Below are 119,669 nucleotides of genomic sequence, written 5' to 3'. Positions count from 1 at the left end.
GGTTACTGTACCCCTTGTTGATGATCTTCTCCTCTCCGTTATTCCCTGTTTCTCGGTAAAAAAATTATCCCGATACAGCCTTTTGTTTCTCTCTTTTTTTTCCAAGTACTTACTGATCTGTTCCAAAACTTTTCTTTTGGGACCACTACGGCTGCTGTACTCCTCTTCCATGATCTTCTCCTCTCCGTTGTTCTCTATTTCTCTGTAAAAAATTATCCGGACACTCGGCCTTTTATTCCTCTCTTTTTTTTCAAGCACTTGCCAATCTATTCCAAAAATTTTCTTTTTTCGTATGCTTTCTGTCTGGATGGACTATGACTGTCAAGCAAATAACATTATCGAGTTCTGTTGATGCTGGTTTCAAGCAATCATCTTTTTTTGTTTCAGATACATTGCAGATCTGTTCAAAAATTTCTTATTTTTCCAGCACTTTCTATCGTCAACTTTTTTTTCTTTCTTTTTATTAGATCTGATATAACTAAAATCATCTATTTTTGTTTATCTATGCTATTCTCCATATGGTTGTTAATTCTTGCAGTGAGCAATTTTTACAGTTTTTGAATGGCATGATTTTTCTCTTCTTGTGGACTATTTAGATTGATATTATGCTTATTGTTTAAATTTGCTTGTCTTAAATACGTATGTTTTTCTTTTTAGGAAATTTTTGGTGCTTTTGTTGTGCTACATTCTCCTTCACTGAGTAAGTTTGCTAATTTTTTTATGTATGTATTCTTATCTTTTTAATTCCTTGAGCTCTGTTTTAGTTAGATTGATGATTGTAGAACTTGTAAACTGCTTTTAGAAGTACTTTATACGTGTTTCTGAATAAAAGTGTCTATTCATGAGCAATTTTCTCTTAATTTTTCCTTGGATTTGAATATTTCTTCATGTTTCCTTTTGTTTCTTGTTAGGTTATTACAAAGATGGATGGTGATTGTTTTTGGAAAAGAGTGTAGCTTTCTGGCTGGAGAATCACGGCAGATGAAAGTTGTTAAATAGGCTAATTTATTTTGTTCTCAGTTAGGCTATGATGATATGGTTTTGGTTTCATTAGATGTATTTCAGGCTTTAAATTGATTGCTGTATCTTGGCGAGGCAACCCTGATTGCATTTGAGGTTCATTCTTCCCTTCAAATGCAATGGGTCTGCAGTCATGGCGGTACTCTCATCTCTGCCTGACTTTTGCTGACAAACCTGAGCCTTAATTTAAACTACCATAATTACTGCTTAATTTAATTAAAAAGATTTGATCACTGATTCCTTTTTTTCCCTTTGTATAATAATTTTCGAACCTTGACAATTTCTGATGGTTCTTATTGGTTGTTTTCACCTTTGAAGCAATATCTACAGAGCTATACCAAAAATTGTCAGGTGTGCTACTTTGATTTATAGTGATAACTCATTCATCATATGATGTTTTACCTATGACAAAGCTTTAGCTTTTTTCCTTTTGCTACTATCTTGATCATGCTAGAGAAATTGCTTGATATATATTGAAAATTAGCTTCAAGATATAAAGATGGGTTATTTAGTAGTGTACTACGTGGGATTGTGTATATGGTTGTCTTTGTTTAGTTATAGCTCCATTTTCGTGTACTCTGAGATTGTAAAAGACACTGGAACGGCCCAAGGCTTTGTATTTGTAGATGGGATTAGTGCCATTGGAGAAATAGATGACGATTTCATTTGTGCCACTTTGGATTGGTGGCCACCTGAGAAATGTGACTATGGAACCTGTAGCTGGGACCATGCTTCCCTTCTCAATCTGGTACTTTCCATTTTCTTGCATTTGCAGCTATTTCGTGTTTCATGTTTATGTCTTTGCGTGTGTGTGTGCGCCTTTTTTAATGTTACCTGCAACCATACTACGTTGGTATGCTGAAGTTGATGGATTTAGTCCACCTAAACCAATGTCGTCTTTTATAACAAGGGGATGATGGCTTGTTTGAGCTGTATATTTCAGCTTCAAATTCATTTCCAGTTAAAAAGATGCGATTTTTATGCTTTAGACGGTGTGTTAGAAAAGTTTTTTGATGGCTGCGAATTCCACTCTGATGCTTTCAGCAATGAGGTTGTAAAAGGGGAAGGAGACAATACTTGTCGCTTATCATTTATGCTCTGTTTTGTTTGCCTTCTTTGATTAAAGTCCAAAAGATCTTGATTGTGTTTTGAGAGAGATGTTAACGAATTTCAAATTGTCCAAAATGATTCTGGGCTATTATATGCCGTGGCCAATTTGAATTGAAAGATTAGTGTTTAATGGACTGGTTTGATCTGTTTCTTGTTTTATTTGCAGGGTCTTAACAACATAATTTTATTAAATGCAGTAAAAGGTATTAACTTTTTCTAGCTTTCTTGATTACTAAAAATGGCATTCTAACGTTATAGTCCCGTTATGGGAGCGTAAGTTGCTATCTTCCCCTCATTTTGCAGCTTTTTCACCATTAAAGATTAGACTTGGGGGCACCTTGCAAGATAATGTCATATATCAAACTCAGAGTATCATTCATTTGTTAAGAATTCCTCAGAGTTGTTTGGCTTCACTCAAGGGTGCCTTCCTTCATCCTGATGGGATGAATTAAACTCCCTTTTCAAGAAATTTGAGTACGTAAGAAGCACCACCTTGGTTAGTTAGACTGGTCATTATTTGTCATTATTCTCATCGATCTGAAATTAATGAATCACTGTTTTCATTCCCAGGCTGAAATTATATTTGGTTTGAATGCTCTGAATAGGAGGAGAATAAGGTCCGATAGTTCAGCAGTTGGAGCTTGGGATTCCTCAAATGCTGAAGCTTTTATTCGTTACATTGTTGAAAAGGGCTACAACATATACGGTTGGGAACTTGGTAATATCATTTACCTTTTTATGGTTAGCCTGCTACAGAAATGCTTCTTCTCTGTTTTCATATAGTTTTTTCAAATGATTTAGATAGCTTGAGATTAGTTTCGGATGGTAATTTTTCATCATCTATTTTGGCCAGGGAATGAACTTTGTGGCGGTAGAGTTGGGACAAGAGTTGCACCTGATCAGTATGCTTCTAATACAATCGCACTACGTAACAAAGTGCAAGAAATCTACAAGGATGTAGCAAACAAGCCAATTGTTTTAGTGCCGGGAGGAGTCTTTGATGTCAACTGGTTTACAGATTTTTTGTGCAGGACCAACAACGTTGTAGATTTGTATTGGAACAGATTACCTTTCTTTTTTTATTTAAATCAGGTGGCGAAAATTATTTGCCTCACCTACTTATGTGCCTATAATTTGCTGAAGAAAATGAAATTTTATTTATTCAGCTTAACCTAAGCTTTCGCCTTTCCTGGATTTCTTCTGGAGCTGGAAGCAAAGATTTGGATGCGCCTTCATGTAACTCTTTATATTGAATATCCCAATTTGAATAATTGAATATTTCTGGGCAAACTTGAAAATTACACCGCGCATCGCGCGGTGTTCCCCTCCTAGTTATTAACATAACACTCTAAGAGCCAAGAGGCGTTACTGTTCATTTGCTTTTTTCGTCGTCGTCGCGTTATTGTTCATTTCTTTTGGTCGTCGTCACGTGCCATAAGCATGCCTTCAGTATTTTTTTTTCGCGCGATGCGCGGTTTGTCAGCTTAGGGTTAGACACACAAAATACTTCTTTCCTGACATTCCTTTCCAAAGCCTCGCCGCCGCCGCTTCTTCTTTCCTGCCTTTCCTTTCCAAGATTATAATGCCAAAATCTTCAGTACGTTTAAGCCTCCTCGCTCTTTGCTTATTTTCTTGTAAGTTTGTAGCTTTCTTACTCTTAGTTTCAGTGCCAAAGGGGGAGAGAATAAAAAATTGAATGAAAAGAAGGAGATGGAGATTTCAGAAGCTGGTGCTAGATCTTCCAGAGCGTGTGGCCAGCATCATTTCTAGCTCAAGGTTTGGGACTTTTCTTTGTTTTTCCCAAATTTATTTTCCTTCGTTATATATATTTTTTCTCAGAAAGCTCCTTCATTCTCCGTTCAGATCAGATTGATTTTTTATATTATTGTTCCTTATTTTTCTTACCCTTTTCAAATCAGGTGGCTTTTTTTTGATGTGGTTGCTCTTCATCTTTTAAAAAAAAAAATCTACAAGAAACTGTTTATCCTCCGTCAGTTCAGGTAACTTTTCTACAAGACCTCCTTTTGCCCCTCTGTTTATTTTCTTATGTGCTTATCTTTTTTTTTCCTTTTTAAAATGCATAGAAGCCCTTTGAATTGGGATGTGCAAAAGTACTGATGCGTTTTTAAAGGGCCTTTGAAAGATTTATTTCTATGCAGCAAACTGAACAATATGAGGCAAACAGAAATTTCTAATATAAAGCTTAATTTCTATGTTTTATTTATTTTTTTTCCCGTACTTCGTCTTTTTTTTTTAATTTTCTTTTTGGTCAATGACATTTTTGGGTTTGATGGAAGCCTTTGAATATGATGGCGAGGCTTCTCCGAAATGCTTCTTCTCTCGGATGCCTCTGTTTTTGCAACCTCTCTCTCCGGTAATTTCCCCACCAAACCAGATTTTGTTCTTATTTTCTTTGTATTTTTGGAGAACAATTTGGTTAGGATTAATGATAGGTAATGGCCCGTTGTAGAAATTTGAAGCATTTTTTTAAAAAATTCAGCCTTTTCTCAAATATGTTTTTCACAGCTTTGTTGAGTTTCAACGTTTTTACGCTACCTTGTCTTGTTTGTACTATTCTTTTTTAGTTATAGGTGTAATATAGTGTTTATACTTGTTATTAGCAGTTGGAAGCTGCGAATTGCTAGCTTGCAGAAGTTGTTCCTTGTTTTTAAAATTATTGAACTTGCACACTGTATAAAGAAAAAGTCTTTTGTTTGATACGTTTTCTAACATCATTTTTCATTTAGTATTGCTTTTCTTTCTTTATTTTGTTTCTCATTTTCTTCACAAGTCATGACATGAATTTGTTGCTTGTTGATGCAGACTTTATAGGAAAGTCTTGTTAGGGGCATACACTCAACTCTCCTACTTTTCCTCCAAAAGGTACCCGAAGTTTATTTTCCTGCTGAACTGACTTGCATTTGGTCTTCATTAACATAACACTCTAAGAGCCAAAAGGTGTTACTGTTCATTTGTTTTTCGTCGTCGTCGTCACGTGTTATAAGCATGTATTCAGTGCTTTTTTATTCCGCGCGATGCGCGGGTTGTCGGCTTAGGGTTATCTACACAAATCACATTTTCTCTCCAGGCTTTCCTTTCCAAAACCTCCCCGCCACTTCTTCTCTTCTGCCTTTTCTCTCCTGGCTTTTCAACTTAGGGTTTCCTCTCTGCTTCCTATTCTCTCTGCAACCGCCTCTGCTTCCTATTCTTCTCTTTAAGAAACAAAAAACTTGATCATTTGCTTCTCCTTGGCCACCACTTCAAAACTTTTGATGTTTTCGCTTTCTTTTCTTCTTTTATGTCTTTTTCTCCATTTTTAGCTACTTGCCTCTCAACTCCCGAGTCCAAGATTTCCATTAATCCCTAGCAATCGGTGTGATTCTTCTGGTTAGTTACATTATTTCCAAATCTCAAGATTGTTCAATTATTTCTAGGCTTTTGATATATTCATCTTCTCTTCTCTTTATTATATTTGGATAGGTCATTCTGACTTCTGTTTTTTTGCCCATTTTTGTATATTTATAGTATTTTTATATATTTGCATGTGTTTTCTGACTGAAGCTTTTTATAATTTTTTTGTGTAGTCTTTCTTTTTCATCCTATAGACTGTTCTTTACTGGATTACTGAGTCGATCAAGCCCACCATATTTCATTTAGGACCTATTAGCTGGTTTATCGTGCCTCCTATAATTTATTTTCCTATTTTAATGAATATTCTATACCATATTAGAAACAAAAAAGTAAAAGAAATGGCTTAAGATAATGCGATAAGATAAATTGAAAGCTGACGACCAAGGCTGTGTATGCCAAAAATTTATTATTGTGTATCAATGCCTTGTCAGTATGGTTTGATAGATACAAATGGACATATTTATGCATTTTTATCAGTATTCCCACTCTAATTGTTGCATCTTCTAGATTGCACTATCCTACCATTCGTTTACTATGATGCAATTTACATGTTTTAAATTTGCAGGTTGGACTTTTTGTATATGACATTTTCTGGGTCTTTTTTAGCCCATAAATGGTTAGTGTTGCTAAATCTTTTGATGCTTCTATCAAGATAAGTGTGTCATCTTGTGTTCTGTATATCTTTTAAAAATTCTTGTTCTTGGATTCTGTCTATCATAGTTTGCAACCAAGTATAACAATAAATACTTTCTACAGCTTTTGTTCCCAATGGCTGACTCTGCACGTCCATTTTCAATGCTCGGTCTTAGGGATACAGTATTTCCTGGTATAACTTATATTCTAATTGTTCTAATAGTTGTTGTCAGTTTGCCATCCTCATTTTGGCTTCTGTGTTGGGAGTCCATGGCTGAGTTTTTGAATTTGATGTTTGACTGTTTTTCATCCTCGACTGCTTATAAGTAGCACATGTATCTGGTGATGAGAGTCGTCATTTTGAATCCAACCCTCTCTAGAGCATTGCATTTTTTACAATCTAAAATAATTGTGAAGCTTTTTGTTTTCATCTCTAAGCTTCTTATTTGGTTTGTTGGTGATCCCTTGTGATGTGCGCATGATTCTAAATTGTATGAAGAAATACTCGGAAGTGTGCCAAGTAAAATCTGCATCTGTAATTTATATATCTCAGGGCTTTTGGCATTGCACTTTGATGTTTCTCAGGGGAAGCAGAACCAATATTTCAAGAGTGCTTTTGTAGGATACTCTGTTGGTTTGATCCTGACAATAAGCTTCATGAACTGATTTCAAGCTGCACAGGTAGGTGTTTTATGCATGTCCTTATCTTTGAAAGTAGATAGATACATTTGAGAAGTGTAAATTTGTTCCAGTGAGGAGGGTCCATACTTCTCATTTTGTTGATCCTTTTAATGGTTGTTTATTTAAGCTGCGCTCTTGTATATTGTACTGGTTGTCATCAGATTTTTGGCTGTGCACGTCGTTTGGAATGGGGAAGTGAAACCAGTAAGTCTTTTGGGATCATGAATTTATTTTATAACTGTTTTCAAATGCTGAACTTCTTTCTTTCCTGGTGTATTATAGTGAAATGATTTTATCCATGTCTTTGGCAGATACTTTTAAATGACCAGCTAGCTGCCTGGCTTATAGCTACTTGATTCTAAGCTTTGCAACTAAGACAATGAAAATAAAACTAGAGGTAGCAACCTGCAATACAGAATACATGAAGGTATTATAGTTTAATTTTTTGGATTATGAATTTTTTCATATGCTCTTCTCTGAAGGTTTGAGTTTTGCTTGCATATTTCTTATGTATGATTGAACGACATTCTGTAGATGGAAAGGGTTACCAATAGAATGTTTAAATTTTTGACTGAATTTTTTTATGAATTCTTCTCTGACGGTGCGAGTTTTGCTTGGCATGTGCATGAGTAAACCACATTCTATAGATGGACTGGGTTACCGATTGAACCTTTTAATTATAACAACTTTAAACAAGAAGAAAATTATAGTCAGAAGTTGAGTTTTATAATCTGTCATGCCACATTGTAGTTCAATCACAGTACTGGTTCTGAGTGCCTTAATCTTGTACATAAGTTTAATTTTATTGCTTACATGATAAGCTGTCATAAAAGTGAAGTCTGGAACAGCCCAACAGTATGCAAATTTTAGTTCGATCATCGAGCACTGGTTCTGACTTCTGAATACCTTCAGCTTTAATTTTCCACTTTTATTCTATAACTAAAAGTAGTTTTTTTTGGCACTTTAATCCTTCTGCTTTGGTTGCTTTTATTCTGTGATTAGTGCATTTTGGTAAGCTTGATAAACCGATCCTCCTGCCTTATCTTGATATTGGCCATTTTACATCTTTTCCAACATTTAGTTGATGGTCGTGCCTCTATAATTGAGTCACCGGTTTCCTTTCTTTTCCCTTTTTTTTATACGAGTAGTCATTTTGTTTCTGAGCTGATATTGTGATATACTATCTCGTCTTTTGGTTGACTGATTTGTAATAGATATGATGGGAGTTGTTTTATATGCTTTACCAGTGAGAAAGGCGCTTTTTAGATGGTGTTCCTGTTATTGCTAGGATTATGCTGTTGATCAAAGGTGATTCCCCCGTGTTGCTTTTGTTAGATCCTATAATTTTTTGAGATTGCTTACACCTTCTTGTTTACGTTTGTTGCTATAGTAAGAAGCCTGTTCTGCTGACATTGTTCCGTGATTTTTGAGACTGAAGTGGGATGAACCAAAGTAGATGCTACGGGGTCTGTTGAGTCCAATCCAATTATTATTGGTACTAGATTCAGATTGAAGCATTGATAAATGTGAGATCTGTTTCTATGTATATGCATGGTTTCTTAGTTAATTTGTGTTAGGCTGTTGTATTACTGGTCACTGTGCTATCTTTTTTTCTTGGTACTTTTTCCTTCTGGACTTTAAATCAAGGATTGTTTGCTAAGTCATAGCAAGCTAGAATGTTATATTGATTTTTTGAAAGGTGGCATTTTTTATTAGGCATTTCTGATGGATAGTTAACCTCCTTTTCTTCAACTGATATACTTGAATTTTTTTTGAATTTTTTTTGAATTTTTTTTGAATCGTCCAGAAATTTCTTGTTTTTGGTAGAAGATGGCGCCAACATTTTCTTGCTTAATATTGCATTAAATAGTGCAATCCAGGTTTGAATTTGCGTATACCAAATTGTGAATTCAATGGTTGGTTGATAAGCATTAATTCATTGATCTCCAAGGAAAAAAAATCCAAGGATATGGATAGAATTGAAACTCTTATTCAAACAATGCTTAAGAGGGCGCAGTCTAAAAATATAGACATTGCCTGGGATTGCTTTGAGGTCCGTGAGATTACCTGCTATGTTTTTTTCCTTTCTTTATTTACTAATCAATTTAATAATGCCAATTTCATCAAATAAGCAATTTGAGAAAAAAGGTTCAATTAGCCACCCTAGCAATCAAAAGAATTATTTTCTCTAGGAAAAAATAATAGTGACCTTAAAATTAGCAAAGCAGCAAAGGCCGCACATGCTAAGGGCCTTCCAAAGAAAAATTAGTAAAGCGCAAAGAGTACTCTCCAACTCCTAGCTGTTTCATAGTTTTGTACGACTCCAAAACCTCTTCATTATAAGACCAAAATAGAAGGAAATTTAAAAAAAAAAGCGCAAAGGGGTGGTTGTCAAATACATGCAAAGTAAATATGGTCCTAAATATATAGCCATTTTGTTCATATGTAATTTCCAGCTATTAATCTTGAGCTTTAAATGAATAAGCAATTTTCTCATTTACCATTCCCGCCTATTAATCATAAAGTGGGCATACAAGTTTTATCTCTATCGCGCGAAGCGCGGTTTACCTCTCCTAGTTTCTCAGAATATACGTGAAAGAAGTCCGGCAAATATATAGTTTTGACGCGGGTGTTCTACAAAACTAGTCAGCACAGCAGCCATTTTATTTTTTTTTTAAGGGCTGCAGGCTATCGTGCACAGTCGGTAGCAGGGAGTCCCGTAAAAAAAAAAATGGAACCAAGATATAGTACAGTGTCCAACATGTTTTCGTGGAGTAAAAGTATCCCGTTCACTGCCCTTCGGGGTTCGGTTCCGTGGTTGTAGTTCCAGTTGGGGGAGAGCCACGTCCAGGGATCGAGTCCCCGGGTTTACTTGGTCGGTGATGTTGGGCAGCCTCTCCCGGCCATGCAGTGGGGATTAGTTGGGTCGTACGGTATAACCAATCCATGGACCCAGATACCCCACTGCGTTGACAAAAAAAAAAAAAAAATGTATCCCGTCCACTCTCAAAAAATTACATCGACTTGGGCAACTGGAAGCTCTATCTCTTCAACCTTCCCCTTAATGATAGTTATAACTGAGAAAATGGATGGAAATGACAGGCCAGATGAAAGGCATCAAATGAGATAAAATATCAAAAAAGACGCCAAATTAGGAACCAAAAAGTATCACATTAATCAGGTTTTATTATGAATCTCACCATATGAAAATCCATTTAGTTTCACAATCTCTTGCGCCATGTCAGCCATACTGGAGCATTCAATCTGATAATTTGCAGTTGCATGAATCATTATTAGAAAAGTTAAATAGATAGTACAGAGACTAAGAAAACTAAAACTAATTTCATGAACAACTGCAACAAGATAACTCTTTACGTGGGTAACTACAACTTTTGTATGAAAAATAAGGCAATTTATTTCAATTGTATGATAAATAGGAAGTGGGGAGAGAGAGAGAGAGAGTTACAGCATAGACATGTTTTTCTCCAACTTTTGCACAAAACAGTGAGAGGATTCCAGTCCTAGCACCCACATCAAGAACTAACTTATCCCTAAAAAGAAAGCTATTTTTATAGATGACATTTTGGTATGTTTTAATCCTTACAACATCCTTCAACATTTCCTGCAAAGCCAAAAAAAACTTGGATGAGTTAACTGAGAAGCATTATATGCAACACGTATGCCAAAAACGCATCATTCATGGTGGACTTATTGAACTCAACAGTATTCTAGAGAAATGAACATTAAAGAGACAGAGAGGAAGACGAGGACCTACTAATCTCCTTTAAAGATAAGATGATTTCATTTAAAGGTAAATGCTTTTGGTGTTACACACAATTATAAACAGAACTCTAGTTCTTCAAATATTTTAAAAATCACCAAACCAAATAGCAAGACTAAGGGTCTGTTTGATAATATTAAAAAGTGCTGAATCTGAATTTTTTTAGACATTCAGATGTTTTGAGTGTTTGATAAATGAAAATCTATTTTTTGAATTTGTTAAGCAGTGTTGAACCTATGTGTATTTTTTTCAGCACAATAATCTTAACTGAATGCTTAATTCTGATAAGAATCAATAGAATTACTTCAACTACCTTATCTTGTCTACCAAATCTACCCTTGTTTGTTAATTATGTTTAAAATTCTTATCTAATTAAATAATCTAATATTCTCTATCTAACGATTTTTAGTTTCTCTTTTCTCCTTTTTTAATGACTTTCACATCTTCTCCATACTCCTCATATAATATATTTCATCTTTTATATTAATTTGATTTAAAAATAAATATTGTCATTTTCATACCTAACAATTTTAAACTAATTAAATCATAGATTCTATTTCTTTTTTGAATGAAAAGATATAAGGGCAAAATTATCAAATTAAATTTATTAAGCATTCAGCTATAAATATTTATCAAACAGTATAAATAGGTTTAGCATTAAAATTCAGACATTCATATATTTTTTTCAGTACTTAAAATTCAACAAATTAATTATTTCAGTATTCAGATTTCAGAATTCATACTTCAGAATTCATATTCAATTTTATAAAACGGAACGTAAATGGGATGTGCCAGATCAGTTGAAAAGAGAAATCCTACAAAAGGCTGCAATGCACTTAACTACTTGGTTTGTACGTGTAGCACGTCCAGTAGGCAGACAAAAAGAAAACATTCTAAACGACCGTCACATTTTTTAGCGCATCCTCTTTTTTTTTTTTTTAACTGTACTCCCTGGCTACCGTGTTGATTGTGCATCATAGCCGATTGCCTTTTTTTTTAAAAAAAAAAACTCTGCTAGTTATCGTACACAGTCAGCACGGTAGCCTGCTTCCTTAATAAAAAAGAATCGTTGTCGTGTATAATCAATACAGCAGCTATAGTTTTATACTACTCCCGTGTCAGAGCTATATTTGTCGGACATTTCTTTTTTTCACGTATATTCCAAGAAATTAGTCGTATAAATGGTGATGGGTTAGATTAGCTTTTGATAGTGGATTGAGAAAGTTGTAGGCGAACTTTTAATTTTTTTAAGTGGACTTATATTTGATCTCGTAATTTACAGTGAAAGCCTTTGGGCATCAAAAGGATTTTGAAGCCACAAATATTGTTAAAATCACTTGAAAAGAAGACTGAGCTATAAATAAAATTTTGCTCGATTGACTTGGTATGGTGGCAAGTTTACAGTGATTTTAGAAAAGGGATAATTTTCGAACCTCCCCTAAAGTTTCTGATAGGCTCACTGCCCTTTCTTGAAGTTTCTAAAATATCAAAAACCTCCAACGTCATGTCATCGGGGTTCAATTGTTACATCAATCATCGTGAAATAACTCAATTACCCACACAACTTAAGAGATATTTCGCAGTTATTTCACATGATTAGTTAAATTGTTATTAACTAGTTTAACAAAAATAATAACAATTTATAAATTTTTTTTGTAAATTTCTAATATGCCATTATAAAAGGGGAGCCAAATATATGTACCTTTCCGTAATTAATAATTGATGTGCGAGAGTAGGAGCAATGATTCAGACTTTAGTGACTTTTGTGGAATAAGAAACATGGAGATTCTTTAGGCATATATAAGGATTAAGGAGACTTGAAGAGAAAATTTGTCCTCAAAATTTTGGTGATTGTAAAAATCTCAAAATCAACATCTAAGATTTTTTTACTCTTAAAATTTGAAAATTTTTATTATTTGATTGCAGATGTTAAGGTAATTATTAATGATCATGCTTAATAGAATGAAGAAAGATAACTTGGATTAAACAAAAAAAATGAAAAATATGGCATTATATAGTTTGTATTATGTTCTATATGATCTATTCCATTTGATGATTGATATTCAATTATAGTCTTTTTTCTCTTTTTATCCTAATTGTTACTTTTATTGTCATAAAAAATAGGTGTTGTTGTTGTATGAAATATAGGTAAAGATTGTTGGTTGTATGTTATTAAATCGAAAAACCTTTGACAATTTTTTTCTTGCATGTGATTATTCAACAAATGATATTTTTTAATCTGAAATGTTGGCTGTAGCAGGGTTTACATGTTTTGTTTCTCTTGTAACAGAGTATGCAACTGATGTGTTATAATATATGAAATAGCATAAGATTACATGTAAAATATGTATATGAGATTTTGAATTACTAAACTTGTTGTACAATTAAAAAGTTGATCTTTTGTTTACATTTTATAAATGTGATAATAGTTATACAATCTTGAAATTGAAGACTTGCTTTTGTAAGCAAATTCATTTACACCCTCTTGCATTTGATAAAGTTAAAATAGATATATATTATTCATGGTAAATTAACTACCTACTACAAAATTTGAGGGTAGTTATGGAATCAAATTATTTTCTTTCTCCTAGTATCAATTTTATATTATTTTTGTATTTGAATTGGGCTAATTTGTTACTAACTAATTAGTTTTAGGAGAGGTTTTCAATATTTTAAAAATCTCAGAGGAGGATAGTGAGACTGTTAGAAATCTCAAGGGATGTTTATGAAATTATTCCTTTAGAAAAATAAAATGTGCATGATTAAACTAATTTTTTTCTCTTTGTCGTTATGTCAATAAGGATCCATATCTATATGTATTGTAGAAGGAGTTTTTAGCAGAGACCCTCTCAATGGCTTCTAAATTTCTCATTCTTTTTTCTAAATTTTTGTATTTATTTTAATACATAAAAGGTATTGGGTTATAACTAACCGTATCACCAATCAAATTTAAAATTTAAATCATTCCCACTATCTACTTCATAAACCGTTTATACTTTGTTATTTATACTTTAAATTCTTTTTACTTCTTAATTAAAGACAAATGTTCATTCGTATGCTATTTTAATACAATATTACATTTTTAGAATTAAGAAATATTTATCCCAAAACCAACCCTATAATCACCCCTACAAATGAGCTTTGCAAATTACAATCATGTTTCACAAAAATCACAAATGTGCAACTAATGTAAAGTGCAATTAAATGTAAAGTTGATGGGGTAAAGTGCAGGTAAATGTAAGGTTAAGGGATTTACTATATTTAACCCTAAAATAAATCCCAAGAACGGAATAAGTAGTGGGTTATAGATTTTTGTATATATTTTAATACATAAAAAGTATTGGGTTATAACATATTCTATCACCAATCAAATTTAAAATTTAAAACTTTTCCATAATCTACTTCATAAATCATTAAATATATTTATAGTTTAAATCCTTTTTATACTTTTGTATTTATTTATACTTTAAATATTTTTTACTCCTTAATTAAAGACAAATGTTCATTCACATGCTATTTTAATACATTTTTAATTCGAAAGCATACAATACGATCAAGAAACAGCAGAACCAATTAGATTTTGACCCAAAAAAAAAATTAGGCCTAGATGTCACTGGCACGTTAACATAACTTGCGATGCCAATTAGAACTATTTAGCATTTTTTTTTTTGCAAGGAATCAGGGCACTGTAAAGTTTATTTAGGCAAAATTTACCTCATCGGTGATTTGAGTATCAAGTTATTGAATATACTACAAATCCTATAATTATGCTCACATTTTCTCTACATTTTTCCTACGTTTCCTACTCCAATTAAGAGTCATCCAATTTAAAAAATGTTTATCTCTTAAATAATGCTATAACCGCTTCTAAAAATCCTATAATCATGCTCACGTTTTCCCTACATTTTCTCCCACTTTCCCACTCCAATTAAGAGCCCTCAAATTTAAGAATTCCACTCCAATTAAAAGTCCACCAAAACATAGCATTATCATTCAACTTTCTTGCGTACTCACTCCAATTAAGAGAACTTTCTTACGTTTTTTCCAAGAATTTATTATCTTCTTCAAGTTTTTTATGGTATTCATCTTAGCCCTTAACCTAATTTCACAATGGAACATGCCCGCCTACAAGCATTTCAACGACAGCTAAATTTCAAACTCGCAAGATTGCAAAGGAAGAAACATTTGTTTAGAAAATGAAACGTGCACTGCAACGATTCCACACAGCAGTTCGAAAAGTTTTAGCAACTTTGCGTTAACGAAAGAGAAATCTCACTCAAATTCGAAGGACAAAATCCCAACTACACCGATTTGAAGGTCATTTTTCAAAAACAGTGTGCATGCATTGTAATGACGTGGTCGGCACTGTTGTTAGGTGATTAATTTCATGTACCTTTAATTTCAACATATTTTTCTATATTGTATATAACATTTTATTTGTCAAACAGGTACAATGTTAACATACAAATCAAAAATTCCAGTGGTAACATGCATCTTAATCTGCATGATAGACATGCTCGATTCGTATTTGGTTGTGATACTTTTTATCTCAGATAATTACAAAGGAAGGTAGAATTTCTTGATATATATTTATTTTAATAATGATATTTATATATTATGTAAAAAAAATACACTAATTTTGAATTTCGCATGTACTTAATTCTCAGGACAATGGTGATAGATTGTTCAACCAACGAATCAATTCATACAAAGATCGTGCATTTTCATTTGTAGTTTGCGCTCCACAAAATTCAACAGAATTAATTAAATCACCAATTTTGGCATTCGTACTAAAAGTTGATTGGTGTGAAGAATGTTCGCACCTTCATACAAGATTATCAAATCGAATGCATAATATTTGTAAGTATTTCATTTTAACAACATTTAATTACATTAATTTTTATTCATACATCATTCATTTTCTAATATAAATTTCTATTATTTTTTTAGGATCTATCTTTTGAAAAAAGGTAATTTTTGAATGATATACACATTCCATCATATTTCAAACTATTGTTAGACAGATATTACATTTTAATTTTATTGGTGTAATTTTTTAACCTTTTTTAATTCACCTTTTTATTTTCATTTTTTCAATAATATCAGTATCGTGCGTAGCATGGGTATTCACGCTAATATATTAAAATTTTTGAAGGGAACTGCAATATATTGAGTCTATGACTCTATATGGTTACCTAAACGGTGCTTAAGGGGAGGTGCTTGCAATTGCTATAAACCTCAGGGGAGGCTTGATCTGTAATTATCCTTGATGGAGATCTGTAGCAGTATCGCATCTTTCATTATTAAATTAGTAAACCTACAAACGACTGTTTCCTTGAAGGGAGCCCGACTGTTGAAGTCAGAGAGCCCACATGCTCTGCATTTATTGTCAAATCCCATCAGAGTCCCAATCAGTTTGTACACATCAAAGATTCTCTCGTCTATGCACCAAATCTTGTCTGTTTCCGTAATTTAAGTGCCCCCATATGCCCATTGTCGTTCCACCAGCCTCTAATTTTACGCGGCGGTTCTCATAATGAACAACATCCACAGTTTTGCGTTGGCGAAATCCCCCCCCCAAATCCACCACCAAGTTCCCAACGACAACAGCGTGCAGTCGCGCGAATTAGCCATGGAAAAAAATATTGCATTACTTTTTTTATACTATATATATGAGATAAAATATAATTAAAAATATAGTAATTATATAAATAAATTAATGTATATAAATAAGATATAAATAAAGTACAAATAAAATAATATCAATTTATAAATTTTGAAAATGGAAGTGATATTTGTATTTTTTAATTGACATTTAACACGATATATTATTTATTGAGTAAAATAAAATGAAATGTCCTTTTAAAAATTATTACTTGCACATTCATGTGAAACTAACAAATATCCTATACTTTGTACCTTATCAAATTCTTCGCTGTTCGATTGTATTTTAAGTTGAAGAAATGCAATTCGGTTCAATTATATATTAGTCTGGCATTTGCGAGTGAAATAATTATGGCATAATGTTTATAGCGAGTTGAGGTTCTATTTCGTTTTAAAGGGTTATTTACTTTAGCAAATAAACCATATCTCTGGTTTGGAAGCCAAGTTTTTTGTCAAGTTTATCTGCTATAAATTTTTTAAAAACTTTAACTACAGTAATTTCAAAAAAAATTTCAAAATTTTTAAACTATACATTTCAAAATATTAAAAAAAAACACACTTTAAAAAATTTTTTTTAAAATTTCTACAGTAAATTACAGTAAAATTTTAGACAAACACACAAAAAATTCACTTTCCAAACGGAATCTATATTTCGGACTTGGCCAGAAAAAAGAGGTTTTCTTTCTTTTCCAAAGAAGCCAAAAGATAATTATTGTAATCTAGCTGGCATCACCATACTCATATGGAAATCCAATTTTGTCCTTGAAAACTCTCTCGATATCCGGCCTTCTTTTGACTTCAACCTCTATCTTTTTCACTTTCCAGTTTTCACTTTTTACATGATAAGCGATGAGCCCCTCACTTTCATCCTTTTTTCAAACTCTTCCTTTCCTTCTCTCATCAATGGACAAAACGCCTCCCAATAGTTAGGCAAATTTGTAGAAAAGTCCCTATAATTTTAAATTATATACACTCCAATATTTTTGTAATTTGAATTAATTTTAAAAAATAATAAAAATTATTTTGAATTAACGTATTTGAGATACGTGCATCTATTTTGCATGTATTTGTAATGGAAATTAGTTTTTTAAAACACATTTATAGTTGATATATTTATTATACTCTTAGAGCTTAATAAAACTCCTAAAAATAATTTAAACATTTTCAAATATAACTCATATTATTTCTATATATAAAATAAATAAAATAAAATAAAAATCTCAAATACAATTCACCTTATTTTTATACATAATTAAAAAATATATATAATAAAATACCATCCTCTTTTTCCTCCACTACCATTCCCACATTTTGTCACCACCACCCTTCCCTTCATCAGTATCCTCTCCCTCTCTTCTTCCTTTTTTCCTTCTCTTCTCCTCCTCTTCCTTGCCATTTCATGATATTGGGAAAAGAGGTTGCGAGGAGAGAAGAGGAACATCGATGGAAGGGAGAGGAGGAAGGAAGAAGAGGAAGTGATAATAAAAAGAAGAAAGAAGAAAAGGAAGGGAGTAGTGGTGGAGGGAAAGGTGGTGACGAAAGATTGAAAGTGGTGGTGGCAAAAAGGTGGTAATTTGTGGTAGAGGGTGAATTTTTTTTTTTTGGATTATTTATTACTTATCTACTCTATTCTTATTCTAGTTTAATTTAGGAGGGGAGGCCTAATTGAACATATAAGGGAGTTGACAGAAACTGATTCACTATTGTACCAAACGAGTACACTACGTACTTGTATAAATATGAAGAAACCATTGAGTGTGTTTTGATTGTAAATTATTTGAGATATCTAATATTTGTGAGATAAAAAGGTGATTGAAAAATGTGTTGATGATGCAAGTAAATCAGTGTGTATAAATAAGATATAAATAAAGTGAAATAATTAGCAATCCAAACACACTCCACATATTGTGATAAATAATAAGAGGTAAAATTTGAACTTTTGACTTTTCATATGGAACAAGATTTAAAATCTTCGATGATGACTAACGGTTCATATCCAAATGACCGTTGATTGTGAAGGGTGATTGTTGAGGAAGGAAAAAATGTGTTTTTTTGGCTTATGTATATACGAGAGTAATAGCACTTGCCACTAGTGTCATTTTGTCTGTCCCAGTTATTTTTTACGATTTCTGTGGTTATTTCATTCAAATTAGTTTAAACGACTAGGGGTTAGACTGTATATTTTGAAATTATATGGGACTTTTGTGTAGGTTGACCCATCCACAGGCGACTACTTTGCATTTTACCCCGCATTATTAAAACTCGATAAACTCTGTCAACTTTCTCCTCTCATGTCTCACCCTGCACGCCCTGCTTTGATTTCTACTCATCTGTAAAACTCAATAAACCCTTTCAACCTTCTTCTCCGCTTTATCTCTCACCGTGCACACCCTGCTTTGATTTCTATAGCTCTTCGCCTCCAGGTTTTCGTACTTCCAGGAGATCCATTGCAGCTAAGAAACGAAAAAAAGGAAAAGAAAGAAAGAAAGAAAGATAGAAAGATGAGCAGTTTCCGGAGATTTGAACTCATCGACCACTCACCATTTCTTCCAGCTTTCTTTGAGAAGGAGACCTCTCTTTTCTCCACCAAATCCCTCACTTTAGACCACCCATATTTTCCGTCATTTCCCCCCGAACACGAGCTCGACTTCACTCTTGATCTCCTAAACCCCGCCCCTAAACCTCTCCCCGCTCTTCTTGATTTTCCTTCTCCCTCTCTCTTCGATACATTCCACACCATCACCGATCTGACCCAGGTCGAGAAAACCCCTTTCTGCATCTCCACTCGCCGAGTCCAGCACCGCGTCGACCCGGTCGGACTCCGAACCGAGCTCTATCTCCAGAGGCTCTGCGATCGCGTCTCTGCTCTGGAGCTAAGCTTTGACCGATTGGCTAAAGAGAAGAAGTCGAAGGTCGGGGAGAGGAAGTACACGTGGACTGCGGAGATCAAGGCTCCGGAAGAGGACGGGGTTGACCGGAAATATAAATGGACGTCTGAGATTAAGGATGGGAAAAAGAAGGGACATCTGGAGAAGAACTACAAGTACACGGCCGAGATTAAAGGCAAGGGCGAGGATTCTCCCATCTCCCGGAAATACACCTTCACTGCATCAACTGGCGATGCAGTCGAGAGCAGCGGAAAAGAGAAAAAAGATGTAGAAAAGAAAGATAAGAAGAAGAAGGACAAGTCCGAGAAATCCACGGGTGGATGCTCCACCCGTATAGTTGAGATCCAAGAGGAACCATCCCATCGTGGGGCCCTCGTCTTGAGACAGGTCCGTAAAACATAATCTGTCAAATTATTACCATTGGCAATTTTAAATAAGCCCTTGTTTCGTTTCCGCGAGCTTAACTTGTTAAACATGGGGTTCACTTCCTTTAACTCTTCAGTAATCACGGGTTAATTATCATTACATTGGCAATTTTTATCAAAATAATTTTTTAAAAGAAAAAAATTGATTTGTTTGAATTAGGCATTTGCGAGGAGAGTGAACAGGTCAAGGGGGAAGAGGAAGGAGCTGTCTCCAAATGATGCTGCTATAAAGATACAGCTGAGCTTCAAGGCTTATCTGATAAAGAGGTCCAAGGCATTGCGGGCCCTTCGGGAGTTGGCCATTGCAAAGACTAAGCTCAAGGAGATTAGAGCTTTGTTCAACAACTTCTCTTACCGCCGCCGCCTGGCCCGGGATACCGAGGAGCGTCAGAGGTTCTCCGAAAAGATCATCGTGCTTCTCCTCACGGTTGATGCCATTGAGGTAAAAGATGATACATTCTACTCTTGTGGGCTAATATGTTTACATTTATTACGAACTTATGTGCGTGTGTTTATTACGTGATGTAAAGTCTGGAAAAAAGGTGTGGGGAGCTTAACAGTTTAACGCCATTTGCTATTTTGGTTTTTCCCTGTATGTCAATTATGTTTTTGGCTGCGAAATGCAATATTGTTTAAACTTAGTGATAGGTGCAACTAGTAGAGCATACCGCATGAGTTATCTGTTTTCCAGTAATATTTTCTAGCAATTTTTAATTATTTTAAGCTGCATTAAGACTGAATCAACCTAAAGGGTAACAGATCACTCCCTTTAGTCAAATGAAGACTCTTAATGGAAAGATGCAAACGTCTTTAAAACAGATTTGGACGTGGAGGCCATTTTAGGTCATCTCTGATAATTACTGCACCTTTTTATGACTGGATGTTTGAATCTAATAGTTCTCCAACTCTATCTCTATAAACATTGCTTATCGCTTCCTTCTCCAGCGACTCTGCTTGCGTGTATGCAGAGAAGCAGTTCAAAATTTTCTCCAAGCCCTTGTTTTCTAGCATGGTGTAGTAAAATCTTGAACTCACTTCTCGAGTTTGCCTTTTTTGGTCAGCACAGAAATAACTATTAGAGTGTTGCTGCTCCATGTCTGCTTGAGAGCAGTCTAGATTTTTTAAGTGTAGTACGAATTTGAACTTATTTCAGTTGTGTTTGCCCTTTTCTGTCGATGGGAAAGACTCTTGAGAGTTTTGGGTCACCATTTCCGCGTGCTATGACAATTGGTGTAAACCATTCTTTCAACTTTAGTGTGGCTTTCCTTGGGCTGTACTCGTGTGAAATCTAGATACAAATTTATCTTTAGCAAATGCAAGTTCTTAGATTATGAATGCCCTGTTGATGTCAATTGTCGTCATCTTTGCTAGGGAGCTGATATGCTAGTTCGAGCTGCCAAAAAGTCTATGGTGGATGAGTTGGAGGCAATGCTTGATGTTGTGGATCCCCAACCTGCTGGAAGATCTCTGTCCCTGAAGAGGAGGACATTTGATATGCCCGATGCTGTCATCCAGAAAGAACTTGCTGCTGGTGTTGCACAGGTGGTGCAGATGCTGGATGAAGAGGCAAATGGTTCTGATACAATTTAAGCGAGCTTGCAAGTCTGTTAACAGGTGAAATTACTCCCTTTTCTGTTCCTTGTTTTGTATCTTTCTAGACAAGGTTGTATCACTAGCGGGTACTTTCTTGTTAGTAGCGGCACTAATTATCTTTATAGGCCTCTTAGGTCGTCGTTTGCTTTCTATCGAAAGAGGAGTTCCCATCGTCTCAACGCAAAGAGCTACTACATGTTGTATAATCATGTGTGTGATCTTTGGGGTGGAAGTGTAATGCTTGGATATGAAATCATTTTATTTCTCCTGACTGGCTTCTTAGAGTCTTGGACTGATTCTCATAGTTGATCCCAAGTGTGTTCTTGATTTGCCTTTAATTTCTTTTTGATCACTGACATATATTATCCACCTACTGTGTCAGGATTTCTGGGCTAATTACTTGGAATATAGGTAAAAAAAAGAAAAGTCAGACACTTATTGGTCAGACACAGGCTGAGTATAAATCTATTGGTGCCGGGCTGCTGACATCGAAATTTTTTAAAAAAAACAGCCCGGCTCCAGACCGAATTTTTTTAAAAAGCTGGCAAGCTGTCGGGCTTTTGCTTTGACTCGTTGCCTCCAAAAAGTATAAAACAAAGCTCGACTCTTGGACAAAAAATAGAAAGGCTAGGCTGGTGGAATCTTTGTATGCCTTAGCATCCTGTGGCTAGCTTTAGGAATTCTTAGCGTACGTTAACAATAACACCTCTTGTCTCCAACTTTCCCAGAATTCCTAGTCTTGATACCAAAATCAGCACTTAGGGTTTTTTGGTGAACCAACGGGGGAAATAATAGTAGAGGGTGGGAAGGGAAGGGTAACTCTTAACATCCGCGAGTAGCTCACAGTAAAGGGGCTCAATTTTTGGACAATGAAAAGATAATATCATGAAAAAGTATCAGAAGCATTTGTTAAGGGTGCGGAGGAACTTTAAAGTGATGTTTTTTAGTCTTGTTGGGTCATTGGACAATGAAGATCATGAATCCATGATCAGGTAGGAGGACGCTTCTTTTGATGATTTGGACCTGTTACAAATTGAGCATTAGAAATAGGCGTTAATCATAATTAATTTTCTTAAAATATATATCATTTTTCACTTTAGCTCCTAACAAATTTTTTGTCTTGCTTTATCCTGCATTGGACACAATTATACGTATACTATTGTAAACTCTTTTTTCTCTGGCATTTTTTTCTTCCCCTTTTGTGCCCTTTTATGCTTATTTGAATAATTAATTAATTGAATCAAAAAATATATAATTTATAACAAATAAATAAATAATTACGATTCTATAATTATAGGAAATAATAACAAATAACAACAAATAAAGTGTAATTAAATAATAACAAATAACAACAAATAATGCATTATAATTAAATAATAAAATCATTTATAACAAATAAATGTATAATTTAATAAATAACAAATTAAACCTAATTAATCACCTGAATTAAATGCATTTTAATCGAACCTCGTAAAATTAATTCATTCAAGTAATTAAACTAAGTAATCCATTCAACTAATTAAACTAATCATATACTAAATAACATAAACTAATTATCAACTAACTTAACAAATAAAGTGGATTGCATTAAACTAATATCACATAATTGCAGCCTTTTTTTTTTGGTCCTTATGTAGCTAGCCACGGATGCTAAGGTATATTGAGATTTTTCAGCCTAGCCTTTTCTTTTTTGGTCCAAGTGTCAGGCTTTGTTTTGTACTCTTTGGAGGCAGCGAGTCAAAGCAAAAGCCAGGCAGTCTGTCAGCTTTTCAAAAAAATTCGGTCAGCCCGGTACCTGTCATCTTTTAAAAAAAAAAAAAAATTGGTTGGTGTTAGGTGCCGGGCCAATAGATTTATACCTAGCTTGTGCCAGACCAATAAGTATCCAATTTTTCTTTTTTTTACCTATATTCTAAGTAATTAGCCGGATTTCTGAGGTGCAAAAAGCTCATATATTGTTCTCAAAGAAGTCGCAATACGAGATACCTCTGTGAAAGTAAAATTAAGGGATAATTTCAGAAAACTCCTTGAAGTTTCTGACAAATGCGGGCCACCTCTTTCCAGGTTTCCCTAATTTTTCAAATCTTAGGGGAGGTGGCTGCAATTGTTAAAAATCTAAAGCGAGGAGGTTTCTATAATTATCCCTAAAATTAAATTAAATAATGTGGTGGATGGCAAATTGCATGATTAACAAACACGGAACAAAATCCGATGTCAGAAACATTTACCAAAAGTTTTTTTGGTAACATTTTTTTGGTAAGATTAAGAAATGTCAGAAACATTTGAGCTGCAGGCTGTCAACCAAAAGTTAAGAAATGCTAGCTTAACCATGCCTGCAGCTACCAAAAAAATTTACCAAAATCTGGTTGACAGCTTGCAGCTTGAACTTTTTTTTTTTTTTTTAAAAAAAAAAACTTGCAGGCTGGCGGGCCTAGTTTGCAGCCTTTGTGGTTATTTTTTTTTGAGAACTGGCAATGGAGTTGGACCAGCCTAGCTCGGTACGTTCTATCCGACAAAAAATCTGATGAGCCCGATCATTTAGTGAGTCGGACTGAGTTTGAATCTAAAATTTAGGTTCGAATTAAATATGAACTGAGTTTCGGCTTTATTAAGTTTAAACTCGATAGGTCTGGTCCTTTAATTATCTATATATATAATATTTATATTTTGATATTATGAACAATTATATATGGTAAGAGATTTAGTGTATTTGTTTAGTGAATAAGTACACTTAGAATTAGATGAAATTGGCTGAAACAATGAATTTTTGCCTAGAAGAAACTAATCATAGATAGTAACGCAAACTCTAAACAAGTGATGGACTAACCAGTTTTTTGAGTAGAGTATTACACAAGGGTAATCGACTTTCATGCAAAAGAAGGCAGCCAAGCCACAAATCCCAAAAAATGTGTACTGGATATAAAAGTAGCAGTCACCTAACTTTTCCGTGGGCTTGTTTGGTGGTTACTGGCCTTAGGTTCGTTACCAACCAACTAGGAGGCAAGAACCGCGCGTCGCGCGGTAGGGATGAAATTGTGAATGCCCAGCTCAGTATGATGAGCTGGAATATGAAAAAGGAGAAAAATGGAGCTAACAAGGAATTTGTAAAACAAGGGTTGAAGCAGTAAAAGATTAGTGGCAGGAACTAACAAAAATTGATTGATCAGAGAGAACCCATTTTTTTTCGGTTTCTTTGGCCAATATGTTGATTATTGCATCCTAATATAGGGACGCTCTACCGTACTGGGGAGGATGAAGCAAACCTAAATGCTTGGAAAATGACAGCATTAGGCCAAAAAAAAAAAAGGAAAAATTTACTCACTAACTAACTGCTGCTACCGTTAGGTCATTTCCTTATTACATCTCTTTGAAAGTGCAGTGCAGGTGTTAATTTAGTAGGAGGTGGGATGATTTTTGGACTGCTGCCATTTTATTCCAAAGAAAGAAAAAGTCCCCAAGTGTGCACTTTTCCCTTGAAGAAACAAACTGTTACGAATTCTCCAAGATCTTCTCTTGCTCTCAAAGAACATCATTAAATTTATGCAATGCTTGTTCTTATCCCCAGAAGTAAGTTTCAATTAGTTTGGTCCTACTAATGATAGTTACACCTATACTTCATACTATAATATAATTTATGGAAATGCTTGTCCTTATTCCCAAACCTCATGCAATGCTTATCCTTATCCCCAAACTTCCCGAGGCCTGCATGGAAATTGTCATGCAGAATCTCCGCGTAGTTTAAATTTCTCTTCTTTCTGAATGCAGGCTGCCACGGCCTTGACCAAAGGAAAAGCAGCCTTTTTTTAGCCTTTTAGCTTTTGACACCGAAATAGCTATCAAATAATACAATTTAGTACAAAATCCCATATTCAGCTCAAGAATCAATTCTCAAACCAGTAAAAGAGAAAGCATTGAAAGATCAAGAAAATGGTTCATATCATTGCCGAACATAAGCTCCATAGCGGACCTGTCCAGTTCAACTGTCGAAACCACTTAGACAGAAAATGTCATGCCCAGTTTTCAATGCATGACTCTTTAATAATTTTTCAAATTAAGAATTTTTATTTTTCTTTCAAATTTTTTTTCTATGTCTATTACATCTAAACTATTAATTTTGTAATCAATTATTCTTATTTAGTAGTAAGAGGTAAACAATAAGAAACTTTAAAAAATTATAAATTAATTTTAATATTGTCATTCCATCAAATATTTATCTTTTTTTATCATACGCTTTTGGTAGCTTCCATTTTGATTTTGAGTGTCATGAATAGGTGGTATAGGATTGCAGTATTTTTTAAGTCCTAACATTTTTTGTATTTTATTTAGGCCTATTATTAAAAGTATTTGAATGCTAGTTATTGGCCTGTAAGTTTTAAGCTTAAATTTATATTTTTCAAATTATTGTATTTATATGTATTTGATCATGACTGCGCCACTGTCCTAGCATACTCAATATCTTCTAATGTAACATAGTTACTGTATAAAAGGTTACGCCTGTGTTACTATGGTACCAACTTATCATACTTGTATTAATAAAAATATTTTGAGGACTAATGTTAAGAAGAGGAATAATCAGAACGAGGGAAATAATTTACATTTTGTTCTTTTCGGAGATTTTTATCGAGCACCAAGGTGTTTAGACGAGAAATTGCAACTACCAAGATTAAATGACAAGCAAACTTCTATGCAAAATATTATCTCGTCAACAAATAAGATTAGAATAATGAAATGATAGAAAACGAGTTTTAAAAATTATTTATCATCACAAGGAGCATCAATCAAATGGTTCCCGGCTCCCTTCGTTCCTTACTTTATTTTTGGTTCTTTTTCTTTTTTTGTTGTTTGAGAAGGGGGGTGGTTTCAGTTGGAGGCAAAAGCCTAGTTACATAGGAATATTACACCCATCAAAAAAAGCCTGAAGAGCTAATTTTTCTGCTTTGATGGCTTATTGAAATGCTTAAGATTGCAACCATCACACTGGATAAAAAAAAATGCACCATCCAAAATGGTATTCAGGCCTGTAACCAAAGTTAGCATCAACTTTATTGCTAAACATCAAAGGCTAATAAGTACATTCCATTGGAACATCTATATCAAAGTTGAACATCAAACTGAGGTAACCGAAGTACATTCATTATTAAAGCTTGATAAGTCCATTGTCAAAGCTTGAAGCGATAAACAACAGCAGCAACTTGCTGAACATTAAATTTGCAGCGGGGTAAATCATCAAACGGAAAATGCAAAGTGCTATGGATACAACTTCTCTATCCCTTTTTGATCGAACACCAGCAAACTGAGGTAAGGTGCATGAGGCTCTTTCCAAGGAAGCCAGTGATAGACGAGTTCTGAGCCAGCTCTGCGAAACATTGGTTTTCAATCTTAATTGACAACCCAAATACAAAACATCACAATAAGCACGACAAAATGGCAGTTTGGTGGGGAAAAAATAAAACCTGAGGATTGTGTTGGGATCCGTGACAACAGCACCATCAACCTTAATCTGCAGCCAAAAATAGCACTCAACTTACAGCAAAACCCAGCCAGCCATGTAGTCGGGAAATTTTCAGAATTTGGGCAATGGTACCGAGAAGAATCAAAACCTGTTTGTTCTTTATTCTCTACAACCAACTGCTCAATTATCAGTACATTAAGAAATCTCAAAATCTTAACACAAAACTACAGCTTATTCGGCAATTAGTGTCAGCCAAAAAATGATATAGGGGAACGAAAAAATTAAAGAAAAATAAATAATTCTTTTGAAGGAAAAGAGAGAGGTAATCAAAAGTTGTATCCATGTGCCAATGATTCATAGTTCCTCACTAATGCTCGACTGGATACATATATAAGCATTTCAAGATGTAAAATCAACAAGGCCACAAGTCAAGCTAACAAGTCATTTTACAAGTTCCAAATAAATTGCAGTTCCTTGGCATCAGATAAACAAAGAGAACAGGAAAAGAGAGAAATCTAGAGTCATAATTAATTACTTCTTAAACAGCTGAATGACACAATCTAGTGGGTGAACCTGTTTATGTTGAGGGCGTTGGCTCCTCCTTCAGGCTGAGCAAGCAGTTCAAGGCTTTGTAATGGAGGACCCAAATTTTCATCCTCTCTCCCTCGCACTTTTACGGTAACAATATGACCACAAAATCTTATGATAACAAACCCTAGAGTGGCAATGTCCTGCAATTAAAAGTTTTATAGATTCATTTAACTGAACTGGAGCAAATGAACAAGAAAAGGTCAAGATCTTCATTCAAAGGCATTGTTAATGATATCCTTAGTATTCTCTTACATGGGCAGCAGTATTTTCATCAGCTGTGATCCCCTTCAGTAGGTTCCTTTCAATTAACTTTTCTGTGTCTACATCAGTGGCCTGAGCCCCATCAATCTCAGTATCTACTTTGCAGCTAGCATCTAAAACATCTTTTGTGACAGATACACATAAATCTCCTACTCTCTCTGTATAACTTGTCTGAGTGCTTACAGCGGAATGAGCTAATTCTGGCATTCGCATTACAAACTGGACAGCGGAAATAGCTCTACAAATGGCAACATCTACAAACAAGCTATGAAGAAGGAAAACTTTTCTGTCTCGAATCTACCTCTCCTCTGCTGTCTTGCATGGCATAGAAGCAAGAAATGAAAATTCATTAGCATAAGGTAGTAAATCACTTTTGCCATCTCTGCCAAGACCGCCTCCATTTCCTCCCCACCTTTCATCCTCAGTGGGAAGAGGTGGAAAAATAGAAGTTGATAATGCCACTACAGGGGGAATAAGCCATGTGTTAGCTCTGAAGCCATATGGGAGATTTCCAAACTGCAATACCAGAAATTACAATAGAATTGTGAGGCAAAACGAATCTGGATGAAAAAGAAGATTTGGCATGGTACCAAGCAATAAACAGGAGCAGAAAAAGCTCGACAAGGAATAACAAAAGTGGACAAATTTCTATACCTTGTTACACTCTGCAAAAGCTTTCATTACATCGTTATAGGCCTGAAAAAAAAAATAAAGTTCTCTGAGGTTTGCAGGAATATCGTTAATCAGCCAAATGGAGGACTTTGGAAGCATCTGATGCAGAAGCAAGTATATCTCACACAATAAACGACAAAAGAAAATGTACCCAACTTCTTGTCAGAATAAGGTAAATTTGGCAGACTTTAAACAGTAGTAAGACTTTTAAAGACTTAAACTTGATCACGTCAATTATGACACAGAACTAACTAAAACTATGATGGAAACGCAAAGCATCAGATTACCTATCTTGTCAAGATCTCTACTTCCTCTATAGCAAGGAAGAACATATAGACAAAAAAATGTAAAATGATATAACATAATCACAACATTACTCAAGAAAATAAAGCTTCTATGGTTTCTCTGCTGAATGACAAGACTGCGATGCTTATTGGGCATTTTGAGCACTGTACGTTGAACAAGAGTGAACATTGTCATCGTGGAGCGGAAGACATTTCAAATTCTTAGTTAAGAAAAAAATAACTGATACAGCCTTTTTTTATTGTTTCCATCCCACACATCGACATAACCATCACAACATCAAGTAGCAAATGTACCATAGCTACAAATTAAAATCAGTTTTGAGACAAATTTTGGCAAAAAGCTAAAGGTATTCAATCAATAGATAATTGTAATAGATCGAACTCAATCATTCAACATATAATAAATCAAGAAAAGATAGGTCCACCAGTAATGATTATTGGCATTGATTTTCCTTTTTAACAAAACCTGAAAAACACATAAATGCCAAAGTTGCCAACTTCCAATGAATATCTGCTAAACAATAATCCATTCGTTGTGGATAAATGTTTATGCAGCACTTACATAAGATGAAATGCAATTTAATTCACGAAGTAGACAATGTCCCTTCCAGCTCCAGGTTTCCAATGACATTCAAACACATACCTATACATATACACATATAAACCCTCATGTAGTAGACAATTATCAAGGTCTGCCTGTTTCATTCTCATTCAATTCTTGACATGAAAGAACTTCATTTTGCTGGAAAGGTATATCCAATCACATTTAGAAGCTGCTTTGATTGAATAACAGAACATGTTCATCAACTCTATCAATTCATGTTGATACACTTAGTCTCAGGTTGGTACACTTAGGCGCAGGGAGTACATCATAAGTCAGCATAGAGTAAAAAAATGTATAGTTTTTTCAACCTTTTCTCCTTTTTTTTTTTTGCTTTAACTGTTTCCTTTCTCTGTTTCCTCTAAGCAAGGACGGTTTGTCTGTCATTGTTATAATAATCCTTTTCTTATGATGACAGAAATTAGAAAAAGAAAAAAGAAATAAGTAATGAGCTTGTAGATCTACATTGGGAAAATGTTAACTAATTCTGCAAATTAAAAGAAAACCAGATAAAAAATATATTAGGAGAAAAATCTTACAAGCAATAATTTGAACTGCGACTCGCCATCACAGTAGCCATCTCCGCATTGTACATCTTGTTGTTGCTGAAAATTGCCTCAATCTACTCAAGGCATGACAAAATAATCAGGAAATAATATTTATAAAAGCAATTAATTTTTAGTATATTACAAATAACAAATAAAAAAATCCAATTAGATATAATCTGAAACGAGTTGTAGTCAACATATCTTTAACTTTTTCTTCAACATTTCACAGAAGCAAATACTTCAAATAATGCCGACCAAGTTTGAAATATATACCCTACACATGCAGTGAGAGATGCCGATGATGGCGACGAGCTTGCGGCGGATTTGAAAGCCCTTCCAATGGCTGAGAGGGGATCCGGCGAGAATAAAGTTGAAATGGAGGGAGGCGGAAGGGAAATCCTAGGGCTGGTGGGAGAAGGGAAACCCATAATGCTAGGTGTAGAATAGAAGGAGCCGATAAAGGAGAGGGAGATGGTGTGGCGATGGAGGAGGAGGAGGAGTGAACGGATGCAAAAGCGAAAAAAGGAAAAAACGGAAAAAAAATAGAAGAAGAAACGGTAAAAAAAGTGGAGGGAGGCGAAGGGGGGAATCCTATATTAGGGACAATGGTGGTTATTGTCGGTAGTTCTGCGTTTGAGGGATTTGAGGAGTGGCGGCCGAGGAGAAGAAAACCGTCTTCTATTCAAGAAAGAGAGACAAAAAGAATGAAATAAAGAAAAGAAAGGAGAGAATAGAAGAAACGGCGGAGCTAACCCTAGTTCGAACAATTTTTTTGTTGTGTACAAAGATATGGCCGAACTCCTGGCTATGAAGAAGTAGAAAGCTCACCGGAAAGGAATTTTATGTTGAGAAGTAGAAAAGGTACAATGGAGGAGGAGGAGCGTACCTCACCGGAAAGGAGCGCACAAGGGAAGAGGAGGAGGAGCCGCGAACGGACGGCAGCTGATCTGGACTACTGCAACACAAAGAAAGCGAGAGACAGAGGATGCATGACCGCTACGCAGCTCAAAATGGGAATCAAAGAACAAAAAGCAAAAATATCAGTTTCAGGTTACAACTCACAGAGGAATCTCACAGTGAATCATGCACTTCACTGGAAGTAAGAAGAAGAGAAAAAGAAAACCTATAACGGAGGAAAAGGAGGAGAACCAAACGGCTACCACTGCAACCCATAGACCGCGAGAGATCGAGGATCAACGCTCCTTGCGTGGTAAGAACAGAAACAGAGCAACATCATCCAGAAGAAGGAGAGAGAGAAGTTAGGCGAAAGAAGAGGCATTGGATACTGCCGGATAGAGAAACAAGTCTATCAATGCGACAGACGACGCAGCTGCAGCAGAGGACGCAGCAGGAGACACATGGGTTACTGACAGAAAATAAGAGGAGAGGCCAATGGAGCTGAACCCGCCGCGCCATGCGCGAACAACACAATGCCGCTGACCCACATGCGCGGCACGTGGGAGGACGACGGAAAACCTCCAGGTCACCACAGCTCTTCGCACGTTATCTACTTATGTTGAAACTAGGAGGTATAAAACGCGCGATGCGCGTAGGTGACTAAAGACAATATGCCCTGTCAAATATGTGGATTAAAGGAGTGATTGAATTTTGGTGCATTCTTCTATATACAATTTTTTTTTTTTTGTATATCAGTATGAATATGCATGGCAGTTGACAGAGGAAAAAATATCACAGAGCTATATAGATTAAGGTTGACAATCCAAAGTTCGTTAAACTTCAAGGCAATGCAAAGGCTTCAAATCCATTACATTACATACATTTGGCAACGATAATGATAATGTACCTGGCTGCTGCACTGGATAGTAAAATCACAAACTATAAAGCAAGGTATTCTCTACATTTTCAGACAACCTAATAACTTGCAGGTTAAAGGTTTGTAAGTTGATGCTATATCTTTTTGGATTCATCGCCCGTGGCTTCTAATGTGCTTTCACAAAGTAATTGAAAGCAACTAAAACTAATCTATTGCTGCAAAAATAGGTGTAGCAAAGACAGATAAATTCCTCAACAAGATACTACTGGAGAACGGGGAATAACCTTACATTGCATTGCAACAGAATCATTAAAACATGGAAGATTACTGATACAGTAAAATGGCAGATTACTGATACATTACTGAAATGCGCCAGATTAATTATGGCCTATGCCATGGATACATTTTTATTGAATACAACAACAGCAAAGGAGTTGCATGATTGGGGAATAAAGAGCAATAACCCTCCGGGCCGAAGAACATGGTCAGTGACAAAGTTGTTCCAGTTCTGGTGGAAAGATCTTTGCTTCATGCCGATGGCATAACTTTTGCATCCATTGGTGAGAATGATTGTTGTTGTTCTGCTCTCATTAAGTTGAATATCTGCATACTGTGGAAGTTCCTATTGACAACAGGCATGCATTCTTAGCTGGCTTACTGGACAATGAAGCTGAGAATATATTCCATAGAAAAAACCATTTACCAAGCTGTATTTAGATTGAGTGTAAAACTGGTAGAAACACTTTCTATCGTTGACTAAAAATGATCAGGAGTAGGGAGTTGATATATGCTTGTGACAGCTAAATGAAAGGTAAGGTGCGACTAAATCAAGTTCGGTTCATCCCAGATTTAGAGACCTGCAAAGGGAGTTTGGCGGGAAGGGAATGGTAAGCAGAGCAAGTACACTCTAAAACTTCGGTCTCTGGGGAAAAAAAAAGATACAAGGCAATTAGGTGTGCTGGCCTAACTACAAAGGGTAATCAAGACATACTCTCTAGACATAGAAAATCAAAAAGTAATACACAATCCCACACTTCTCTCAAGAAGCAGATCCCTAACTGTAGTGGTTGGTATAAACGGCAAAATAACAACTCTAGCCCAAAACACACAGAGGAAAAGAGCAACAAAGTACAATAGAGTTTAAATTTTTTGAGGCACACACCATAGTTTTTTTCAGAACACAAGCTACACACCAAAGGGTGGGGTCCCAAAACAGCACAAATTCAGCTTCCTTGGAATTTTTATTTCACACATGGCAGTTATAGGGAACTACAAGGAAAAAAAATCTGAATTTAGTGGTTGCTTCAATTATGAGTGTTCTGAAAAGAGCAGGCATAACCATTTATCCACTAAGGAAATTGAAATGTCACAAGCTAAGAAAATAAGAAATTGAGTAGAATAACAATACCCCTTCTTTTTCATTGTCCATGCGTATGTTCTTTAGAGCGACAACTTCTCCAGCTTTCCTTTCTTTGGCCATATATGCTTGGCTGGAAATTTGAGAGGAAAAAGAAAAATTATGGACTAAAAAGAAAAAATAAAAAATAAAAAGAAAAGAAAAGAGGGAAGCTAAGCATCCCAGAATGATCTAATCACTGTACTAAGAAGATCCAGGAAGAATAATCCTGTTGAGAGGCTCTTGTCCTATATAAAAATTCCAAAGGCGCACCACGCCATTAAGTGATGTTTCTCAGATGATATAAAGAGGGAACAAAGGTCTCCACAATATTAACCTTAAAACTCTCCATTTGAGATGATCTGCTTGTACTCTTCACTTTTTTGTTTACCCACTTTAGAATATCAGCATCAGATATCTCCTTGCCTTGGAAGCGTGACCTCAAATTCTCCTAGAGTAGAAGAATATTACACCTCATCAATTGCCACAGAAAAGCTGAGTGATAAAACAAAAAATGAAGAACACTGAGTTCTTAAAAGCTAGAGCAATCAGATAGTAAAAGAAACACACTTTCAGGTTTACTTAAAGATATCCCCTTTGAGAACTCTTTATCAAAAACTTGTCAGTACCTTTTTAAACCACCCCCCTTCTTTCTTCTAAAAAAAATCTCTGACTATCAAGTCAAATGCTCCAGACCACATGAAGAGCACATTGTGCATGATTTTGCACAATCTATTGCGATGCTTAACAGGCAACTTCAGTTGAACAGTACAGCTACGATTTTCAGAAGTTACCAAAGCCAGCTATTCAGATCATCATTAGCAGAATTAGCCATTTACCTGGATCTTTTTAACTAAAATATTAAGCCCCACAGGCATTATAAAATACTGCCAGCTCATGAGAGAGAAAAAACCAAAAAAGAAAAATAAATTGAGGGATAGTTAAATAGAGGGAGAAGGAAATATATTGAGACAGGTATCTCAAACTCAAATAGCTGATATATAAGATAATACTTGCAGAACTGGATGTAGCATGGCATGTTAAACATATTACCAAGTATAAGCTTCTTATTTCCCTGCACAAAATCATTCCTAGCTACATTTACCAAAGAAAGTTTCAATTGCTTCCCAATTTTGATGACTTGGTTGCAATTCTCCACATTTCTGAACGGCATTTTTATAGGAGGTTATGTTGCCTGTTTCCAATTAACTGATCCCAGAAAAATATTGTCCAGCACCTCCAACAATACCCAACTGCAGAAGAAGAAAAGGAAACAAAGGATGGGTATCATAAAGCAACAGAAAAGAGTTCTACTGAACTTTGTCCCCGATTATTAAGCAAACAGTTTTCACATTGCATAGTATTTTGCAGAACTGAAAGTTTAAAACTTTACCCATTTCTAACATCCTCAAAGAGGCTATTGACATAAGATGTGATTCCCGAACTGTTGATCCACAGTCGGAAGCATCTCTCTTCTCTAAACATTTGTTCATCATCAGTCATCATCTCTGTGAATGAGATCTTCTTATTGTCTGTGGACAAGCCATTCCTGTATACGAATAAAAGCATCAACATAAATACAGCAAGTAGACAACAAATAAACAAACAGTATGAACAAGATAACAATATTTTTTTGCCATAGAATAACAGCCCCTTTGCTTAATGCATTTTGGTAAAAGCAAAAAATGAAACCCATTAACAACAAATGCACTCTTAGAATGTCCTATTATCATTTGCTTCAGTTTTTTCAAATTTTCTTTCAAGGGTACTTCCAGAAAACAGTTGAAATTTTTAAAGAATATGTTTGGTATAATATTTTGAGAACAAAAATTCTTCTAAGAATCAACTGCAGCAGAGATTTTCCCTATCAGTCTTTCCAGTATATGCTGCAGATGCACAAGACATTATAAAGGTCACTCCTTGAATGCAAATATCTTTCATACAACTTGCAATCATAATGAAAAAAAATAAGAAATCCAAATGCAGAGCCGAGCATGTGTTTTCGAAAAGCTGCGATTGTGATGTACAAACAGAAAGCTACAATACACAAACTTTTCATCCCGAGGTTAACCCCCAGTTTCCAAGTCTGACTCAGTATCTATATCATAACCATATAGCTGGTTATCTCAAGGATTTCAGTAGAGGAAGAAGACACAAAAATCCCACCTCTGATGGAAAATCTGTGCAACAAATGCGAGATTCAAGTTGGTCGAGCCTTCGACAATATCCTTTGGGGCTAAGTATCTTTTGCAGTCCATAAGCTCTGCAAGGTCAAGAACCAAATTTGCTCTTTGGACAGGATCCTTTGCATCTAATGTGGCTGGACTACAGTGCTCAGGTGCAAGTACATTAAGTAGGTAAGTATATGCCTCTCCATCCTGCATTTCAGAAAGGTGTCAGCAACTTGGGATAAAAATGCTGCTTCCTTGGAATTTTTATTTCACGCATGGCAGTCATATGGAACTACAAGGAAAGAAAAATCTGAATTTAGTGGTTGCTTCAATTATGAGTGTTCTGAAAAGAGCAGGCATAACCATTTATCCACTAAGGAAATTGAAATGTCACAAGCTAAGAAAATAAGAAATTGAGGAGAATAACAATACCCATTCTTTTTTATTGTCCATGCGTATGTTCTTTAGAGCGACAACTTCTCCAGCTTTCCTTTCTTTGGCCATATATGCTTGACTGGAAATTTGAGAGGAAAAAGAAAAATTATGGACTAAAAAGAAAAAATATAAAATAAAAAGAAATGAAAGAGGGAAGCTAAGCATCCCAGAATGATCTAATAACAAAAATACAAACAATAATAAAAATTCATGTAACCATCTAAAAGGCAAAAAGAGAAGGAAACCTTTATAACTGTCAAAAGCAAATCTAACAAAACAGAACTCAAATCCAAATTTCTCCATTAAAAAAATAGCAGTCTGATTTAGAAAATCCAGTGATAGTACAAAATTGTGCAAGGTTCAACCGTCCTCTTGAATCAGTAGGAAGAAAGCAAAAGTAGCAGAACCACAAAAATAGGGAAACAGGAACACATGGGAAGCATGTGAAACCTACATCGGATACTCCAACAGTATTCTATACCAGGGTTCAGAACCTCTGCCCAAGCGGCAGAGCAATATTGCAGCGGCAGACAAGAAGGATTTTTCTGGGAAAAAAACTAACGAAGAATGATCAGAAAAAAAATTTTTAAAAATATATAGCGAAGGAGAATAATAAAAAAAACAAAGACATGTTATAAATCTGGGGTAAACAAAGAAAAACCATAAACCAAAGTCCCAAAACCTGAGTTGTAAATGATGCCGACCACACGTTCTGGAGGATTTCAACACCAGCTTCTCGAATCTTCATCTTCTTCTTTTAATTCAATTTGCTTGTGGCGTTGACGAGGGCCGACGAAAACAAGAGCCTCAGACCAAAACCACCCCTTGGCTCTTGAGAAGGAAAGAAAGAGGAGATGACAGCGATTTGGAAACGAAGAGGAAAAAGGAATAAGGAATGAGAGATTAGAAATCTGTTGAAAGGAAGAAGACATGAAAGATTAGAAATCTGAAGATGAAAGGGAAGACGAAAGAGGAAACGGGGAAGAAGGCATGAAGCGGCGGGTGAATTATGAGAGAGATAAATGTCTTAACCCTAGAAAAAAAAAAAAACCAAGAAAAGGACCCATATGCCCATATCATTCCAAAGCACAAGAGAAGTAGAGTTGTAATTTTGCAACTGCCTTCAATCCTGGCACGTGAACAGCACGAGGGCCGACGAAAACGAAGAAGGGCCGACGAAAAAAAGAGCCTCAGACCAAAACCACCCACTCGCTCTTATTCTATATATGTTGAAAAAAAAGAAGGCAGCCAAGCCACAAATCCCAAAAAATGTGTACTGGATATAAAAGTAGCAGTCACCTAACTTTTCCGTGGGCTTGTTTGGTGGTTACTGGCCTTAGGTTCGTTACCAACCAAAAAAGAACTTCCCAGTCAACACTCAACAGTCATTCTTCAGTTTTGTACTATTGCCACGTCACATGGACCAACTTTGCACTGTTTCCAAAATGTCATCTTGGATCGGACTAGCAGCCCACATATGAAAGTGAAAAATGAAGAACATGTGTCGCTTGTGCGAAAGGGAGACTGGACTCGATTTGCATGGCAATATTCATAAATGACTTGTTTTTTTGTAATAGATGCACGTTTTTGTATGTAAATTAGGGCGCATAAATAATCTAGTGCATTTCTATGTCTTAGTCAAGATAAATATGCTTTCCAACCTTCTCTTTAAATGCATGTTTTGACTTTTTTTTTATCGTTTTTTTTTTGAAGCTTTTACAACCCAAAAGTAAGTTTGGGAGAGATAATGATATCGTTTAGAACTGGTAAAAGGAGGAATTCGTGACTGAGTCCAGAGTCCATTTTAAACAGATATGTGGCTGCGACTCCAACCACAGGACTTTTCCTCAAGGTTTACGTCTTCCTTTATTATTATTTTTCTTTTATATAAAAAAAGCTGCTGATGCTGCTAAGCACAACCCCTTAAAAAAATAAAAAAAGGGGTAAAACGTTTTGTGCTACAGTTTAACGGGACAATTGTTATTTTTTAAAGAAATTATTATTGATTGTGAGAAAAGAATTCAACTAATTATAACTGCTGGTTAAAAGCTCTATCTAATTTTCTTGTCCATCGAATGCTCTGAAGCGGCACAAGAAGTTGAACCGAACCGTTGGTGCTAATTCATTAGTACTAGAAGCAGCCAGAATGGTTTGCTTGATGAGTGTGATTTGTTTTTGACATAATTAAGCTTAAGAAAATGATGTCCCATAATACATAATGTTCAGAGAAGTTTCCTGAACCTTTCACTGTTGACCGAATCGTGTCCCAGCGTTGGAGACTAGAGGAAAATGCACTTCATCGGGGATCTTTCGACGCCAACAACATATGATTAAGGTTCCCACCTTCCTTGAGGATGGATTGATTACTTTGGCGTAAATTAGCCGGAGTCAACTACCAAGGAAGAGGGCGTTAAGTTAATTAGAGTTTCCTTGTGGTCTTCTTCCAACTTCCAACGCCCAATTAAAAATAATGGTTTCCGACTACAGAAGCTTCACGTGTTTACAATTCTGAAAATTGCGGCATTTATTGACGGGACGGGTATCTAGACCCATCATTTCAACCATCTTTTACAGAAAGTCCTTTTTTCTTTTTTTTTGTTTCTTCGACGGCTAGCAGCCACTCATACTCCCATCATCCTCTTCCTCTTTTATATATATATATATATATATATATATTTTTTGATGGAATCGTTCCAAAAGCGTTTTTGTTTCGGAAGATAAATGCGTCTAAATATCTAATATCGCAATTTGCAGCATTTTGTTCCTTGCTGAACAACCTTCTTCCCAAATGAGTCTTTAAACAAAAAAATAATAAAAGGACTCGTGCAAGGCATTATTGTGAATTTTTTATGGTAGCATGATTTCAATAATCGGTTAGTTGGAGTACCACGGCAATTGAAGACGAGAAAAATTAATGGTTTTGATTCGTTCAAAAGCCAAAAAAAAAAAAAGAGACAGAAATATTGCAGAGTAGAAGCAGGGGCGGGCAGAGAAATTGTGACCCTCTAGCTTTAGAGTTAGGCATAGTTGACTTCTCGCTCCCCTTTATACCTAGGTCATCACCAGCATTTCATTTTTCTATGTAGTTGAAGTGGCTTTTTTGTTTTTTTATTTTTTGGAGGGGAGGGGGGGGGGGTCCCAAAGAGAGGAAATACTAAAAAGAGAGAGAGAGAGAGAGAGTTGACTCCCTATTTCTGACTCCTGAGTGAGTGATCACCACGGCATTCTGACTTGGATTCCATGTACTGGTAATCTCTCAATGCTCCTCAACCCTTCTTTCTCTCTGCTCTTTTTCCAAATTCCAAGTGAAAGGTAAAGGAAATTTTGTCCAATTGAAATGTCTTCCAAGTGAAATGTCTTCAAGTTCACGTCTTTTGCCCAATTTCTCTCCGTATTCCAGAAACTTTTTGACCCTTCGAATCCAACTCGAACTCTCTGTACATGCATGTAGAAAAGTGTCATTTTCTCGGATCATCTTTGCTGCTCTGATCAGTTGCATCTCTCCCGGAGACCCATGCACGCGTCGTTCTAGAGACCTGAAATGTGTAGTACAGCTTATTGTAACTCACAAAAAGGCGAAAAAAGTATAGGGGAAATGAGACATGCCCGGAGCAACTTCAGGAACCTACGTCCATGTAGTGGAAAGACCCCCCCCCCCCCCAACAAAGCTTTGACTCTGCATCTGGGATTTAGAGCCAAAATAAACTAGCAAAATCCCAAAACGATGCTATTTTTGCCACTTTGGTTAAAAAGTCAATTCGAAAATTAATCAACAGCTACAGCATTGGGAGCTCGAATGGCCTCCAGATTGATAAAAGGACAAATCTCAGACCAAATCTATGGCCTCCAATTGACAAAGGACAAATCTCAGACCAAACCTGTGGCCTCATCTGCCCTCCAGAGAGGGCCAAGACCGGTTCGGCATTTGTGAGCCTACTTTGACCGGACAAAATACGCGGCCGCAGAGCTGGATCCTGCCAGATAGGGTATAGGAGGAGGACTCGTCGTTTCCTTAATCTGAGCCGCACGGGCGTGACACCAAAGATCTTTAGCACGTGACAGTCTGGGGCCCATCTCTGCCACGTGGAATTTCTCTGACCAGTAGTACGGCTTTTATTTATTTATTTATGGGGACTACACCTTGAACGTGGGTCCTACTCCTACCAAAGTGTCCCTGTTACTGCAAATGGCTCCGAGGTGGGAGGGTGCCTGGCTGGCTGTTACTGCCACGGTCCCCGGTCAGTCTCCACTCTCTCGGCTCTACTACTAATAAGTAATATCTATCTCCGTTCGTGATTCTCCTCCTCCGGCTCCTAGTCTCTCCTTCGCTTTCTCTCCCGTCTAACCAGTTTCTGCAACGTCGACTGTCGAGTCTTGACCGTCACCGACGGCGCCCAGCCAGCTGTCACGGGAAAACGACTTCACCACTGAGATTCGTCCGAACTTTTCTCATCCGCCGGGACCCGCACCACAACGTGGCCACGTCAGCTTGACACAACCACACGTGTCCTCACGCGCATGGGCCTTTTAAAAGTCCTACTTCCACGTGTCCTTTTTACTTTTGTCAAGATTTTCCTGTGCTCTTGCGGTGGACCTCTCGTCTATTTTCTAGTTTTGTTGTTAAAACAGGAAATATCTCTACAGTAAGCGGGAGTTGATGATTTTGTGTAAATCTTTCCTTTTACGATTTCTTTTTTTACCCTTCAAATTACTTCTCACCGCTAACCTACTTCAATTTAATTACTAGCCGCACCACCCAATGAAATACTCCATTGTAAATATAATCACTTACACATAAATAATTGTTTGATTTTTTTTTTGTAACATCTATTTTAATTTACAACTACTACATTTTTTTGTTAACGGATGATTTTTTTTTTATCACTTGCACGCTCGACATCGAGCGTGCGTCGTTTGATATAAACATTTTGCTGTTACTTTATGAGCTTTCATATTTACCTTCCCACACACACACAAACTAATTTTAATTATATTAACTATCCAGATACATGTCATCAACATAACTATCAATTGTCTCAGGATACTTCTAACAATGGTGACGCGCTGAATGTAGATTCATGCGAGACAATCGTGCAATCAAAAGGCTTGTTTCATTTATTTATTTTTCTTGGACACAGTTTTTGAAAATTTCAACCGTAACCCTTAAGCTAAAGAATTTCTTCAGCAAACGCTGTGCCTAACTTGCAAAACTACCGCTAAAGTGGGCACTGGCCTTTTTTGTTCAGCACAGCATCGGTATATCAAGTTAAATCTCTGAATTCTGGAGTTGAGACTAGCTGAAATATAGCATTTTCAATGAAAAAATTGTAAGTTCCATGGTAAACTTGAGTTAGTTGTTTGCTTATGTTTCATATCCTTATGCAATATACTGAGATAATTAACAATAATAGATAATATTATTATATTCAGTTTTTACATCTTATTCCTTATACACGTTTTTTAATTTATCAATCATTTCATATTTATCTCACATACATCATATCATAAAAAATAGTATTATAATAATCATTTCAAAAAATATTTTAAATAATCCTCTATCCAAACCATAGTTATTAAACCCGGCCCGGCCCGGCGGTCGAACCGGGTCATTAGACCGGGCCGGGTTTGGAATCAGATCGTTTGTGCAAAGAGACCGTTGACTTAGTCAATAACCCGGCGGTCGAACCGGATTAAACCGGAAACCCGGCCGGTTTTGGCCGGTTTTGTCACTAACCGGATTTTGTGGAAAAATTATATTGTTATTGTTGGAACTCGAACTTCGGACCTCTGCCCCAACACTACCGCTTGCTTACCACCAAACTACTTCCAAATATGTTGATATAGTAGCTTTATTATGATATATAAATGGTTTTTCAATTCTATCTTTTTTTCTCTAAAACAAATTTATTTGGAATCTTTTAATAAAAATTTATTACCCTCCAAACTCTATAAGTTATAAAATGGATTCCAAAAATAACATATTACATAATTCATTTAAAGACAAATATTATTTTTAATAATTTTTTACACTTAAAATTCATAAATAAGCTAGATAATTACACTAAATATAGATAAAATTTTACACTTGAAGTTTGGTATATTAATAAATAACTTTATATTTGATTGATTCTTATATGAATTAATTATTTTATAACAAATTAAATTAAATGAGCTTTTGTTATGGCATTATTTATTACAATTTATATCATATATCTTATATAAATAATTATGAAATATAATATTTAAATATATGTAGTGACCCACCGGTTCAACCACTCACCCACCGGTTCAACCACTCACCCGTTGACACACCTCCTTCGCCGGGTTCCTTCCCGAGTTGGGTTTAATAACTATGATCCAAACACATCACTGTTTCTCAATCAATTAAAACAAGTTATTGTGCTCGCAAGGGATACGTCACACAAATTGAATTACTCGTACATTTAGTCATCAAAATGCGAGTTAATTACGAGTGCGTTTGGACAGGAGATTATTTGTCAAAATTTATTTGCTTACATCATCATTACAATTTCTAACACACCTTTTTATTTTTCCAATTATCTTTTTATCTCACATACATCACATCACAAAAAGTGTTACAGTAAAAATATCTCAAATAATTTACAAAAAGTACATTTACATACCTTAGGTGGTTGATTACTACTTGTGGGAGACGACGTAGAAGAAATTGTTGTTTCTTTTACCAAGTGTTTTTTTTTAAACATGGATGATTAAGGGGGTGAATTTCAATTATGAGATTCTTTCGGGCGCAAGATTGCAATTTCATATGTGACAAATTTCAAAGTCTCCAGTTTAATGTTCTTGCGACTTTACATATAAAAAATTGGCCATAAACAAATATCAATAATATAGAATTTCAACGCAAGGGGTGAATTAACAAAGATTTATGAATCTTGAAATGGTAAGCAGTGTGGTCATATAAGTTTAATGTTGAAAAATAGAAATGTCAAAAGTTCCAGAATTTGCAAACCCGCCGGTCAAAAATAGAAATAGAAACTACTACAACTTTGCGGAAATAACTTCTTTCCCTCCCGGTTGCCAACTATTTCAACGGTCCGCCGTTGCGCGTGCCTCCACGACGCGTGGTATAAACGTTGTCAAATCGCGTAATAGTTGGTAAGAACTCCAGAATTCAAAGATTTGGTGAAGAAATAGTAAAAAAAAAAGGAAGAAGCAAAGAAGCCTGTTTCTGGTTTCAACTTAAAACGGAACTCCCCAAGAAGAAGATACTCAAAGAAAGAAACCTTTTTCCTCTGTTCTCTGTTCGGCTCTGTTCTCTCCCCCACAAATCGCGTCCGTCAATTAATCCTCATTTAATAGATTGGGCCCTGAATTTAAATTTTCTTTTTTTCTTTTTTGCCTTCTATGGCACGTCTCTACATTTAAGCAGCCTATAAATACTCCTCATTTCCAAGCCTCCTATTTTCTCTTCTTTCTCCTCTCTCTCTCTCCTCCTCCTCCTTCCGGACCTCCTTCTATTATTCATCATCTCCATCTCCAGGATTTTGCAATTCATATACCGGTATATTCTGGGTTCGATACGTGTATAGATGCATTGACAGAATTCGTAATAGATACATTTTTGTACATCCAGAATTTTGAAATTGAATAGTCGCCGTCGTTGTTTTCTGCAATATCAGCAGTTTTTTTTTGTCTGCAAAGGTAAAATGTGACGTCATCAACGTCTTCTTTACCTCTGCTTTTTTTTCCCCTCCCATTTGTATAATTTATTTATTGTGAATTTGTGATATTGTTTTTTGAGCTATTGATCTTTCCTTCTCTGGTTTGTACTGCGACTTTCTATGGCGTCGAATTGCTGTCGTCGACGCTTGCTTTTCATTGGCATTTGCTGAGGTTCTGAGATCTTGTTGTTGCAGATATTTCTTTTCTTCAAGGGTCTTCTTCGCATTCGGGGATTCCTGCTAGTTCTTAATCAGGTAGGTAGCTTCCGCATTTTTGCACGTGTACCTGTATGCGCGGGTGTATACATAGTTTCTTTTGGCTCTGAAAATTGTTTCATTTGTTGATAGGAAAAAGGAATCCATTACTAACTAACTATTGACCATAATTTTGGATTTTTAATATCTGGCAATTTTTGGTGGCTTTCTTTAGGTTAAAACCAGCTCTTCTTTAGAAACAGTCTGTGCTGCTTTTCTGTTACCAAGAATCATAAAGATTTTCCTTTTATTTCACCTAATGCGCCGAAGAATGAGAAGATGGAGGTCTTTGGCAAAGTATTGGATTATAAATCACGAATTTCGTTATTTTGTTTTTCATTGCCGGTGGGGAAGAGAAGGTTTAATGATTTAGCATTCAGATGAAAAGCACGGGTCTTGGCCAATACTTCTTGCGCATGTTTTTTTTTTTTTTTTTTGTGTGTGCGTGTGTATTTTGTGTGTGTGCGCGCGCGCGCGCGCGTATACACAAGCACACACATACACATATATAGTAGGTTTATGTTGTTGGTTCAATAGTTGATGGGATTCAGTTATTTCGGTTTTTCCTCCTAACAGCAAGACAGATATGATGAACATGTTTTTTTTTTCCCTAAAAATGTCTTTCTTAGAGCTGTGTATAAATAAGCTGATGTGATAGGTGGCAACAACACTTTCAGTTCAATTTTAAATCTTACTCGTTTTTTGATTGTCGGCTGCATCACTCTACAATGACGTGAAAGCGACAATAATTTGTCAATGCATTCCTTAATCGATTTCATTCTTCTGAACTACAAAAAAAAAAAAAATCAAGCTGAAAGAAAAAATTTTATTTGGAAACCTGATAATTCATCCCCCGTTACTATGTAAAATGCCCTGTTTTTACTGGTTCAAGGAAGACCACAATTACGGGATCACAGGAGAACTAGCTGAAGTTTGAATTCTAGCCAGTTATCTAAACATTTGCAATACCAGTCACGTTGGACTGTGTGATAGCAATAACTGTATGGGATATCTAAATTTAATTAGCTCTTTTCTATATCACCGGTTTTTGGCATTTCTAAAATTTAATGTTCTGGGTCCAATGTTTAATGCAACCCATACTTCTTTGTTGGACCACAAGATGTGGTTGCATATGCTCCTGTTTCCGCCTCATCCTCTGGCCTTAGAGAAAAGCTTATAGATTTGCCCATGATAGTAACATCAGGATGCTGTACCACTTTTATGACTCCAGCTCTCTATATTGATTCTCAATGATATATTCGAACAAAGAATACATTTCTGTCCTGCTCTTCAATATAAGCATGATGAATGTTTTCAACATTAATTTTTTTTTCTCCACCACAACATATTTACGTGTTTAATTTATTTATTTTCCTGACTTTCTAGTAGCGAGTTTGTCATTAGCACAAGGAAGCGAATATATGGTGCCATCAACTGTGTTTCTTAAGCCGTTCAACATTGTCATATTTGTGGATTGTGACCTTGTATGGTTCAATGTGCTTCAGTTTTTCTTTCTCCACATCTTAGGTTCTCTGTTCCTAAACGTAGGTCCCTACCTAGTTCTCCATTGCTGGCCCATGATCAACAGGGACCAGGATTAGGTGATAACATTCCTTCTGCAGCAGCTGCCTGCCTTTATATGTTATATCTGAGGTTTTAAACTCCTGTGCCAGTTGGTTCATTGAATTCTATAGCTGGTAACAAGTTCTTCTGTCTGTGATCTTAGGTAGACAAAAATTCATAATGTTGATTCGTTGGTTTTCAAAAGTCAATGCTTTTTAGTTACCTCAAGCCAAAACATTTTAATTAATCCACTTAAATTCACAGTTAAACCTGGTCTGTCACTTGAACAAGGTCGTAATTCAAAGAGTTTGTAACTGCAAAAAATATGCTTAGACTCTGGGGGCCTTTTTAGGTACTTTTGCCTGTAACATATTTTTTAAGGGATAATTTGAGTTCTTTGTGCTTCGTTTGAATGTTTTTGCTCAGAACGTTCCATTTCATTTCTTGCCATTCAAGGTTTCTGTTATGGTTCTGTATTAATGTGTTTGGCAACAATTCTGTCAGCTGTTTTGATATCTACTATTTATTCCAATGGCCTGTGGTACCATCCTTCACTACGGAGGACTTTTTTGTGACATTTGCCAATAGAGCTTACAATAGATCTTCTCCCACGTTTTTGCAGCTGTAATCTGGTTGCTGGTTGAAATTGGCTGTTGCAGAAGAAATGATGTATGAGTAAGCTTTTGATTTGGCAAGCAGTTAATATTCTAGCCTTTTGTCAGTGTACTTACACTTATTCATAATTTTCAGTCTTCAGGAGTATTCTGCTTGATGGACTATAATCCCACCAGTAGTGACAAAAAAACTCTGAAGAGGTGGTTTTTCATTGATAAAAGGGTTGGTTGAAAGAACTTGAAGGTTTCTACAGTTGGGGAATACTGCTTGGAGTCAGCCCCAGATCCAAAAGCGTGATTTTTTAGTTTTTTTCACCCCAAAGCCTTTTCCCTTTTACTGATACATTTGGAAACAATGGACCTCAAATCAAGTCATACATCCCCCGTACTTGCTGATCCTGCTCTTATCAATGAGTCAATGTTGGGAATCCATTCTGGCCTCTTGCCGTACTCCCACAATGGTACAGCTTTCTCTCCAGCACCCTTCCTCACAATTCCAAGGAGGAAGCCTGGGATACTGGATGATGTTCGATCTAGTTCTTGGTTGGATGCGATGAAGTCATCATCTCCCACCCATAACAAAGTAAATAAAGATTCCAGCACTGGGCAATCATCAAATGATAGTGACAATGCTTATCGTACTTGGATGGTAATTTCTAATCCTCTTTTCGATGCAGTAATGCAACCATATTTTCCTTCAACAGCAAACTTTTGTCCTGCATAGACAGGATATGCTAAAATTTGCTAGTTTTGCAGCTCAAGTATCCATCAGCAATTGCATCTTTTGAGCAATTAATTAACTGTGCAAAGCACAAAAGAGTAGCACTTTTTCTGGATTATGATGGGACTCTATCCCCAATAGTTGACAACCCTGACCATGCCGTCATGTCATGTTCGGTGAGTATTAATCATTCTTCCCATACATTGAATAATTTCTTTCAGTAATATCTGTTAGCATCCTCTCGAGATTTTTATAATACTTGATGTTTTTCTCCAGATGCGTGCTGCTGTAAGAAATGCAGCTAAGTGTTTCCCAACAGCAATAATAAGTGGGAGAAGTCGTGACAAGGTATCCAACGTCCACAAATTTTTATTATGCACATTCTCTTATCATTGAAATTACTTGTTATTCTTTAGATTCCAAAGATTCAACTTCTCACCAATCATCTCCTGCTGTTTTTCTTCAGGTATCTGAGTTTGTGGGACTAACTGAACTTTACTATGCTGGAAGTCACGGGATGGACATTATGGGTCCTGCTCAACCAAATTCCAAAGACCAGACAAAATGTAACATGTCCATTGACAAGCAGGTAATGGTCCTGCAAGACCGATCAATTCTTGTTGAACCATGTGACGCTATGAGCTGCAGTTTGTTCTGGGATTGATAACTTCTGATATAATGTGCAAATCTATTCTCTGGCTATTGTAGTGCAAGGATGTTAATTTGTTCCAGCCTGCTAGTGAATTCCTACCCATGATTGATGAGGTTGGTAAATTTTATATAAACCCGCTTTGGTGCATAATTGGACTCTTTTCTGCAGTATGACAAAAGCATTCATTTTACGTGCAAGCAGGTCTTTAGGTCTTTGGTTGAGATCACAAAAGACATTGTGGGAACAAAAGTTGAGAACAACAAATTCTGTGTATCTGTACACTATCGCAATGTCGAAGAGAAGGTATGCTGTGTGCTTTCTCAGCTTGAAACTCTTAATTTTCTGTTCTTTGGCTGATGGAAACCTTTTGTCTTATGGAAATGTGTATAGAGTTGGACAATAATTGCAGAGTCTGTCGGAGAAATTTTGAAGCACTACCCTCGTCTGCGATTGACACACGGTCGGAAGGTATGATATCTACCAGAGTTCATGCAACTGCCTTTCCTTGGCTTGTGCTCTTCTAAAATGGCTGTCATGTTGTCTCTTTTCTAGGTTTTAGAAGTCCGTCCTGTGCTTAATTGGGACAAGGGGAAAGCCGTTGAGTTCTTACTTGAATCGCTTGGTGAGTGTGAGGTTTGCTCCTTAAAAGAACACAGTTTTGCTGCGTGCATATTTCATTCTCTTACCTGTCAGATTTTTAAAAAGCAGTAGACCTGATGCTGAGATAATTGTAGGGTTGAGCCACTGTGATAATGTGTTACCCATATACATTGGAGATGACCGTACTGATGAAGATGCCTTCAAGGTAAAGCCTGGCAATTTAAGAAACACCATTAAAATGTGACTAGTGCCTGTTGCTTGGGTATTCAGATATATGACAATCTTGCAAATGAAATTTTCGTCAGGTTTTAAAAAAGGGCAGTCGCGGTTATGGCATCTTGGTATCTTCTGTCCCAAAGGAAAGCAATGCTTCCTACTCCCTCAGGGATCCATCAGAGGTAAAAATTAGTTTATTGCTTCTTATATCTTCACACTAGGTGCCATGAGATGAGTTACTTCCTTTTCTTTTATAAGGATAGAAACTATGCTTATATGATAATTAGTAGCGTAAGAAACTCAGTGCTTCAAGGGCAGAACTTTATTTTAAGAATTGGTTGCTTATCTGATTCTTTGATCTGTTTCAGTGTGTTATTACCAGCTACATGAGAATGAGATCTAGTTTATCTTTGTAGGTCATGGAGTTCCTCAAGTGCTTGGTGAGCTGGAAGAAGTCAACTGCACTTTAACTGCATTCGAGTACAAGAAGAGAATCTATCGATAATACGTATACCATTAGGAAGATTTCAGTTTTAGATTAGTTATGTAAGAATAACCGATGGGCTTAGGAGCAGAGGTGCCTGATTCAGCTTTTGAGCATGGAACAGGGGTTAATTAATTGTTCCTGCTTATGGCTTTCCCTGTAAATTCTCTCTTTCACAGTATATCATACTTGCGGTGCCTGGGATGCCCTCATTCACAAGCGTGATGATATTCATGATTTGCATTCTTTCATTACAATTCATAGTAGTATCCGTTGTTGGTTCTCCCTAAGGGAGAATGTAGCAACATTTGTTTGTTTGATTTATTTGGACGGATGTCAATCATTTCTTTAATTAAATAAATGTATCTTCCGTGTATCCTGTACTGTCAATAGTGAAGAACTATGTGCAGCAATCTTATCCAGGATTTTGTGGAATTTCATTAGCGGATGCAAAGGCATCCATCTAATCCGGTGCGGTTCAACCCCCTTCGGATTCTCCATTGATCTATTTGAATCCACCTTTTCCCCTTAGTGTAGAATAAGGAGTAAGTTTAGAAAAAAAAAGAACTATGTATTAGCATGACAGTTGTATCGGATTTGCCTTTTTTCTTTTTTGTTCCCCCTCTCAAACTACTCTTATATTTAGTGGGAAGGGGATCCACTATCCCCCAATTGGGTTTTTAAAATTGCATGCAAGAAGAAACTAAACTACCTCTAAACTAGACATTGCATAACTAGATTTGCTTTCAAGGACTCTAAAATTGTCCAATTTCATTCTCCAACTACAATTACACGGTGCATTAAGCCCTTCTCAAATCATTGAGACAACTCCAATAATTTGATGTGTGTAAAGTAAAAAAGTGATTAAAAAATGCGTTGACAGAAAATTTAAAAATTTTTTAGGGAAAAATAGCTTTCCAAACAAAGTAGGAAGGTTCGTCGAACTCATAATATAGAAATTTATGCTGGCATAAAGAGAGTACAAAAAAAACTAATGCAGCAATATATCCTGGCATAAAGAGAGTACGAAGGATCTACCTCAATAGGATCGAAAAAGTGTACCTCAACTGGTACCCAAAGGAAAGGTTCGTCGAACTCGTTTACAATAAAGGGCTTAACTGGAAAAGGCCTGGTCCTGTCTGGATTGGGCTTTGTACAAGCCCTTATTATATTTGAGTTTCTACGAAAAAGAAAATCTAAACAAAAAAAATCTTAAAAGGCACACCCAATTGTAATTAGGTCATACTATTTGATCATTGGGTCGGTTCTATAGTTAGGAGGGGGCTTTTCTTTTTCATCATCAAATTTAGGGTCGAATCATGTACTTAACAATTGAAAGAAAAAAGAATATAGATCCAATCTTAAATCTAATAATCGAAAATAGAAAGGATGCGGGGGAGGACGGGAGGGTAATCAAACAAAAAAAAAAATCATACAATTATATATTGTGTAAATGGGCCATGTGTTTCCCCGACTGCTGATTAGTAGATATTAGTAGCATACAGATTATAGCGTTTTGCTGTAAATATGTCGGTACTGAAATGGAGAAACCCGTGGTTTTCGAGCTAACTCAGAATATGGTTGGATGTATCAAACATGATGCTACGAATTAAACTTCTCTTGAAACTAGAACTGGCTTGAAATTCATACTCGATCCCCCCCCCCTCTCATATTTATTTTTAAGTTTTTCACTTAGGGTTTGTTTGTTTGGAAGGAAAATATTTTTCAGAAAATGTTTTCTTGATTTTCTATTGTTTGGTTGGGTTTTTGCTTTGGGAAAAATTTTTCCTACCGAAAATATTTTACATCAGATGGTGTAAAATGACTTCCCATATAAATGAATTGAAGTTATTTTTCATGTCCGCTTCGTAAGTCGTAAGACTACCCATTCAAGCTCCCCCACCAGCCTTAAGATTCAGAACAAAACCCACCACTCGTGCAATGGCTCACTAAAGATTTGTAGTTTCCATCTCCTCCAAAACAGTGGAAAAAACATGGAGAAGGTAATTATTTTCCCCGATAAAATTTTCCATGGAAAACATTTTCCGTTGAAAATATTTTACATTGAATCAAACGGACCCTTAATGAGACTATATTTCAGTCCTTTCGAGTACTATATCAGAATGATGGTACTTTGATTTCAAGTTTTACGCGAACTACAAGCAAATAAAGAAATTGATCCTTTTTTCAAATATAATATTATAGTAATATATAATAATTCAAAAATAAATTCATTCACATATAGAAATTGGTCCGTTTTTGAATTATATAATAATTTTTTAAAAAAATTCATTCATATAATATATCAAATATTTGAAAAAAAATTTCATATACACTACTACAGTAAATTTTTTCAAAAACATCCCCAAAAAACAGCTAATTCAAACAGAGACGGTATGTTTATAGAAGAAAGCTCGTACAAATCCTCCTGCAAAAAGATACCGCTAGTAATCAAACAAAAGATCACATAAACATATTCACCAAAAGATGGGCGAATAAAAGTTGCCAAATACCAACCGTTCCGACTGCTGGAGAGGTCCGATCTGCTTTAAGTGATCCACACATTTAGCATGGCGAGCAACAATTTCTCATGGTAGTCCTGAGAGTGAGGCCTGAACAACAGCTGTACAAGTTAAGGTCAAAGTGGGGGCCATCACGTGCAACACGTGATTTATGAGGGTCGGTTGAGGCGTTTCACACTCGCAAGGTCGTGGGATCGAACCTCACCTAACGCCTGGGTGCGGTTGGGGTGGCGCTGTACTCCAGGCGCAGGGGATTAGTCGGGCCGCCTTCGGGTCTTGACCCGGACACCCCTGTGTTGAAAAAAAAAAAAAAAAAAAAAAAAAAAGATGAGGCGTTTCACGGTTCAACTGGCTATATAATTTTTACTATAATTTTGCTTCCATTTGAAAGCCGTCTCGTTCAAAGTGGATGAGTAAAGCAAAATAAAAAGATGAACTGCCGTTATTTACGAGGTAAATCATCCAAGTACGATCGGATTGTATGTGATTTGATTCGATTGTAACATTTCTATTACAATTTGATATTATATATATATACGCACTCTGACTATATTTATGTATTGAGTATATATATGCTTACAGGTATGATTATATTTATGTATTGAATATTTGAGTTGATTTATATAACTAAAATATAAAATTATATAAGCGTATACTAAATTATGAATATTTTATTCATATCCGTCTTTGATAGTTGTAGGAGCAACCTCAAAATTCTGAACTATTTTAATATCTTTGTTTTTGATACGTGTAATTTTGCTTAGGATGAAAGCTAAATTTTAGCATAAGATTAAAAAAAAAAAATAGAAAACTAGGGCCAAGAGCTGATTTGGTGCTTAATGACCCCATTCGACAAAATAAAATACTAATTCTCCGTATAGAGGCTGTTGTTTTATTGCTCCATCCATCTGCCCGCGTCCGCATTTCCCGTTTCTTAACAATGAAAATTTGGAAGTTTGAGGCTTCAATTCCAATTTCATTTCCGTCCACCAAAATGAAGAAGAAAAAAAAATAAACAAAAAAACTCAACCAAAATAATCTGAGATGTTGACTTGGCGACGTGTCCGTCTGATTTGCTTTTGAATGATTTAATAATTAATCTCCGCCCTTTTCCACGTGATTAATCAAACTATTAAGCCTGTGGCACCCGATCACCCCACCTAAGTCTCCTGGTCGTTACAACTGGGTGCATGCACAATCTTCCCGGAGGGACGGGGACGGGGACGGGGATGATGGTGAATGATTCACCATTCATGAAGCGTAAAAATGGTTATTGCTGTATTTTAATGCCAATCATCGTGTCTAAAATTTCCGGGATAATAACTTGTGCTGTAATAATAAAATGGAGTTCCGACAGGACTATATATAGAGTGATTTTTAGACCATGAAACTGCCATATGTAAAACTTTTGTTACCCTTTTTTTTTTATATATATATATTGGACTTTTCCACTAACTTTTTATACAGGAGTGTTTACAAGTTTGTAAATTCTTGAGAGGATATAGCTACACCTATCCACCCTTTTGTCTGCCACTACATTCAAGATTGCCTTGCTTCCTCTTCTTCTTCTTTTTTATTTTTTTATTTTTTTGGTGAAGAGGCGGGGCTGTGGCTGGGGCTGTGGGGGGGGGGGGGGGCGGGGGTGTGTGTGTGGAATTAACCTACTGCAGCAACCTTTTTGAAGTGTCTCGTTTGCACTTTCAAAAATGAAAGGTCTCGAGATTATTGCCCTTTGAGGGGGAAAAATGGACAATGTAAGCTCTTTTTTTTTTTTTTCCTATAGAGACGGATCTAAGGAGGTTCAAAGGTAATTCGAAGGGACTGAACCACGACTAGAGGAGGAGGCGAATCTAAGGAGGCCTAAGGGTAATTAGGAGAAAACTTAACCACCATTGAACGAAACGACGAGTGTACTACGCATCCACTTAGATTTTTTTAAACAAAGCCACTTTTAATGTGACAATTTGATGGGAGGCAAGAGTTCGAGACAAGATTTGAACCCTTGTCTTAGATCATCTTACCAAATCTTAATGCTTTGATGGTGGCCACCGACCCAAAGGCTGATGGTTGGGCAATGTAAGCTTACCGGTGCCTAAAATGTGAAACACTGAACCGTGATCATAAAGTAATTGTAACAAGTTCTTGGAAATGAAACAAGAACTTTACATTTTGAAGTGAGCCGCAATATATATATATATACACATAATAGCATGACAAATAGTTAAATTGGTCAATATGGCAAATCGTTGTAATTTGGCATAAGAAAGTATTTAGCAAAACATTAAAAAATTTAAAAAAGTGAGAAACATACGTATGACGTGTTGACACGTAGATAATATATCTTATAGAGACTGGGGTCCGTCAATAATGTCATTCTTTAAATGTCCAGAAGTCGAATCAGGCCGTAAGATTGGTACACGAATACGATTCTATAATACAATGCCAACTCATTGCCCAATTCTGATTTGTCCGTAGTCAAACAGAGATATGATGACCAAATAAAACCGGCAAAATTTTTAACGTGTTGCAATCACAAAATTGAGGAAGGGCGGGATGGAATATAATATATATATATATATATATATGAAATTTTGAGTCCAAATTTTTTCACTTGTGTTATTAAAAAAAAAAATTACAGAATCGAGCAATATTCATGTACTTTTTGGTTTTTCTTTTAACAAGAGTAATTCAATATTCCTTGACCAGTGTTTATTAATATATATTGTTTTGACTTTTTCCTCACTTTCTACTCTTTTTTTTTTTGTTTGGCCAAGACATTTTCTACTCTTGACGCCGCCTTTTTTCCCCCTCTTACCTTTGAAACACAAAGGAAATCGAACCAATCTTCATTTGCATCTAGTTCTAGGGTCGAATTGCTTGGGAACAACAAATGGAGTTTCCTAAATGCAAATAAAAAGGACCTTAGCAAGATTATTTTTCCATATACGTATATTCCTTCAAAAAAAAAAATTCAGCTTTGGCAAACATTGTTTTTATTCTTTTATTTTTTTTTGTCTGCATTTTCTTTTTTACGTTTTTAATCGTAATAACTAGCAGTTCCGTAAGGCAAATAAAGAATAAAATGTTTACTTAAACTTTATTAAACAGTAAAACTGGTGAAGAAGTTGAACCCGGCCCGTAACCCTCTCCACCAATAAAGTGCTCTGGAAAAATCCATGCTGGACCACACATCATGCAAGAAAACTCAAATGCGGACACATTGCCAACTGCTGAGCAAGCCCCGCAGGGGCCACCCCCTGTCCTGGAGAGCCCGAATTCCACCTTTGTGAAAAAAAATAAAAAATAAAAAATTCCCAGTCGAAAGCCCGAATGCCACTACTATATATATTGTTGGTAGTACGACTAGCTAGTAGAGTAGTAGTCTACCATATAGCGTCTTTGAAATATTTGAGCTGGCATTCGGCCCAGCCTTCCCTTCTCCGTCCACCGTCATCTACCAAAATGGCCGCCAATCGTTCTCTTACTCTGCCATATGATCCTGAACTTGCCGTCTCCGATGCTCCTTTGCTAGAGCAATCCGATCAAGCAGAGGTTTCTCGGTCCTCGGGTCAAAGTAGACAACGGCCCGTTAAGGTTCTGGCCGGCATTTTCCTGTCCTCATTGTTTCTGCTTACCTTAATCTTGACCCTTTTCCAAGGACAAGAAGAACCTCGCGATCAAGCTCAAATGATCAATGCCAATTTAAACAAGTCATCCCCTTCCTCATCTGTCTCCCCTTATTCTCTCATTCCAGCTTCCAGAGGGGTTCCTCAAGGAGTCTCGGAGAAGACTTTCCGGGGAGTCTCTGATGCGAATGATATCTATCCTTGGACCAATGCTATGCTATCTTGGCAAAGAACTTCCTACCATTTCCAGCCGGAGAAGAACTGGATGAACGGTGAGTCACAATCCAACTTGCAGGTTCCAAAAGTCAGCCCGTCTCTTTTCTCTGAAAATTCCTTACCATTGTAGAATTTTAAGGTATGTGATGCATTTATGCATACTAATCCGAGCTTCTTTTTTTTTCTTCACTGTTGGTGGCTTGATGACACAACTTTGTGGGGAAATTTCGTCTACTCTAGATCCTAATGGTACGTTGCTGAATCACTTTTATTTGCTTCTGATACTGCAAATTGCAAGCATATACTTTTCATCCTCTAATTATCTAGTTTAGATTAGAGTTGTAGCTAATAATTTACATTCCTATAATTTTGGAGCCCATGGGTGTTTTCTCGTTTTAAATTTGTCTAACATGCGTAGGCATTGTAGTTGACCATGGGATTCCCGCCGTGCAAGTATAGGTTTCTGTCTGGGTAGGAGAATCGTAATAATTCAACTTCTTCTTGATGGTTGGCGTATTATTGCTAGTAGAGTACTTTATTATTCGGAAGATTCAAATGAATGTGTGGTGGTAAAAGTGCCCAGCATCCTCTATTGCCTGGGTATAGTCTTTTACGCAATTATATAGTAGTAGTTGATTGATTTTACTCGTACTTGAGGATTAGTTAATTCTTTTTCTTTTTCTTTTTTTTGGGTTTTGGAAGAGAGTTGTGGACCAATCAAGGAGGGTTCTTTCTCCGAATACTCATTTCCATGTGGGTCAACATTTGTCCATCTGGCTTTTTGTAGATTGTGGAACGTGGAAAGCCACATTTCTACTACTATAATAGTATATAGTAGTTGTGCCTAATAATTTATGCACCCGAGTCGAAGTACATAAAATGGATAGAGCCGATAGGAAAATTGTTAAGGGCCACAAGTTCTTTTCACTCTCTCTCTCTCTCTCTGTCAAGTAATAATAATTGAAATAAAGGGCTCAAAATAGAATTGTCCGTCCCTCGACTCCATCCTTGGCTGAATAATACTCTGTGATTTTGGATTTTTTTTCCGTTTCAGTTTCTTTCTTCTGGATTGTGAAATCGAAATTGGAAGCTAACATATATGCATTAATATGTAAGTGCCCACTCCAATTATTGCAACGAAGCTACTCGGATAACAACTAGGAAGATGGGAGAGAGTCGTGTTCAATTTTGCAAAATCAATTGTGACGAGTCTGCACACACGTCTTTTCGTTCATTTTGGGTCTGAAATTTTCAAAATCACCAGAATTTCTACGTGGCATTTGATAGACCCCAAAGTTATGGGATGCGGGCAAGAATGCAAAACTACACATACTTTTCAATTTCTTGCACGCACATCCCACAAGAGGCTGAAATTTCCGTGGATGAATTGTTGCTTTCTTGAATATTATGCAAATGCTATAGACTAATTGTAGTATTTCTTGGTGGAGAAATCAGCATGAAACTTTGAATTCGTCCAACCGTCCCGGATGACAGCCATGACGGGCAGTTGCCAACTTGCCTTCTCAACACTACTCTTACCGAATAATTTCTGCTTCAAAAACCACAAGACCGGAGAATATCTTAATCTGAATCAATTACTTCTAGAGTAGTTGGCTACCAAGTGAATCTTAAAATTTTATTTAGGTGTAGGTTAAGAGATTAAATCCCTTTATCTACATTCAATCCAGGATTCTCTGGAATTTCCTAACGAATGTGTAGGCACCCGTTTAGATCGACGGTGGTTCAGTCCTTTCAGATTCTCCCCTGATCCCTTTAGGTCTTCCTCCTTCTAGTGTACAGTATAGTAAGAATAGGTATAAAATAGAATCTAACGTATTTGGCCAAAAAAAAAAAAAAAGAAAGGAAGAATATCGTAATCTGAGACCTGACCATCCCTGTAATAAATCGAGGCGGCTTTCCTCACAGCCCTTAATAACAATTCTGTTCGTACTTGATAAAGTGCATGTGGTTTCAACTTGTTTTAGAAAGATGACAATCATAAGAGTCTTGAGGGATAATGCATGGTTTGATAAAAAAAAAATAAAATTGCTAATGCTATGCTGGTACAGGTCCATTGTTCCACATGGGTTGGTACCACCTTTTCTACCAATACAATCCGGATTCAGCTATTTGGGGAAACATCACATGGGGACATGCGGTTTCAAGGGACCTAATTCACTGGCTGTATCTGCCCTTCGCCATGGTCCCCGATAGGCCGTTCGATGTCAACGGTGTATGGACCGGTTCAGCCACCATTCTTCCTGGTGGTAAAATCGTGATGCTGTACACGGGGGACACTGATGATCTGGTGCAGGTGCAAAACCTTGCGTACCCCGCCAACCTATCTGATCCTCTCCTCCTTGACTGGATCAAGTACCCGGGAAACCCGGTCATGATCCCCCCACCTGGCATTGGCAAAAAGGACTTTAGGGACCCCACCACCGCCTGGCTGGCCCCCGATGGGACCAAGTGGTTGGTTACTCTCGGGTCCAAGATCAATAAAACGGGCATTGCCATGGTTTATGAAACCAGCGACTTCAAAGGCTACCGGCTCTTGGATGGGGTTTTACACGCGGTTCCCCACACGGGCATGTGGGAGTGCGTGGATTTCTACCCGGTTTCCACGGCGGGGGATAATGGGCTGGATACATCGGCTAATGGGCCTGGCACTAAGCACGTCCTGAAGGCAAGCTTAGACGACAACAAGCACGATTACTACGCACTGGGCACCTATGATCCGAATAACAATAAGTGGACCCCTGACGATCCGGAACTGGATGTGGGTATCGGGTTGCGTCTGGACTATGGCAAGTATTACGCGTCAAAGACATTTTACGACCAGAAGAAGAAGAGGAGGATTTTGTGGGGTTGGATTGGAGAAACTGATAGCGAAGCTGCTGACCTCATGAAAGGATGGGCATCGGTTCAGGTATCATTATTAGTATTAGTATTATTGTTTTCCTCGTTCTTAAGTGCATAATGCATTGCCTTGACTTGATTACAAGTTCTTTTATATTCTATTCATTTGGTGTGTGAGAAACACGTCAAGATGGCCTCTCTAATTGTGAAGTGATATGGTACTATATTCTACGTGTCTTTTTTTGTTCCTTTTGAACGGAAACAACTTTAATGTCTACTCCACGAAACATATACTAATTACCTTGTAGCCCACAAAGAATTTAGTTAAAGAAAGAATGATTACCAAGCTTGGATGGATTGCCCGGATGGAACTTAAATCTTGCCATTAAACACTTGTACCTTTTTAACTTGTTACTGGTTTTAACAATTATGCAAAATTTGAATTTGAAATTCAACTTTTACACATATATTATATATTATGAATTTAACAATGATAATTTATACACTGTCAGTATATATAATAATAATAATAAAAATGATACACTGCCATGCATCGGACTGTGTGGTTCCCAGGCCTAATAGTAATAACTGGCTTGATGTGCTGCACAGACAATTCCAAGAACTGTGGTTTTTGACAAGAAGACTGGAACAAATATACTTCAATGGCCGGTTGAAGAAGCGGAGAGCTTGAGATTTAATGCTACTGAATTTGACACCGTCAAGCTGGAACCAGGATCCATCGCGCCCCTAAATATTGGCTCAGCAACGCAGGTCTGTTCTTCAATCATCACTGTTTCTTTTTCTTTCTAGATGAATTTCTTGGTGTTGGATCGGATAAGCATATTATTGTTGCTGATGAAGAGGGTAGTCATGATTGACACGAGACTGTCTTTGTCGGAATATTATTGCAGTTAGACATCATTGCTTCATTTGAAGTGGATAGGGAGGCATTGGAGGCGACAGTAGAGGCTGACGTGGGGTACAACTGCACCACAAGTGGTGGCGCTGCCAGCAGGGGAAAGTTGGGACCCTTCGGTCTTCTAGTTCTTGCTGATGGTTCACTATCTGAGCTAACCCCCGTCTACTTCTATATCTCCAAAAGCACTGATGGTAGTGCAGAGACTCACTTCTGCTCTGACGAATCGAGGTTTGCTTCTTTTCTCCCCTGCCAATGTCTTGGTGTTATATATACACTTGTAATCAATTACTATTTCTAATGCAGGTCTTCAAAGGCACCTGATGTTGGGAAACTAGTTTACGGGAGCACGGTTCCTGTTCTTGATGGTGAAAAATTGTCGGCGCGGTTACTGGTATGTGAGAATTCAATGATGGATGAAACTCTTTCAACTTCTACTGATTAACTTTGATCTATCGTACCAGTTCTATAATAAAGATTCACTTGCCCATTTCTGTGTTCAATCCTTATACTAATGATTGATCTGGTTGCGGAACAATACGTGATAATTGATCGATCAGGTTGATCACTCCGTAGTAGAAAGCTTTGCTCAAGGGGGAAGAAGAGTGATTTCTTCAAGAGTTTATCCGACCAAGGCAATCTATGGAGCAGCGCGACTCTTCCTTTTCAACAATGCCACAGGGGTGAGTGTCACCGCATCAGCAAAGATTTGGCACATGCAATCAGCAGACATTCGAACCTTCCCAGATTTGTGAATGCCATCCAAATCTCTGGAAATACAATTGCTTGTTCACTCGGGTGGTTCCCAAGATTCGGAAGGAACGAAGGAAGAAGGCCAAGTTCAGAAACCCTTTGTAGCATAGTGATTAAAGAGTTCTTGTACCAAAGCGAAAAAAAGAGGGCGACTCGCTACCATGAAGCATCTCAGGGTCTGGGATATGTCTGAGTTATAGCAAATTATTCAGTCACTGCTTATTAGTATCTATATACGCGATGCAGCACTGATATTTTTACTTCAGGAATTAAAGCCAATAATCTTAGTTTTATAAGAAATGTTCAAACACGCGTACGCTAGAGGTGAATATCTATTATGATGTGAAACCTAAAGGATATTACTCCAATCCCAGAATTCAGAGAAATTTCAATGTTGGACCTGAAATAGACCAATCACACAGTGTTGTGCCATATTATCAAAAAAAAAAAAAAAAACACAGTGTTGTGCCATTACCTGTTTTGGAGTGGTTGGGCTCATCTATCGCTTTTGGGCCTAATTATTACTAGTTTATGTCTCCTGCTTTATAACCTTTACGTTATCATCTGGCTTCGGCCTCCAATTGACCCCCAAAAAAAAAAACACCCATAAGCCCCCATAGTCATTTTTTTTAACAGGCTATAAATAGAATTGGGCTTACAGGGAAATAGAATAAATACTTAAAAGAGGATTCTAATTCTAAACCTATTTTTGGTTTCCTTCGAGATAGATATGCGTAATAGAAGTTCCTTGGAATCTGTCCATGTTGGAATTGGTGGCGCAATCAGATAAATCGGAAAACAGTAGAGAAATCATAATCTTGGAATCATATCGTATTATTATGAGGTGGAGACTAAAGGTGATTGGGCTAAGTTAAGCCCATCTCTTAAGACCCAAAGTTTTGCTGCTATACTGGTAGCCCAGCCAACGTGCCTACAAAAGGCCCCAACCCAATGACCTAGGCGAGCGACGATTCCTAATCCTTCGTCTTCAAATGGATCTTCCAGAATAAAAAAGATGCTTCTAGCGGTCCATCTATCATCTTATCCGAAATACCTAATGCCACTTTTATTAGTGTCGCTTGCGGTATATTCCTCCCCCTGGCCCTTCTTTAGTTAGATAGAAGAAGACGAAACAAATTTTTCGGCACTCGCGAACAAAAGACCCCTTTTCTGGATCAATAAGGATATAGTAATTTGCTGGCTTTTGTTTTGTATTCATTTTTTACTTTTTTTGTTCTTTACAAGAAAAGGGGGGAAAAGGGACATCCTTTTAGCAGCGGAATTAATATTTATTTATCACACAAGGACAAGGGGTATCCATCCTCTGATACGGTATTACTTTGGGGCTGGGGGGATGCGGCCACTCCCCAACCAGAAGATCTAAGAACAGGCAGAAAACGTGAATCAATAATATGTTAAAGGACTGGTTTGAAGAAAACGCGAATCAGCAAAAAACAAATCTTTTAAAATTTGGCCTTGCAGCAGCGTTGAAGCTGGCTCCAACTCATCACCATGGCTTGCTCCTCCCAATTGAAAATGAGGAAAATTTTGCTGTGGGTGACGGCTAATTTTGACTAATGATATGGGATGAGTAATGACTAGTATTATAAAAGCTATAATAATAATATTATTGATGTTGCAATCAATCCACAAAAGTTAATCTTCCCTTTCCCGTCTTTTTCGCATCAACAAAACTTAACAAATTGATCGTTTCATCCACAATCACATGGGTCGGCGAAGATTCGGACCAATTCACTTATGCTATGTTTATTCTGAGTAAATATGAGAACTATGACGGAAAAAAACACGTCCCAAAAGCAGTGAGAGGTCATGACAAATCAATTCACGTGTCTACGTTTATCATGCATCATGCATGAACGTTTACTATCAAACCATAGACGAGTTAATCGTCAAGACGAGAAGAAGATGATGATAAAATACTACTACTAAAGAATTTTAAAGTTCACTACTATCTCTTATCTTTAAAAAAAATAAAAATAAAAATAAAAACCCCTTGTTCTCAAGGGACGACAAGTACCTAGAGAATTTTAAAGGAAACCAACGGGAATAAATTTATCAAAATCTTTCCTTAATCGTGTAAATTTGTAGCCCGGGAATAAAAACATGCTTACACTGGACAATTTTGCAAGCTGCTTATTCAACTTCTAGCTCTAAAAGCACACCCGATGTGTGTGCAACTCAGATGCTTTTTTGTGATTTAATTTTATATAAAATTTTCATGTTAAAGCAAACTGTGGTATTTGAACTTTTTTTTTTCCCATCAATTGCGGGTTTTAGGAGTTACAATGTTTAGAGAGTCATTTTGCCAATATATGTTTAGATTAATTATGGTTAAAAGAGAAAGTTATTTTAGTAATTTCCGTTTATGTAGTAAAACAATAAGCTAATTTTAATGATGATACAATTGAAATTATATAAAATAACAAAAAATATTTACCCCAAATCTCCTTTTATATATAGTATAGATAGATACTTGTAAACTAAGCGGTTCAATTTCAAAGCCCAAGAGAAATAAAAGTCAAAAAGAAAGCGCCAGATGGCGAGCCAGAGAAAATTAGGAGTGGATATGGGCGGTTGGGGACCAGGTATGACTGACTGGGATCCGAGTTGGCGCATGTGAAGGCGTTGCAGAAAATCCGAACGTTGGAGACTGGAGAGCAGCAGAAGAAAGGCCGCATCCGCCGTTGCGATACTTTCTCCACTCTCTCTCTCGACATTCCACAATTCTTCCATTCTATTATAGTATTTGGTTTGGTCCGCCCCACTTTCCACCCATTCCAAAGCAATTGTTACCGGCATTAGCCTGTTTTCGCCACATCCAAAATCCGTCGTCTTCGAATAACAAAACTAACTAAAAAATGGATACCGAAAAGGAAAGGAGGACTGACCTACTTCTATTTTTTTTTTTTTTTGTCATCACTGTTGGTATTCGAGTCTACACCCGACTAATCCCACAGCGTTTCAGCAGAGCGGGCCCGACCGATGCTGAAGAAGATAACAACTGGATTTGTGACGACCCCACCTCCCCCTGAGGCGAACCAGAGGGTTCGGCGGGCCGCCTGCCCGGCTCTCGCCGGGACTCAGTCGTTCACTACAATCCTCAATTAAATACAAGATACAATCTCAAATATAAATCAAATATTCCAACATTTACATATCAAAAGCGAAGCGTCCACGCTTCCACTGCGCCACTCTGATCCTTGATCACAATTAATTATACAAGAGGAAGTCCAAATCTTGACTATTACACATCCAATCAATTCAAAACGTTCAATACAATCCCAATATGAATGATTACACAAAAGGAAATCCAAATTCAATCCATACATGAGATAATCCAGGATTAAACACTACAAGCCCTTCTTTCGCCTTGAGCCCTGTGGAGGGGAATAAAACATTTTTGGGGTGAGCTAGAAGCTCAGCGAGTAACCAGTAAAATCAGTTATCAAATCAGTTTCACAATCGTTCATTCCAATAATGTCATGATTCAGTAATCAATGCACTTTCATTGCTCTCGTGAGCCAGTGAAATCATGGTACTTAGACGTCCAACGCTCCAAACAATCATTTAACATTGAACATTTAATATTGAACAGTGCGAAAGAGCCCATTGGTGCTCTACAGGAACATTAAACGGTGGAGGAGACGTCGGGGTCCAGCACACGAATTCCAAGTACTCATTTGAGCCAAAACATGTCAAGAACTTATATGCCGGCACACAGGATATGCAATCAAAGAAACGATGCAAGAAACATTTCAAAGTAACGTTGAAAAGAGTTTAAGGTCACTCACCTCCACGGCTCACAATCCTTGTCCAATAAAGACAATTTCATCATTCAAGTCCAAGCCTTTCACTTGTAACTTAAGGTAACCAACGCTATTCAAAATCGGACAGCATTTCCCCATAAATTCATCCTTTCCATCCTACAATCAAACCCAATCACATAGCAATTAACCACAATTGCTCATACAATTTACAAACCATAAAACATATCTATTTAGGCCACAAAATCCTTCAATCAAAGCCTTAGAAATCCACCATTGGAAAATCCCCAAATAAAACCCTAGAAACCAGAATTTCCGCACAAACCAGAATTGTTCAGCAAACGATCACAATTAACGCATCAAGGGTCTATTTAACACCATTTCCAACCATCATTCCAACACAAATCATGACCTTCATATAAATTCAGAAAAATGCCCAATAAATCAGAAATTCACCATAAATTCCTTAAACCCATGAAATACTCCACAATATAACACATTTAATCACCACAAACCACTAATTCACCAATTTTAAAACAAAAGGGAACTTGTTTATCCAACTTACCTCAAATTCAAGAAAGCCATCAACTTAGAGCTTCCCATCCAAAAGCAATCAATCAAAAGCTTTAAACCACCATAGTGAGCCCTTGTGTGAAATATTTTCCAAAACCATCGGTGAAAGCATAAGATTTTGGTAGAAATTGAAACTAGAAAATTGAAGAGTTTCTTCTTCTCTAAAGAGCTCGGTTGAGCAGGGAACAAAATGAGATATTTTGGGGTGCAAAACAGTTAAAAAGGAAGAGAAATCAGCTGGTCAAAAGTTGTTGGCCGACATGCCACGTCAGAATCCGGCCGGATTTCCAGCCGGAATCTTGGCCGGATTCAAGGCAGTGGCTACAACAATTTTTTTTCGAAACTGCAAGGCAATCCGGCCAGATTTCCGGCCGGATTCGGCCCCTGCGTTTTTGCAAAATTTTTCTTTTCTTTTCCGAATTGAAAAGCTGTGCCACTCCGCTCGAACAACAACTATATATATCAAATGCAAACCCTCCTTCATACGGGGCGTCACAGGATTGCTGCCCGGGATCCAACCCGGGTAAAACTCACCTAAGGAGGCTACTTCCACCAGAAGACCAACCCAGCGCGGGCACCTACTTTTATTTGAGGATCAGATTTTTTATGTCTACTATTTGTCGCTCTTTCAAATAAAGACAAGTACTAGCATTTGATCCCAGCTCACCCAAAAAAAAAAAAAATCCAAGCAGCATACGTCAAAGGCTAAAAATCCGTGTGATGCTAATTTGGGCTCTCTTCACTCGAGTTGATAATAACTCTCCCAAGTTTTGCGGATTTGCCCCCATACTCTTAATCATCTTCCGGTCTACAGGCTTTCTTGGTATTGTTTTAAACTAGCATTTTGACCCGTGCTATGCACAAGGTTATATTTCAAATCAAAATAATATTTTATATATTTATATATTATGGTACAAAATAATAAATATATATAGACTAAAAATTTTAAAGAAGTGTATGCTTAATATCTTGAAAAAAAATTAATCTATAATGATTTACATGATAAAAGAATTGTTAACGCATTTAATGTGAGAAGAGTTTTCTAAAAAAAAGTCAATTTATCAATATCGGACAAAACATATTACGTTATACCCATATATCAAAACTTATAATATAAAAAAAAAATTATAACCAATTTATTTTCTTCCATTTTTAGAAAAAAAAATCTTTCTCCTATCTTGTGCCCCTAAAATTGTTGACTGCATTTAGATTAGCATTTTTCATAACCTTTAATGTATATTTTTTAAAAAAAATTCTCCGTCGTCTTTGAATAACAAACGGAAACTAAAACTAACTAAAAAAACGGATACTGAAAAGGAAAGGATGACTGACCTATTTCTATTTGAGGATCAGATTTTTTTTGTTGTTACTTTTTCAAATAAAGACAAGGACTAGCAATTGATCCCAGCTCCAAAACAAACACCCCTCCCCCCCCAAAAAAAAAAAAAAAAACCCCAGCAGCATGTGTCAAAGGCTAAAAAACTGTGTGAAGCTAATTTGGGCTCTCTTCACTCTTGAGTTGATAGTGAAATTTGGAGGACAGATAATAACTCTCCCGAGTTTGCAGATTTGCCCCCATACTCTTAATCATCTTCTGGTCTACAGTCTGTCTTGGTATTGTTTTTAATTCTACATATAGATAGAGAAAGGAAAAAAAATAAATCATTAACTCAATTGGACCCTAATTTTCTTAGATATCAACTTTATCCAAGAATTCGTAATCGTCCACTTCACATGTGATCATAAGATAAGGAATGGAAGCGAAGTAACAAAATTAAGCATTACTGTTAAATACACGCATCCTAAATGTGCTAAATTTGAAATTTGCATATTAATAAATCAAATATGAAATGGATTTATTGCTATACTTTTTGGTAAAAAAGGATAATTTTTTTTTGTAAAAGTATTGTAATTCAAGGAGTAAGTGATAATTTAAAATTATTAATAGTTGATCCACTCTACTTTTTGAATGTACTTATTTAGTACCTTTATGGCACCAAAAATAGGCAAGAACTAACAACTTTAACAGTGTCTAAATCAAATGTAAATAGCGTTGAACTCAAAAATATTCGTTCCATAGGTTGATTCTGACTTTTGTTGAGGTCCATAATTTCCTTAATCTATATCAAATGACAACATCATTTTACTTAACATTATCTAATGTTTCTGATAGTCCAATAGGTTAAGCACAAGAAATTATATGAGTGAAATTTTTTTCCTCTTTTTTTTTTTTCCAAACATCAATAATTGTGGCCCACTTCACATGGCTTCATGCTCATATTATATCTGTTTTTCTTGTAAATAACTTTTTTTATATACTGTTAGTGTATAATAATTTTTTACACTAGCAGGTTCAAATCATATCATATAATATGAATTCAAATTTGAAATTTAAATTATGCACACGTGACATAAATTTAAAGCTATTAATATATAAAATATTACAACATTGTCAACATATAAAAAGTTAATCATTTTCTTATTATTATAACATTTGAACTTTAATTGCATCATGGTACATAAAAACCTTCGTTTGGATTGGCCATTTTTTCAACAATAAGTTTTTTCAAATACAATACTATAGTAATATACAATAACTAAAAAAAAAACTCATCCATACAATATATTAAATATTTCAAAAAAATTTTATAGTAAAAATTTTTCATATACACTGTTACAGTAAAATTTTTCAAAAACATCCAGAAAAACAGCTAATCCAAACGGAGCTTTTTATAAGTTGCTAGATATTTTATTCAATCCTTTTACATGAGTTGGAAGTAACACCAACCAAATAACTTTGTTTCAATGAAAATAACATTTGAAGTATTATTTGGAATAATTACTGTAACCCTTTTTGTGATGTGTTGTATGTGAGATAAAAAGGTTATTGGAAATATAAAAAAGTGGATTGGGAAATGTGTTTATGATGTAAACGAAATATTATTTGAGATAATTTTACTATCCAAACATTAAAAGAGAAGGGAGGAAAGAAATATGTATCCGACATCATCTACACCTCGTTCTCTGAACCTAAAAATACATTTGATATCAAAACCAAGTTTTTGATCAATTTACAAGTCTATGTGAAAGTAGAATAAAAAATGCATAAAGATCAGAAATCTAATACAGATTTGTTAATAATGAAAAATAAAACGCCTATGATTCATAGGTACATCAATTGAGGAAAAAACAAAACGAGAGAAGGTAATTTGCCTCGTTGGTGAGTCACATTAAGCTATTAAAAAGTTGTACACTATTAGTCTTGCTGGAAATAAGCTTACATATTTTTACTCACTCCAATTTGCTTTTAAGTCTCCTCTGCTGGGAAAAATAAATAATGGAGACCAATTTTTAAAGAGAGAGGGGAAAAAAGGCAAATGAAATGCATCGTCCAACTGGTCAAGCCAGTCACCAGTTGGAAGAACGCACATCACGCCACACATTTCTAGAGGAGAACCGAGCGCGTTTAGGGCAAAACGAAAAGTTAATTGTTTTCTTAAAGTAAAAAAAAAAGAGAAATTTTTTTTTCATTCTTACTAAGAAAGAACAAGTTGTCTAAACACACCACCATTGCACTCCGTCACACTCCACTCTCTCTCCCTCCCTCCCTCCCTGCTAGAAGAAGAACGAGGAGAGCCTAACCGCCGCTTTCACACCTCTTCCTCCATTTTTCTTTGCTTTATTCACGTTTTGTCATGTAACGGACGAAGTGAGAAGCTTTTGGATTACTTGGATATTTCTCGACTGTAGAAAGATCATCTCTCTGAGCAGAAGTTGTTCGGAGGAAATTTGAATTTCTAATGGCCGTACTGGGGACAACAGCGGCTTTCTGGTTGATTCACATTGCTATTCTCTTTAGTCTCTCATTTGCTGCTGATCCTTTTGCTTTCTTTGACTTCGAGGTCTCTTACACCACTGCTTCTCCACTTGGGGTTCCCCAGCAGGTCTATTCAACTTTTCTTGTTTCAGCTTTGTTCTTTCTCAAGTCTTTTCTTTCATCTTTGTGGATTGGTTGATTGTTTCCATCTGATTTTTCATTTGTCTTTTTGCCATTCAGTTTCTCGTGAATTGAATGTTCTGTTTTGACCCCTAAGAACTTCATAATTTTTTCTTCGTCTTTTTATTGTTCGACTGGAGAACCTTAGCGACAGTGAATTCTTGATTTCTGCTTTGATGATTTATTTTCTCCGATAATATTCTTAATTTCGCGTTCTGGGATTTAAGGGCATTTTCATCAGATGTTGGTCCTGAAAGATTTTGTGCAAAAATTGGGATACTGAAAGATTCTAATATTATCCAAGAAAAGTGCATCTTTTATGTTGTTTATGTATGTATAGTTTTTCCTTTTCTCGCATTATATCACCGAACGTGCCATAAAGTTGGATTGATGCCAAAAAGGTTTGTTAGGGACCACATTTCAAGTTTTCATTGCTTTGCTCCTTTGATGCTTTTCTCTGTAATTTTTCATACATTATTTCATTACTAAATGGTACTGTAGTATGTTTCAATCGAGGTTGTTTTTTTTTTCGAATCGAGGTTGTTGCTTTAGTGTCTTTTTTGTGTTACTGTCTCTTCAGGTAGTTCACTGAGAATTACAAATGTGTTTAACCAACTTATGGGGCTTGGTCACTCTATTAAAGCTGAGTTCACATCTCCTTGCAGGTTATAGCTGTCAACAACAAATTTCCAGGTCCTGTTATTAATGTTACAACCAATTACAATGTTGTGCTGAATGTTAGGAACAAATTAGATGAAGATCTTCTTATTACATGGTAGGGTTGACTGAAGAAGTATGATTCGGATCTCGATAAATCTTAAAGTTTTGCTTTTGCTCTGCTTCTAATAATTTGGTTTCGTTTTCTAACAGGCCTGGGATCCAGATGCGCCGTTCCTCTTGGCAAGATGGTGTTTTAGGTACCAATTGCCCAATTCCTTCTAAATGGAACTGGACTTACCAGTTTCAGGTGAAGGACCAGATTGGTAGCTTCTTCTACTACCCATCTCTCAACCTGCAGAGAGCAGCTGGTGGTTTTGGTCCTTTTATTGTGACTAACCGCGATATAATTCCAATTCCTTTTGCAATGCCTGATGGAGACATTGTCCTCATGATTGGTGATTGGTATACTCAGAATCATACGGCAAGTGTCTGTTGGTTTTTAAGTTTTCCTCTGCAAACTGAAGAATATTATGTTGTTTAATGTGCAGCTTTGGTCTTTCTTTGATGTTAACTAGGCTTTACGAGAGGCCCTTGATAATGGGAAACAACTAGGAATGCCGGATGGAGTTATTATAAATGGCAAGGGACCATATAGATACAACAACACGCTTGTTCCAGATGGCATTGATTATGAGACTATTAATGTTGATCCAGGTGATATTTCAAACAATTTGAATATTTACCGTAGCATTTTGGCTGAAAACCATGTCTTCACGTGCTGTCCTTATGTTCATCTCTCCCAATGGAGATGCAAAAAGAAATGCCTATGAAAGGGAAAGTTTATTCATTTCATGATTATTTCCCTCTAAGGTGACAAACTATGATTGCCTATTAAATGCCATATTGGAACTTAGTTGACCTTGAACTCAGACAAAACCCATACCTGATGAAATTGATTTTCATTACACTTCCCAAGAACCACAAAATCTTTCAAATGATGTCATCTATGCTATATTACAGACAGTTATTGCTGTTGCTATTTGATATTGCTGTTGCGGGGCTTAATATCTCTAACAATGACGGATAATAGCCCACCATTCTTGATACTATTTGATAACGCTACAGTTTTTTCTAATTATGGTGGCTGTTAATAACAAACTCCAGGTAAAACCTATCGAGTTCGGGTGCACAATGTTGGAGTCTCAACTTGTTTGAACTTCCGTATTCAGAGTCATAATTTGCTTCTAGCTGAGACAGAGGGGTATTATACATCGCAGCAAAATTATACTAGCATGGACATCCATGTTGGGCAGTCTTTCTCGTTTTTGGTAACCATGGATCAGAATGCAAGCAGTGATTACTACATTGTTGCCAGTGCTAGGTTTGTAAATCAGACTGTTTGGCAACGAGTCACTGGAGTTGCAATTTTGCATTATTCCAATTCCAAAGGCAAGGCATCTGGTCCTCTTCCTGACCCACCAAATGATGTCTATGACAGCTCATATGCATTGAATCAGGCAATGTCCATCAGGTACTTAAATCCTAATTCAATTAACTTTTAGTGATTGAACATGGTTTGAAGTGCAATGCTATGTAGCTAATTTTCTTTGGTCCATCCATGGTTTGTTCTCACAATTTGCATGAATTGATAGCTGAATAGTCCATTCTGTTTCAGTTAACAAGGTAATCTTTTTATCATCTTCTGGTTATCCAGGCAAAATGTGACTGCAAGTGGAGCTCGTCCTAACCCGCAGGGTTCTTTTCATTATGGTCAAATCAATGTAACTGATACGTACATATTAAGAAGTGTGCCACCAGTGACAATTGAGGGAAAACTTCGAGCTACCTACAATGGAATTTCATTTGTTAAACCTGAGACTCCATTTAGGCTTGCTGATGCATTCAATGTGAAGGGTGCCTACAAGCTTGATTTCCCAAGCCAGCCACTAGACAGACCACCCAAAATGGACAGATCAATCATTAATGCAACGTACAAGGGGTTCATAGAAATAATATTGCAGAACAATGACACCGTTGCGCAGAGCTTTCACCTGGATGGTTATTCCTTCTTTGTAGTCGGGTATAATTTGACTTAATTGTGTTTGGTAACGATTTTCGTCTCGTGCTTAAATGCCATTAGAAAAACTGCAAGTGAAAATTATTGCACTACAGGATGGGTTCTGGAAATTGGACAGAAAACAGCAGGGGATCATATAATCGGTGGGATGCAATATCTCGTTCCACGGTACAGGTCTGTTGGACGTTTTTTTCTTTTCTTTAGTTTGCTCTCATCTAAGGAGGAACCTACATGACCATAATTATTCTTTAGGGGTTTAATTCTATTAGATTAATCTGCGCTGGTTTATTTTCCAAGGAGAGGCCTTCTAATTACGGTAGTTTGTATAATCTCCTCTTGCAATCTTGTTCCTGGTCAGGTTTTTGCTGGAGGATGGACAGCGGTCCTAGTTTCTCTTGATAATGTGGGTATTTGGAACCTCCGATCAGAAAATTTAGACAGATGGTATCTTGGCCAAGAAACTTACATGAGAATTGTCAATCCCGAAGATGCTGGTAACAAGACAGAATTGCCCGTTCCTGACAACGTTCTTTACTGTGGTGCCCTCGCCAAATTTCAGAAGTATAAAACTCTTTCAAACTGTGTCTCTCTCTCTCTCTCCCTCTCTCATGGCTCTCTGCCTCTCACGCTAACCCTTTTCTGTGCAAATGTTTGTAGGCCCCAGAAAGCATCTTCGGCTACTACGATCCATGTAGGCTCAAAGGCGTATCTGACGCTGCTAGTGGTGTTCTTTGCAATGATTTACATTTTATGTTAGTGTTTTTGGTTTGGTTTGTGCGGTAATACTGGTGGAGGATTGATTGATTGATTGATTGATTGGCTGGTGGGGGTGTGAACTGGCGGGATTCTCGGAGACTAGATATCTTGATTCCTTTTTTCTTGTATTTCACATTTCGGCATAGCATTTTTCTGGGAAAGTAATCCAGTTGTGCAGATTCTTCATAGGACATTGTTTTCAATGACGACTGACTGACTATAGGTGGTTTTTGTTACAGAGTCTGACTTGCATGTCACATGAATATTGAGAATTTATGAACTTTCTTGCATCAAAACCATAATTTCTTGGGCTTATTCTACAGAAAGAGGCGAATCCGGGTTGAAAAAGTGCATATGTATAATCTATGTAGGTTGAAACTCGAAACTCTTTTAAGCTGGAGCCTTGAGGTGGGTCGGTACCCGAGGCGAAGTGGCTTGTTTCTATTTGAAGGATCAAATTACAGTGGATTTGTTCGGTTGCATCAAATTTCTGTTGTTTCAGGCAGTCGCTAATGATTTTAATCGTTTTTATTTGACGCACAAACGCAAAAAGTTTATCATATGAAATTCCCAAAATTTGTATGTGGATCACATTATTTTCTTTGCAAGTATTTGGAGGAATTTTTTCATCTTGAATAATGTAAACTCTAATATAATTTAGACCACTCTTAAAGCTTGAACGATAAAAGATTTTGCGTTTAAATATTTCTTTTGGATAAAAAAAAACTTAAAAAATATTATACTGAGCGACATATGATTTAAGAAGACATAAATAAATTAAAACATAGTTCACCTCCTTAATTTTATAAATTCCCATATTTGTGTTGAGAATGCCACGATTTTCAATGCTTTTTGTGAGTGGACTCAAAAAAACTCGTGATTAAATCGGTGTGCTCTATTTGCGCCTTACAGTAAAATTTAGCACTAATAACCCCGAATAAAAGGGGAAACTCACGTCCTTTCTTTTGTGGCTCACACATGGTTAAACCAGGTCATCAAAGATTTAAGGGTCCAATTGTGCCACTGCCACATCATCTACCAAGTGATGTTTTGCAATTTGGGCTATTAAGTCTTTGAAGATTTTTCCACCTCAGGTATCCAAGTTTTGTTTATCCAATAGCTTTTGTTTGGTTATCAAATACCTCATGGACCAAAAACAACCTTATAGTCCGACTGGTTAAGCTGCATTTTGGGGATCCACAAAAACCCAACACGGAGGCCCATCCGAGACCAAGGGTCTATCAGACTTTACAGCAAACTATGGACCTCTTTGTTCCAAAGCGCCTGTGTTGTTTCACTTGTCACGTTTTTCGATTGCCCGCTTTTCCTTCAGACGTCTTTACTCTTTACCTATTTTGTTTTTGGGAAAATCATCAATTTCGTCCCTAAACTTTTTTTTTCTGTCGATTTAGTCCCGATACATTATTTATAGCCAATTTAATCCCTAAACTTATATTTCGCTTCCAATCAAGGAGCTTAGCGGCGGAGCCACCGCACAATTTCCTTCAAGCTCCCAATTGAGCAACCCAGAAGGGGTATTTTAGGAACTTCCATTCCGGAGCCATTAACCAAAATTAACCGAAACAAAAGTTTCATAAGAAATACCCACTCAAAACCCAAAATGAAAACAAAAGAATTTCTTGCTCAGCTCTCATAGAAGAGGGGTGGCGGCCTTCAAGCCTGGCTCTTTCTTCGCCGTCTGGTTCTCCCTCATCGATGCTCAGATCGCCTTCTTCTTCAGCTCCTCCCTCCTGCTCTCCACCTTCAATTCCGTCTCCCTCGGTCTCCTCGCCTCCTTCGCCTGCGTCCTTACCAATTTCTTGATAGGGGTCTTGGTCTCCCTCCAATTCAAGTGGATCCAAATCGAGTATCCCACCATCGTCCTGGCCTTGGAGCACCTCCTGTTCGCGTGCGTTCCCATCATGGCTTCCTCCATCTTCACTTGGGCCACAGTCTCGGCCGTCGGAAAGGTCAACGCCTTGCGTTTTCTACTGGATTTTCTTCATCCCCCGTGTGTGGTCGTTCAAGATGAAGCAGGAGGTCAGCTACCATGGAACTGTAGACACCGGCTGGAGCCGTGGGTGGACCCGGTCTACTTCGGTAACTTGATCCAGAGCATCCCAACCGTGGCTTGAGTGGAGGAGCTGCTGGGCAACGACCCGTCCTGGGGTGCGGATCGGCTGCATCGAAATGTGTTGGCGCATGACGATTCCACGGTGCGACGGGGTGTCGAGGAATGGGAGAGTACCAAGGCTGTTTCCGCTGGGGAACTTTGACGGCGCGATGATCACCATGGGAAGCTCCCCAAGGTTTCCAATGTATGATAATGATTTTGGGTGGGGACAACCCATTGCAGTGCGAAGCGGTAGGACCAATAAATTTGACGGCAAGATCTCGGCATTCCCAGGGCGTGAAGGAAATGGGAGCGTCGATCTGGAAGTTGTTTTAGCACCAGAGACTATGGCTGGACTTAAGAAGGATGTGGAATTTATGCAGTATGTATCCTCAATCCTGACCGACTCAATTCTAGTGACTCCTCCAGAGGCGCCTCCTTCTCCGTGCACCTGCATCATGAATATTGGACAAAATTTAAACACCCTTAAACGGATGCAGGATTGCAGCCAAATTTCCTCCTCCAAAACAGAAAAAAAAAAACCTTAGTCGAGAAGGAGAGAACAAATAAAAGATTTTTTTTTGTTTGAAAAAAAAATTACCGAAGAAAAAGACGTACTATAATATAGGAATAGTAGCATACAATATCTGCAAATGGTTGAGATCTCAAGCGTGGTGCGTTGAAAAGACAAGAACTTTAATTTTTGTTACGGGCCCACCATTGAAATTCCAAAAATACCCCTTCTGGGTTGCTCAATTGGGAGCTTGAAGAAAATTATGTGGTGGCTCCGCCGCTAAGCTCCTTGATTGGAAGCGAAATATAAGTTTAGGGATTAAATTGGCTATAAATAATGTATCGGGATTAAATCGACAGAAAAAAAAAGTTTAGGGACGAAATTGGCGATTTTCCCTTTGTTTTTTGACCGAGAGAAAATACTCCTTCAGTCCCATTCATTTGGTTATACTTTTCATTTTGAGATGTTCCATTCATTTTGACATGTTAGAAAAATCAAAACAACTTTTACACACTCTTTTCAATATAACTCTTCTTTTTAATCATACATTCAAATTTAAAATTTGAATTTGAGGGGTAAAATTGAAAAGAGAAACACAAAGATCACAATCAAACCACTATTCTCAAAAAGTTGAATTTTCCAAACATAACCAAATGAATGGGACGGAGGATGTAACATTTTTTCTTCCCCACGGCCGTTCGGTATTTTTGGTAATCAAAATCCAATAAAAAGTGGTTCGAATTATTTTTCTGGGTGACGCGCAAAGATTTGTACACCAATCTGAGAGCAAGTGACTGCAAAAAATTTTGGTTAAAAGTATCTATTATATCTCATGCTTGTGGAAGTATGAATGAAGATGGGCGGGCTATTCATAGAATGCACCATCAGGTTGTTGTAATCATTGAATGGTAACTGGAAAAAAAAAAAATTGAGTGCTTTAACTTTAATTGTCCAAAAGAAGACAAAAAAAATATTAGTGCCAACAATTACGCTTCCTTGGAGGTTGAACCTCAATGTTGGAAGGATAAATTATAAGAAGGAACAATGAAGCAATGTGATTGGTTGCAGAATAGCCAAGTGAGGGACAAGGAGGAGTAATTAGAGAATGCGCTGTCTGCTGTGTCGCCCGCTCGTGGTGTTGTGGAGTTCTCAATTCTCATGCGGCCGTCTTCTTGTTGCTTGAACTATCTTCCCATGAATCGTGCAAAATGGTCAGAACGGTTGCAGAGTTTTCACCCTAAAATCCCGATTTTAATCTACAATTCTAAATTGACGACAATGTTCTTTTCTGGTGGTTACACAGAGATGACATTCTTCAACTCTCTGTGAGCAAATTTCCTTTAGGATTTCCCTTTTCCTCCAATTTTGTTCATTGCTGCTCTCTCTCTCTCTCTCTCTCTCTATTTTGCCTTTGGGTGGGTTGGGGGGGGGGGGGGGGCGCAAGGACGAAATAATTAGCATTATTAACATGATAGCAGTCACATGCTGTTTTGAGCAGGCGTTAATGATGTTTATTTCCTCTGGACAGTGGGCACAACATTCTTGCTTCCAAAGCCTTAATTATGTATCCATTCATCCGTAGATTCATGGTCCTTCCTGTTGCTGCGTCTGCCTTTGATATACGCTTCATGTCGTCAACTCGTCCTTCATTTCTCCTCTTTCAGCCCCCACCCACAGCACATGTAGTCTTTTGACTCTCTTTTCCGGGCAGATATGCATTGACTTCGAGTAAATACATTAGTGTTCTTGCTTTTCCCTCTTAGGATACCATCCTATCAATCAACGCTGAATCACTATTCATCCAATGATCCTTTGGAAGATTCAGTCAATCAGTTGGGTACCCCCAAACCAATGAGTATGTTTCTTGTCAAACTTTCCACTTATTCAAGCAAAATTCAAGAACTCCTACATGACAACATTATATAACAATTAAAGCTCTTGCACACAACTATATGGCTAAATTTCCAATATAAATAGCACCCCCATTTCCATTCATCAGTACAGCAAACTCAATCCGTCCTCGTACTGAACTTAGAAAGTACCAAGTGTTTTAACTGTCTACAGTGTGGCATTTTTTTTTTTGTTTTTGGTCCGCTTTCAAGCCCACCTCCACGATACCAAAATGCTTTCACGTTCGGCCGCCAATGAGCATTAGGTATTGCCTTTTCATTGAAGTAATTTTACCGAAATTCTGCAACGTTTTTCTTGTTCAGCAATGCAAGGTACATAGTGACAAAGCTAATTAGTTAGCTGTGTTGGTTGTAAGTAAGAGAGTATTTCAGCCTTTCATCAGCTTACTTGTAGCGAATGTCTTTGCTCCCATTTTCTATGTTATATTCATGATTTATGAATGTATCTTTTCTGACTCCTAAGTTCTGTCTTCCAAGAATAGCTAGTCGCTAGGCATGCATCTTTTCTTCATATTATATCTGCATAATGAACTTGATATTAGTGTCACGATCTTTCCTTCGTACATGCAAGCACTAGCAGGCTAGAGAAACAATCATGTCGATAATGCATAAAAAAAATTACAGTTACATGAACATATTATTGTCATTTACATATTTGACCGTGAAAAATATGATAAGGGAGCGATATAAAGAGCTTGATTATGTCAATGATTTGGTTTAAAGGTTGATTTTTTTTTGCCAATCTTGTAATATGTTTTCCAATTTACTTGTAAAAAAAATACTACAACATAAAGGACATTTGAAACCTTTTTAGATTTTTTAGGAGGCAATTTGAGGGAAGGGAGCAAATTTGAAAAATTTAGTGGGTCAAGTGTGAAGAAACATTCACAGAATTGGAAGTTTTCTTCATAATTTGGTCAACTTTTCAGGAGTTAGAGAGGAATGTTGCCCTCAGCTTATTGTGCCTCTGCCGCTTCATATGCAAGCAAAAGGTTACATTAATAGGTCTTTCTCTTTAACTATCATAGGTACGCAGCACATTTGATGCAAATGCATTTATCCTTGTTTGTAAAACATTGACATAGATATATATAGGTAAGCGTAGCTGATTGTAGCTCCAAAATAAAGATCGAAAAGAAAGCTTATCCTCCCATGTACACTAGCAGTAGTAGTTATTATTGGATTTTAGCTTCCGAGTAAAGAAGAAGAAGAAGAAAGTCTTTTCAGTTAAGCTTTTGACTCCACTGTGTAACAACAGTGAGAGGGAATAATCGCACGAGTCCAGCCTTCAAAGCAACGTTGTTATGCCGATGGACCATAACAAAAGGGAAGAGATTCTTTGCGGGCATATGCTCAATCTCCAAGTAATCCTTTACGTAACCTGTTTTCTTTATCATCCAAAGCCTAAGTTAATCTTGCTTGATAATAGCAAGATTAATGTTGCTGACTAATTGAAAATTTGGAGAAACCAGGTTTCGAACAAAGGGTCATTCTTTAAGTAGTATTGGTGCAACCTAACAACTGGGGTCTTGTTCACCTTTGCACAAAAGATATATGGCATTAACTCAATCATTATGTATTCCAAGTGCAAACATGAAATTAGTTAAGGACATTTGCACATGTAATAATAGAAAATTTACAGCTAAACAAAATGCATAAATAATAGAAGATCGAATACTAAATAGGAATCGATATTATTATGCTAGTTCTGTTCACTAGAGGCACTCAATTAAACACAATAAACCACAGCTCGACTACATAAACTGCGACTGTGGTTATTAGACAAGCTTAGAAGCCTGGAACATAACATCACGGTGATGCTGCAAATTCCAACTCATGCAGCAATGGCCTGCTCCACAGTTCACCTATAATTCCCTTTTCTTGCTAAAGACAGTTTTTTTTGACTAATTAGATATAATTTTTAGACTCCTAGGAGGTGGTATTCACAGGCTGAGTAGTTAAGGTTATACAACATTAGTTTTATTATTTACAACAAAACTGAAAACTGACCTCCCTGCTCAACCAACACTATACGTGCTTCCTGTGTCCAATATGTGGGGTATTTACTATGGCTTTAATTTAGAAGTTTCACTTCCATAACTCAATCTGACAACTAGAGGATGATGTTGAGGCCATTTCTGGTGCCATTTCTTGCTTTTCCAAATGTCTGAGCATCAAATTGGAGTTATCAGAAGTGGGAAAGGCGTTTGTAGCATTGGAACAATCATTTTCCTTGGAAACTTCTTCCTGACTCAGTTGGGAAGCCACGAATTTATCAAGTACTCTCCAATCTGTCACTTGATCCATTGCCTGTTCATTATTCAAGTCATTGCTGTAAACTGAGTGCAGACCCTGGTCTTGAGATTGATTCATATGCTCATGTGTTAGTGCTGAAGACTGCAAAGCGCTTGCATGGGTCATGTTGATACCGTATGTAGGCAGAGAATTGCAGGCCATGCTGGCTGGTGCTGGAAGCAACTTTGGGCTCTCAAGAAGAGGGAGCTGCAGAAAGTGATCTGGTGGAATTTGATAGTGCAAATTTGTCTCCTTCTTGCAAGAATAAGGATACTGGTAAGTCAAATTTGATTGAGAGTGCTGCTTTGGCGAGTCCATTTCGGCCATGAACGAAACTTGGTCGTCGTACCAAATTGGTGATTCATACTCACTAACTTTTCTCATGGTGGCTATCCTTTTCTTGAATACTCTGCATACAACCCAGCCTTCTTCCTGATTAAAGGTCAAGACCATGTACTATCAGGTAATGCATCATTAAGTGGAATTCATATCCCAAAAGAACCAAAAGTTACTTATAATGATGGGGAAAAAACCCAAAGAAGAAATAAAAAAAGGGTTTCATCCTTCTCGAGATATATTTAGCTGGCATGTGTAAAGTTTTTTGTTTAAAAATTTTTTTCAGACTTATCTTATTTACTTTGAGGTAGCACAAATCAGATATTCGGTGCACCTTTTACTTATTAAGGCAAGGCGCACAAACGAATTCATTCACCAGGGAACAGTGTACGCAGACTCAGACTGTCATGACTCGAATTACAAGGAATCATTTATGAGCTAATACGTTATCCTTCATTCCAGAGAGATAATTAATAGTAGTATTTTCTGTTATCTTGAAGAAAAGAAAAAAAATTGTCATGTAAGTTTGTTTCAAATATTTGCAGTACTCGAATTAATGACTTTGTGGCGAATGAGATTACTTGCCTGAGGAGTTCCATTCTCTTCTGTTTCAAGCCGGTACTCATGCATAATCCAGTCTGACTTTTGACCATTTGGAGCCCGCCCTTTATAAAAGACTAAGGTCTTCCTCATGCCAATTAAGTCGTGCTTAGAGTAGATGGCCTTATCTCGTCCTGTTGCTTTCCAAAATCCAGCCGCTGTCGCTCTGTTTGTGCGTGTTCCAGTTGGGTATTTCTTATCTTTATGACTGAAAAAATACCACTCGCTTTGCTCTTCTGTTCCTATTCTGCAGAGCTCTAACAAAATTTATTGGGATGAAATTAGAAGAAGTTAGGCGAGTAGTGCTGAATTGCATCCTGACCAGCATGCAGTTTCAAAGAAGGAACTAGTTACTGATGCGGTTCTTATGGTTTTATCGATGATACCTTGAAGATCCCAAGGCTCAATTTTGTAAAGATCCACATCTTTAATGACGTCTAGGTCAATTCGTCGACAGTTTATCTTCTTCCTTAGATAATAATCAACCAGCTCTTCGTCAGTGGGGTGGAAGCGAAAGCCAGGGGGAACGTGTGTGAACGTGTTCATCGTCTTCGACTTGATACCCTAGAACCTGCAATTTGTGAAACATGGTCAGCATTTTCGTCTGCCGAGAAGGAGGAAATAATTTTATCTATCAAGCTCAAATTAATCGTAGACAATGGAAAACATGATTCCTCTCTTAAATAGTTATTTGTGATCACTCAATAAAAATAAAGTAAAATTTTTGTCATGCAGGTATTTCAAGCACAAATTTTTGAAGGGTTTTTCATGCATTATTTTGTAACTGTTGCTGGCATTAAAGATCCAACCTAATCATTTGTTAGCTCGTTTACTCTTCTGCACGTAGTTAGTGATCCATTCACCCTTATTGAATTATAGTACAATCTTTTGACTTGGATAGAGAGATTCATTCTAGATAAATTGTTATCTACGTACTAGTACAATTAATAATCACACCACAAATCTAATAATACTTGCGAAGATTTTCTTTTGTCATTACGCTACATGGTGACAAGAGTAAAGCCATCAACAATGATAACACGTTCAGCTTATTTGCACCTGTTAACTTTAAATACTAATAGGAAAAAGGCGAGCAAAACTTTAATTAGAGCAAATCTGTCAAACTCAATAAGCAGTAAAACCATGAGTGAATGAATGTGCCATGGTGACCCAGCCAAGTTTTTGCGTTTTCATTTCAAAATTCTTGAATTTCTTATTTTTAAAACATTATTTTGCTTCCGGAATTGCAGCAAAGTTACAGGCACAGGGGCATATAGGATCGGAATTTCTTTCACAACAACTTTGATATCAAATCAAAACATAAGTAGAAAACAATAACCTACTAATTCTACTTGACTAATTCCAAAACAAGTGACTTATATTGAATTAAGGTTTATAATTAAGTTTTAATTCCATTACTTATTCAACAATTTTAAAAGTTTTCCAAGTTACATTTCACAGGAACAACTTACTAATGCACTACCCGCAATCTCAAAAATAGTGTCAATTCAAAGCTTTACTGAACAGACAGATGATTCTTATAATGAAGGTTTGCCGTCCAACCAATTATCTTGATTATAGTGATCCCAGATGCTATTTACAGCTTAAAGCTCTTGATATTGCATACATGACATGATATGAACAATTTTAATATTGATCAAGATAAAATTAATATCTATGCTTAGGTCAGATATGTAATAGATCCATATCAATGTGTTGTATGGTATTGTGTAATATGTCACTAATAATAGGCTGGTGCCAAATTTGTGACCTAGTTTGGTGAATAAGTTTTATACACATATATAAGACACTTTGTGGAAAAAAATTCTACAAAATTATTAATCATCATTATTAATTGAACTTTATAAAAATGATGGATCAACTTTAAATGAGAATTAGAATTTACCACATAAATGGTACCCTGTAGACGTCCACAAGTGCGTGTGCATAAACTTGAAAGTTTGAAACTTGTTTCAATAGCATTGGACAAAGTATATTTCCTTTCATTTCTTAGTTCTTTTCCATGGATGATCTAGAAACAGCTTTAAAATTGACTGCCATATGCATGTTTCAGAAATATAGGTGCTATCAGAAGCTAATTTTTTAACAGATATTGAAATAAAAACAATTGCATGCTCTCAAAAGAAAACCTTTAAATTTTTTACCCAAATAAAATCAAAGTCTGAGCAAATAGCGAGAATTAGTTCAACACACTCCAATAGTTAGTGCAAATATTAAAAACGTTATGTACAAATATTGCCTTTTAATTTTTCTTTTTCTTTACTCCATAGAAAGTGATAAGTATAATTTCAAGAAGGTACTTCTAGTGAATGTGGCGTGCGTCAGTTCTCAAGGAAAGAGATTTGGATGGCCATTCAACTACAAAGCTTAGCAAGGTACAGTTTGAAGAAAGAAAACTGAAATGATTAAAATGAAAAAGTATAAATGACAAAGACAAAATAAAAAAAAAAAAGAGAAAAGTTGCTTTTTGAATATTGAGATAGCATTCTTAAGACTAATATGATAGACCGTGGAAGTTCATAAATATGTCTAGTTAATGACTTTGAATGCGTAACTTGAGATCTAATCAGTCAAAAGATCAGCTTATTTGGGACAGATCATTTAGATTGACCAAATGTTCATAATATTTGTGCTGCAATGAAGCAAAATAATCTCTTCTCCTCTCATCTTTTGTTCCGTAGTTTTTCCTTAATTCATGTATTAATGCTGTGAAGATTAAATTGGTAATAGCTAGTCCTGCCTTCATTAAGCTTATGACAGAAATTGAACGCTTGCTTCTAGTGATAATGATCAGAAGTGTTGGAGCATGCATGTCATCATGAAAGTTTCAACTTGAACAATGGCAATTCAATTAGGATCTCCCATATACTAACCCATACCAAACAGGAGGCCAAATATATATATATATATATATATATATATATATATATATCATACAAGACTGTAATCGTGATTGTCGTTTGACATCGTCAATCATGATGAATTTCTGATGGCTTTATCCTGGTCATCAGAACAAATGCAATAGTTGGTCATCATGAATGTCATTATTTCACTTGTTATATCAAACAAATCGGATAAAAAATGCTGGTTATTAGATGAAATTACTTACTTCGATTTCAAAAAGAAAAAAAAAACAAAGAAAAAGAAAGTAGATTTCAAAAACAAATGAAGACGTAGGCACAACCCTAGCATGCATCATATACCTTCTAGCAAATTGGAATCCAAATGAGGCCTAGAAGATCAAGTTTCCAGAATTTTTCCTTTTTGGAAATCTTGTTGTTACAAGAAGTGGATCATGTTTATCTTTTATATTTGTGAAAATTAACTCTTTCTGCGAGTACTCGAGGAAACAGATCGTCCTCGAGCGCAAGCTTCTCACGTAGACCACATTGTGTCAAGTTTTGAACTCTGCGTATGTCTACTATCCAAGGACAAGCGGCATATAAGATAGAGAATTGAACGTCAACCTTGTTAGCAGATATCAAGAAACAAAGATCAAACCTTAAACCGTCTCTAGCTATCAGTAGATCTGGATCGAAGCGAAATCTAGATCTCCAGGCAAGCAAGAAGCTCGATCTTTCTTTCTTCAAAGGTTGATCAATGAGGATTTGATGTCTTGAAATTGGAGTAGTGGGTTTTTGCAAGATTCTTCCAATAGAAATGATAGGTTCCTTGAACGCCTGCTGGAGGAACCAAAACCTTCCGCTATTAGACAACCAAACGACAAGATAAGGACAAAACAAAGCAGAAATAGAAAGAACAAGTTTCGTACTAGTACTTCTCCTCGGGACTTGAGCAACTTTGCAGTTATATATAAAGTCCCACAAAACGACGACGGCACCCTCGAAAGGTTGCCGAATTGTCGGCGTTGTGGCTTGTCGGATCAAATCCCGAGAAGTATTATATGTCAAGACTCAGCAGGAGGACTGGAAGAATGAAGAACGAACAGAATTATATATAAAGACAACAGGAGGAGTGAGAGAGAGGCAGAAAAAGAGAAAACCCCTAATGATTAAAGGTAATGTAAGTATTTGATAATGCTTTCATTTTCTTCTCTCACTTTCACAGTAAGCTGAATTGTTGGGAAAGGTTTTAGGCGCGAAAAAAGGTGGCGCAAAAATGGCACAGAGAGAGAGAGAGAGCAAGCGCAGCGTGTGGGGAATTGCCACCTCCGCCACCCGCAACTGATAACGACCTCCCTCGGCCCTCAAGACTCAAAATCAAGAATGTTGCCTTTCTAATTTGGTCAGCTTTCAATGCATCTTTCTAGGATTAATCTTTTCTTGGAATGGAGATGGTAAACCGGGCATTGACTCCCCTCTAGCTAACCTCGTACAAACTATTTTGTAACAATTAATCTCGTAGATATTGATTTGCAAGTTGGTGAAGTTCATGAACTTCATAATACAATTAATCTCTCTGAACTCTTGAAATTTGAACCCAAAAGTTAATATACGATATTTGCTGAGATGTGCTATAAGTTTAGGGTTTTCGATATATATACACAGACATGGCATAATAAGGCGTTTGCTTTTGCTTATTTTTTTTTTATTTTAAATTTTCTCTTTCTCCTCCTTTTAAGTTTTCGAAGTCAGAATCATTTCTATTTTCAAAAATAGCGAAGGCATTCTTCCTAAATAACAAGATTGTGATTAGAAACTTCAAAAATATAAGCACAGTTTCTAACTCTCTAACACTTCGAGCTAGTTAGCAAGAGACAGACAACGGGATTGTATAGAATATATGTCCTGGTGACTTAATGAAACAGACTCCGCTAAAAAAAAGTGAAAAATCTCCATCTGGAAGGGGTGAACGTGTCCCTGAACGGTCCCAGAAACGTCCCTTTTCCCTACCATTTTAGCAGGTTCACCGCTGATCATGAGCTCGGGACCAGGACACAGGGACTCCAGTTCTCTCCGTTTTTTTGATTTTAACTCCATGAATTAGTGTAAACTGAGTGGGTAGTTGATGATGGTAATTAATTTTTGTCTTATCTAAATTAATTCAAGTGGTAGTTTGTTAAGTGTCTTAATAATTGCGACCATGATGATCCATTTTGAGTTGTTACGCGCATTATTAATTTCCAACAAGATGTCTAGCGGTTTTCTTCACGGTTAACCCCAAACGAAGGATTGACGAAAAAGCTGACGAAATTTCCATGTAAACTTTACAACGGAACTCAATAAACACGAGCCAAGGCCCTCAACAGTGGCAAAATTGATTGAGCAAGCTCGATGTACATTTATAACATGAGGCAAACCCTAATGAGTAAAAGTTACAACTGTCTCTTTTGCAAGTTTCAGCTTAAGACCAGAATTAGGTCATTCATTCGCCAGACAATACTCTCAAATGAGCTCAATTCAAAATTTTCATGTAAACTAGTAAAGCTCATTGCTCCCTCCCTAGACGTGACGTAGCTACGAATAATAAGTTGTTCATCGTTTCTCAAAATCACCCTCTACTGTTATATATAATAACGGGAAATATATTTGAACTCCGGATCTCTAAATCCGCCCTTTAAATATTGAGTAAGTAATGGCACAATGTCTAAATGCATCAATATAATTAATTAGTATATGTGAATTAATTTAAACCTCCAGGAATATTATTGAAACTTTTTGTGCAAATCATGCAAAACTGCCGAAATGGTTGAGGCCCAAGCGTAAGCAGTTCTTGCTCGTGAGGATTACACTTCCTAGCCACCACCACCGACCGTCATCATTATAAATCTATAAAACAGGGGAGAAAAATAAAAAAATAAAAAACGAATAGCTACCCTTTATAATGATATATCTAACTAATACTCTATCATGATGTAAAAATTAATTTCAGCTTTAAGCTGATGAACGGGGGCTTAAGTCCGTTCCGACGGTCCCAGTTTCACCTCTGTTTTGCGGTAAAAAATCATAGCCTTGGGAGTTGGAGGGCCAATCTAACAGATCGAATCCGCACGGGTGGCTATTGGTTGGTTGGCCCGCAAATTTTTCTGCAAAATACTTAACCCTTTACTTTGTGTGACCCACAAGCCGGCCCATCCACATCACAGTTCAGAGAGAATGGGACGTGCATATGCTTGTTTAGATTTGAAATTAGACCACGGCTGGCTGGCTGGCTGAGTCGATAGAAACGGAGCCGATTTGAAAATAAACGACCGCTGCTCCGCCTGTATGGATGTGGAGATGGAGATGCAGTAGGGGCATTTCAGTATTTCTGCACGGAAACTACTCATTCTGGTGGAAGGACTGAGGTGGGTCCCAATTAGTGGGGCATAATGATGCTAACCAGAGTGTTCCTCTTAAGTCTCTACTTGGCGGCTCTGCGGTCTGGCGTGGTCTAGCCACCATAATTGCCGCTGAACCAATTTGGTGTACTGACTCATTTATTCAATTCCCTTTCCCGTTTCGCGGTCCTACCCCGTTTATGGGATAATCAGGTCCAAATTTCACGTGCTAATTAGGTGTGCTTTGTTCTTTTTTTTTTTTTTTTTTCCCTTTTCCCCTCTCTATTTTTACTTTTTCGAGTACCACTAGTTATTTTTTAAGTTTACATTTGTGGCCGTGGATAAGTGTGTTCCATTAGCTAGGAATTGAGAATTCTGTTTAGAAATTTTTTATTTTTTTTTCCTCACAAGACTAACATCTGATCATTGTATAAACTTTAATTTGATAAATGAGATATCGATAATTGGGTTTTTTGCTAATAACCAGTAATTCAATAATATCCGATATTTAAAAAAGTAATAAAACATTCTGACTTTTGCTCTCATCATCGCTCAAACCAAAAAAAAAAAAGTTCAAAAGAATAAGTTTATAGCTTGTAACACTATTTATGATTAGATTAGTACATGATTTAATGCATTAGTGGGTATGGAATGGCAAGCGAAGGAATGTAAATGCAGACATTATTCACACCTACTTCAGCACAAGTGAGGGTCCCAAGGGAAAATCCCTTCTTTTCTTTTTTTTTGTTTGCCCCGTCAAAGTCAATTTTTCTTCTTCAACGTTTTTTTTTTGGGTATATTTCGTTTCGATTCCATTGTTTTTTCTGGGATAATTTCATTTTGCTATATGTTTCTCCTCACCTACATGGCATTCCTCCAGTTTGGAACTTAGTAGTCTATTTAGGATGAACAAAAATAAAAATAACCAGGTATCTCTTTTTCAATTTGATTGTTAGGAGAAAAAGAAAAGATATAGTAAGAAATTTACAATTGGTACACCAATCAAGGCGTGGACAACCTGATTTAATTCAAATGTTTAAACTTTAATACCATGTCATTCTGTTAAATATATAGAGAAGATGGGAGTTACATCTAAATTAAAACCAAGTATGCCTTGGAAATTTGGCCAACATTTATAAGATGCGATTCTGAACATGAATTATTTAACCAAAGATGTGTGAATAGGCTAGGAGAGCCAATGAAAAACAATTTGGAGATGCCTAAAAAGGAAAAATGAAAAGGATTTAGAGGTTAAATTCTTTGAAAATGTTGCGCAAAATGAATACGACATCAGAAAAAGAAGATGTACTTTACAAATTTTTTATTTAGCAAAACAATATGAACTTGTTTAGATAGTGGATTATTTGTAAAAATTTATTTGTTTATATCATCAACACATTTTTTAGTTATTTTTTTTAACATAGAAAAATATAAATATCTATCCGATGTGCAAAACTCTAGAGACTAGACCTTTTGTTTTCTCTTTTTGATCATAATTAGTACAGAGAAATTTCAAACCATCAATGCATTAAAACTTGGTAGGGTAGGAGTCAAGAGTTCAAACCTTGCCTCCCACCAATTTATCACAATTAAATGTGATATTGTTTAAAAAATTCAGGCGAATGCGTAGTACACCTGTCTGGTCCGATGATGGTTCAATCTCTTCCGAATTATCTGAAAATCTCTTTAGGCCATTTCCCTTCCGATAGTGTAGGAAACTATCATGTCGATAAAGAAAAAAAAAAAAAAAGTACAGAAAAATTTCCTCTCCGGCCTTGCCCGTAGACCCTAAGTTTGGTCCAGCATTCGAATGTAGCCTCGGCGTATCATGGAAGCGATGGGCTTTTTAAAACCTAGGAAAGGTAAGAAATGCCCAAAAAACAAACTTTTGATGTGGGGTGGAGATTTCGTATGGTAGGCCCAGATTTTGATATCATGACGACATCTTACATCATTGCTTCCATCTTAAACATTCGATTGGCCGTTAGAGAACTCCGTTACTGGGCCACGTGTCGTGGCTTTGATGGCTGAACCTTGCAGCAACCAATGGCGTTGCGGCATCTTGAATTCTTTCTTTGGCCCACCGACGATATATGATTAGCAGCGGATGGTGTCCCCACACCCACTTTCCCTGTATAAGGCGGAGATGCAGAAGACGTCCTTGCTTATACCATTTACCAAATGACAAAGGGTCCGTTTGGTAAGCACTAAGCACGTTTTGCAATATATATATATTAAATCTTATTTACATTAACGGTATATATATTATAACGGTTGAACATATGACACATATGTAAAATTTGAATTATATGTCATACATTTAATAGTGAAAGTGTATAAATACACTGTTAGTGTATTGAAGATTAATCCATATATGAATTTTTTAAGAGTAAATCTTGTATACGCTGTTAGTATATACACTTTCACGATTGAATAAATGACACATGAGCAAAATTTGAATTTTAAATTCAAATTTTACACATTTGTCATATATTTAATGGTAATGGTGTAATAGTGTATACAAGATTAATTCTTTTTTTAATGGATCATATGGGCACTCATTAATACAGTTACATTCCACCAAATTTATCATGTCTATACACATTAATAATTACTATCTTCTCTTATATTTATACACTTTCTTTAATTAATTTCTTTGTATTTATATATTTTTTCTAATTAATATTATATTTTTAAAAATCTAAAATCTGAAATACATTTTAACGAGTGCTTTTAGGGCACCTGTTAGAGAAGCTGTGTGTGTGTGTGTGTGTGTACATATATTTGCATCATAAACATTATTTTTTTACATATACTGTTACACTACAAAAAATACTATAATGTCATTTCAAATAACTTTCCAAATAATCTCCTCCTATCCAAAGTTGTAATCGAGTTAACAAAATACAAAATGTCATCCAATAAAATTATATTTAGGGTTTTTCTCCATTAAAACACTTAAATCACATTCAACCTACCATGCAAATAGATACATTAACAATTATTACTTTTCTCCATTGAATGCTCTCAATTAGCCAACCTTTGCTCCATGACTGCATTATATGTATAGTGTCGCCCATGCACTTAGCTTCCATAGGGTCTTTTTTTTTTTTTTTTTCAACTCCAATATATTCTTTTCTTGCCTGAGTAAATCCGAAACCTTAACACATTGAACGAGTAATGAATGACATCATAAACATCTTATACAGTACTCCTACTGAAAAAATGCGGCTGTGTTGAATATACAATACTCCTAATTAATGTCTCGCTTATGAAAGACGAATCATTTGTTTCGTTTATTTTAGCAGGATAAAGTGAGAACACATAGTGCTGGGAAAAATTGTGGAGTAATATATGAGAAGAAGAAGTCCATAAGTATCCACTGGTACGTTATACCAGCAATGAATACATGCAACGCCTATGCCAGGATATGAGTACATGTAGGGCACGACGTGTATAGGTATTTAGATTACTCATCATTTTGTAGAATACCCTGAATGAGAAGATTGTTTACCATCCTCATGTTATACATCATTCAACAGATGGAAATACGGGAAGAAAAAAGGTCCTAGAGATTTCCTGGTCCAGCAAAATTATTGCGTATCAGCTATACTTTAAATTCTCCTTTTTTTAAAAAAAAATTTGTAATTTATTGCACGGACGGCATTAAAAGTGGAAAAAAATTTCTGTTAGTCCACGATTTGTGTCTGTTTTCGCCATCCCAGGAGAAAATGGCCGGCAAATAATATAGACAGCAGATCTGCAAAAATAATTAAAGCTCCTTTCAGACACACGTTTAAGTTGAAAACTCTGCAAATTGAGTTTGTTTTTGCGACCCCAGAAAGTAAGAAAAGCGGGTCAAAGAGTATGCATAACAGGACCCGCTCAACTAACTAAACCTTTTCGTAGACACGCCATAAATTGAAAATTCCGTGTCTAAAATGAAAATGCCACTGTCAAGAATGTTGTTTTGCGGTTGAGAAGGTCCTGCACATAAACTGGTTGTAGGACAAAGCTTGAAACGTTCTCAATTAATTACTTAGCTTTCATTCGCATGATTTAGGGATTGTAGTTTTTGGCAGAAAATTTTTCACATTTTTTAATTGTCTTTTTATATTATATGCATCAAATTGTTACAGTATATTTTTCTACAAATTTTTTTTTTTATAGTGTGTATAATCACTAACAAGCTTTTTATTTTAATTTTTATAACAGATGAAGGGTGAAATTTAAGAAGTGGCGAGGAGGAATGAAGGAATTGAACCCTTATATAATCCAAAACTTTTCCTGATTAATGCCATTTTGTGTCCTTAAAGATTGAGTCTGATAATTAGGTTTTAGCCTTCAGTTTCTTCCAATTTTCATGTGCAATTTCACCTCAATTGGTGCTAGACCCACAAAACAGTAAGAAATTTCCACGGGACCGACATGCTGTTCAAGCCTTGACCAGGTTGGAAATCCCATCACGAACTTTGTGGAGAACAAAGTGTCAACAAACGTTTTATATATGGTCTTATTTGTCTGATTATGTTTTTACTAATGTATGGCTCAAATGCATTGTTGATCTATTTTACCACAACATTGGTATTAAGACAGTATACAACTGTAAAAGAATGGGCAATATAATCAGTGGTGCGGTTACAACCTTTGTTCAGGGAATGCAATAATTTTAGGTTAACGTTAAGGTGTGGTTTTATAAGTTTTTGATGCAACTAAGTATTTATTGCAAGTCTAGTAGGCATAAACTAATTTATTCAATATTACAAAAATAAATTTAGAAAATTGTCTATATTTTTTATTTATTACATGCAATAGTTATCATGTTATCTAATAGTAAAAAAAAATTATAGAATTGTTTAAATTGCTCATACATGCAAATAATATGTACACAGCCAAATTGTCATATAAATATATTTTCACTTCTAGTTCGTATGGTTGGACATGTAAGTAAAGTTCAATTTGAAGTAAATAAAACTTTATTGGAAGGAAAATAAGAAAAGCATCATGTTTTATTTCAAACTTTCATAGAAGAAATGGTAAGAGAAACTGTAAAAAATTTCAACACTTTTGGGAGCGCAATTATGGATCGATCTAAACGGAATATTTGAAAAATTCAAGGGAACAAGAGTTATTTTATATTTTTGAGTAAGTGTTTCACAGGTTATTTTATATTTTTGAGTTGGCCATCAAGAGAGTTTTAAAGTTCTACTTGAGTATAGGTAAAGGGATTCTAAAAATCCAGATTTCCTGAAAATGTTGCCAACTAGTGCGTAGGCACCCGTTTGGATCGGTGGTGATTCAGTCACAAGCTAGAGAACAAGATAGACATTTCACAATTGAGTACTTTGGCCACTTAGAAAGAGTATACAATAAATACAGAATAGTAAAAGTTAAAAATGGAGCCATAAGATTGATGAATGTAAAAAGCTAATAAAAATTAAGACGCATTTGAAGGCTAAATAGTTGGACAGCAGAAAAAAGGGAAAAAAATTAAAAACAAGTACACAAATTAATTTGCATATGGCGTAGCATGTGCGTGTAATATCAATTGCAATTGTCACTTTTCTAGAAAAGGAACCGCTCACCTAAAACATATCATGTCTATGTAATAGGAGATATTATGATTGCATTGTGGTTTGTAAGTCCTCTTCAAAATTATGGTTAATATAATATGAATGAGAAATGAGAACAAATAAAGGCTGAATGGTGGAAATTGGAATGATTGGGATCATATTCATTAGCTATTATGTTAAAGGTTTACTTTGTCAACTCAAGCAAAATCAAATCGCACAGCAGTTGCCCGGACTTGAAAACGCCAGAAGAAGAAGTATAGCATATTATCAGCACGCCGGTAACGCTACCCACTAAAATAAGCAAAAGATTGCTCTCTCTCGGGCCGAAAGCAGACAATCGATATTACTGACCATATGAAATCAGCCCATACACCGAATCATTTCGCTGGAGAACAGCACACTTGGATGGGCCGCATCACTGGGGGATTTTGGGCTTTTGATGGGCCATCCCTAGACTCCACCGCCTAATGACTTCGGTGGTTTCTGTTCTTGGACGGTGCAAAAAGAGGGCTATATTAGCCCGTTAAGAAGTAGTACTAACTAATTCTACTGTACGATGCTCCCATGATATCCAGCTGCTAAGTAATGGAGATTATTCATCAAAGGCTGATTTTGTATTAATGCATGGATTGGGATTTGGGATTTGTGCACAGTCCATCGTCATTTTATTTTATGGACACCTTGGACAGGTAAGTCAAACTTCCTTGTATAAGTTTGGAAAAAGAAATCCGGATAATCTGTCTTGATTATTATTTTTAAATTATTTTGGGTTTCTTTCTTTTTGCATTTTGGTCCCTCATAAGTTGATAAACTGACACAAATTAAATTAATGGTGAAGGAGAAATCATTTAGAAATTTCGGAAAAAAAAGAATTAGACAATAATATTCTTGTGTTAATTTGTCATAGTGACATGACATTTACGTACAAGATCAATCAATTAACAAATCTGAAAAAAATCATTCATAGGCCCGCAATGAATGGGACGCCGGTGGAAGGCAACCATGCCCGGCCAGCTATGAGGTTTGCAACCGTGAAACGTGAAGCTACATTCGCGCTTGTGATGACATGGTAACCCCGCCACCTGACTCTGGATCTCGTGGAAGCACCCGGTCCAAAATTATTGTATTCCCCGTAGTACACCGTATTTTGACCAAAATTAGTGTTTACCCAAGGTAACCAACCGGCTGGATTTATTAAGCCGTCCATGTAAGTCTTGAGAAAAACTGTACGTGAATACAGCTGCCACGGCCGTCCCAAATACGTATTGAATGACCCGACCGCCGGCCTGAGGTCTCGAGCAGCCACAATTCGTGAGTTATGGATTGATATTCCGGTGTTTTGGAAAGGGTCGGCTCGGCCTTGAGCTGTTATGACGTTGACTTGGCCCCAGAGGGGCTTGCGAACGTAGATGATGCAGTTCTGGAAAACCACGGCTGCGTTTCCAAATATGAAGTCTATGGTGCCGTAGATGTAGCAGTTCTTGTAGAATTGACGCTGAGCGTGCACGAAAAGAGTGTCCTGGTATCCTTCGAATCCGCATCCATAGAACACTGAAAGATCCGATGCAGATCGAAGCGCCACTGCTTGACCCCGTTGTGGCCCGGCGGTGTTGCGGAATGTGATTCCCCTGGCCATGAATCCAATTCCATCCACCCCTGATGAAAGTTTCACGCAACGCAGGGTTAATCAAAATTAAAGCTTCAATCTCCTGCTCTCTCTCTCTCTCTCTCTCTCTATATATATATATATATGTACATATGTTACAAAGCAGTAATTAATTATCTATTTTTGCATGCATGACCTAAGAAGAAGTATTAGCTAGTAAGGAACTGCTTCCACAACCGTGGCTGTAATCAAATTATCACTGCTAGAGTTTATGAAAAATGTCAACTCCTTTCCTTTATGTCTGTGCCAACCGGCAATCTTCGAGGCTCAAACATGTTTTTGTGCTCTTTTTTTTTTTTATTAATCATCATAAAAGAAAGGGAAGATTCTCTTCAAATCTACCTAGTAGTGTCCGCAACCAGCTTAAGTTTCGCCACGTGAAAGAGTAGTAGTACAGGGAAGAAGATGGCCTGTCATTCTAGCATTGACTTTGAGCATCGTACGATGCACTACTTGTTGACAGATTTATCCACTTTAAAAGAAACAAAAAAACAGCGCCCAGGTCTGCCGAATTCTTTACATGCCGCATCTATAGTACTACTACTAAAATGAAGGATGCATCTTTATGGTAATTAATCGACGTTTAAAACCGAGATATTATTACTAATCAATTGTAATTCTACTGTCAAGCCCCTTCAAATTAATTAAGAACTTATATATGGACCCTATGATCAGTTGCAATCAATACTCTTTAATCTTACTCTTAATAACACATTCTTAACCCATCCAGATGATAATGATGATGATGAAACTAGCTAGAGAAGCCAAAAGTCTTGCTATAAAAAAAATTCAACGGGAGCAATGTGAAAAAAGAAAATAAAAGGGTAAAAAGCCAACGATTTTACTAGGCATGCATGGGTATGAACGTGTGAGTCGTCATGTCCGGCAATTCGGGCATACTTACCAAGAGTTGCGCTGCTGTAGGTTGTGTAACCCCCGGCGACGCTGCGGCTGCCTGTGATAATTGTGTATCTCAATCCATCACCAATCAACGTCACTTTATTCATGGTGCTGCTTATCGCAATATTCTCTCTGTAAACACCTCTTTTCACATATATCACAACCCTCGCATTTCCCACCCTCCTGGATGCCGCATAATTTATAGCTGCCTGAATTGATCGAAAATGACTCGATCCATCCATTGCAACAACCGCATTCGCTGTCCTGGACAGGGTTACTGACGACTGTAACAGCTTTCTTTCACCAGCGGTGACCCAACTCGGAAATCCATCTTTGTAATCTTGATGCTCCATCAACACCCCGTTCACAGCTAAACAATTGCTAATCAAATGCGACATGTTACTGGTAAGAATAGGGGAAATGAGTTCCGTGACATTCAAATCGAGGGACCCTGATCGACAGATTTCCAAGTTGGTGAGGGCCGTGCTGAGCCAAGTTTGTGCATCAACATCAGAAGTCTGGTTGGCCAAGAAGCCCTCGATGGTGCGGTTCAATTGGAGAACTGTATTGGAAAGAAGTTTGTTACAATCCCTCCAAACGGCCTTCTTTCTTTTGCTGCGGCACTCTCTCCGAAGATTCTTTGCATGTTTTCTTGCACTATGGACTTGCTCCAAGGCTACTCGCACCGTCATCGTTCTGAATTGGTCTCTGCCTATGGGTTTGACGTCTGAATAGGGAGGACGGCACATGAAGTACTTGCAAGTCTCAGGATGAGGAGTGCTGCTGCACCACCAATCGATATCACCATTACTTTCTTCTTGGCCACTTGGTTGTGAATTACAGAAGAAGGGACCCAAAGACAAGCAGCATAAGAGGAATATAACAAACTTAGTCGTCATCACTGCTACATAGGTCGTCTTCAGTTACGGTTGGGTTTTTAGCGTTTGATTTGAGATGGGCTTTGAGGTTTTTACGGTTATTAAATGTCGAGGTTTTGCCGGGGTTTTCTTCCCCCCTTTTTTTCTTAATACTACAAGGGAGAAAGAGGAGGTTTGGGATGATAATGGGGATGAAAGATGTGATGGAGGAGTTTAACTTAATTAGAAGATGTAAATGAAAAGTGTCAAGAGTTGATATTGAACCGCCTTCTTGACATTTGTTTAAAAATGGTCAGATCCTTGTTTTATGGATCGCTGCAAACACACACAAACGTGGAGAGAGAAACAGAGAGACGACTCCTTAATTAGTCCTTTCCTGTTTTATGCTGTAATTTACATATGAAACAACCTCGGTGTCCACTGAAAATGAGTAATCATTTGTGCAATACTAAGCCTCGCATGAAAAAGCTATTCAAATGGTATCATTGCTCAACATTATCTGCGGCTGGAGATTGTGTGAACTGAGACGCAGATATCTAAACATATCTGCTAATTAACCTGTTCCTTGGCGGAATAACATGAAGCATTGCTGGCGGCTGTGACATGCATCCTCATTGCCTTCATCAAGCTACCTTGGGAAGGAAGAAATTAAGCAATTTGTGGAGTGTTTTCTGATCGTCTTGATGACTTTAGTTGGCCCGGCCGTTTGCATTTTATAGTGTACCTTGAGGCTCAAGTAGCTAGCGCATTGCATGGAATAATGTAAGAATCAAGCAAAACATATTCCGTCTTTCGTGATACCAGATGTCCAAATAGCCATCTGTTAGGGGATACCGCCATGTGCTTATCTATTACTTTTAAGTGCAAAAGTTCTCCTAAGCCGCGCGCATTTAAATGGTTCTACAGTCCGGTTTATCCTCTAATCTACCGCGAAAAATCTTCCTTAAGTGCAATTTACACTTACTGATATGATATATTTGCCAGTAATTCATTTTTAAGGCTTAGGCATATCATTCTAACAATTATGTGCAGGAGGACCATTAAAATTATTTGTAAGTTGTGGCGCGTATATCCTCCGAATTTGCTACGTAAAATACTTCACTGTTTCTAGCTTTTTTCTATATTCTACAGGGATCCCCCGGGGATTGGGGATTGTGAGTGAAAGCTCTAGTTCAGGTCCATTGGATGAAAGATATGGCGTTAAAATTTAATTCCTCGGCCCAAAACCACATGACCCATTTGAGCAGCCCAATTCCTGCAGGGAATTTACGAATGGAGTCCAAGATTGATGGATTGTAAATTCCAGATTGTCAATTCGATTGGGACCGATCTTTTGTTTCTCTTTTGAAACTTTGATGACGAAATCGAGTGCCTTTACGTACGCTCATCTGCTGACAAAATTGAGCTGGTATTGGGGTGTTCAATAATGTCTCCAATGTAGTTGTTACTTGTTTCCATGACCCATACTAATGATTGACATATCTTTTTCATTATTACTTGTGTATTTTGTAAATTTTTTTTTTTTTGTCTACTCAAGGGTATCCGGGTTTCGAGTATGTCGGACCCGACTAATCCCCCTGAGACCGAGAGAGGAGAGGTCCCATCCTCTCGAACCGGTAACCACTGGGATTCGATCCCTGGTGGGGGAGAATGGACAACGGGTCCTAAGAAGGTTCCCGTGACCAACCGAGCTACCTAGTGAGGGGCGTGTATTTTGTAATTGAAATTTAGTTTTTATTCTTTTACTGTGCTTGTCAAAGTGCATCTTTATTTCTTCAATTGACACCAATAGCTGCAGCACTAAGGAGGCTACCTCATATGCCGTTCAAGCATATATATATATATATGGGCATGGATCCTAGGATCATCTTCTGCTCGCTTCAATATACGGCCAAGAAACTTTTAAAGGAGTATTAATACTACACTCGGTACTTCTTTTTGTAACTCAAAGAATGATTGGTTTATTTTCTTTAGAGTCTCCTCCATTTTTTTCAAATCTATGTTTGGAAAAATAATGTAGCTGAGCTCGTAGCTGGAAGAACTCATGGCATGCATGCTACAATAGATATGATTTTATAGTTGTCTTCTTTGTGCTGTTAAATTGCTTGATGAAATTTGTGGAAAACATTAATTGGACATTGCAATGTCCCTGAAACTTCATCTAGATTGAAAGCATAGTAGCCTGTAGTTTCTCTCCTTTGTGTTAAGACATCAGTGCGTGTCAAAGGTCGTTTGTTGCTGAAGATATCATAGCAGTTATCCTTTTGGAGTGGGGAGATTGAGGCGTAACTTCAGCTCTGGTTACTATTTTGCAACACTCCATGTGAGTAAAGTGCATATATTTCTTTCTGGGTTCATTTTCATTGCTCGTGACATTGGGGGACCTTGCTTTAAAGACACAGACTTAGATATTTTGGCACAGTTATCATTTGTTGAAAGTGTCTTTACTCAGTCCGTGTCTGTTGGTTATCCCTCTCCAAAACCAAAAAAAAAATAAAAATTTTTTTTGACAAACTTATTATGCATCTTCACAGTTTCTGGAAAGTGTCCCAACTTAGCTTTATTTACTCTTCGACCTCCGCTTCCAGTTCTGGAAAATTAGACGGCTGGGCTCATCCCTCTTCTTCGTCAGCTTTTCTATTTGTATTCCTTGTAATTGAGAAGAAAATTTATTGGGATTGAATCGGCTTTGAGACCAAAATTTGGTTTAAATCAACGAGAAAAGAAGAGAAAGGAGTAAACCCAGCATACCGGGATCCCAAGATTGAGGACAAATACTTCATGGAGAATTGCTCTAGTGTCACTCTTTTTAGATGGTCAACGCTGTTGGAACCTCCAAGAAATCCATAGGCAAGGGCAGAGCTGACTTTCTTGGTATATATCCCACAGAGAAATTAATGGATTACTTTTTAAATTTCTCAGAATCATGCAATTTTGTAATTTATGTCCACAGCACACGCTTCTTTGTTATGTGTTTATATTTTTTTAAAAAAAAAAACTATTTCCTTCCGTCCTTTATGAAAAATTGGGACTTTGTATGCATTTTTTTTGAAGATTACAGACTTTTATGAATCATGGAATCAGACCAAACGATGGGTCTTATTCAATGTTCGAGAGAAATGAAGATAATTTATGTTGCATTTGCCTTTGTTAAGGAATCTGGCTCAAATCTAAGACTAAAGTCTCACGTGAGAAAAAACCACAATATGTGGTAGAAATTTGATAATGAGGCTCCATAGGAATCTGGCTCAAATCTAAAACTAAATCACAACATGTGGTAGAAATTTGTTAATGAGGCTCCATTGGGGGTTGGGGAATGGGGCTAACGATTTCAACCGCTATGGAAGGGCCTTTCCAACCTTGCATAAGATGGTGGTGGATGAGGAAGGACGGTGACCAATCAACGGACAAGGGGCCGAACGATTATTACAAAAATTGTTCGGGACGGTTTTATGCAAGATGCACATGACGTAACTCTGTCTGCACACGGCGTAACTCACTTTCAACAATGTGTAATTATAGAATAAAATTTTATGAACTCTACACATAATGTTAAAAACGAGATATAAGATGAAATTTGGGTCTTACAATTTTATTTTATTTTATTTTTTGCCAAATCTTGACTATGAACAGCTAGGAACGGTTACTTCCTACAATCGTTCCTGTCCCTCTTCCCCAATGATAAAACGAAATCCATTGTCAGGAAACCAAAGAGAGACACAGAGAATAACATTAATGAATATAATGTACGCTAATTGGCTTACTCAAAAAGGACATATTGAACTTGCTGGTGATGTTGAAAACAACTTCACATAAATTTTTACCATGAGAAACCATATGCAACTTTGCCTCTTAAAAAAAGAAGAAAGAAAAAAAACAATATTAATCTTGCAACCCTCATAGCGAGCTAAAGCCATATTAACATGCTACACAACGACTTAAGAAGCAATGCTTAATTTTGGCAGGTAAGTATAGCCTCAGTGAATTCTCGTAGGAGCGCTTAAGAACCCATGGTACTTCGCTAACATAATCAACGACACTTGGGAGAGACCGAAAATTGAGATCCACTAGCAATCCAGTTATGGATTCTCTAAAATATTGTCAAAAATATAGTCCTGTCTTCTTTGTTAATATACTTATTTTTGTTTTCATTTTCACTGTTCCTTTTGGAGGGAACTTTTCTTTTTTAAATCCTTATAAAGATGTCAAAAAGGCAAGTCTAAAAACATCCTTTGTCTCTTTCTCTATGTAATTGACAACCATCAAATTAAGTGTGAACAAAAGGATCATCTGAACTTAATAGGCGTTTACAATGTTCGCAATACTATCCATATAGATGTTGATCATACATACACAATTTACCAAATCACAAACTAAACGACCGTGATTTTGAAGTCCTGAATCCAGGCATCATATTCATATTCTTACCTATCCTGCTTATTGCTACCAATTAATTAGTGCTAATTAAAAAGTAGCAACAGCCAACATTGTACACTTCGTTACGTGCTGATTGCCGATTGCCGGCCATGCCTGATCATCATCTAGCTACCTGTGGAGGGCAGCATAGCTATTTATCAGAGCCAAGGCGTTACTAGTCACGTGTGCAACATTCACTATTTGATCCCTCACAGCGATTTTGTTGTTGCCATTCATGGCTTTTCCGGCAAAACCCTCCATGCACGTATCGTCATCTGTCAAAGCAGCGCTAACCCACGTTTGTATATCATTCATGGTGAGGGCAAAGTTTGAGCCCCTGAGCTGTGGCATCTCATCCAATGAGTTTTTCAGCTCATCCACCGACTCACGTAATTCCTCCACACAGTCACGCATTGCCCCGCCTTGTCGGGGTGTCATGCCATGACTTTGGGACAGCTTTGCCATCATGGAAGAGGTTGATTTGGCGGAGTCAAGGCTCGCGGAGAGAGCCGCGTGAGCTAGAAGTTTAGGGTCGGATCGAATGATAGTTGCGTGATTTGAGAGAGTGGCGTAACAGAGTTTAGGGTAGGTAGTTGTGCTGCAAGATGTTCTGATGAATTCGGTGTTAGTGGCTCCAGATAAAGCTCTGGCTGCTGTGGCGGTGGTAGAGAAGTGAGTCAGGCTGAGGCAAATGAGAAGAATTGTGGCCAAATGAGTAGAAGAAGAGCCTTCCATCTCTCTGTTTGTTCTTTTAACTGTAAATACGTATTTGAGCTTTCGTGCTTTTTTCTTACTATGGAGAAGCTTGCTTGGTGGTGAAACAAGAAACTCATGGCCATCAATTTATAGAAAAACCATCAAGGACTAGAGGAGAACGAGCAATTATTGCCATGTTGTCTGAAAAGGACAGGAATTCTTAGGGCTGGATTCAATTGATATCACGGGTCCTAAACGTGTTCGTCTCCAAGTGGAGCGGTGGACATATGTACTAGTAGCTGGTAACAGTACTACCCTCCTTTTTAAAGTATCTCTTTCAACATCAAAAGGAAACTACTGTCTTTCCGTATAAAGTATCAAGTTTATTACAAAAAAAAATAGAGAAGTATTTATTTTTCCCTCCTCTCTGAAGGGGTTATCTTCTTCCCCTTCCCCTCCCCTTTTTTTTCAGTTTCAAGACCGTAATAAATTGATAACCAGAGAAACTCTTAGGTTAGGTTGGTATGCTCAAACACAGCCGGCTGGAATTCTTCTTCCTTTTTTCCCTTCTTTCACAAATCACTGATATATAGCTTGTTCTGCGTAAGCCCTCTTCAGTCATTCGTCAATCTTGTTCCTTTTTTTTTTGTAATCAGTTTGGAGTTCAGTTTATTCTCTCTTGTTTTTTCACTTCTTTGTTCTTTATTTTTGGTGGGTTGGGTTGTGATTTAATTTGTGGTTTAATTTGATTAAAATGCTACTTCATTTAGTTTGTGGGCAATTCATCATTTTTTATTTCTTTAATTTCAAACAGAAACTTGACGTGCTAGCATTCAAGTCTCGAGACTTGCTCCTTGCCTCACACTATACGCAAAACGTTCCGTCCAATGCTTTGGCCTATGAAACCATTGTGTGGGATAAGAGTTTGTGACTGATTTTCAAACACTCCTGCAACACTAATAAACTCATTAGCATCTTCATTCCACACCTATTATGGTACAGATACATAGATCAGATTTCTTCATAGTTTAATCAAGCTTGAATCACTTGAATCCTATGAAATTTGTTGGATTCTGGGAAGTGACAATACGACCTGCCCTCAACCTATTTTGAATTTTTTATTTGATATTTTATGCCGCCCGCCCCAACCCCCCAAAAACTTCAAAAGAAAAATGAAAATCTTAAAAAAGGAGATGTCGTTCTCTAACTTGATAACAAATGCCCTTTTTTTTTTTTTTTTTAATTTCAGTGACTGGAGAGTTGCTTGAAATACCAACATTTACAGGCATGGGGTTTAGTCAAGTGTTACTAGAAGCTTGTCTCTTTACCCGTATTAAAAGGAGAAAAAAAAAGAGAAGTGGCATGTCTAGACTACTTTATTTTTTTTTGAATTTATTATCATCATCTACACCAACTCTTATTCTAACTTATACCAAGGGGATAATTCAACAGGGTCACGGAAAACTAACGGAAACTAGACAATCATTGGATCATACGAGTCAAGAGACATCCATATGAATTTAAGAGAAGTCGCCTGTCTAAAACTTGTTGCAGGTAATTCGCGTCTCAAGTTACTTTGCACCGCCAAGAGGACTAAATTCAAATCTAATAACCCTAAATTCACACATTAGATATACTTATGACTTGTATGATTAATATTACACCTTTTTTTTTAAACGATTAATATTACAGCTGAAACAAAGTGTTAAACCCCTTGCCCTGCACCAAACAGTAATGCGATATTTAACTGCCCATTACCATTATTATTGTGCAAGAATCAATGCGATGTATAATCCCTTCCCTTGCACCAAACAAGTAATGCGATATATAAGTATAACTGCCCATTACCATTATTATTATCGTACAAGAAAATTCCCATGATGTCATCATCATGGGTATGACGACGGGCAAATGTCAGTACTTGTTGGACCAGTTCGGTTAACTCTGTACTGTATGAGACATTTGTGGCCGGAGGAATAACGAAAATATCTGGGGAGCTGTTGCATCAGGCCGTCGGCCGCCGACGCCTACAGAGATCAATAATTTTCAGGGTCCAACAACAACAACAAACACAATTTTCCTCTTTTGACACCCCAAAAAAAAACACAATTTTCCGTGTCCAAACTCTCTCTGGATAAAATCTTATAAATTTTTTTAAAAAAAATTTTCGAACTTTGGAAAAAATCCTATATTTGTTTAGCATCAAATAAAATGAATCCCCCAACATACTCGAACCTTAGCTATATATTTAGTCGCAAAATTGCACACTAGCCGCAAAATTGTCTCAACAGCTTGTGTGTGTGTGTTGTAGTCGATGGATGCTAGTTAGATGAATAAAAGGGGTAGTACTAGTACATGAGTAGGATAAGGATAACATGTGCATTTCTTCTTTGGAATCTAACTAACAATTCTTTCTTTTTTTTTTTGGGATTATGCTAAAAGTTTTTTTTAGCATAGCACTATTATAACTGGTTCTGTATTGAGGAAAGGAAAGATGGATGGACTTATTCAATATTTGAAAGAAAATAAATAATCTTGAGTCATGCTCAAGAGGGAATGCAGTCAAGAGAGTTCGACCTCTTGACGAATGCTGAAGAGGGTTCGACCCCTTGACCTGCGCCACCTCTGGTGGCCAACTGATTAAAGTTGAGCGTTGTATGCCAACGGAAACGTCACAAAAACTTCCAATTTGAATAGTTCCAAAAACGTTCACGGGCGCCATGGACTAGACAAATTAATACTACTAATTAACGGTGGAGTAGCCAAGTACCGTTACGGAGCAAGTGGCTCCCTAATTCATGAAGGCTAACCCGGGGGCCACCCTAAGTTGCACTCAATGATGCAAATTTAAGGCAGAAAGAAAGGAAATCAAGAAAATTTGGATGATAAGTAGGGTGACTTCATGGGTTCCAGATACCTGAAACACTTCTTTTGTCTATGGCCAAGCAAAAAGCAAAAATGTCAATTGCTGGTAGAATAATAAGCTAAATGCTCTATGCTTAATTACACATGTATATCATTTCCATAATATCCTACATCGGCAAATTCTTTGTCACAATGTGTGCTAAATTCTCTATGCTTAATTAGACATGTATATCATTTTCCATAATATGCCACATTAAGAAATCCTTTGTCACGGTGTATGCTAAATGCTTAGACACGTATATCATTTCCATAACATCCTGAATCGGCAAATCCTTTGTTACAATATTCTCTTGAATAAATTTAAATTAATTGTTATGCATCTGAAACTGGCAATGTATATACTATCAACCAATACGTTGAAGATAAACTTTTTTTGTCTGTGATAAATAGAGTTATCTCTAGCTATGCGTAAGACTTCGAACAAGCGTTTTTATTTGGGGCAAACCGCAAGAGGATTATTTCTTCAAGAAATATAGAAAGACAAAAAGTCAGTCCCCTTTTATGCTCACCGTGCAACATCTCCCCATGGGGTGGGTTTTCATGTAAGTTTCCAATTTGAGCGTCGAGCGCATAACCCAATCCTAAAGTTAGGTAGTAGAAATTTGACACGAGATCGACAATCAGTTCCAATCTACTCTTCATAAATTTGCATATTCCTGGATAAGAATATAAAAGGTGAAATCAATTGCGGACATATCCAGCATCACAGGACTGAGGTAGGCCCTTTCTTGCATGAGATGGTGATGGATGAGGAACTTGTTAGAAAAAAAAAATTTCAACTACTAACTACAGAAAATGGCTTTGGCGTGAAGATTCACTTTTCGCAAGGAAATTTGCCCCTACTATTCTGCTACCGGATTTACGACAATTCTCTCCAAAAATAACAAAGCCAACTAGAATTTTCACACAGTAGTATGAAGAAATTCTCCCAAGAACGGTTCAGAGAATTATTGTTGATAAGAAGTAGAAGAACAGTAAATCTAGAAGTAAAAAGTGAATTTTCCTAATATCTGAACATCCTTATTTATAAACACTCCAAAAGAAATGCCATATCTTTTGGAAATATACTTTTTTCTGAGTACTGATTATTATATATGGGGGATAGAGAGAGACAGAGAGTCGTTATAAAATGCCAAAAAGGAAATATTATGGTTTTCATCATGAGTACTGATTACTAATTATGGTTTGTGGAAATTGGTCTAGCTAGTCTTGAAAACTTCTTTTCTTTCTTGACAGTATCTAATTTACAAACATCAAATCATAAGGGGTGAACAAAAAGATCATCTGAACTTGATAGTTATTTTGCATGTATGCAATAATTTCAACGTCATAGAAACTAAGATTCCTCCTGTATCAACCACAATGTACACAGCTAATCACAAACAAAAACACTGCAATCACATCATCTTTGCATTCTTACCGCTCCTGCTCAATGCTACCAATTTTCATGCTAACAACACGACATCGTACACTTGCTTGCTTTATAACTTAAGACATTAATTATCTAGTTTTAAGCGAAGCCATGACGGCCTTGCCTGATCATCATCGGCTAGCTGTGGAGGGAAGCATAACTATTAATCAAAGCCAAGGCGTTACTAGTCATGTGTGCAACGTTTACTATTTGATTCCTCACAGCGATTTTGGTGTTGCCATTCATGACTTTTCCGGCAAATCCGTCCATGCACGTATCCTCATCTGTCAAGGCAGCGCTAACCCACGTTTGTACATCATTCACGGCGAGGACAAAGTTGGGGCCTCTGAGCTGCGGCATCTCTCCCATTGATTTTTTCAGCTCATCCACCGAGTCGCCTAATTCCTCCACACAATCACGCATTGCCCCGACTTCTCGGGGTGTCATGCCGTGACTTTGGGACAGCTTTACCATCATGGAAGAGGTTGATTTTGCGGTGTCAAGGCTGACGGAGAGAGCGGCGTGAGCTAGAAGTTCAGGGTCGGACCGAATGATAGTTGCCTGATTTGAGAGAGAGGCATAGCAGAGCTCAGGATAAGTCGTCGTGCTGCAAGATGTTCTGATGAATTCGGTGTTAGTAGTGACTCCAGACAAAGCTCTGGCTGCTGAGGCGGTGGTAGAGAAGCGAGTGAGGCTGAGGAAAATGAGAAGAATTCCGACCAAATGATTAGAATTAGAAGAGCAGCCTGCCATAGTTCTATTTCACTGTATCTCTGTGTTTTTCTTTCTATGGATTGGCTTGCTTGGTGAATGGTGATGAAAGAAGGAAGCGAAGGGCTCTCAATTTATAGGGAAACACGGCGCAAAAGGGCACTGTTGTGGTATAATACAAGGGTGCTATTGATTTGTGGCTACCCACACTCTCGTCTTACACCCTAATCTAATACTCGTATCACACGCTTTACTGTGCTCGCGTGACATATATCTGCAGATTAATATTTACAAAAAAAAAAAAAAAAACAATCAGCTCCTTTTCTCTTCCTTTTCCACCACGTTTCTTTTCCCTCATTGCTTCCAAATCATTCTCGTTAAAAATAAAAATTTCTGAAAACTTGGCGCTATTGTGATTGGATAGGACCAGAAATTTGAGATTAGAAAAGAAATCTTGTGCTTTTAGTTTTACTTTCTTGTGCAACTCTATACCAAAGCTTTTTGTGCCTACTAGACGTTAGATAGAATGTCTAAACCAAAGCTTCTTGTGCAACGGTTTTAGTGCAGTGATATACCATGAAGCTTGTCAATTTCTCCTCACCATTATTATTATCAATCAATTTATCATCTCCTCGCCATTATTATTATGATGGACTTGCTGGCCAGTGGCTACTTCTCTACTTCTTGGCAAAAGTTCTGTTTGGGAGATATTCATGCCTGGAGGAGGAGGAGGAAATAGGAATAACGAAAATATCTGAGGAGCTATCGCATTGGGCCATTGGATGGCGGCTGTGTCATCCTGAAGATTCAAGCTATTTGTAGGGTCTAACCATAAGAGTAGAACAAATTTTCCTTGAAAGCAAAAGCAACCAGCATAACAAATGGTAAACCACTTAAAAGAGTCCTTAAACTATTTTAGTTATTAATTTTTGACCCCTCATCTATTTCAAATCTTAAATTAGTTCCTCAATAATAAAAAGTATTAAATTTCGATCTTTCTATCCATTTTTGCCATTAAATTCGTCAAATTTTGCACTTATATCCATATGTTTTAATGGTAGATATAAATTGAAGGATCAGTATTTGACTATTTTTATTGTTGAGAGAGGGTAATTTGAGACTTAAATAGATGAAGAGTCTATAGTTGATGACTCAAATAGTTCAGGAGCTCCTAAGCAGTTTATCCTATAACAAAATACTCTTAACAATTACTATAATTAGTAAAAAAAAAAAGGTCAAAATCAGTTTTCTTTTTCCTTTTCTTTTTTGGGCAAGTCAAGATGAGTCAATTGTTATCACCCAATAACTAGGAGACAAAAGAAAAATGAGCCACGGTGGCGGCTGGCAGCAATGGATAAGAATTTTTTTTTTTTTTTTTTTTTTTTAGCTAAGCGCAACTTGTGGGCAACTTAATTGGATGCATGTATTGGGCATAAAGTTCCAAGATGAATGGGCGCCATGTGTGATAGCAACACTAGACAGGTGCACCCAATTGGGCCTATGGCTGGTTTTAGATATGGCCTATGGGCTATGGCTATCATCAACTGGCTGGCTAGACAGGTGCACCCAAATGTCATTTCCTCATTTCATTTTCACCAAGTGGCCTTTGGCTAGCAGAACCAACTTGACCACTTGACTTCCCCCGTGTCCAAACTCCAGACTCTAATGTATAAATTTGCATATTCATTCGGCAGAAATTTGGATAGACCTGATTTGCGTAGATTATATTGTTTAAATTTTGTTACATCATCAATTATTGAGGAATTGATAAAATGACGTGGTAAAATTTGGATCACATGATCTGCATAGATCGGATCTATCCAAGTGATTAACGGGAACAACATACTACACAGGATAGGAAGAAGAAATAAAAATGGAGAGCTCCTTTGCAATCTAACCAACATTTCATACTATTTTGGTGCTAAAAACCAATTTGAGTTGTCGGCCAACACGGACGTCACAAGGCCGGTTTCAATTTGAGTAGTTCCAACTGCGCCAAAAACAAATTAATGTAGTAAGCAATTGTTTGTGGAGTAAACCCAAGTGCTATTACAGAATAAGTGCCTGCCCAAGTCATGGAGGCTAGCAGCCCCCCCGCGCCTTGGCCGTCCAAACAAATAAAAATGTTTTCGTAGGGTGTGTCCGTGAATAGAAATATATGGAGAACTGGTAAAGATAGATATATACGGAGAATAAGAAGGAGGATGCAACGCATGATATGAGCAACCATAATGCATCCCTTTTTCTCTTCAAAAAAAAAAAAGGAAGAAAAGATAGAGAGTTGTTTGAATATAATTAATTAGCGGGCCGAACAGTATAATTATAATGATGGCGGCCGTGCACGTCATTATAATTAGAATATTAAACACGATAGAAGCTAAAATCAATTATAAGGAGAGGACCTACAAATATCTAGGAGCCAAAACAAGACCCGTTTAGTTTGGTTGAAGCTGCTCTAATTGGGAGACAAAAGGGACCGGATGCAAAACAACTTGGAAGTAGTTTCTACATTGGGTCCTTTACGTACCACTCACTGTTGAAGTAGCACAATGTAACGTGGCGAGAACATGGGGAACTCCCTATTTTTTTATTGCCTATCTCATGTCTACCCTTATTCCTACTCTAACTTATTTTAAGGGAAAGGGCGCAACTGGACATAAGAGAACCGACGGGGACTGAATCACTTTAAGCCACTTAAACTGACAGTCACGTATTGTGCCAAGTGATAGAAAGTAAAATTTGAATCCTTGACCTTTTATCCCAACAAACCTTTAAGTCTATGATTACGTGAGGAACTCTCCATCACATTTCAACCTTGTGTGGAGGGAGGACCAGCCTTTCGAAGGCATATTATTGTTATTTTTTAAAAATAAAAAATAGAGAGAGAGAGAGAAGAAAGTGGGAATGGGAATTCTGGCGTTGAATGGTCTGTAAGACCCTACCCTACGCCAACCGTTTCAATAAGATTTAGATGCATATAAAGTATAAGAAAATAAATATCTCACTTGCCTTCATTATTGGCTTAATTCGTATCAACAGCCATCTATTGTCCTATTGATGATCAGTTGTTGGTTGATCTTGACCACCCTCGTGGAAACTACTTTTTCAAGAAAAAATCAACAAATTCAGGAACCCCAACTGTGAAGGAGCCAATTCGCCAATGCCACGTGTCAGTTCGGACAAGTAACGTGTCAGTTCGAGCAAGCTAGCTCAGGCAAGACCATCGCCTCCTAGTTGGGTGGGCCGAAGCTCCCGAGCCCTTCGGAACCAGCAGACAGAATCCAAAGAGGAGTCTATCTGTGGTAGGGCTCATAATCCTATAAGGAAACGACTACCAATAGTCCTATAAATATAGTACAACTAGACAAAGTAAAGTACGCCATTTACAGTAATCATTACTGTTACTTTACTCGTAACTATAACCGACTTAACCGTCGGAATCACAACGGAGAGCTAGTCCCGCAATTCATTCTTTTGCAGGTCAGTTCGAATTTCCCCTCGCTGACACCAATTCGTTCCCCCCGTTTGCTAGCTCAGTTCAGATCGTGCTCTCGACAATTGCATCACCAACCATTACGACCACCGCTACTCCTCCTGTTTTTTTTTTTTTCCCTAATCCTTGGAATGGTATAAATGAACTTGCCTGTTTTGATTGTCTTTCGACTAATAGAGTAATAGTCAGCCAGCCTTCAACAAATTCGGAAAGGACAAAAGAAACGGAAAGTTAATCTGACATCAACTTTCCTAAAAAGTAAATCAAATTACTAGCTAGCAGTTTGATTGACTTTTGACTATACTCGTCAAATTAACTACCTCAGCAGATTTCACCCACATTCTGCCCTGGGGGACAAAGCAGACAAATAAGTAATTATATATATATCCTCCTTTTCCTCTTTCTTCGCTCAGAAAGGGCTTGCCTGGAACCTGTTGCTCAATAAGAAATTTTGGAATCTTCCTTTTCATAGCTTTATTGTGCCATTAAAATGATAAATTTGGTGTAAATTAGAGTCTATTGATAGCAAAATTCTTCTTTTTTTTTGGGTAACACACAAGCAATTTTGAAAAGTTTTGTGTTGACTTTTTCTTTTTAATATTCAAGAAATTAAAATTTTTAGTATTTAAAAAAAATTTGTCTTCGTTGCAATTTCAACACAAACTCAGGCTCGGTATAAATTTTCTTTTTTTTTTTTCCCACAATCTACAATAACAAATTTCAAAAATAACTTCAAAAAACATACAAATGCAAATACACCCGAAAACAAAATTGAAAAACCCAGCCTTTCGTCCACTACTCACCGCCACCACCCACCGCCGCCACCAACAACATCGCCTATAGTCCAGCAGCATTTGCCGCAGCCCACGTTCCAACGGGAATCCGCAGCGAATCATGCGAGGCCTTGGGCTTTTGCACGATCTTCGAGATGTAGACTTTTTATTTTTTAAAGCGACCCGGGCTTATCCCCTGGACTATGGCACGTGACCCCCCCCCGGGGGTCCTTTTCTCTCGGACCTTTCTTTTTAATCGACTTGCTTAAACAAAGACGTTTATTTGGATAGTGTATTATTTGAAATATTATTTGGAATAATTGCTGTAACACTTTTTGTGATGTGATGTATGTGAGATAAAAAGGTGATTGGGAATATAAAAAGATAGGTTGGGAAATATGTTTGTGATGCAAGCAAAATATTATTTGAAATAATGGAGGTATCCAAACACTCATTTCATAAGCCCAATATCATGATGTATTCAGGAATTTTGGAACTAGTTCTCATTATTTTAAGTTGTAGTGTGACATTATGTTGGAATTAATTCCATCCTTTGAGGGTTAGTAGTGTCATATATATATATATATATATATATGAAAAACAAATTTGAAATAGAAATAAAAATTTTCGATTTGAAAAATTCTATTACTGAATTCGAACCAAATTCATATAATTCAAAATCGAAAAATCTAATTTCAATTTCAATTTTCGAATTGCCGATTTCAAAAATTTTGAATTCAATTTGAATTTGTTCGATAAATCGAAATTTTTTTATTTTGCACACTCCTATGTGCCATGGATCAAATTCACAAGAGAAATGGAGGCAACCTCATATATATATATATATATATGAAAAACAAATTTGAAATAAAAATAAAAATTTTCGATTTGAAAAATTCCATTACTGAATTCGAACCAAATTCATATAATTCAAAATCGAAAAATCTAATTTCAATTTCAATTTTTGAATTATCGATTTCGAAAATTTTGAATTCAATTTGAATTTGTTCGATAAATCGAAATTTTTTTATTTTGCACACTCCTATGTGCCATGGATCAAATTCACAAGAGAAATGGAGGCAACCCAGAAGACCTTATCCTCTTCCAGCAAGGTCTTACGAAGAAAGTAAACTAAAAAGATTGCGTGCCAAGATCATATACGCTTCAGTTGCAATCAATCTCCTTTCCATATTCCGTATCCAATAATTTAATCTATCAATCAATGGATAAAAAATTAAGCAATCGAATTTAGAACACAGAAGTTTGCATGTGACTGTAGCCTGCTGCAGCGTTTGTCGACGAAGCGTTGGTATCACAATTCACATACACACAGATCAATACATGCAAGCAACTTTCCCCAACCCCTACTTTTGCCCCTTGGCTACTCTGAAACTTTCAACGGATTCACGTTCGATTAAACATTAAACCCACCTGATAGCTATCTATATATATATATAGCAGTAGTATTTCTCATCATCGATCCCTGCTCAAATGTGTAAACTGACATAAACGGCAAGTCAAAAAGGAAGTGGAAAATGGAGAAGAATTACAACCTAACAAAAAAGTTCTTGTGCACTTTTCTCGCCCTCGTTTCCTCCATTTCCTTGGTGCAACCAACTTCAGCTGCCACAACCCCATCAGCCTACACGAACTTCGTGAAAACCAGATGCAGCACCACGACCTATCCAACAGTTTGCATCAGAACCCTTTATCCCTACGCCTCTTACGTCCAAACCAACCCCTTAAAGCTCTGTAAGACGGCCCTCAGCGTAGCCATACAAGGCGCCAGCAACACAACCGCCAAGGTTTCAAAGCTGGCCTCTCGGAAAGGGTCCTATTCGCGCATGGAAGCCGCAGCCCTCAAAGACTGCATGTATGATGTGAAAGATGCGATTTCTGAGCTCAAGCAGGCTCTTAGTGCAATGACACGTCTTGGAGGTGCCGACCAGCAGTTCCAATGGGCTAATGCCAAGACTTGGGGTAGCGCTGCCATAACGGATCTGGAGTCATGCCTGGATGGATTTACTGGGAGAAAAATTAGTCCTTCCCTCAGGGCAAATATCAAAAGTTTCGTATTACCTCCACAAAGGCTTATAAGCAATGCTCTATACCTAATCAACCACCTTTACTAGCAGTAATTGAATTGCTTTTGTCTGTCGCAGTAAATTGTTTGTCTGGAATTAATTTCTGGATGGCTTTCACTTTTCACACGATCTGCACTTCATTTTGGTAGCACTAACAGCACTATCAACATGCACGCGACAATTGTAATTTATGAAATTCCATAGGCATGATGATGGTATTATAAATAATAACAGTGGAGCTTATGCCTCATTTTTTTTCCAGTACGAGTGATTCAATCGTACACTTTCTCAGTCTTTGTTGCTGTTTTATTATCTAGTCTAGTACAAAATCTGCAATACATATAGCTGATCGAGAGTGCGGCCAACATTGGCTGCCAACTGGTAGACTAGGGAATTTGGTCTGGTGGATAGGTTTTTGCCCATTGCCGATATGTACTACATTTCCCAAAAAAGTGCTCTAGTTAGGAATACTAGCCAACTTACAGAACCCAAATTACAAATTTGTAAGTTGGGAAGCTTAAATGTCCAAGACTACAATCTTGTTGGCCGTGGAAGCGTTGTTTGCTAAATCCCTAACTTGTTGCAAGACCGGGTGTTGACGACTTACCAACGACTTGTAGCAAGCTTCCTCTTGATTTGTGGCTAAATCCAATACAAAGTCTGCACATTTTTCTTATGCCATCATATCCCTCAGCAGCTTTCAGTTTTGAACATTTCTACAAACTCGTGCGGAACTTTTAATTGCTGGAGAGTTTCTACGCTGTCACTCATCTTACCCACGCAGTCCAACGATGCAATTTGCTGTTCTGGCCTCCAACCCCCTGACCCGCTGCTTTTGTCATGAAGTTCCTGGCCTTGGACAAGGACTTTGACAGGACTTTTCGGTACCATTCCAGCGAATCAAATTAATGCAGGAATCAACATCGTGGGCTTTCTTGCATAAGGCCTCTAGATTCCCTTGTGCAGCATCTGGGGAAGTTGCAGCTGGGGCAGCTGCCACCGCGACATATGTTGCAGAAAGGAACAGGAATAGTGATCATGAAAGGGCGCCGCCTCTGGCCCTGTTTAATAGTAATTCCCTTATGAATATGATGGCACTTTCAATAATAATAATGGAATTGTTTGGATAGAGTATTATTTGAAATATTAGTTGGAATAATTATTGTAGTATTTTTTGTGATTTGATGTATATGAGATAAAAAAGTGATTAAAAATATAAAAAAATAAATTAAAAAATATATTTATAATGCAAAAAAAATATTATTTAAAATAATTGACTATCCAATTATCAGGAAATGTAAATGTGTTATTTGGAATAATTGGCTATCCAATAAGAGGAGGATGGTTGGGAAATGTAAATGTGTTATTACTACTATTATTCAAGGGTTGAAAGAAGAATATTTGGGTCCTTAGAATTAGGCCCCTACCCCCCATCGTAAGCGTCAAAGCAAGCCAGTGGAAGATTGGAAATCTTCGTAGGATCAAAATTAGACCAAAATGACAAATTCTGCGGAGGACGCGTCGTCTTTTCCAATTTTCCATTCCACCTCGGAATAAGATGCTGGTCACCGCCGATGATTTACGATACGATACGATACTTACTAACTACTCGATCGATATTCGATGCATGCTAGGGAAGTCCTCATTTGTCAATTGCCGGTGTCAAAAAATAAAAAGAAAAAGGCATTAAAATTATTTATTAGAAGGGATGTTTAGATCGACTTAAGCTATTTCATTGGCATGGGGCCCCATAATTAAAAATCAAATGGATGCTGACCAGTCAAGCAACTTCCCTTTTGAAAATGATTTCCAAATTTTTTTTTTTAAAAAAAAAACACGAAAAGTAAAAGCATTAGTTAGTCGCCAGTCAAATTAAAGAGGAGAAAAAAGGGCGCACGGCTCATCGTATTGCGTATAATAATTAAACAAGACAAAAAAAAAAAAAAGGCTTGAGTAATTTCTTAGTACTGCTACTACTATACACATTCAAGGTTGAAAACTCAAAAGTAAAGCTAACAGACACACAAGCGCTGGCTGAGGCTGAGATCAGAGGAAACAAATTAAACCTGAGACCTTGCATGCTGAGTGATTTACTGCTTTCTAGTAGTTTCCACCAGCCATTTGGTTGATCAATGCCAGGGCATTGCTGGTCACCTGTGCAACATTGGTCATTCTGGTTTTAATGGAAGACTTAACCCTTCCATTCAAGGTCTGGCCGGCAAACCCATCCGCACAGGTGCTGTCGTCAGTGAGCGCAGCACTCACCCAAGTTTGTGCGTTGCTGATGTGCCAGAATAGCTCCGGCCCCCGGGACCTACCCAAGTTCTTGATCTCCTGGACGGAGTTGCTGAGCCGGTCCACGCTGTCGGCCATCTGTTCTAAGCAGTCCCTCAGAGCTGCATACTCTCTACCTTGCAGCCCTCTGAATTTGGAGAGCTTAGCCACGAATGCTCTAGTGGACTGAGCCCTGTCCAGGCTCACGGACAGAGCCGTTTGGGCCAACTGGTTCGGGCTCCTCTGAATGGTCGCGGCGAAAGTCGAAAGGGATTCGACACACAGGGATGGATAGGTAGTGGTTCTGCATTTGGCCCGGATGAAACTGGTGGCTGCGGCCGCGGCATCTGACTTGGCCGGAATCCACGAGAGGGACAGACTCAAAATTAGTAAAGGCAGTATTGGGTAAGCCATCTCCCTTTTTTTACTTTTTCGCCCTTAGAGAGCGGATGGATATGTATGTGATAAGAAGAGAGGGTAGGGTGGATGAAGACTGAAGGAGAATAGGTTCTATTCACAGCATCATTGAAGGCAATCTATGTCTCTATATATAATAGGAAAATGAAAAGTGGGGAAGAGTTTAAAAGACTCCAATGGCATGTCACGTGTAAATTGGGGCCCTGGCCCTGGGTATGTGAACTCGTCGTGTTTCCGTCATCTAACGTGCGCCGGGTGTTTGATTTCATATTGGGTTTGGCGCATTTGCAATTAGGCATCATAAATCATAAAATATTAATTATTTTGTTTGGATAGGAGTTTATTTGGATAATTCATTTGAGATAATTACTGAAGCATTTTTTTGTGATGTGATATATGTGAGATAAAAAAGTAATTAAAATTTGTAAAGTAAATTATTTTTTTTCAAATCATTTCAATCCAAACACATATATTAATATATTGTCTCCGTCCCAGTTATCTAATTATATTTTGTAAATTTAACTTTTTAAAACCAGTGATTTGATTGGGATGTTTATACTTTTCTTTTTTTATTTTATTTTCATAAATTTAAAATTTTAATTTTAATGACAATACGCACATAATTAGAAAGAATGATTATATTAAAAAAATTAAAAGATATTTTGATTTTTTTTAATAAAATAAATATTTTAAAAAATTTTAAAATAAAAAACAATAATATTTTCAAAATGGACAAAGGGGTAATAGTACTTTTTTTTTTGGTCAGCAACAATACATTGTACAACCTATTCTATCCTAATCTAGAAGGGAGTGGAAGCCTAAGGAGGCTTATGTATTAGGGACTAGTGAATATACAGACTCAACTAGATCAACAAAATGCTATGACACGACCCTTAAATTTTATTTATTACGGATGAAATTTAAACCTTCACCTACAGTCCAAAGAGAGATTTATGTCCCTCTCCCTGGTGGCCATGAGCCAAGCTCAGTGTTTTAATAGTACTGTCTATATGGCGGAAAAAAGTACTCCGCCAATCAAGCACAAAATTAAGGAAAATCGGCAGAGTAGCAGGAGATGAGATATGTGGACCCGCGATATTGCGGTGGGAATGTACTGCTATTCGAAAATTTTTAATGTATTTGTGCTTTGACGTTTTGCTACCGACGTTGACTCAAACCAACCAACCAGCCAGCTCTCACTCTTGTTTGCTTCCTACAGTTTTTGATTTATGGCGCAGCTCAGTGCTGGCCCCACGCCAGCGTACCCTAGTACTCCTATTTTGCAGTCCCACACCAGCTTTGTTTGTCTCCATTTGACAAGCACCCAAAAAAAAAAGGGCTAATTGATTAGAATATAGGTGTAAAAAAGAAAAGTCAGACACTTGCGGATCTGACAGAGTCCATGTATAAAACTATGGGTGCCGGGCTGAGACAGCCCGGCACCTGACAGAATTTTTTTTTTTTTAAACATGTCAGGTGCCGGGCTGTCTCAGCCCGGCACCTGACACATTGTTTTTTTGAAAAAAGATGTCAAGTGCCGGGCTGTGTCAGCCCGGCACCTGACATTCACTCAATTGAATTGAGTGAACATTCACTCAATTGAGTGAATTGCAATTCACATCGAATTGAGTGAATTGCAATTCACTTTATTTGTTAAGCTAGTTGATAAATGCAATTCACTTTAATTGATTTAGTGAATTAATTAGTTTAATTAATTGAGTAAATTAATTTTAAGAGATTCGATTAAATGCATTTAATTAAGGTGATGAATTAGGTTTAATTTGTTATTTATTAAATATTCATTTATTTGTTATAAATGATTTAATTATTTAATTATAATGCATTATTTGTTGTTATTTAATTACACTTTATTTGTTGTTATTTGTTATACTATTTGTTATTATTCGTTGTTATTTAATTACCCTTTATTTGTTATATTATTTGTTATTATTTCTTATAATTATAGAATCGCAATTATTTATTTATTTGTTATAAATTATATATATTTGATTCAATTAATTATTCAAATAAGCATATTAATGAGGTTCTAAAATGCTATCAACACTCGTCTCTAATAGGTATAACATGTCAAGTGATAATTGCTTGGTGATTCAAGTATATTGGGGTGGAAAAATTATAAACGAAGGAGGGTCAATTTCATATGATCCTTCTATACCGAAACAAGTGTTGTTCCTTACAGAGATGGTAGGTTATGATGATTTGGTAGACAAAATATATAATCTTCTGGGTTTAGATCGGAATCTTCTGGGTAGACAAAATATACAATCTTCATTACATGTTTGCTAAATATCAAATATTATAATATGGGAATTTAGCCTTTTATTATTTGAATGCTTATCGTTATTTTTATATTTAGCCATTTCACCGTTGTCATTCTATGCATTTTTTCCTCTTTTTTTGGTCCTTTTTTTTTATATATTGCACAATAAATTTAGTTTTATAAAATTATAGTGAACATTAAAAATTACATAAAAATTCTAACAAATTATTTCTCAACAATTTGAGAACTACATCTTATTACAAAATGAATGGTATATTTTGTTTGAAAAACATTTTCGTAGTTTAACATCCTATAGGAGTAATTAGTGATTTTGCACAAATCTATGTTCTTCATTTTCTTACGTTTCAACTTTGAAATGTAAATTAATTAACTTAAATTTCAAAGTATTTAGTACTTCAGGTCGACTCAGCTTTTTATTAAACTTTTTTTCTTGTTTTGGTTTTTTGATTTTTTTTTTGTATGGGAGATTTATGAAATTATCCTCACAATACAAACTACGAAAAAAATTCAGAACTTAAATAGATGTTCTATTAGTATGCATTATGTTCAATTGGTAAAATGCAAAATTTCAATATAAGTACCAACACGAGAATGCATACAAAATCTAAAATGTTCAGGGTTTAGGGTTTAGGGTTTTGATCTTTAGGGTTTAGGGTTTTAGGGATTAGGGTTTTTAGGTTTAGGATTTAGTGTTTAGTGTTTAGGGTTTAGAGTTTAGGGTTTAGGGTTTAGTGTTTAGTGTTTAGGGTTTAGGGTTTTGATCTTTTGCATGATGCAACGTGTCACAAATTGCGATTGATAATTACTAATCATATCACATTTTCAGCCTTACGCTATTTTCTTGAGAATAAAATGAGAAGCTATAAATGAAATAGGAAAATTCAAAATTAAAAGAATATGAATACTAGAGAATTGTATTTCAAGTCAAGTGATTTGAATTCTAGTGGGAAAGTTTCACTAAGAATTTTTTGTTACTCGGCACATTTTGTTTGGTAGACTTATTAATTTTTTTTATTTTTCAGAAAAATTCGATCAAGTACCGGGCTGACACAATTCGACACCTAATAGATTTTTAAAAAAAAATTTCCTGTCAGGTGCAATTCTATTATTATAAGAAATAATAACAAATAATATAACAAATAACAACAAATAAAGGGTAATTAAAAATAACAACGAATAATAACAAGTAGTATAACAAATAGCAACAAATAAAGTGTAATTAAATAACAACAAATAATTCATTATAATTAAATAATTAAATCATTTATAACAAATAAATGAATATTTAATAAATAACAAATTAAACCTAATTCATCACCTTAATTAAATGCATTTAATCGAATCTCTTAAAATTAATTCACTCAATTAATTAACAAATAAAGTGAATTGCAATTCACTCAATTCGATGTGAATTGCAATTCACTCAATTGAGTGAATGTTCACTCAATTCAATTGAGTGAATGTCAGGTGCCGGGCTGTGTCAGCCCGGCACTTGACATCTTTTTTCAAAAAAACAATGTGTCAGGTGCCGGGCTGAGACAGCCCGGCACCTGACATGTTTAAAAAAAAAAAATTCTGTCATCGACCCTGTCAGATCCGCAAGTGTCTGACTTTTCTTTTTTACACCTATATTCTAATCAATTAGCCAAAAAAATGAGAGAGAGAGAGAAATTTTAGTAATGTCGTCACTTTCGTGGCTTTGGTAATGAAACAAATTGTCGAGTTAGAATGGATTCCTAATGATACTCAACATGCGAAAATGATACTTAACATACGAACGTAAAAGAAACTTTAAAAAAAAAAAAATGACCCGCCTCTTTTACTTTTAATAATTTTCATGCTTTAGTCAATCGTAAAAACATGTCATGATTTCCAGTCAATTTTTATAATTAAGCTAGCAAAATTGAGAATATATGGTTTTCAGACATGAAAAATGAGCCTTTCTACATGAAGGGCTTACCCATCCTCGAATACCGACGTTGGTAACCGGTGGGTAGGGCGGGTGCACTGCGTATGGATGATGCATTTGAGATGCTATGCCAGACCAGACATGTGATTTGTGAATGTAATGTTTGTGGTCTTCTGTGGATGCAAATGTTTGTGGTCTTTGTTCTGTGTAGATGATACTCCCTCCGTGCCACTTTGATAGTCCTGTTTCTTTTTTCATATAGTTTAAGAAAAAGTAGTTAATTTTGTTGGAAAAGTAAATTTAGATTGCTACTTTCCTAAAATACCCTCACATTAAATAGAGTACAACTTTATGGGAACTTGAATTGATGGTAAAAAAGAATCAATTCTCATTAAATGGGGTAGGTTTATAGTAACAACAACTTACATTGAATAAGGGTATTTTAGGAAAATTAAAATACAACTACATTCTTCAATTGGAAAGTGGACTACAATTTGGGACAAATGAAAAAGGAAAACGGGACTATCAAAGTGGGACGGAGGGAGTAATATGTATCCGATGATTTAATGTGAAACCATTTTTGTTACTATTACCAGTTAGTAGGACGTCTTATGGTACTGCTATAGTTCACCATAATCAAGAAACTCCCTTCCAAAGCAGCAAGATTATTAGCGCACCAAAATCGAGAAAAAACTACTCCCAATTTTATATACTTTGGTGGGACAATGCAGCTTACTTTTTACTTTTGCTTTTGTAAAGCGGCAAAATAAAATAAAGCAGTTGGATAAACACAACAGGCATCAACTCCAAGTCTTCCAAAAGCACCCGTCCGAGAGTAATGGAGGAGTCAAAAAAAGGTTTTTGGTTACTCTTTCTTTCTAGCTTGTTTTTCTTGATTGATTTCAACTCAAAGCCACTACTAGCTTTGGAATTAATAGGTGTTGGCATGATTAAAAGAACCAACCAACCTTCCTAATAATTAATAGGTGTTTTTTCTCTTTCTCTTTTAATAATTTTCAAGTATAGTCAAGTTTTAGTAATTTTACTTGCTGAAGGTACAGAGAGTTTTTAGATGTGCTTTTATGTATTTGTGATTATTAAACTCTTCTTCTTCCAAATTTTTTTTTTTATATGTGTTGAAATATACTTTCAATTTGTGATTTTTTATTTTTTGGTGCTAATAAACAATAAGGATATAAGATTATTGGCCTAGCTAGAATGTCATATCTCTCTCTCTCTCCTCTTTTTTATTCTGCCCTACTTGTAGGAGGCCATCATCATCGACCTTTCGACCGCCATACAAATTAATTTTATAGTACGAGAAAATTCTTTTTTTTTTTTTTTTGGAAGGCTCTCCCGATGAAAAAAAAAACATCCTCCGGACAGAGGAAATACGTGTAAAATTCATTTTCTTTGCATGGCCAGGGCACACACATTACCGTTTTGTCGGTTTCTAGCTGGTATTGGTTGAAATTTTGAATCAGGAATTAGAGGTTGGAGAATCCAACGAGAGTCCGCATCAGCATGGGCATGGGGACAGGCGTCAAGAGATGTTGTCGGCTCTGTATTTCACGCTTTCCCAGGCCCCATTCCCACTCCGATTCGCATTTACGGTGACGGAGAAAGCAACCCAGCAATGACTTTTCATTGAATTAATTAAATCTAATCCCAGATTAAATTTTAAAAGCCGATAACTCTTGGAGTCAATTCAAGACTTAACTATCCAACCCAAACCCTTCCCTGAACCGATCGATGTGGAATAACTAACCTAAAAGGGGGAATCCTGCTGCTAAGTGGGATACTACCACCCAAGAACCCAATCCCAACAGCCAGTTGTCTTCTTTCAACTTCAGTAATGACTTTTCGTTGAATTAATTAAACCTAATCCCAAATTGAATTCCAAAAGCCGGCAACGAAAGCAGCCCCGTCTAAGAAAGTTGGGCCTTGCTTGGATTGCTGTTTTCCATAGAAAAATTTTGTCATTTTCCGTGAACACATTTTCCTATTATCTTTTTTCCTCACATACATCAAATCGCTACAGTAATTTTTCCATGAAAAATGACGGAAAATGCAATCCAAACGGGACCTTGAGCTTTAATTAATCTGATACGATATACGATACGATACAAGCACTGAGGTAAGTAATACATACCACTACTACATACTACAAAGATACTGGAATACAGTAGCAGCATCCTACGATACGATAATGATTTTTTTTTCTTTGGTCAACACAGGGAGTGTCCCAACCTTCGACCAGACTAATTTTCGT

General features: G+C 36.7%; 12 protein-coding genes, 3 long non-coding RNA genes and 1 pseudogene across 29 annotated transcripts in view; 8 read left to right on the top strand and 8 right to left on the bottom strand.

The window, feature by feature from the left end:
- The window catches only part of LOC113760668, a 2,500-nt gene extending 210 nt beyond the window's left edge, over window positions 1-2,290 (top strand). Inside the window, exons 1-4 of the long non-coding RNA XR_003467091.1 lie at window positions 1-204; window positions 658-700; window positions 912-1,371; window positions 1,647-2,290. The exon at window positions 1-204 is cut by the window's left edge and continues 210 nt beyond it. This is a non-coding gene — a long non-coding RNA (uncharacterized LOC113760668). The remainder of the gene's footprint in view (window positions 205-657; window positions 701-911; window positions 1,372-1,646) is intronic.
- Window positions 2,291-2,366: 76 nt separating this feature from the next.
- LOC113754931 lies at window positions 2,367-3,408 on the top strand (annotated as a pseudogene).
- Window positions 3,409-4,062: 654 nt separating this feature from the next.
- Window positions 4,063-5,023, top strand: LOC113760631. The gene is made up of 3 exons (XR_003467082.1): window positions 4,063-4,130; window positions 4,428-4,504; window positions 4,954-5,023. It is a non-coding gene; the product is annotated as an uncharacterized LOC113760631 (long non-coding RNA).
- A 13,566-nt stretch (window positions 5,024-18,589) lies between these two features.
- On the top strand, window positions 18,590-21,544 carry LOC113761659 (BAG family molecular chaperone regulator 7). 3 transcript variants are annotated; one of them, XM_027304737.1, is made up of 4 exons: window positions 18,590-19,575; window positions 19,774-20,055; window positions 20,985-21,227; window positions 21,341-21,544. In XM_027304737.1, the coding sequence occupies exons 1-3, from the start codon at window positions 18,802-18,804 to the stop codon at window positions 21,201-21,203; spliced, it is 1,275 nt and encodes a 424-aa protein (XP_027160538.1). In that variant the 5' UTR covers window positions 18,590-18,801; the 3' UTR covers window positions 21,204-21,227; window positions 21,341-21,544. The 3 variants fall into 3 exon arrangements, with proteins under 3 accessions (XP_027160538.1, XP_027160537.1, XP_027160536.1); XM_027304736.1 differs by having other exon boundaries at window positions 21,332-21,544; XM_027304735.1 differs by having other exon boundaries at window positions 20,985-21,544.
- A 4,774-nt stretch (window positions 21,545-26,318) lies between these two features.
- Window positions 26,319-27,936, bottom strand: LOC113762984 (protein TSS-like). Its single transcript, XM_027306653.1, has 4 exons — window positions 27,502-27,936; window positions 27,232-27,389; window positions 26,660-26,706; window positions 26,319-26,562 (listed from the first exon to the last, which is right to left on the bottom strand). The coding sequence occupies exons 1-4, from the start codon at window positions 27,721-27,723 to the stop codon at window positions 26,471-26,473; spliced, it is 519 nt and encodes a 172-aa protein (XP_027162454.1). The 5' UTR covers window positions 27,724-27,936; the 3' UTR covers window positions 26,319-26,470.
- Window positions 27,937-30,504, bottom strand: LOC113762985. Its single transcript, XR_003467291.1, has 4 exons — window positions 29,910-30,504; window positions 29,628-29,710; window positions 28,165-28,206; window positions 27,937-28,026 (listed from the first exon to the last, which is right to left on the bottom strand). It is a non-coding gene; the product is annotated as an uncharacterized LOC113762985 (long non-coding RNA).
- A 1,172-nt stretch (window positions 30,505-31,676) lies between these two features.
- On the bottom strand, window positions 31,677-36,404 carry LOC113763857 (fimbrin-3-like). Of its 12 annotated transcripts, none has more exons than XR_003467415.1 (9): window positions 36,095-36,404; window positions 35,867-35,957; window positions 35,410-35,491; window positions 34,200-35,269; window positions 33,144-34,059; window positions 32,819-32,900; window positions 32,573-32,679; window positions 32,114-32,267; window positions 31,677-32,032 (listed from the first exon to the last, which is right to left on the bottom strand). XR_003467415.1 is itself a non-coding variant. In XM_027307826.1 (8 exons), the coding sequence occupies exons 3-6, from the start codon at window positions 35,479-35,481 to the stop codon at window positions 33,993-33,995; spliced, it is 507 nt and encodes a 168-aa protein (XP_027163627.1). In that variant the 5' UTR covers window positions 35,482-35,491; window positions 35,867-35,957; window positions 36,095-36,404; the 3' UTR covers window positions 31,677-32,267; window positions 32,819-32,900; window positions 33,144-33,992. The 12 variants fall into 12 exon arrangements, 3 of the variants coding, with proteins under 3 accessions (XP_027163627.1, XP_027163629.1, XP_027163628.1); XR_003467413.1 differs by having other exon boundaries at window positions 31,677-32,267; window positions 33,144-33,257; window positions 33,436-34,059; XR_003467414.1 differs by having other exon boundaries at window positions 31,677-32,267; window positions 33,144-33,257; window positions 33,860-34,059.
- A 6,322-nt stretch (window positions 36,405-42,726) lies between these two features.
- Window positions 42,727-48,603, top strand: LOC113761836 (trehalose-phosphate phosphatase A-like). Of its 2 annotated transcripts, XM_027304988.1 has the most exons (14): window positions 42,727-43,095; window positions 43,311-43,370; window positions 45,556-45,602; window positions 45,684-46,196; window positions 46,304-46,444; window positions 46,545-46,616; window positions 46,735-46,857; window positions 46,977-47,033; window positions 47,122-47,223; window positions 47,311-47,388; window positions 47,473-47,542; window positions 47,655-47,725; window positions 47,826-47,918; window positions 48,153-48,603. In XM_027304988.1, the coding sequence occupies exons 4-14, from the start codon at window positions 45,903-45,905 to the stop codon at window positions 48,204-48,206; spliced, it is 1,155 nt and encodes a 384-aa protein (XP_027160789.1). In that variant the 5' UTR covers window positions 42,727-43,095; window positions 43,311-43,370; window positions 45,556-45,602; window positions 45,684-45,902; the 3' UTR covers window positions 48,207-48,603. The 2 variants fall into 2 exon arrangements, with proteins under 2 accessions (XP_027160789.1, XP_027160790.1); XM_027304989.1 differs by lacking the exons at window positions 42,727-43,095; window positions 43,311-43,370 and adding an exon at window positions 45,066-45,096.
- Window positions 48,604-54,116: 5,513 nt separating this feature from the next.
- On the top strand, window positions 54,117-59,377 carry LOC113762384 (acid beta-fructofuranosidase-like). Its single transcript, XM_027305825.1, has 7 exons — window positions 54,117-54,640; window positions 54,825-54,833; window positions 56,654-57,513; window positions 58,053-58,214; window positions 58,355-58,590; window positions 58,666-58,753; window positions 58,920-59,377. The coding sequence occupies exons 1-7, from the start codon at window positions 54,205-54,207 to the stop codon at window positions 59,112-59,114; spliced, it is 1,986 nt and encodes a 661-aa protein (XP_027161626.1). The 5' UTR covers window positions 54,117-54,204; the 3' UTR covers window positions 59,115-59,377.
- Window positions 59,378-67,072: 7,695 nt separating this feature from the next.
- Window positions 67,073-71,198, top strand: LOC113762385 (monocopper oxidase-like protein SKS1). The gene is made up of 9 exons (XM_027305826.1): window positions 67,073-67,414; window positions 68,133-68,242; window positions 68,338-68,608; window positions 68,703-68,841; window positions 69,292-69,658; window positions 69,842-70,207; window positions 70,300-70,378; window positions 70,563-70,765; window positions 70,862-71,198. The coding sequence occupies exons 1-9, from the start codon at window positions 67,271-67,273 to the stop codon at window positions 70,959-70,961; spliced, it is 1,779 nt and encodes a 592-aa protein (XP_027161627.1). The 5' UTR covers window positions 67,073-67,270; the 3' UTR covers window positions 70,962-71,198.
- A 5,993-nt stretch (window positions 71,199-77,191) lies between these two features.
- On the bottom strand, window positions 77,192-82,547 carry LOC113763394 (NAC domain-containing protein 7). The gene is made up of 5 exons (XM_027307179.1): window positions 82,522-82,547; window positions 82,251-82,429; window positions 79,115-79,299; window positions 78,714-78,985; window positions 77,192-78,224 (listed from the first exon to the last, which is right to left on the bottom strand). Exons 3-5 carry the CDS (start codon window positions 79,272-79,274, stop codon window positions 77,586-77,588), a joined length of 1,071 nt encoding a protein of 356 aa, XP_027162980.1. The 5' UTR covers window positions 79,275-79,299; window positions 82,251-82,429; window positions 82,522-82,547; the 3' UTR covers window positions 77,192-77,585.
- Window positions 82,548-91,503: 8,956 nt separating this feature from the next.
- Window positions 91,504-94,007, bottom strand: LOC113754907 (probable pectinesterase/pectinesterase inhibitor 33). The gene is made up of 2 exons (XM_027299095.1): window positions 93,113-94,007; window positions 91,504-92,198 (listed from the first exon to the last, which is right to left on the bottom strand). The coding sequence occupies exons 1-2, from the start codon at window positions 94,005-94,007 to the stop codon at window positions 91,504-91,506; spliced, it is 1,590 nt and encodes a 529-aa protein (XP_027154896.1).
- Window positions 94,008-98,204: 4,197 nt separating this feature from the next.
- On the bottom strand, window positions 98,205-99,228 carry LOC113760551 (21 kDa protein-like). Its single transcript, XM_027303180.1, has one exon. The coding sequence runs from the start codon at window positions 99,135-99,137 to the stop codon at window positions 98,532-98,534; it is 606 nt and encodes a 201-aa protein (XP_027158981.1). The 5' UTR covers window positions 99,138-99,228; the 3' UTR covers window positions 98,205-98,531.
- Window positions 99,229-103,303: 4,075 nt separating this feature from the next.
- Window positions 103,304-104,309, bottom strand: LOC113760550 (21 kDa protein). Its single transcript, XM_027303179.1, has one exon. It carries the CDS (start codon window positions 104,185-104,187, stop codon window positions 103,573-103,575), a length of 615 nt encoding a protein of 204 aa, XP_027158980.1. The 5' UTR covers window positions 104,188-104,309; the 3' UTR covers window positions 103,304-103,572.
- A 5,637-nt stretch (window positions 104,310-109,946) lies between these two features.
- LOC113754891 (pectinesterase inhibitor 4-like) lies at window positions 109,947-110,543 on the top strand. The gene has a single exon (XM_027299090.1). The coding sequence runs from the start codon at window positions 109,947-109,949 to the stop codon at window positions 110,541-110,543; it is 597 nt and encodes a 198-aa protein (XP_027154891.1).
- Window positions 110,544-112,367: 1,824 nt separating this feature from the next.
- Window positions 112,368-113,291, bottom strand: LOC113759231 (21 kDa protein-like). The gene has a single exon (XM_027301800.1). It carries the CDS (start codon window positions 113,181-113,183, stop codon window positions 112,596-112,598), a length of 588 nt encoding a protein of 195 aa, XP_027157601.1. The 5' UTR covers window positions 113,184-113,291; the 3' UTR covers window positions 112,368-112,595.
- Window positions 113,292-119,669: the final 6,378 nt, after the last annotated feature.

This window comes from Coffea eugenioides, chromosome 2 (assembly GCF_003713205.1).
Source record: "Coffea eugenioides isolate CCC68of chromosome 2, Ceug_1.0, whole genome shotgun sequence".
NCBI classification, from domain to species: Eukaryota; Viridiplantae; Streptophyta; class Magnoliopsida; order Gentianales; family Rubiaceae; genus Coffea; species Coffea eugenioides.
Note: the sequence above shows the minus strand (reverse complement) of the source record. Positions and strands in the feature narration are given on the sequence as shown.

Excerpts from the sequence above, each read along its gene's own strand:
- LOC113761659 (XM_027304737.1), top strand. The coding sequence starts at position 18,802 with ATGAGCAGTTTCCGGAGATTTGAACTCATCGACCACTCACCATTTCTT. Across the intron at positions 19,576-19,773 it reads GGGCCCTCGTCTTGAGACAG|GCATTTGCGAGGAGAGTGAA; the intron begins GTCCGTAAAACA and ends TGTTTGAATTAG. Across the intron at positions 20,056-20,984 it reads TCACGGTTGATGCCATTGAG|GGAGCTGATATGCTAGTTCG; the intron begins GTAAAAGATGAT and ends CATCTTTGCTAG.
- LOC113762984 (XM_027306653.1), bottom strand. The coding sequence starts at position 27,723 with ATGCGAATGCCAGAATTAGCTCATTCCGCTGTAAGCACTCAGACAAGT. Across the intron at positions 27,390-27,501 it reads ATGAAAATACTGCTGCCCAT|GACATTGCCACTCTAGGGTT; the intron begins GTAAGAGAATAC and ends TTTTAATTGCAG. Across the intron at positions 26,707-27,231 it reads AACGCCCTCAACATAAACAG|ATTAAGGTTGATGGTGCTGT; the intron begins GTTCACCCACTA and ends TTTTGGCTGCAG.
- LOC113763857 (XM_027307826.1), bottom strand. The coding sequence starts at position 35,481 with ATGGCCAAAGAAAGGAAAGCTGGAGAAGTTGTCGCTCTAAAGAACATA. Across the intron at positions 35,185-35,409 it reads TGGACAATAAAAAAGAATGG|GATGGAGAGGCATATACTTA; the intron begins GTATTGTTATTC and ends TCTGAAATGCAG. Across the intron at positions 34,356-34,972 it reads GCACAGATTTTCCATCAGAG|GAATGGCTTGTCCACAGACA; the intron begins GTGGGATTTTTG and ends ATTCGTATACAG.
- LOC113761836 (XM_027304988.1), top strand. The coding sequence starts at position 45,903 with ATGGACCTCAAATCAAGTCATACATCCCCCGTACTTGCTGATCCTGCT. Across the intron at positions 46,197-46,303 it reads ATGCTTATCGTACTTGGATG|CTCAAGTATCCATCAGCAAT; the intron begins GTAATTTCTAAT and ends CTAGTTTTGCAG. Across the intron at positions 47,543-47,654 it reads GTTCTTACTTGAATCGCTTG|GGTTGAGCCACTGTGATAAT; the intron begins GTGAGTGTGAGG and ends AGATAATTGTAG.
- LOC113762384 (XM_027305825.1), top strand. The coding sequence starts at position 54,205 with ATGGCCGCCAATCGTTCTCTTACTCTGCCATATGATCCTGAACTTGCC. Across the intron at positions 58,215-58,354 it reads ATATTGGCTCAGCAACGCAG|TTAGACATCATTGCTTCATT; the intron begins GTCTGTTCTTCA and ends ATATTATTGCAG. Across the intron at positions 58,591-58,665 it reads TTCTGCTCTGACGAATCGAG|GTCTTCAAAGGCACCTGATG; the intron begins GTTTGCTTCTTT and ends TTTCTAATGCAG.
- LOC113762385 (XM_027305826.1), top strand. The coding sequence starts at position 67,271 with ATGGCCGTACTGGGGACAACAGCGGCTTTCTGGTTGATTCACATTGCT. Across the intron at positions 68,609-68,702 it reads GGTATACTCAGAATCATACG|GCTTTACGAGAGGCCCTTGA; the intron begins GCAAGTGTCTGT and ends GATGTTAACTAG. Across the intron at positions 70,379-70,562 it reads TATCTCGTTCCACGGTACAG|GTTTTTGCTGGAGGATGGAC; the intron begins GTCTGTTGGACG and ends GTTCCTGGTCAG.
- LOC113763394 (XM_027307179.1), bottom strand. The coding sequence starts at position 79,274 with ATGAACACGTTCACACACGTTCCCCCTGGCTTTCGCTTCCACCCCACT. Across the intron at positions 78,986-79,114 it reads TGAGCCTTGGGATCTTCAAG|AGCTCTGCAGAATAGGAACA; the intron begins GTATCATCGATA and ends AAATTTTGTTAG. Across the intron at positions 78,225-78,713 it reads AAGAGAATGGAACTCCTCAG|GAAGAAGGCTGGGTTGTATG; the intron begins GCAAGTAATCTC and ends ACCTTTAATCAG.
- LOC113754907 (XM_027299095.1), bottom strand. The coding sequence starts at position 94,007 with ATGACGACTAAGTTTGTTATATTCCTCTTATGCTGCTTGTCTTTGGGT. Across the intron at positions 92,199-93,112 it reads CTACAGCAGCGCAACTCTTG|GGGTGGATGGAATTGGATTC; the intron begins GTAAGTATGCCC and ends AACTTTCATCAG.
- LOC113760551 (XM_027303180.1), bottom strand. The coding sequence starts at position 99,137 with ATGGAAGGCTCTTCTTCTACTCATTTGGCCACAATTCTTCTCATTTGC.
- LOC113760550 (XM_027303179.1), bottom strand. The coding sequence starts at position 104,187 with ATGGCAGGCTGCTCTTCTAATTCTAATCATTTGGTCGGAATTCTTCTC.
- LOC113754891 (XM_027299090.1), top strand. The coding sequence starts at position 109,947 with ATGGAGAAGAATTACAACCTAACAAAAAAGTTCTTGTGCACTTTTCTC.
- LOC113759231 (XM_027301800.1), bottom strand. The coding sequence starts at position 113,183 with ATGGCTTACCCAATACTGCCTTTACTAATTTTGAGTCTGTCCCTCTCG.